The sequence below is a fragment of the Pongo abelii genome, chromosome 19, assembly GCF_028885655.2.
Source record: "Pongo abelii isolate AG06213 chromosome 19, NHGRI_mPonAbe1-v2.0_pri, whole genome shotgun sequence".
NCBI classification, from domain to species: Eukaryota; Metazoa; Chordata; class Mammalia; order Primates; family Hominidae; genus Pongo; species Pongo abelii.
The window spans coordinates 19,424,032-19,559,635 of record NC_072004.2 but is presented as its reverse complement, the minus strand read 5'-3'; the positions used below and the strand labels follow the sequence as shown (position 1 = coordinate 19,559,635).

Sequence of the window (135,604 nt, the reverse complement as noted above, 5' to 3'; positions counted from 1 at the left end):
CAGAAGAAGACAGGAAGATGTGGGAAAGTTTGGAACTTCCTAGAGACTGGCTGAATGGCTTTGACCAAAATGCTGATAATCATGTGGACAATAAAATCCAGGCTGAGATGATCTTAGGTGGAGATAAGGAACTTGTTGGGAAATGAAGTAAAAGCGACTCCTGCTATGTTTTAGCAAAGAGATTGGTGGCATTTTGTCCCTGCCCTAGAAATTTGTGGAATCTTGAACTTGAGGGAGATAATTGAGGGTGTCTGGCAGAAGAAATTTCTAAGCAGCAAAGCATTCAAGAGGTGATTTGGGTGCTATTAAAAGCACTCAGTTTTAAAACAGAGATAGGGGACAGAAGTCGAAAAAATTTGCAGCCTGACAATGCAATAGAAAAAAAAAACCATTTTCTGAGGAGAAATTCAAGCCAACTGCAGAAATTTGCATAAGTGACAAGGAGCCAAATGTTAATCACCAAGACAATGGGGAAAATGTCTCCAGGGCATGTCAAAGACCTTGCAGCAGCCCCTCCCATCATGGGCCCAGAGGCTTAGGAGGAAAAAATGGGTCTGTGGGCTGGGCCCAGGGCCCCCCTTCTGTGTGCAGTCTAGGGACATCTCAGCCACTCTAGCCATGGACAAAAGAGACCAAGGTATAGCTTGGGCCATGGCTTCAGAGGGTGCAAGCCCCAAGCCTTGGCAGCTTCCATGTGGTGTTGAGCCTGTGGGTACACAGAAGTCAAAAATTGAGGTTTGGGAACCTCTGCTTAGATTTCAGAGAATGTGCAGAAATGCCTGGATGTCCAGGCAGATGTTTGCTGCAGGGGTAGGGGCCTCATAGAGAACCTCTGCTAGGGCAGTGCAGAAGGGAAAGGTGAGGTTGAAGACTAAACACAGAGTCCCCACTGGGGCACTGCCTTAGTGGAGCTGTGAGAGCCACTGTCTTCCAGACCCCAGAATGGTAGATCCACCAACAGCTTGCACTGTGCATCTGGAAAAGCCACAGAGACTCAACGCCAGACCATGAAAGCAACCAGGAGCAAAGCCACATGGGTGGAGCTGCCCAAGACCATGAGAACGCACCTCTTGCATCAGTGTGACCTGGATGCAAGATATGGAGTCAAAGGAGATGAATTTGGTGCTTTAAGATTTGGCTGCCCTGGCTCACACCTGTAATCCCAGCACTTTGGGAGGCTGAGGCAGGTGGATCACGAGGTCAGGAGATAGAGACCATCCTGGTTAACACAGTGAAACCCCATCTCTACTAAAAACACAAAAAATTGGCCAGGTGTGGTGGTGGGCACCTGCAGTCCCAGCTACTCAGGAGGCTGAGGCAGGAGAATGGCATGAACCCGGGAGATGGAGCTTGCAGTGAGCCAAGATCGCACTGTTGCACTCCAGCCTGGGTGACAGAGCGAGACTCCATCTCACAAAAAAAAAAAAAAAAGATTTGACTGCCCCCCTGGACTTCAGACTTGCATGGGGCCTTTAGCCCCTTCATTTTGGCCAATTTCTCCCATTTGGAATGGTGTATTTATCCAATGCCTTTACCCCCACTGTATCTAGGAAGTAACTAACTCACTTTTGATTTTGCAGGCTCATAGGTGGAAGGGACTTGCCTTGTCTCAGATGAGACTTTGGACTGTATGAAATGAGTTAAGACTTTGGGGGACTGTTGGGAAGGCATGATTGGTTTTCAAATGTGAGGACACGAGATTCGGGAGGGACTGGGGAAGAATGGTATGGTTTGGCTGTGTCCCCACCCAAATCTCATCTTGAATTTTTGCTCCCAGAATTCCCACATGTTGTGGGAGGGATGTGGTAGGAGATAATGGAGTCATGGGGGCAGTTTTCCCCATACTGTTCTTGTAGTAGTGAGTAAGTCTCACAAGATCTGATGGTTTTATAAGGGGCTTCTCCTTTGGCTTCATTCTCATTCTCTCTCACCTGCTGCCATGTAAGATGTGACTTTTGCCTTCCACCATGGTTGTGAGACCTCTCCAGCCACATGGAACTGTGAACCCATTAAACCTCTTTTCATCATAAATTACCCAGTCTCAGGCATGTCTTTATCAGCAGTGTGAAAACGGACTAATAGAAGGTGCATCATCTTTTATACCATATTTTTACTGTACCTCTTCTATGCTGAGATATATTTAGATACACTAACACTTTCCATTGTGTTATAACTGTCTACAGTATTCAGTATAGTAACATACTGTATAGGTCTGTAGCCTAGGAGCTACAATGTGTGACAGCTTAGGCTATATCCATATAGCCTAAGTGTTTAGTAGGCTAAACCATCTAGGTTGGTGTTAAGTGTCTCTATATTGTCCATGCATGCAACGATGGAATAGCTTAGCAACATATTTCTCAGAACATATCCTCATTGTTAAATGATTCATGACTATTCTTGAAAGACAATGTTAGTCATTGTTAGCAGTCTGCCCTATCCTCTCAAAATCTTCTCTATCTCAACCCATTTTCACATATGTATGCATACATACATACACATATTTAGCTTCTTTATAATGAGGTACCACCTTACTTTCTTGACTCTAATAAAAGTAATTTTCTGTCTAATATATAACCTATAATTTAAGAGTTAACCAATTTCTCCCTCATTCAACTTAAAAGGCAATGCTTTTTAGTGAGTGCAACGTGAAGAACACAAGAAAAGCTATCACATATTGCCAGGAAGATATTTCTTACCTTTTTCCTGATAACAATAATACATTAAAAACTCAAAATTACCTAAAAATAGAAAATTTGTTGGACGAATTATGGTATATCCATGTGAAGAAATACTATGAAGTCATCAAAAAGCAACAAACATGAAAAGGTCACAATATAGTATGTGGATAAAACAGATTATAAGACTGCATGGTTTGATCCCAACATTGTTAACAAGTATGAAAAAAAGACAAAGATCAATTGATTGGGCAATCTGTGAGCCAGAACTTTCAAAAACTATTTTTTGAGAAGTACTATTGATATGTACAAAATAAGATGGTAGGCCAGACACTGGGTTCATATGTTCTTCTTTCTTTAAGTAATTAAAATTTGGCCGGGCACAGTGGTTCACGTCTGTAATCCTAGCACTTTAGGAAGCCAAGGCGAGTGAACTGCTTGAGGACAGAAATTTGAGACCAGCCTGGCCAACATGGTGAAACCCCATCTCTACTCTTAAAAATTACAAAAATTAGCTGGGTGTGGTGGTGTGTGCCTGTTGTCCCAGCTACTCAGGAGGCTGAGGCATGAGAATTCTTTGAACCCAGGAGGTGGAAATTGCAGGGAGCCCAGACCACACCACGGCACTCCAGCCTGAGTGACAAAGCAAAACTCTGTCTCAAAACAAAAAAATTAAAATTAAAATTAAAATTAAAAAAGATAATCACTCCTGCCAGACCCAACTCTCTTGGAGATAACAATAAACTCTAGACCAAAACTAAAACAAAACAAGCAAATAAAAATCCTTTAGGCAAGGAAGAGTAAAGAAAAGCAATACAGATCCAGACAGGAGTTGACTCTTGGGAAAAAGGTAATGGCACAAAGTGAGTTATCTGTTTTTAATGACTTTTAGCCTGAGTACACATCAAAGTTGGCACCACACAGGTTATAGAAAGCTCCAGTAGAAAACTCAGTCTTTCTGGCCTGAAGAACCACAGGGTAGAGTTCAGGGAAATCAGAGCTGTGGAAAAGTAAGGTGGGGATTCCTGGAAAGGAGAGATTCCCAAATTCTGTAAATAAAGCCTGTTCAAATATCTGGCTGATCTCTGAACTACCACCTAAGACAAAATTTGTAGTTTAAGTCCAACCAATTTACTTGTCTGGTAGAAGGGAGGGAGAAAGAAAGGAAAGAAGGGGAGAGAGTTGTGTTAGTCTGTTTGCATCACTATAAAGGAATACCTGAAGCTGGGTAATTTATTTAAAAATGTGGTTTCATTTGCTCACAGTTTTGCAGAGTGCACAGGAAGCATAGTGCCAGCATCTGCTTCTCGTAAGGGCCTCAGGAAGCTTACACTCATGGCCAGAGTCAAAAGGGGAGCAGGCACATTACCTGGTCACAGCAGGAGCAAGAGATACACAGGGGAGGTGCCATGCTCTTTTAAACAACCAGATCTCACAGGAACTCAGAGCGAGAAACTCACTTTGAATCAAGGCGATGGTGCTAAGTCATTCATGAGGGATCTGCCCTATGATCCAATCACCTCCCATCAGGCCCCACCTCCAACATTGGGAATCACACGAGATTTGGAGGGGACAAATATCCAAACCATATCAGGAAGGAAAGGAGAAAGGGAAGGAGGAAGGGAGGGAGGAAAGAAGAGAGGGAGGAAGGAAGAAACCTTCTCAGAGGAATGTAACTGAACCTAGAGTCTCCACAATGTAACATTCAATATTTTTGATACTGGTATCAAGAATCCAACCCCAAATTACTCCATATACAAAGAAACAAGAAAATGTGATCCATTTTCAAGAAAAAAGACAATCCACAGAATTCAAATCCAGATGACCTAAATGCTGAAATTAGCAGACAAAGATTTTAAAGCTCACATACATGAAAGAAAATTGGTTTACAATAATGTAAAAATCAGAAATTGCAGTAGAGGAAAACTATACAATAAACTGTAAACTCTAGAACTAAAAAATGCAATGTCTAAATAAAAAATTCAACAATAGGCTTAACTGCAGAATGAAGATAACAGAAGAAGAGACAGTGAACTTGAAAAAAGATCAATATTATTGACTTTAAATAAGAGAGAAAAAAGATACTAGAAAAAAATAGTCTCAGAGATCCACAGAACCATATCAAAAGGTCCAACATATACCTGTTTCCCTAATTGGAATCCCAGAAGAAGAAAAGAGAGGGGATAAGACAAAATATATGTGGACAAATACTGTAGATCTTCATAGAGATTTGTATTACACCGACATACATTTGTCAATATTTAATAAATATACACTTAAAATTCACAAATATACACAAAATTCAACAAACATTCACCTGGGGAGCTCATTGTGCATAAAATTGATGTCAGAAGAAAACTGTAACAAGATCATTGAAGTCCAGTAAATGATGTATATGTTTAAGTATTTAGAAGGAAATATTTATTGGTGTCTTCAATTTACTCTGAAATTCATTCTCCCCAAAAGGAGGATTAATAATGGATAGAAGAATGCATAGTAGGATGGACATTTGATAAAGCAAGTGTAGTAAGTAATGTTAACGGCAGACTCTATGTGGTAGACATACGGGTATTTGCTATTAAGTGTTTTTACTTTCCTGGATGTTTGAAATGTTTATTTTTCTTTCTTTATTTATTTATTTATTTTTTTTTTTTGAGATGCAGTCTCACTCTGTCACCCAGGCTGGAGTGCAGAGGCGCGATCTCGGCTCACTGCAACCTCCACCTCCCGGGTTCACGCAATTCTCCTGCCCCAGCCTCCTGAGTAACTGGGATTATAGGTGCCCATCACCACGCCCAGCTAAATTTCTTTTTGTATATTTAGTAGAGACAGGGTTTCCCCATGTTGGTCAGGCTGGTCTCGAACCCCTGACCTCATGATCCACCTGCCTTGGCCTCCCAAAGAGTTGGGATTACAGGTGTAAGCCACCGCACCCAGCCTGAAATTTTTCTAATAAAATTTTGAGGGGAAAAAAGCCATTGTGACTTATGGTGTTTCAATGGGCTAAGACAAATTGTTTTTTAAAAAACAAGAACCAAATGTTGTTTCATCTTCTCTCTATTAATCCTTTGGCTTCTACATCAGCCAAATTCAGCCAATGGATTATTCAAGTAACTATTTAGACTGGGAATTATAGACTGGTGGAGAAAGCAGGGAAAGAAAAGGACTACTTGATTGTTTCCTTATTTTTCATTGCACCAAATATTAGAAAATAATAGATAAGAGACATGTTTTCTATGTTTACTAACCAAATACAAAATAATTCCTTTCTCTTTCATTCTAGACATGTGAAAGATAGCTGAGGTATTATTATTACAGTTATCCCTCAGTATATGTGGGGGATTGGTTCCAGGACCCTCCTTGGATACCAAAATCCATAAATACTCAAGTCCCCTATATAAATGGTGCAATATTTGCATATAACCTACACATATCCTCCCATATGCTTTAAATCATCTCTTGATTACTTATAATACCTAATACAATGTAAATCCTATTGAGATAGTTCTTGTATTGTATTGTTCAGGAAAAAATGCAAAGAAAAAGGCTGTACATGTACAGTACAATCATCATTTTTTCTGAATATTTTTGATCTGCAGTTGGTTAAATCTACAGATGTGGAACCCATGGATATGGATGGCCAATTATATATTATTTCTTTAAAAAAGTCCAAATTGGCCAGGTGCAGTGGCTCACACCTGTAATGCCAGCACTTTGGAAGGCCAAGGCAGGCAGATCGTAAGGTCAAGAGATCGAGACCATTCTGACCAACATGGTGAAACCCCATCTCTACTAAAACTATAAAAATTAGCTAGGCCTGGTGGTGCACACCTGTAGTCCCAGCTACTTGGGAGGTTGAGGCAGGAGAATCACTTGAACCTGGGAGGCGGAGGTTGCAGTGAGCTGAGTTCACCCCACTGTACTCCAGCCTGGTGACAGAGCGAGACTCTGTCTCAAAAAAAAAAAAAAAAAAAGGATATAAAAGAGAAAGTAACAGCATTTAAATGCTGCATATTGATTTTTAAATCCTGTTTTCTTGTTTACCTTAAAGTTCTTCCAGAGGTGAAGGAGTTCCTATGTGTCCTGGGCTGAATATAAAATAACTTAAACTTTGGCACCACCAATGGTGGTACTTTGCCATCAGATGGTAATTTGGAAAGCACATGATCTCCAGTACAGCCAACCTGAGGCTTTACAGAAAGGAAGTCAATGGAGGTACAGAGATAGTAGTATTCTATTTGGAACAGTTGCTTTAAAAGCTCTTTTCACAGAAACTGCACATAAAAGAAAAAGGTCACAAATATAGATTAAATATAATAATCTATACCTAGCATACTTTTATATTTAATCATTTAAGAAGAAATTCCTGACACATAAAATACTCTTGGGTCCTAACAAACACTTCTGGGATCTACATTAATTGTGTCCAGACTATGTTTGAGCAATTAATACATTATTGCCAAAGTGCATTAACTTATATCATAATGGTAAAAGCAGCTTTAAATGGTCTTATTCCCACAACAATTCATAGATGGAAAACAATTTTATTTTGTAGTTAGTTGCACAGTGCTTTCAAGTAAAAATCTAGTCATTTAAAAATACTGTCAACAAAAGCAATTCTTGTCAGTACTACTGGTTAATATCAATTTTAATTACATATAACAACAATACAAAGAAACTAAAGGTCTCCAAGTCTATAAAAAACCTCAACCAAATCACAAAATAAAATGCACACTGATCCCAGATATAATTTATAATATCAGTTCTCCCAGTCATAGCTTCTATGACCCATTTTATTCATTCTCTAGATCATATGTGATTCCTAAGCTTCATGACTTAAGATGGGAGGCAAGTTATACTTTACATTATTTAATACTATCTGAAGACTGAATGAGAGTACAACTACTATAGTGTAGAAATTTATGAAATGTTTTAATGTAAAAAAGAAGCCTTCCAACTCATATACACTAGGAAGCTCTGCTCTAGGTTAAGAAATAAAAGAAAAAGGTCAGGTGCAGTGGCTCATGCCTGTAATCCCAGTACTTTGGGAGGCTGAGGCAGGAGGATCACCTGAGGTCAGGAGTTTGAGACCAGCCTGGCCAAGATGGTGAAACCCTATCTCTACTAAAAATACAAAAATTAGCCCAGCATGGTGGCAGGCGCCTGTAATCCCAGCCACTCAGGAGGCTGAGGCAGGAGAATCACTTGAACCTGGGAGGCAGAGGTTGCAGTGAGCCAAGATTGCACCATTGCACTCTAGCCTGGGTGACAGAGGGAGACTCCATCTAAAAATAAAAAAATTAAAAAAAAAAGATAAGTATCTAAGCTAACTGATATGCTAGGTAGCTTGATTTAGCCATTCTACAATGTATGTCTGTGGCTATATATATATATATATATATATATATATATATATACAGATTCAGCTACTCTACAATGTGTGTCTGTGTGTGTGTATATATGTATAATGTGGTACACCACAAATATACACAATTTATCATTTAATTTTTTTAATTCCAAAGATTTTTTTGGCTAATATACAACCCAACCACAAGTTTAAGAGCATTCTAATTAGATGTCCTTTCCAACACCTGATTTTGTCAGTCTTTCTTTTATATTTTCTGGTTAGTGGGTAATGTTATTACATTTTTATTGATTTTGGTCTTCTAATTATTAAAATGCCTGAGACCATTTTCATGTATGTTTATTGAAAATGTATATAATCAGGCTGGGCACGGTGGCTCATACTTGCAATCCCAGCACTTTGGGAGGCCAAGGTGGGTGGATCACTTGAGGTCAGGAGTTTGAGACCAGCCTGGCTAACATCATGAAACCCCGTCTCTACTAAAAATAAAAAAAAATTAGCCGGGCTTGCTGGTGGGAGCCAGTAATCCCAGTTACTTGGGAGGCTGAGGTGGGAGAATCACTTGAAGCCTGGAGTTGGATGTTGCAGTGAGCCGAGCACTTACCATTGCACTCCAGCCTGGGCAACAAGAGCAAAGCTTCATCTCAAAAAAAAAAAAAAAAGTAGCTACTTGATTGAAAGACTGAGGCGGGAGAATGGAGCTGAGAACGCACCACTGCTCCAGGCTGGGCGCAAGAGCGAAACTTCATCACAAAAAACCAAGCCAAAACAAAACAAAACAAAAAAGAAAATGTGTATAATCATATTTTCAGGGATCTGTGCAATATATATATATATATATATTTTTTTTTTTTTTTTTTTTTTTTGAGACAGAGTCAAGTAGCTCTGTTGCCAGGCTGGAGTGCAGTGGGGTGATCTGGACTCACTGCAACCTCCACCTCCCAGGTTCAAGCAATTCTTTTGCCTCAGCCTCCCAAATAGCTGGGATTACAGGCACGCGCTGCCATGCCCAGCTAATTTTTTTTTTCGAGACAGAGTATCTCTCTGTCGCCCAGGCTGGAGTGCAGTGGCACGATCTCGGCTCACTGCAAGCTCCGCTTCCCCGGTTCACACCATTCTCTTGCCTCACCTCCCAAGTAGCTGGGACTACAGAGGCCCGCCACCATGCCCAGCTAAATTTTTTGTATTTTTAGTAGAGACAGGGTTTCTCCATGTTGGCCAGGATGGTGTTGATCTCCTGACCTCATGATCCACCCACCTCGGCCTCCTAAAATGCTGGGATTACAGGCATGAGCCACCACGCCCGGCCAAAACTACTCTTTAATTCCCAAGGCCAGCCACTGTGGTTTGAGCACGTGCCACAGCCTGTGCTTGGGTTGATGCCCCACATTCCCATGGTTGTCCAAAAGAGACCCTCAGACTCACAGTGGCCATTATTAATACTCTGAGGTTCAGCAGTGGTGGCACCTGAAAATCTACAAGCATCAGAAGAAACAAGTGCTGCAGAGAGGAACCACAACCATCACAAACCTGGAAGGCTGGGTGGGCCACCCCCTGGATCCCATCGGCTGCCTCTTTCTCACTTTGACTGAGACCTGCCTCCTGAATGATGACGGCTATCTAGATATGAATGAAAGCAGACCCCCTGTGTATCAACATGTACCTGTGGCTGTAAGCTCCCCAAACAGCAGTGAGTCCTACTTGTCATTGGCCCTGGAAGCTGCATCAGGTGCACAGGACAAGGTGTGCCGTAATGAGGAGCAGCTCCTCAGCCAACTCCAAGAGCTGCAATTGGATGATGACCCAGTGCAAACATTCCAAAAATAGTGCATCTTGCTGCTGGAAAGGGGCCCTTTCAGGGATCTGGGAGAAGTCATCCACCGAGAGAGCGTTTCCATGCATATCTCTGCCAAGTATTTGTCCTCAGCTCCGCTGTCTCACGATCCAGACCCCACCTGTAAATTAGGCTTATGTGTCATAAGGTTACCTGTTTTAGAAAATTCAGGTTGTGCAGCTGACACGTCCCTCACTCACCGTATGGTGTCTCTGGTGCCCAGCCATTATCCTCCCTGGTTCAGGCTTGGACACTTGGAATCACAGCGGTGGGAACTGGCCTCCACCGTGCTGACTGCTGCCAAAGGAGACACTTTGAGGCTCTGAACAATTCTGGAAGCAATGCAGAAGCACATTCATTCTTCCCCCCTCATCTTCAAACTGGCCCAAAATGAGTTCAAGATTGCTACTCCCACTAACAGTAGTACTGACAGCACCCTGCTCAACGTGGCCCTGGAACCTGGGTTACAGGTGATGAGATGACCTTATCATCCCTTAACTGGAGACACAGAGAGATGGTACGATGGTTGGTGACCTGTGCTTCAGAAATGAGTATCGCCCACCTCCCTCTACTCCCACAGGAAAGGAGTTTCTATACCCTACTCTTGAGACAGGACAACGAATCCTTGGAGCCCTCATATTCCTATTCTTGATGGCCTAAGAAAGGATGGGGCTGCTGGTGGGAGAAGGTGGCCTCTGTTTGGCTAGCCCAAGTTCTGTCCTCACTGCTTAAATCAACCATATGCTGATGTCAGCAACACATTGACCCTCTCTCATCAGAGACATGTCTAAGAGAATGAATTTTCAGCTGCCAATACTCAAGTGTGCCCTTGGGTGGTAGTGGGCCTGGTGGTTTTGTCTCCATCCTTGTCCATGCTTGTGAGAAACCCCAGACACCTTGGAAGCTCAGGACCGTTTCTAAAGCCCAAATCCCCAGCACAAGACTCTACCTCGAGAGGCCCCACTTCAGCTAGAACCCCTGGCAGATCTGCAACCCTAGCCTTGGGGCAGGCAAACCCCAGGCTCTACTGCTCCATCCTCCTGAGGGGCTAAGAGCACCTGCAGAAACCTTCAACCCTCTGACCTGGGGAAGGAAGAGATAGGAAGAGACCCCAAACAAGGTCTGGCCATCTGGGATGCTTCCCTTGCCCTGGTTTGCCTCAGATCATCTCAAGGTTGCTGAGGAGGAGGGAGAATTCATCTCTGTAGGCCAAGTTCAAACCCCACACGGTAATCTGGGCCAACCTGAATCAGGACCCAGATGGCCACGGCTGAGCTCAGGCTCTCCCGGACAGGTGTGCGGGTCCCAGGGAGCATCTTGCAGAGCTGGTACACACTCTTCACCCCTACTGAGGCTGCTAGTATTGTAGCTGCCACAGCCATATCCCACACCACTATCCTGTGCCTCAGTCTTGACTATCCACAGCGGGAGGAACTGGCTAGCTGTGCTTTCACACTGGCCCTGCAGTGTGCTATGAAGCATCCACAGAGCTGTGCCCTGTCAGCCCTTAAACTCTGTGAGAAAGACCACATTGGCTTTGAGGCAACCTGCCAGATTGCCACTGAGGCTGCTGCCGGTGGCATGACCCATTCACAGCTGTTCACCATTGCCTGCTACGTGGAGCTCTGTGGCTACGCGCTCCGTGCCTTCAAGCTGGCCTTATTGGCCATGAGTCATCTTAACCTGGCTCATAACCAGGATACCCACCCAGCCATCAATGATGTGCTCTGGGTTTGTGCCCTCAGCCACTCTCTGGGCAAGAATGAGCTGGCAGTTCTCATCTCCCTGGTGGTGAAGAGTGTGCACATTGCCATGGTGCTTTCAGACATCCTGTGTGCAAGGCTGCACGGTGACTGCACCTGGCCTGGCCAGCACCTGAGGCCGCCGCAACTCTGGAAAGCTCATCTCCACTGACACAACTCCATGGCACCAGTTGCTGATGCAATGCTTACATCAACACCACACACTACATCTAACACACATTAGCCATTGCCAGTATGGACAGTTCATTGAGTTTCTAAGCAAGGCTCGGGAGACCCTCCTGCTGCCCTAGGATGGCTACCTGCAATTTACTCTGTTCATCAACAACCACAAACAGATCTACAAAGGCAAGAAAAAGCTGATGCTGCTGGTTCGAGAGCCCTTTGGCTGAGAAAGCAGATAGCTCACCGGCCCAGCAGCCTGGATCCCCAGGTAGTATCAGGTCAGGCCAAAAATGCTGAAACATTTGTTTGCCCTGAGAGGACTCTGAGCACCTGTGGCTGAGGCCAAAGGACCACAGGGCTAAGGATGGGGGAGTCCAACTCTAGTCGATATGCATACCTTTGCAAGCTTCTCACTACAGCCCACTGTTGATGGAGGAAGTGGGCCCTGCAAATTGACCAGAAACCCCCACCATATGCCACCTTCTGCCCCTATGTCCTGTGTGTCCTGGGCATTGGCACTGTCTCCCTTGGCAAACAGAACACTGTTCCATCTCAGAGATTGCTTAACCAGAGAAATAGATGCATTCATGATACTGTAAATACTATAGTATATGTGTTGCCAATTACTCTAAAGTCGTAAGTATTTATAATCCTGGTTCTGATTTGATGGGCGCTTGAGGTAGCTGTGGGTGGGAGGATGTGCTTATTGTCTGAGGAGACTCACAACCATTTCTCAGGTTTCCCTTGCAGAGTGTATGTCATTACCAGTGAGATAGTGGGGGTGCCAAGGAGAAAAATGGCCAGTTAGAAAAAATCCCAAGACTAGTCTATGCAGAATCTCTCACCTACAGACAGGGCATTAATAGCCCAGTGGTGGGTGAGCAGCAGATGCCAGGACTCAACTCAGACTTTTGCCTCACAAAGCTGTGAGGACTCTGAAGCTCCTGCCCCTGCCTCACACGGCCTCACCAGGAGTCTGCTGAGCACCTTTGGAACAAGTGCAGGGAAAAGATGAAGGTCTGGGAAGCCACAGAGCTGACAATATTCATCTATACTGGTCACCTTTGTGTTAGAGAGTGTGTGTATCTGTATGACTGAGTACATGTGTCTATGTGCATAGATATATCTGCGCATGCCTGTCTGTGTGTGCACATTATATGTTGATGTGTATGTATGTCAGTTCTATGGCTGTGTACCTGTGTGGATATGTGCACACTGGACTGTGGGTCTCTGTGTGAGGATGTAACATTTGCGTACATGTGAGGGTGCATATCTATGTGTAAATGCTGTCATGTTTTGCATGTATAGTGTGTGTGTATCTGGGCACACATGAGTGCATGTGTAGAAATATGTGTCTGTGTGTATGCTTGCTCTCCATGCATCTGTGTTTTTATATGTGTAACTGAGCGTATTTCTACATGTAGGGATGACTGCGTGTTCATCTTTGAGGATCTGCGTGAATGTGTCCTTTTTGCGAGATTTCTCTTCCCATTCGTCTTAAATCTCTCTCACTAGTTAAATGTTTGTTCCCCATCTCTGTGCCTCCTCTGTTCATTCCCTCTCACCACATGAGCTTCTAAGAATTCGTCTCCCTCTGCCATCAGATTGGCTGCTTTCGCTGCACAGTTCCATTCTCTCCCTGTACTTGCTTTCTTCCTCCGCCTTTCTACATCAAGCTTCATCTGCCTGCTTTTGTCACAGTCTCATTGCTTGCTGACTTGGAGGCTAGGGCTGGTCTGCACTTAGCCTCTCCCTTCCTAATTTCTAGCCCTAGTGAGCAGCCCTGTCTTAGCCCTGGCTGCCCTCCACAGTGTATCATCACGTTCCTGCTACCTTCCCGACCCCTATGCTCAGCCTGGAATTGTTGGAGGAGACAGCAAGGACATTCAGAAGAGTCAGTTGGTTACCAGTGCCTTCGTGTTTACTCTTTTATGTGTTAGATCCTGATTTGGGGGTGGAGTTTGATAAAGAAGGGGTGGTATAGCTAGAATGCGAAATAAGAACTTCTCCATCTGCTTTACTTTTTCTTTTGTTGACAAACTGTCACCTTTTCTACTCCAAACTGACCAATAAGTTGTATTTGCCATTCATGGCTACTCAAGTCCTACTGCCAAGCCAAAGGTCCCTACAATGCCTCAGCCCAATGGGTTGGTTAAAGAGAGAGAGAGAGAGAGAGAGAGAGAGGGAGGTCACTCTCATTTTTGTATCACAATTGCCCTTCTTTTTTGCAAGTGTGTGAACTCACAGTGCTTTTCTATGAATAAACCATGGATCACATGAAAGATCATTTTTCTTAAAGAAAACAAAAATTGTCTAAATTTTTGTTTAGACAATTTTGTTTAGACAATGCCCAGAGGGGACCAGCAAATACTTAATAGAAGATTATAGATTTCCTGTGAGTGCATATGGCTCGGGGTGACCTGATTCTGTAAAGCAAATGTTATTGTCCTCCTCAAATTCATGTGTTGAATTCTGTGTAATGGTATTTGGGGGTGGGGCCTTGGAAGGTGATTAAGTTCATGAAGGCAGGGACCTCATGAATGGAATTGGTGCCCCTATCAAAGGGACTGCAGAGAGCTCCCTCATCCCTTCTGTCATGTAAAGACACAGTAAAAAGATGGCATGAACCAGGAAGCCAGCCCTCTGTAGACACGGAATCTGCTGACCATTTGACCTTGGATTTTATCATCTCCAAAACTGTGAGAAATCAATTTTCTATGGTACCTAGTCTATGGCATTCTGTTTTGACACCCAGATTAGCTAAAGTACCAGCATATCAACTTGCACACATAATTCTTGGAAACTGATGCCAAATCTATGATGGTAAAAGGTGATTTATCTGCCAGAGGCATGAGCCTACATAATCTCTCCACAATAAACCAGAGACTCAAAACAGGCAAGAGTGGGTCAAGATCTTCTAAAAGCCATACCTAAAAGGTTTCCAATAACAGTTGACTCCATGGTAATTCAATCACACAAACAACCACAACAAAAGACACAACTATCAGAGATTTTCAGGATAGCCTCAAAAACACCATCCAATATTAGGGAGTTCAAAAAGGCAAGAAGTTTCACAAATCAAACTTTATTTATATTTCATTTCATAAACTTGTAATTCTAACACCATTAATCAATGCTAGGGCAGGTGGCGGCATGGAGAGCCTGGGGCACAAAGGCTGTCTTTTAAAGCTTTGCTTGCTGTACCCTTTGGAACCACCTCCTGGTCTCCTTACCCCCTGCCCACCTGTTAAGAGCCCATTCGGGGCAGCACATTAGGGGCAAACAGCCTGGATGCCCAGTTGCAGACACACATCCATGCCTGGAGGAGAAGATTGCATCTGAGAGCAGTAGAAGCTGCTGGAACTCTTCTTCCCAGCCTTCTTTTAATGCTCTTGCACACCTCCTGCACACAGATAGACCCCACCAGCATTAGCACAATAAACAGACCCTGCAGCAGCAGGGCTGTGGTTCTAGTGAATGAGAGAAGCCTCTCTCCAGCAAGGTACAAGAGTCTGGTTTGAATGCCCTGGTCTCTGCCTCCATGTTTGCCACCATGCCCAGGACTAGGGGCAGCATGGGAGCTGCTGGCTGGGGCTGTGCTTGTCACCCCCTCCCTCCCACTTCTCTCTCCAGCCACACTTTCAGTTCCAGGGTGAAGGCCAGTGGCTACAGTAGGTGCCATGATTTCAGGCAGCTCCTGGCTGGGCTGGTCCTTGGCTGGAGCTCCCTTCAGCTCCAGTGCTCTCTCTGGAGGGGGCTCTTCCCATGCTGGCTCTGGCTCTACAGCTGGTGCTGCAAGTGCTCCTATTTCTGCATATGGACCAGGAGCTAAAAAAGGAGAAAGGGCCACCAGCATCAGTCACTTTCCACTGGAATTTCCAAACACAGAGAAAACCTCACTGAATTCAAAGGAATTCCAGCCCAAAAGCACCGCCCCTGAAAAGTCTCCCAGGCTGCAGCCACCTCACCATGTGTCTGTGCCTCCATGGGCTCCCGAATCTCCTCCTGGACAGGGACAATGAGCAGATGCAGCCCCGATGGGATCCCTGGTGTGGCCTGGCCTGCTAGGGCCTGCCCTGAGCTGCCCTGTGGTACCTGGGTGCGCCTTCTTACAAAGGGCCACAGGCGTCTGGGGTGAGGGATGAGCCTTCTTCGGCATCATCAGAAAAGGCTGTCACTCCCGCCATTCCTGAAGCAGCAACCTCTCGAAGTGGGGAAGCAACATGAGAACATCTTGCTCTCTTGAGCGTCTCCCACCAAGTGAGCTGGTTATGGGGCTGACTCAAGGATGTGGGCGCCTGGTTACCAGAGTTCTAAGTTCTGTCTGGGTCTGTCATCAAGGAAGTGAGGTCTCTTCTTTAAAGTTCTGTCCCCTCAGCCCCTTCCTTCCATAAGCCTACTCAGGACTTCACTGGGCTACTGACTACTCACCCTCCCCTCAGGTCATCTCCTTACCTGTACACAGTTATGTCCACCCAGGGTCTGCCTGGACACCTGTGCCTGATGTTCACCAGGGGCCGGATGTCCTCTCAGGCCTGATGTCCACCTAGGGCCTGATGTCTGCCTTGGGCCTATGTCCCTCTTGGGGCCTTGTGTTCACCTGGGGACTGTATCCAGCTGGGACCTGATGGCCTACTGGGTCTTGTTGTTCACCTAAGGCCTTGTGTCCACCTGGGGACTGGTGATCACCTGGGGCCTGGGTGTCCACTTAAGGCTGGATGTGCAACTAAGGCCTGAGTTTTCACCTGGGCCTGATGATCACCTGGGGAGTGGGTGTGTGCCTTTGGTCTTTTCCCTTTTCCTGAACAGGGCTTGCAGTTTCCAAACCAGACACAATCTCCCAGTTGGAGAAAGAAAAAGGATCTTAGATGATAGTGAGACAAATTTCAGGAAACTCTATCCAAATAAGTAAATGAGAATGAGGATAGGATTCATTGTAAGTAACATTCTCAGTTGGTGTTCCAAAGTTATCTTTTGCCTGGGTACAGTGGCTCACACCTGTAATCCCAGCTCTTTGGGAGCCCAAGGTGGGAGGATCGCTAGAGGCCAACAGTTTGAGACCAGCTTGGGCAATAGAGTGAGACCCTCATCTCTGAAAAAAAAAAATTAAAAAATTTACCAGGCATGGTGGCATGTGCCTGCAGTCCCAGCTACTCAGGAGGCTGAGGTGGGAGGGTCGCTTCAACCCAGGAGTTCAAGGCTGCAGTGAGTGAGGATCACAACAGTGAATTCCAGCCTAGGTGACAGAATGAGACCCTGTCTCTCTAAAAAACAAGCAAGCAAACAAACCAAAAACCACAAACAAACCAAACCCCTCTTAGCAAAATACTTGCATGAGGTAATAAAATGTATGTACCAAATGCCTACAACAAACATATTGCATGATGAAATGTTAAATGCTTCCCATGGAATTAGGTTCAAGACAAGGTTCCATCCACCATCGCATTTCAATTCCACATTGCACAATGTAAAGGGGCCTGCCCAAGGTCATAACGTTGCTCAGTGGGTAAGACAAGAGAACCCAGTACAGCCCTTTAGATCCTTCATTATAGTTTTGTTCTAAAACTGCTTCTGTTATCCTTTGGACATGAGTCTCTTAAGTGTTATCATTTGAATTCATGTATACAGTTTATTTTCACACTGCTCTAAAGAATACCTGAGACTGGGTAATTTATAAGCAAAAGAGGTTTAATTGGCTCACAGTTCTGCATGGCTGTGAAGGCCTCAGGAAACTTACAATCATTATGGAAGGCAAAGGGGAAGCAGGCAATTTCTTCACCAGGCAGCAGGAGAGAGGGGAGAGCAGGGGAAACTGCCACTTATAAAACCATCAGACCTCATGAAAACTCACTCTCTATCATGAGAAGAGCATGGGGCAAACCACCCCCATGATCCAATCACCTCCCACCAGGTCCCTCCCTTGACACATGGGGATTAAAATTCAAGATGAGATTTGGGTGGGGACACAGAGCCAAACCATATCATTCTGCCACTGGCCCCTCCCAAACCTCATGCCCTTTTCACATTTGAAAACCAATTATGCCTTCCCAACAGTCTCCCAAAGTCTTAACTCATTCCAGCATTAACCCAAAAGTCCAAGTTCAAAGTCTCATCTGAGGCAAGGCAAGTCCCTTCCACCTATGAGCCTGTAAAATCAAAAGCAAGTTAGTGACTTCCAAGATACAATGTGGGTACAGGCATTGGGTAAATGTTCCCATTCCAAACAGGAGAAATTGGCCAAAACAAAGGGGCCAATGGGCCTCATGCAAGTCCAGAATCTGGTAGGGGAGTCATTAAATCTTAAAGCTCCAACATGATCTCCTTTGACTCCATGTCTCACATCCAGGGCATTCTGATGTGGGCTCCCAAGGCCTTGGGCAGCTCTGCCCCTGTGGCACTGCTGGGTATAGCCCCTTTGGCTGTTTTTACAGGCTGGCATTGAGTGACTGCAGCTTTTCCAGGCACATGGTACAGCTGTTGATGGATCTACCATTCAGGAGTCTGGAGGATGGTGGCCCTCTTCTCACAGCTCCACTAGGCAGTGCCCCTGTGGGGACCCTGTATGGGGGCTCCAACCCTACATTTCACTTCTGCACTACCCTAGCAGAGGTTCTCCATGAGGACTCTGCCCCTGCAGCAGACCCAAAATTATATATAATTATAGTTGATATTCTGAGGTAGAGACACAATAAGCTATCAGTTTGATTAGGAGGCCTGGGTTTTGCTTTTTCTATGGTAATGTAAAAGGGCAGGAAGGTTAGTATGTTACAAGTTCACTGCAATTACATATCAGTTTCTGTGCATATAAGAAACCACAAAATCACAGACCTAAGGTCTTGATAGATATGAAAGCAACCCTATGTGATATCATGCCCACATCTTTACCTTAAACTCTCACCTAAAATTACTAGTGAGGACTTTTTTGTCCTGCTGTTAGTATTTGATAATTCTAGCCAGCATGCAATGATATGGATATATGAATAATAACTTGATTTTATAGTATTAATAACAGCTTAATTTTAAACATATATGTTGTGCCTTGTACTCTACAGAAAATGTACACTTTCCTTTTTTCTCTAAATTAGGTTTAATTTATTTCAGAAGTTTCTGGATTTTATTGTCTCTATTTAGCCAAAGCTACAAGAAAAGTCAGATTCATATCTTTAAATGCTTTCATTATCAATCAAGAAAGAACAAAGTGAAATGAACAAAGAATTTTACTCAAGAAATTAGTGAGAAATCAAAGAAACGTCCAAAAGTAGGATACAAGAATTAATCAAAACAGATTAACAGTGGAATAAATAAATGAATCCAACTGGTTCTTTGTAATGGAATGTGGAAAGACATACTCTATTCTTCTGGATAGGAAGACAAAATATCATAATCATATCAATGCAAGTTTTATGCATGCTCAAACATGTGTAAACTAAGAAAAAATCTGAAAGGACAGACAGTAAAATGTTTGCAGTTTTTTTCCTCCAAGTGGTAACATTAAAGGTAATACTTTTCTTTTTTATACTTTTCTATATTTTCTAAATCTTCTGTAATGAACACGTAATTTTACGATGAGGAAAAAATAAGACTTTTTAAGATGCCAAATTACTTCTCATTGATACATATAATGCAAATGCCAATCAAAATAATAAATAAATAAATATAATAAATATATAAATATAATAAAAGAGACAGGTGAAGGACTGGGGAAGAACTTCAAAAAGGGCCACATGGGAGATTAAACATTATGCAAAAGAGTAATGAGGAATCTAGGCCGGGCACAGTGGCTCATGCCTGTAATCCCAGCACTTTGGGAGGCCAAGGCGGGCGGATCACAAGGTCAGATCGAGACCATCCTGGCTAACACGGTGAAACCCAATCTCTACTAAAAATACAAAAAATTAGCCAGGCATGGTGGCAGGCGCCTGTAGTCCCAGCTACTCGGGAGGCTGAGGCAGGAGAATGGTGTGAACCCAGGAGGCAGAGCTTGCAGTGGGCTGAGATGGTGCCACTGTACTCCAGCCTGGGTGACAGAGTGAGACTCCATCTCAAAAAATAAATAAATAAATAAAAGAGTAATGAGGAATGTTAAAGCAAAAGAAGAGAAAATAATCTTATTCTACAAGATATTAAAACCTAATGCAAAGCCTGGCTAGTAACTTCTACTAAAATTACTTCTATACTTTAAATAAAATATCTGCAAATTTAGAACACAGACAAAAATGGAAACTCCTCACATGACCCACCACAAAGCCCATCAGATGGCAGAATGCAGAATCAGGTTGCAATGGACTGATCTTAAAACAGATGAAGCAGTGGAGAAAAATCTTCCTGGAGCTGATGGTATAATTTGCTTCTTGAAACAATGACAGTCCATGAAATAAGGTGGGAAGATGTTTTGAACCTCTCTCACCAGCAGATCCCTAAATCACAGACCCAGAACTTGGAGGAAACAGGAAACAGGAGGCCATCTCTGCACCTCTGCAGCACTGCTCTGGTTGGTGGGCAGAATATCATACAATCATCACGATTCTTATATCAAAAACCAAAATTCTAGACTGATTAAATAATTATTTTTTAAATGAGAAAAGTTATCGTTTATTTATCTTGGGCTAGGGAAGATATTTCCAAGCAAAAAGGGTAAAAAGAAGGAAAAAGAAATGATTAAGAGATTGGAAGGCAATAACAATGTAATATCAAGTGTTGGCAAGATCTCAGGGAAGTGCGTGTTCTCATGACTGCTGGAACAAATTGGTATAATATTTCTGAAGGGCAATCTGGCTGGATATGTTAGAAGCCTTTAAAATGTTTATGCTCTGACTCAGTAATTCAACATCTAGGAATTTTTCCTAAATAAGTGATAAGAGAGAGATGAAAAAAGTATTTAGAATATTGGAAGACTGGAAAGAACATAAAGGTTCAATAATACATATACATTCAACAACAGGGGACTAGTAAATATGAATTATTTATATGATAAAATACTGTCTAACCTTAAAATAATGTTTTAAATAATATTTAATGATGAGAATATGCTGAGAAAAGTATAATCATTTTTAAAAAGTTAAATGCAAAATGAAAGTTAATAACATGTACAAGATTATTCTAATTTTTTTTTTTGAGATGCAATCTCACTGTTGTCACCTGGGCTGGAATGCAATGGAGTGATCTCGGCTCACTGCAACCTCCACCTCCCAGGTTCCAGCAATTTTCCTGCCTCAGTCTCCTGAGCAGCTGAGATTACAGGTGCCCGCCAACACGCCCGGCTAATTTTTGCATTTTTAGTAGACACAGGGTTTCACCATGTTGGTCAGGCTGGTCTCAAACTCCTGACCTCAGTTGATCCAACCTCCGTGGCCTCCCAAATTGCTGGGATTACAGGTGTGAGCCACTGCACCCGGCCTATTCTAAAACTTTTTAAACTTATGAGATACACATACACACACATATATCTGGAAGAAAACTCCAAAATAGTGGCAATGTTTTGGAGGTAAAATTGGGAGTGATTTTAATTGTCTGTTACTAGCAGCTAAAAGCATGCCAATAGACCTGGCAAACTCCCACTCAATCTTCAGAACTCAGCTCAGGTGCCACTTCTTCCAGGAAGTCCTCTTGTACTGCTCACTCCTGTATTATAGTAGGTGTTCTACTTTGCACTAAACTAGAGTCTGGGCATAACTCTATGATATTCTTTCTTCCTTTCTTTCTTTCTGTTCTTTCTTTCTTTCTTTCCTTCCTCCCTTCCTTCCTTCCTTCTTTCTTCTTTCTTTTCTTTCTTTTTCTTTCTTTCTTTTCTCTCTTTCTCTCTCTCTTTTTTTTTCTCATTGTGTCGCCAAGGCTGAAGTGCACTGGTGCAATCTTCTCGGTTCACTGCAACCTCCACCTCCCAGGTTCAACCAATTCTCCTGCCTCAGCCTCCCAAGTAGCTGGGATTACAGGCACCCACCACCACTCCCAGGTAATTTTTGTATTTTTAGTAGAGATGCGGTTTTGCCATTGTTGGCCAGGCTGGTCTCAAACTGCTGACCTCAGGTGATCTGCCCACCTCGGCCTCCCAAAGTCCTGGGATTACAGGTGTGAGCCACTGCGCCCAGTTGATATTCTTTATCACTGCATTGTACTCTCTGCTTTGATTCTCTACATCCCAACTACACTTCGAACTACCTACCATCAGAAATTTGGGTGTTTCCATTTTGTAACCCAGTGCCAATCTGTCTGCAATCTAACAGGCCTTCAAAAGCTGGAACGCTGGCTTCATGAGTGAAATAGAGTGAGGAAATGCTTCTCTGTGCTCTGTGAAATTATAGGTTAAGGGCAGAAATGAGAACAAGGATGGGCAAATACCAGTAAAAAGCTGTCTCTCCTCACCTTGGCCAGCAGCTGGAAAGATGTTTAATTTCACCAATTGCCTTTAGTAATTCTTGTCTGAACTCATTGCAAGACCGTTCCAGTAGATCCAGAATACCATGCTGCCTACTAATGTGTGAGACACATATGAGTTTCCTGTGGATCTGTGAGAATTGACCAAAACCTTGGTGGCTTAAAACAATAGAAATTATTTTTCTCACAGTTCTAGAGGTCAGAAATCTACAATCAAGGTGTTGGCAGGGCCTCACTTCCTGGAAAGGGCCTAGGAGGATTCCATTTCTCACCGCCTCCAGCTGCTGGTGGTTCCACATGCTTCTTCTGTGGCTATGACACTCTCCTTCAGCTTCCCAGCCCCTGCAGGTCAGGAAGGCACAGGAAGAGAAGGTGGGAATGGGTGTGGAGGGCCACCCACCAGGCCAGGGCAGCAGGCGCTCAGAACACAGTGGCCTAGAAGCAGAGTACCAGGAAGCCACACCAGCCTTCAGGGCCCCAGGCAGGCTCCCTCCTGCCAAAGGCCTTTGTGCATGTTGTTCCTGCCTTCTCAAATGTTCCTTCCTATCCTCTCTGCCTCTGCATAGCAAGGTAACTTCTACTTAGTCAAAACTATCACTGTCTAGCACAATCTAAATATCCGTAAACAGAAAACATCAACAAATGACAGTGTATTCATGCAATGAAATACTATACAGCAATGAAAAAGAATGACCTATGACCACATGCAACAACATAAGAGGATCTCACAGATGTCATTGTTGAGTGAAGAAGCTGGACTCAAAAGAGCACCTTCCACATGCGTCTATAGAAGGCAAAAAGAAGCAGAATTAATCTACAGCAAAGGGCTGAAGAAGAGTGGTTACTTCTGGAGGGAAGTATTGGATGGGAGGGGACAAAGGAGCCCTCTAGGGGCTGGGCATGAACTTGGTCTTGTCCAGCTTGGTCTGGGGGCTGAGCCTGAATGCACCCGTGGGTAAAAGTTCATCAAGCTGAACACTTAAACTGTGCACTCTTCTATGATGAAAAAGTAAAAATAAAACAGACCCCTTTCTCTGAGAAGCCTTTTCCCAGACTAGAGCGCCTTCCCCAGGATGAGCTGCCAGGGTTCTATGCACCCCTCCTGCAGGCTATTGTTGTGCTGTGATGCTCTGTTTCCCTGTGGGATGGTGAGGTGGTCGGCTCCCCCAGACAGTAAGCTCCATGCAGGAAGTCTCTCTGTCTTTCTAGGGCCTGTATCTCCAGTGCTCAGATCTGAAGCATCTGCTGCAAGCATAGGTGACCCCCATCGTGGAAAAAGCCCACTCTCTGTCAATAGCAATGTGAGCCTTCTGCTTCCAATGTGAGTTCGAAATCCATGGCCAGTGAGAGATTCATCAGATTTGTAACAGATTAATCCTGGACCTATTAATCCTGGACCAGCTCACGTTGTCCAGCTTCGAGGCCCTGGGAAGTTACCACCAGGATGGGGTGTGGATCAACTTCCTCCAGGATCCAGAGAGCATCCCAGCCAGCCTCAGGGTCAGGAAAGGAGCCCAGCCTCTCCAAGAGCCAGACGGGATCACAGCAGGGTGGGTTGGAGGCATATGGATTGCTTGAGCCTAATGAGGGGAAGAGGAGGAGGCACTGCAGACAGGAGTCTCACGCTGTCTTGCAGCTCTCCTCAGGCTAAAGCTGAGTGTGGATCAGCTGGCCCTGGTCTACAGTATACTGGGGCTCTGCCTGTGTGCCATCCTCTGCTGCTTCCTGGTGGCAGTGGCCTGCTTCCTCAAGAAGAGGTGGGATCCCTGCTCCTGCCAGCCCTACTCAAGGCCCTGTCAAAGTCCGGCCAAGTCTTCCCAGGGTGAGTGCGTGAGATTGGGGTCCTCGCCCTTCTCGCTGCTTGGGTGACAAGCCTTGGGCCATCCCTTAGTCCTGTCACTGCCCCTGCTTCTAGGTGGAGAGGCCTGGGGCTCATCCCTGTTATTCGCTGTAGCTTGATAAAATCAGATTAAGACATCCTGGCAGGCAGACACCTAGGAGAGTGGCATCCGGGAAGGGTGGGTGTGGGGTGCCGGCCTTCGGGCTTGCCTGGGCCGGGGGCTCTCAGGATACAGGGACATCAGGGCTAAGCCCTGGAGGAGGTGTCCCTTTGGTGGGCATGGCAGACTTGGGGCTGGACAGAAGTGAGAGCCAAGATTTGCCTGCCCACCCCTGCCCCAGCAGAGGTTCTGGTCAGCAAGTGAGGGACACTGACGCCCGCCTGGGTCCCCTAGTCCCCCTGGTGATCCTAGCCCGGTGACTGCCCTTAGTTCCTGGGTCACGGGAGATTATGGCTGCCCACATCGTCACCCCTACCCCGGTGCAAGGCCAGGCCTGGCCCACACCCTTCACTATCACCTCTGCAGATCACGAGATGGAAGTTGGCAGTCCTGTGGGCACATCTCCTGAGTCAGTGGAGACCTGCAGCTTCCGCTTCCCCGAGCACAGGACCCCCACCCAGGAGAGTGCGGTCATACCTGGGACCCTCAACCCCATGGGTGATGGAAGGTGGAGGCGCCCTGTGAGGGTGCCCTGATAGATGGTGGCCTTGGCATTGTGTGCAGATGCACCCTGGAGAGGGTCCCAGGTGCCTGAACAGGGGCAAGGAGGAAGAGGAGGAGGGAAAGAGATGGAGAGAGAGAGAGAGAAAAGGAAAGATGAGGAGAGAGACACAGGAGGCAGAGAGGAAAAGAGAGACAGAGCATGAGGTCATGGCTTTCTGGGTCCCAGTTCCCAGTGCAGCTGTAGGTCATCATCACCTAAACACATGGGCAATAAAGTCCCTGTGCCTCCTGCTCACAGCCCCCGAGAGCCCCTCCTCCTGGAGAATAAAGCCTTTGGCGGCTGCCCTTCCTCACTGCATTGTGGTTGTGTCTAATGAACCAAGACGTCCCACCTATCACCTTCCTGGGCTCAAGGCTCCACCGAATGCTGCCCCCTCGGTTTGGGAGGACCTGTGGTGCCCCCATCTCACCAGGCTCCTGAGGAGGCTTGTGACCTTGGGTTGAGCCCTAAGCAGCCGGGTACCCACTAGGGCTCTGCTTCTCTCTTTCACTAAGAGGGAGAAAGAGACCAAGAAGCAGTCTGCAGGGAGGGTGCCTGTGCAAACACCCAGGGAACCAGGGGCTTGAGCCGTCTTCATTTCCTTATAGACACACATTCCCTTCCATGCCTCCTTAGTGAGGGCATGAAGCAGAGTGTGTGTGTTTGCAGGTGTGTGCATGCATATGTGTGTGTATGCATGTGTGTGTGCATGTGTGTGTGTGCATGTGTATGTGTTGTGGGGGTGTGCAGTGGACAGAAAGGAGAGGGCAGCTCCAGCTCAAAGCTGCAAGTCTCTCTGAAAGAAAGATCGAGATTCCCTGGACCACAGCAAGAGAGACTTTTCATTCGCATCCATCTTTTATTAGCATTTAAAGCTATATTTTGAGTAGCATGCAAACCTTAAGTTGCTTAACTCTTCTTAGAAGCATTTACACAGTAAGATAATACATGATAATGTACATTGAAATTCTTCACCCTGCACCCCCCCCCAAAACTATCTTGTATACCTAAACCCCCAAAGAATCCCATGGGAGATGGGGTAGGCAGGGAACTGTAGCCCAGTTGGGACCCCTCAGTGGGGGCACTTGGTCAGCCCCCAAGGCTCTGCATGGCCCTCCAGAGACTCTGCTTCCCACTGGCTCAGTCAGCACCACAGAGGGTGGATGGGGGAGGTGGAGTTGAGGCAGGGAGGACAGTAGGGGGAGGACAGTCAGGCACCCCATGTCCTGGTTTTTGCAGTGGCTGAGAGGAGGCTGAGGGCTAAAGGCCGACTGCCCTGAGAGCTGGCTGAGGCTGGAGGTGGGGTGGTAAGGCCATCCCCACTGCCTGCAGGGCCCTTGGTCATCCTTGTCACCCCAGGCTTCTCCCCAGCATTGTTGGGCAGCCCCGTGAGAAAGTGGCCAAGGCAGGGGTGTGGACGGATCAGGGAGGGAGGGCTCATTCTTAGGCTCTGACAGGAAAAGGGTCAAAGAAAGGCCAGGGTGGCCAGAGGGAGTCTAGGCCAGGCAGGATGGGGGAATATGGGGAGCAGGCAGGGTCAGCGGCCAGGGTGCAGGCAGAGGCAGGTGCACGCTGGGAGGTCACACCCTGCAAGGCCCATGGGGAATGTCGGGTGGGATGGGCACCAGGTGCATCCTCAGGGCACCAGGCAGCTCTCAGGCCAGGCTCCCTGGACTCTGGTGGGTGATGTGGTCATTCCCGAGGCACTGCTGCCAGTCAGGGCTCAGCCACCCACCCTGGGTGGCACCCACCCGTCTCAGGACTGGACTTTCTCAGCATCCACAGAGGGTGTCGCCTCCAGCCCTGGAGAAGCAGCCCCACTGTGCAGCCCCAGGCACCCCATGGGCCCCGAGTGGCCCCTTCCAGGCCAGCCTCGAGCTCCCTCTTCTCCAGGGTCCCAGTGCCTCGCGGATGTCAGATCCGCAGGGAGGCCCTTGCCTTCCTTCTCTGTGCCTTGTCCCAGCCTGAGACTTAGGGTGGCTGGGGATAAGCTGATCTTTCCCTGGGCCCTCTCAGAGAGTGGGATGGCTCCTGGCCTGGGCAGGTCCTGAGCTCTGCCTGGGTTGCCTTACAGTGAGACAGAACTGCACCCAGTCAGTGACCCGGAGGTGAAGGTAAGCGCCTGTGCCTGTTGCGTGGGAGGCCGGTCCAGGGACCAGTAATCAGGGGTGGTCGGTGAGGCAGAGGGGGTGGCCAGTGGGCCCAGGAGGTGGTAAGTGGGCCACAGCTGTCACTGAGAGGGGTGGCCTTTCCTGCTGGACTCTGTTCCCATGAGGGCTTGACCAAAACCCAAACCAAGAACTGCAGTCCTGGCTCAGAGTCCACTGCCTGATTGTACCAAGTCCCCAGCTGAAGGCTGAGGCCTGACCAAAACTTGGGGCATCTGTGGCCTGAGGACGGCGTGTCCTGGCATCACCAGTCCAGACCACCAGCTCCAATTCCTTCAGAGGGTCTCAGTCCCCAGAGTCTGCCCTTTCCTGGCTCCTTCAGGTTGGGTCCCTTTAGGGCCTCAAGCCCTGGACCCAGCATCCACGGGCCACTGCCAGGGGCCTGGTACCTCTGCTAACTCCATCATGGCTCATTTGACAGCAAAGACGTAAGGAAAGTAAACATTCCAACAAGTGGCTACAGATGTTTGCAGACTGGACAAAATATAGAATCAGCAAGAAGGTAACATGGGGAGGGAGTGGCCCCCGTGGCTGCTCTTTGAAGAGCCAGGGGACAGGCGCCCACGGCAGACCTGGCACTGTCTGCCTCTCAGTGGGTAGGTGGCACCCCGCCCTCACCATAGGATAGCAGGCCTGTCCGCCACCTTTCCTCTGCAGGTTCGCCCTGTGTCCTGTCTCACTGGAGTGTTCTTCTGTCTGTGGCTGTCTCAAAGAGTGTATAAAGGCATTCCCCTGGCAGTGTGGGGCTGGGTGTGGTCACTTCTGCCAGACACTGACAAAGTCAAGTCCCAGAACCCAGAGAAATATAAGGTAAGGCCCTCCCACACTCAGCCAGGGCAGGACAAACAAGCAGGCTGTATCAAGAGCCCAGGACCGCAGCAGGAAGGAATGTCAAGCCCGGGTTAGGGGTGGGGACTGTGGTCAGATGCACATCCTGGGCATAGACGGTAACTCAGGCACTGCAGGTGCACTGGGCTCTGCTGACCCTCCCTGGCTTCAGAAACAAGGCAAAAAGGAGCTTTCTGCAGAAGGAAACCTTCCTTCCTTCCTTCCAGAAGTGCTGACTGTGGGATGACTGCTGTTTGGGGCAGGAGTCTTTTGTCTGTTCTGAGGCTGCTTCGTCCTCTTGGCCCTGCCCTACAGGTCATGAAGGAGAAGGGCAAGAGGTCCTCCAGAGTCATCCACCACATCCAGGTACATGTCGGCCGCACCCTACAGAACCACGTGATATTCATACAAATATTTGGAGTCAAGTAAGGCCTATGGGGACTGCAGTGGTCCCAGGGAAGATGGGGGCAATCCAGAGGAATGAGGGTGTCCCCAGGGCAGAGGCCAGAGTCACCCAGGAGGGGTGACAGAGCACCAAGGGCTCTCCTGGCCCAGGAAGCAGCCGGCACCATAGACTGAACACCTCCCCGGCTCTAAGCCCTGGGCCGGGCTGGAACATGTGGAGCTAGAACCCAGGTGGCTCCCAAGGAGACGGAAGGCAGAAAAAAAATCATGCAGATGGTGAAAAGTGCTCTCCTGACCCACAACTACCCAAGGTAGGGACCCATGAGAAGGTGGCAGGATGGCGGGGCACGGGAGACTTCCCAGGCAACACGGACAGCCAAAAATACCAAGGAGGATGTGGGGCCCCAGAAACTCTCATCCATGGCTGTTGGGCACGCGACAGGGCACAGCCACTTTGGAGGTCAGATGGGCCATGGCTCACAAAGCTCAGTGGCCTCGTACCACATATCAATATTTGTGTGATTCTTTAAAATTTAGAAGGCCTAGAAGGATGCTTTTGCTTTTACAATACAAAAAAATGGCCTAACACAGATATAGATAATAGAGATATAGATAGATAGGGGGTTGCCTTTTGAAATTTATTTATCTAAGGGACTTATTTCACTTCAAGTTTGAAATTATTCTGGTTTTAAATTTAACAAATGATAAACCTTATAGAATGATAACACAATTGTACATGTTATAAAGTCACAGGGTATATCTAATGATGAACCAATCATTTTGTGTTGAGGTTGGTAGTATTTTCTTTTTTTACTGAGACTTCAATTCTCAGTAATGAGAACAGTTTTTATACAGAGGGGCCCTAACACCACCACATACTGGGGCTGTTCTCAGACTGTGACGTTCTGCCCACCCCAAGCCAGGATGAGAATTTTATTCCTCATATTGTTCTCGGTACTTGTTTGTATTCCATAATATCCCCCCAAAAGTTCATTTTTTATGCTGTTTGCTATTCGCTTATATTTAATACATGTATCAAAAAGTTATCTTCTTTTTTTTTTTTTTGAGACGGAGTTTCACTCTTGTTGCCCAGGCTGGAGTACAATGGCGCCACAGTGGCTCACTGCAACCTCCGCCTTCTGGGTTCAAGCGATTCTCCTGCCTCAGCCTCCCACGTAGCTGGGATTACAGGCATGTGACACCAAGCCCGGCTAATTTTGTATTTTTAGTAGAGACAGGGTCCTCCATGTACATGGTCAGGTAGATAGTATGCCAAAAATTATAGAAAACTAGTGACAGGCCAGGCCCGGTGGCTGTAATCCCAGCACTTTGGGAGGCTGGGAGTGGGGGTGGATAATGAGGTCAGGAGTTCAAGACCCACCTGACCAACATGGTGAAATCTCGTTTCTACTAAATATACAAAAATTAGCTGGGCATCATGGTGTCCACCTGTAATCCCAGCTTCTCTGGAGGCTGAGGCAGGAGAATCCCTGGGAGGCAGAGGTTGCAATGAGCTGAGATCACGCCACTGCACTCCAGCCTGGATGACAGAGTGAGACTTTGTCTCAAAAAAGTAAAAAAAAAGAAAACTAGTGGCAAAATCAGTAACTTAGCAGTTTTCCTTGAACCCTTCGATGTGGTCCAATAAATAATCTTGTGGGTTTTTTTTTTTTTTTTGACGGAGTCTGACTCTGTCACCCAGGCTGGAGTGCAGTGGCATGATCTGGGCTCACTGCAACCTGTGCCTCCTGGGTTATCACGTAAACTTCTGATTTGAATACCAAAAACCAATTTCAATAATAAATATATGGTATGAAAACCCCACAAAGGTCAAGTAGGATGTATTATACTTGAATGAAATTATGAGTTGAGAATAGGAAATCTATACATCTAATCAAACAAATTGAAGATTTATGAGGAAAGTGTACTGTCAATATATTACTTGGCAAGATATTCAGTGGAACACAAAGATATTCTTAATAAAGTTGCATATATATTTTAAAATGTTTTCATTGAAATGGATGTTTTAGGCCGGGCGGGGTGGCTCATGTCTGTAATCCCAGCACTTTGGGAGGCCCAGGCAAGTTGATCACCTGAGGCCAGGAGCTCGAGACCAGCCTGGCCAACATGATGAAATGCCATCTCTACTAAAAATACAAAAATCAGCCAGATGTGGTCGCACGTGCCTGTAATACCAGCTACTGGGGAGACTGAGGCAAGAGAATCGCTTGAACTTAGGAGGTGGAGGTTGCAGTAAGCCAAGATGGTGTCACTCCATTCCAGCCTGGATGACAGAGCGAGACTCCATCTTGGAAAAAAAAAAACCTCAATAAGTATTCAGGGATAAAGAGAGAAAAAATAAATTTAGATTGTTGTTTATACATGTAAATATATTTTAAAAGACAGGCTTGTCTTTTTTTTTATTTCTTAAATAAAAGAAGCAGATATTTAAATCCCATGCCTGCCGGGCATGGTGGCTCACGCCTGTAATCCCAGCACTTTGGGAGGCCGAGGCGGGTGGATCACAGGTCAGAAGATTGAGACCATCCTGGCTAACACGGTGAAACACCGTCTCTACTAAAAATACAAAAAATTAGCTGGGCGTGGTGGCGGGCGCCTGTAGTCCCAGCTACTCCCGAGGCTGAGGCAGGAGAATGGCGTGAACCCGGGAGGCGGAGCTTGCAATGAGCCGAGATTGCGCCACTGCACTCCAGCCTGGGCGACAGAGACTCCATCTCAAAAAAATAAATAAATAAAATAAATAAATAATAAAAATAAAAATAAATCCCATGTCTTTCATTTTAAAATTTAGGAAATGCTTACAGCTTCCCACACTGAAATTTATGCTAACACAGCTAATATAATCTATGGATAACAAACTAAAAAAGAAAAACGGGATTCTCTCTTTTTTTTTTTAAATGGTATATAAATTTTACTGCAGTAAAGCTATTAAAAACAAATGGCATACACTATCATAAATCATAGTTTCTATGTTTAAGACCTGTTTCCTCAGAATTCTCTTGACCAATCTATTTTCTTGATTTTTAAAAGTCTAAATGTATACTCAAAGAAAGAAAAGTATTAATAATTGATTCTCTTATTTGAAAATATTTACTGATCATTTACCTTCCACTAAGTGATCTCCAGCTCATGGAGATAGATCAGTGGAAAAATATATGAAGTTGCCCAGCTTCGTTAAGCTTAAATTCTAATGAAGGAGAAAAGAAGTAATTGAGCAGGGGCTTTTTTTTTCTTTTTTTTTTTTTTTTTTAGACGGAGTCTCGCTCTGTCGCCCAGGCTGGAGTGCAGTGATGCCATCTCAGCTCACTGCAAGTTCCGCCTCCCGGGTTCTCGCCATTCTCCTGCCTCAGCCTCCCGAGTAGCTGGGACTACAGGCGACCGCAACCACGCCTGGCTAATTTTTTGTATTTTTTGTAGAGACGGGGTTTTACCGTGTTAGCCAGGATGGTCTTTATCTGACCTCGTGATCCCCGCGCCTCCACCTTCCATAGTGCTGGGATTACAGGCGTGAGCCACCGCGCTCGGCCTGCGCAGGGACTTTAAAACAGGAGTATTATGATACGGCTTGGAATTCTAAAAATTGCATACTGTGGTTGCTGTGTGGAGACAGTATTGAATAAAAGGGCAATGATAAAAGCTAAAATTCATATACAATATGGCTAGCTTATAATTTTGAGGGTCCCTGAAATGAGAATGTATAATAGTTCTCAGGCTGGGTGCAGTGGCTCATGTGTGTATTCTCAGCACTTTGGGAGGCCAAGGCAGGTGGATTGCTTGAGGTCAGGAGTTCAAGACCAGCCTGGCCAACGTGGTGAAACCCTGTCTCTAGTAAAATACGAAAATTAGCTGGGTGTGGTGGCAGGTGCCTGTAGTCCCAGCTACTCAGGAGGCTGAGGCAGGAGAATGGTATGAACCCGTGAGCAGAGATGGCACCACTGCACTCCAGCCTGGACCACCGAGCGAGGCTTCCATCTCCAAAAAAAAAAAAAGGAAAAAACTAGTATTATTGGCTTTTTTAGAAATAGCATTTGGACTTATAATTTAGACACCATCAAAAAATAATGTACCAAAAAATGCTACTTCATTTCCCTTCTCTTCTTACCAGACAATTGTCAATTTTATTTTCTTTTCAACTCCTTTCTTCTACCAGTTTTTTTTTTAAATTGCATATTTCCAATTTTAGTATTGCAGAAACAAAATATGTGATCAAACCACATACACAGGAAGAGTTGAATTATATTCAAGAATTTTTCAAATAAACAAGTCCCCCACACTTCATTTTGTGATTATTTTATGTAATCAAATGTCTTCCAGATGTACATCCCAAACCAGTGGTTGTCAAGCTCTGCTGTCATCTAATTGCATCAGAATTATCCAAAATTCTAATGATAAATACAGATAAATCAGCACAACTCCAGATTTATGAAATCAAAATTTCCAGAACCCAGGAATATGCATTGAAAAAGGTCTCCCTCAGGTGATTCTGACGTGATATGTGGTCCAAGTTTAGAATACGAGGAAAATTACCTTCCTTACCCTCCAGTTGACCCTTATATCCACATGTCCTCTTCCCCTTTCGTATTCTGCTCTCTCTCCTTCTGCACCTTTGTCTGTCCTCTCTTCCCTCCACTTCTCCTCATCCAGATCCCAAGCCCTCCCTCACCAATTCTCCTAAAACTCCAAATGGTCAGTTGTGTCTAATGTTCCCTCTGTCCCATGAACAAGTTATGTGGGCAAAAGTAGAATTTAAGCTTGGTCCCAGCTGAATCAAGAGCTGCAATTAAAGATTTCCCTAAACCCAGAGAGGACCAGCAAATACTTATAGAAGGTTATAGATTTCCTGTGAGTGCAGATGGCTCAGGGTGACCGGATGCTATGGACCAAATCTTATTGTCCCCCTCAAATTCATATGTTAAAATCAAATTCCCTATGTGATGGTCTTTGGAGGTGGGGCCTTGGGAGGTGACTATGTCATGAAGCAGAGACCCCATGAATGGGATTAGGCTGAGGCCTGTAATCTCAGCAACTTCGGGAGGCCAAGGCGAGTGGATCACCTGAGATCAGGAGTTCGAGACCAGCCTGGCCACATGGTGAAACCCCGTCTCTACTAAAAATACAAAAATTAGCCGGGTATGCTGGCAGGTGCCTGTAATCCCAGCTACTCAGGAGACTAAGGCAGGAAAACCGCTTGAACCCGGGAGGCAGATGTTGCAATGAGTGGAGATCACGCCGCTGCACTCCAGCCTGGGTATCAGAGTGAAACTCTATCTCATAAAAAGAAAAAAAAAAAGATGAAAGCAGGGGGTAAATCGTACATACATGCAAGCATCACTATCATGACATCTATTTATCAGGATTTGAGAAATTAATTAATTTGACTGATTTTGGGCCACAGAGTCATTGGATAACTTGATTCCATTTAAAACAGGGGAGGATTGTTTTGGTTTCAACCTATTCTGTTTTTCTAATTCTTCCTCTCCCACACTCTACTCAGAATGAATTTGACATTGCAAAACTGGCTTGTATCATAATGGCTACTATGCTTTAAAATAGGGTAGGTGCTTTGGGATCTTTGGAGTTTTAATGTAGAAACCATTCATAATTTATCCCCAAAGCAGAGTGTGGATTGTTTTGTGAATGTTCTACATCCCCTGATCTGAAAACTGACTAAAAAAGCCATCACTGAGATAAAGGAGGCACCCCACTTAGGGGCCTCCTTCCTCCCACTCTCCAACAAGCCTGGAAATAAAGGAAAATCTTGAGTTCCTTCAAGGGAAATTCCAGCTGGCCCTGAGAAGTAATGAGCAACTTGATAAACAAGAACGTTAACAGTAGCTTAAAACAATAGCCAAGGTAGTTAGAGTTGTAAGATGTTTGGTTCTCTATAGAAACTAATGGTAACATCTTAACACAAGTCCCTGAGTTGTTTTTCAGAAACCTGAAGCCCCACCAAATGGATCCTTTGGCAAGCAGACCTCAGATAAGGGGGAAACAGAGAAATGAATTCTGAACTGTATTCTTTCTTCTTCTTCTTTTTTTTTTTTTTTTTTTGAGACACAGTTTTGCTCTGTGGCCCAGGTTGGAGTGCAGTGGTGTGATCACAGCTCACCACAGCCTTGACCTCCTGGGCTGTGGCGATCATGCCATCTCAGCCTCCTAAGTAGCTGGGACTATATGCATGTGCCACCAAGCCTGGCTAATTTGTTCTTTTTTTTTTTTTTTTTTTTTTTTTTTGATAGAGTTTTGCTCTTGTTGCCCAGGCTGGAGTGCAATGGCGCGATCTCGGCTCACGTCAACCTCTGGTTCCCCTCTGCCTCCCACGTTCAAGCAATTCTCCTGCCTCAGTCTCCCAAGTAGCTAGGATTACAGGCATGCACCAGCATGCCTGGCTACTTTTCTATTTTTAGTAGAGGCAGGATTTCTCCATGCTGGTCAGACTGGTCTCAAACTCCCAACGTCAGGCAATCCACTCACCTCGGCCTTCCAAAATGCTGGGATTACAGGTGTGAGCCACCGCACCCGGGCTTTTTTCTTTTTTTTTTTTTTTCGGTAGAGATGGGGGTCTCAGTTTGTTGCCCAAGCTGGTCTTGAACTCCTGGCCTCAAGTGATCTTCTCACCTTGGCCTCCTAAAGTGCTAGGATTACAGTTGTGATCCACCATGACCGGCCTTGGTTCTCTGTTCTGAACTTCTTCCTGAAAGGCCTGGAGGAAATCAAACCCACGGGCCAGACCCCACATTCTTTTCTGCTGACCACAAGTTTTTCAACAAAGCTTCCCTTCTTTCGCCAACTGCAAATCAAAAAAAAAAAATCTTTAAATCTGTGACCTGTAAGCCCCCCACTTCAGCTATCTTGCCTTTTTAGCCAAACCAGTGTTTAACCTCCATGTATTGATTAAAGTTTTGCTTATAACTTCTGCTTTCCTGAAGTTAACCCCTGCCTTTAAAAACCCTTGTTTGTAAGCCATCGGGAAGGTCAGGTCTTAGGGATGAGCTGCCCCATTCTCCTTGCGTGGTGTCTTGCAAATCAACACCCTTCCTTTTCCCACTATAAAACCTAGGTGTGGCCAGGTGTGGTGGCTCATGCCTGTAATCCCAGCACTTTGGAAGACTAAGGCAGGCTGATTACCTGAGGCTGGGAGTTCAAGACCAGCCTGACCAACATGGAGAAACCCCGTCTCTACTAAAAATACAAAATTAGCAGGGCGTGGTAGCACATGCCTATAATCCCAGCTACTGGGGAGGCTGAGGCAGGAGAATCGCTTGAACCTGGGAGGTGGAGGTTGCAGTTAGCTGAGATGGCGCCATTGCACTCCAGCCTGGGAACAAGAGCAAAACTCAGTCTCAAAAAAAAAAAAAAAAAGAAAAGAAAAAAAAAACCCACTTTGGTGTGGATGTTTGGCCTTACTGCGCCGGACAAGCAGACTCCAGTTTGGCTCAGTAATGTCACTGAAACCAAGCTATGATATTTGTGGATACTTTAGCTCTTGATGGTGATGCTGTAGCCTCATAGTTTGGTTTTGTCTTATTTTGTTTTGTTCTAGTTCCACATTTAAAAAGATCTCATGGTCCGGGTACAGTGGCTCATGCCTGTAATCTTAACACTCTGGGAAGCCGAGGCGGGTGGATCACCTGAGGTCAGGAGTTCAAGACCAGCCTGGCCAACATGGTGACACCCCGTGTCTACTAAAAATACAAAAAATTAAAATAAGAAATTAAAAATTAGCTGGGTGGTCGTGCGCAACTGTAATCCCAGCTACTCCGAAAGGCTGAGGCAGGAGAATTGCTTGAACCTGGGAGGCAGAGGTTGCAGTGAACCAAAATCGCACCATTGCACTCCAGCCTGCGCAACAAGCGCAAAACTCCGTCTGAAAAATAAAATAAAATAAAATAAAAATAAAAATAAAAAGATCTCATGGAGATTTCTTACCCAAGACTGGCATTTCCACACAGCATTTTGCCAGTCTTTCTAAGATGCAGCTCTAGGGGCCAATAACACAGCTGCATTTTTATTGTGAAAGGCACAATTAAAATCATAATCTCTTTGGGAGGCCAAGGCAAGCGGATCACCAGGTCAGGAGTTTGAGACCGTCCTGGCTAATGCGGTGAAACCCCGTCTCTACTAAAAATACACAAAAAATCAGCCAGGTGTGGTGGCGGGCATCTGTAAGCCCCAGCTACTCGGGAGGCTCAGGCAGGAGAATGGCGTGAACCATTTTCCCCCACTCTCGGGCACCAGCTGCCCTTTGGTGGCGTTGGGCACGGATCACCGCCTGGCAGAAGCCCGCGACAGCGTGGAGCAAGCGGTGCCCCCGCCCAGGACTCCCGTGGGTGATGGCGCCAGGAGGCCTTGGCCGGGACAGATCGGTCGGTCAGCGGCTCGCGCCCGGCGAGGTTTTCAGAGGCTTTTGGACACTGCCTGCCATCCCGCCGCGCCTCTCGGGGTCCGCTCCCCCGGACTGGCCCTGTCCACGGCGCGCAGGTAGTAGCGGGAAGCCAGGAGCCAGTGGCTGGAGCCGCCGATGGGAAGACCGGCAGGAGGCTACGCTGGAGCCCGCTGGGCAGCGCCGACTCCTAAGGCAGCCGGGCGGGTGAGCTAGCGGTGGCGCGGGCCGCTGAGGGGCTGAGGCGGCTGAGGGGCTGAGGCGGCTGAGGCGGCTGAGGGGCTGAGGAGGCTGAGGGGCTGAGGCGGCTGAGGGGCTGAGGCGGCTGAGGGGCTGAGGGGCTGAGGAGGCTGAGGGGCTGAGGCGGCTGAGGCGGCTGAGGGGCTGAGGAGGCTGAGGGGCTGAGGGGCTGAGGGGCTGAGGCGGCTGAGGCGGCTGAGGGGCTGAGGAGGCTGAGGGGCTGAGGGGCTGAGGGGCTGAGGCGGCTGAGGGGCTGAGGGGCTGAGGGGCTGAGGCGGCTGAGGGGCTGAGGGGCTGAGGGGCTGAGGCGGCTGAGGGGCTGAGGGGCTGAGGCGGCTGAGGCGGCTGAGGCGGCTGAGGGGCTGAGGGGCTGAGGGGCTGAGGCGGCTGAGGGGCTGAGGAGGCTGAGGGGCTGAGGGGTGAGGGGCTGAGGGGCTGAGGGGGCCGAGGAGGCTGAGGGGCTGAGGGGCTGAGGCGGCTGAGGCGGCTGAGGAGGCTGAGGGGCTGAGGGGCTGAGGCGGCTGAGGGGCTGAGGAGGCTGAGGGGCTGAGGGGCTGAGGCGGCTGAGGGGTGAGGGGCTGAGGGGCTGAGGGGGCCGAGGAGGCTGAGGGGCTGAGGGGCTGAGGCGGCTGAGGCGGCTGAGGAGGCTGAGGGGCTGAGGGGCTGAGGCGGCTGAGGGGCTGAGGGGCTGAGGGGCTGAGGCGGCTGAGGGGCTGAGGAGGCTGAGGGGCTGAGGGGCTGAGGGGCTGAGGGGCTGAGGAGGCTGAGGGGCTGAGGGGCTGAGGAGGCTGAGGCGGCTGAGGGTCTGAGGCGGCTGAGGGGTGAGGGGCTGAGGGGCTGAGGGGGCCGAGGAGGCTGAGGGGCTGAGGGGCTGAGGCGGCTGAGGCGGCTGAGGAGGCTGAGGGGCTGAGGGGCTGAGGAGGCTGAGGCGGCTGAGGGGCTGAGGGGCTGAGGCGGCTGAGGGGTGAGGGGCTGAGGGGCTGAGGGGGCCGAGGAGGCTGAGGGGCCGAGGAGGCTGAGGGGCTGAGGCGGCTGAGGGGCTGAGGCGTCTGAGGCGCTGAGGTGTCTGAGGCGGCTGAGGAGGCTGAGGCGTCTGAGGCGGCTGAGGCGTCTGAGGCAGCTGAGGAGGCTGAGGCGTCTGAGGCGGCTGAGGCGGCTGAGGTGGCTGAGGCGGCTGAGGCGGCTGAGGGGCTGAGGCGTCTGAGGCGGTTGAGGAAGCTGAGGAGGCTGAGGGGCTGAGGCGGCTGAGGGGCGGGCAGCCTGGCAGGTCCCTGCGGCTGGGTCCACCGCACGTCATGTGGCCGAATCCCCGGGCTGCTTTGTGTCCGGCTGCTCAGCCACTTGTTTTCTTACTGTGAACCTCGTGGGCCGGTGTCCTTTCTTACTCTGTCTCTGTTTTTGCATTCTGTTGGCAAGTATTTTATTTAGGCTATTTTACTGATATAACTAAGGATGAACTGTGTTTTGCAGCATTTTATTTTATTACGCGTTTCCTTTTAGATTTTGTTATCATTTCTATGCTGACTTGATTAAACATTTTGGAAACTTTCCTGGAACTGACAAAATAGCTTTTATATGATCTTTTTCTTGAGGTAATAAAATAATTTACCTTGAAATGTCTCAGCCTAGCAACTTTTGTGCTTTTGTTGTTTTGTGCGGAGGTGGGAAGACTCCTTTGCATTTTTGGTATAACTTCTGTGTTAATGATTTTGTTGTTTGTTTTGCAAAATCACTTAGTGATCCGTGTTTTCCAACTTAGAGTTAACAGGTACCATTTTGTGAATTAAAAAAATGTCTGGTATATCTCTTTGTATGTCTCTTTTCCTTTGTCTTCCAAAAAGACCGAAGTTTTACTTCATCTCCTAGGCATTCATTTTTCAATGTGTTATTCACTGATTTCTCCATGTTCATTAATATTGGGAATAATGTACATAAATTGATTATTGCTGCGTTACAAGCTTACAGAGCAACATTCTTTGTCTTCAGTATTTGAATGTATTTTTCTATTAAATATACTTTAGTCACTTATACTGTATTTAGGCTTATTTTCCTGATTCTAGACCCACTAATTATTAATTGGAATGCTGATAATTTTCCCTAAGCTTCAATTGTTTATAATTTATGACACATGAGCATAAAACTACTTCATGAGGAAGATTTAATGATATATTGTGTAGATATTTTATACTGTGTGCTTGGACACAAACACTCTTAAATAATTGTTATATTTTTTCTACCTGCTTTTGACATAATGCAAGTGCATTTTTAATTTTTAAATTTTTTTATTTAGTTGTAACAGACTTTAGGATGTAATGGTCCCAGATTCTTTTGTTATCTGTTTTTTAGCCACATTGTTTATTCTGTTGTCATTATATAATATTTACATGCTGTATTAGTCTGCTCAGGCTGTTATAACAAAATACTATAATCGGTGCTTTCAACAACAGACAATTATTTTTCACAGCCCTGGAGGCTGGGAAGTCTATGACCAAGACAATGGCTGATTTGGTTCTTGAACAGGCTTTCTGGCCTCTTCTTGTAAGGGCTTTAATTCCAGCATAAGGACCCCACTCTCATGACCTCATGTAAACCTAATTACCTTCAAAGGCCCTATTTCCAAATCCCATCACACTGAGAATTAGATCTTCAGCACATAAATTCTGGGGGAAACAAATGTTCATGCCATGACACACATGGCTTACCCTTTCTTTCCATTTCCATAGTTGTTTAATGTTATTATTTATAATATTTTGGAAGAATACCCTAATTATATTTTGGGTACTTATTAATTTTTTAATACAAAATGCATCTATTAAGCAGTGAAAATGCTAATAAAATCATATAGTAGTTTCTTCCTATACTATATATATCTTGTGATATTTGAGAAAGATAGATTTTGCATAATATATGTAATGCTATCATTCAAACATCTTTAATAAGTAGGTCAGAAAGAGAAGAATATTTCTATGTTTAACCAAACTAAGGATACATTCCAGGTCCAAATCACCAAATACATTCAAATGTTTGTAGTCAGGCATTCAACTGTTTAATTAGAGTCCACTCGGAACACACATTTTATTCTCAGTTCTCATATCAGCAGGGCATTGATAACATGTATTTGTCTAAGGGCAAGTCTGAGCATTAGCTTTTGATAGCATCTTAACCCAATTTGACATTTCTGTGTGTGCTTAAGTGTCCAGACAAGCATTCTCCAACACTTTTTCTGATGCCGGAAATGTTCTCTATCTATGCTATGAAATATGCTAACCACTACCCACATGTGGCTTTTGAGAACTTGAAAGGTGGCTAGCGTGACTAGCCAAATTTTTATATTATTGTAATTAATTTAAATTTAAATATAGTAGCCATGTGTGGCTATTGGACAACATGCCTCTAGGTCATTATCACTGGTATCTAGATAGTTCAGACAATTCACAGAAGCCTCACACTTAACCCCATTCTTCTTAATGTCAAGGCATGGGGCCTGCTACTTCATCTCTCTACACTTTTGAGTTATCACTCATTTTTACCCTAACATAAGTCAAGGTAGACAGTATGCCAAAAATTATAGAAAACGATTGACAGGCCAGGCCCAGTGGCTGTAATCCCAGCAGTTTAGGAGGCTGAGGGGGGTGGATAATGAGGTCAGGAGTTTGAGACCCACCTGACCAATGTGGTGAAACCCCGTTTCTACTAAAAATACAAAAATTAGCCAGGCATGATGGTGTCCACCTGTAGTTACAGCTACTCTGGAGGCTGAAGCAGGAGAATCCCGTGAACCTGGGAGGCGGAGGTTGCAGTGAGCCCATATCACGCCACTGCTCTCCAGCCTGGGTGACAGAGAGAGACTCTGTCTCAAAAAAAAAAAAAATAGTGCCAATCTGATGCCAACAGTGGAAAGAATGCTGGGATTGGAGTTGAATAGACCTGGATTTGCGTCTCAACCTTGTCACTTACTAGTTTGTGACCTGGACTAATTTATTTAGCTTCTTTGAGCCTCAATTTTCTCATCTGTTAAGTAGGGATAATAATACCTTCTCCAGTTGTTTTGAGAAATAAGATGATGTGTGTGGAAGTGCTTGGTGTTTTCTTCCCTATTGTCTGAGCAAGCGGCAGGCGCCCCTACATCTTTCTTCACTTCAAACATTCCAGATACCCAAGCCATTCACCCAAGGCACGACTCAGTTTATAAACAGTTCCTGCAACTTGGAGGACTGAAGTGGCCTCACTTTGGCATTCCCTCAGCACTTTCCCCTCATTGCATTTCAGAGAGATTTGAAATCAGGCCCATTTCATCACACTTTCTACAAACTGGGAATGGAGTTTATAGCAACACTTTCACTTTGCCAATACACTGTGGGTGTACCAGGGAGACAGTGTTAGTTGCATTTTATTGATAATGCCTAAAGAAAGGTATAGAATTATAGACCACGACAACTGAAAGGTTCTAGAAATTCTATCATGAGGGCCAACTGCCTTTACAATGAGGACTCTGATGTTGGAGTGGGGGATTGACTAGCTGCAGGGAATGCTGGGAGTTAGTGGTAGATTGGCAGATGGGTCTCTTGATCTAGCTCTCGGTCTAGCTCTCTTTCCCATAAACCACAGGATCTTTCCAATCTCCAGTGGTTTTAACTACTTGTATATCAAGTGATCGGAAAGCAATTTGCTTAATCCACAGGACTCCCCCTGCCTTTTTGTGTTGAAGGACATTCCCCAGTTTAGACCACTTTTGTGAACTTTCAAGGCAAGGTAAACTCTGGCACCATAAGGGACAGCAAAAACCACAAAGAGGCCAGGGTATGTGGCCACTCAAATGAGAAGTCAGACAGAATAAGCATCCCTGGAAAAGGACAGAGAGACTCCAGAGGCCTTAGTGGAAAACGGACTGCTGCTTCTTCAGTCTAAAGACCCATGATGCAGAGGGGGTTCCCACATGGCACTCTGGGCTTTGACATTAATTAGGGTCATGAACAAGCAGCTGCAGTATGGACAGCTCTGGGGACAGTGGAGGCAATTGTTGGTGACACCACATGAGGCCTCCCAGGCACAGCTCTCCCTCCCTCCTTATCTTCCTTTTTTATTCCCTAAACTTACCTTGAACACCTTCTATATGCAAGATTCTGTGCTAGAACCTTAACCCTGAACCCAAATAACTGGTGCTTTTTCCCTCCTTGGTCTCTCTTCAAAAACTCATCTGTCTTTTGTGCTCATCTCTCCACCTTTTGACCTTCCTTCTGCTTCATCTTTTTCTCTCCTCTCCCATTTGTCTTTATTTGTAACCCAGAAGTGAGTTGTGGTTGCCTGGCCTTTGAGATCTAGATGTTATTGCTTTGAACTCATTCCATGCCCTGTGGAATTTCAAAGCCTTCCCACATTTCTAAAAACTCCCATGGCAAGTGGAGGGGGCCTTTATTTTCGTGGTCACTTCTGACTCTGACCTCGGCACTTCCCTTGGATCTGTTTGGTTCATAGGCCATCTTTACCACCACCGCAACTCCCCTCGCCTTCCCACCATCCAATTGTCCCTTGCCAGTTGCCCCTGACATGCGATTCTGCCTCTGACTTGATTTCCATAAAAACAAAAATAAACAACACTGTAGTGAGTTGAATAGTGTCCTCCCAAAAATTCATGTCCACCTAGAACAGCAGAACATGACCTCATTTGGAAACAAGATCTTTGAACATGTAATGAGTGAAGTTAAGATGAGGTCATGCTGGAATAGGGTGAGCCCTAAATCCAGTGACTGTTGTCTTTATAAGAGGACACACAAAGACACATAGTAAAAGGGCATCCATATGAAGATGGAAGCAGAGTTGGAGTGATGAGGCTAAGGAATTCCAAGGATTTACAGGACCAACAGAAGCTAGGAAGAGGCAAGGAAGGATTCTCCCCTAGAGCCTCTGGAGGGAACATGGCCCTGCTGACACTTTGATTTTGGACTTCTGGCCTTCAGAACTGTGAGAGAATAAACGTCTGTTGTTTTAAGCCACTCAGCTTGTGGTACATCCATTGTACAGCAGCCCCAGGAAATGAATACATTCCATTTGCATTGGGGTGTGTAGGCACATTTCCTGAGGATTTGAGAGTGAAGGGTAGGACAGAGAGGAATCTGCATTTCAGCTCTCCATCCCTGCTGTTCCCCTGGCTCTCTCTTCAACCACCCATCCTTCCTTTCCCCTGCTCAACTTGCTTCTTCATCTCTTCTTCCTATGTAGTCCCGAAACTCCAAATTTATCTTACTCTATTATGCAGAACTCCAGCTCACAAACTCAGCTCCCAGCCCACTGTTTAGGTCAGAAACACCCCCAGATCCTTAGTTGCATAAAAATACATTGCAAAGAAAGCCTCCTCTCTGAAGAGAGAGGTGAGTTAAAAAAGCTATTCCTGGCCGGGCGCGGTGGCTCACGCCTGTAATCCCAGCACTTTGGGAGGCTGAGGCGGGCAGATCACGAGGTCAGAAGATCGAGACCATCCTGGCTAACACAGAGAAACCCTGTCTCTACTAAAAAAAAATTAGCCGGGCATGGTGGCAGGCGCCTGTAGTCCCAGCTACTCGGGAGGCTAAGGCAGGAGAATGGCATGAACCCAGGAGGTGGAGCTTGCAGTGAGCCGAGATCATGCCACTGCACTCCAGCCTGGGTGACAGAGTGAGACTCCGTCTCAAAAAAAAAATCTATTCCTGTCCCGCTTTGGGGAGGACTCACTCCTTCTCTATTTCCTGGCCTTCAGCCTAGCAGAGGCAATGTGGTGGGCTGAGCCAGCCTTTACCCGCCTTTACACCTTAGAATGTTCAGGGTATGGATTTTGGAAGTCAAGAGGGACTGTCTGTCTGTCTAGACTGATTGCACTCTTCCCTGTGTCTAGATACTTCCCTAGGATGCTAACATAATTTAGTATCTCCTCAAAGGAAATGCTAACATAATTTAGTATCTCCTCAAAGGAGATGCTAAAGGAGTACAAGAGGTGTCCATCCATTGAGGAACACTCCATAAGACAACTCTTAGCCTTTCTTCTTTAAAGGCTTTGTTCAGTTTGTTTGGTCTTTTGCATCTTCAAATAGGAATCACTTATGTTCTACCTCCCCCTCCCCCTCCTCCTCATCCTCCTCCTCCTCTTCCTCCTCTCCCTCCACCTTCTCCTTCTTCTCCTCATCTCATTTGTAGAGCTTTTAAAAGTTATGTCATTTATTATTTTATTTTACTTTTTATGCCTGAATATTGCTAAGGCCCATGGGTAAGTATTTTTCCTTCCAATTTCTATAGGAAATAAGGAAAATCAAGCCCAGGGTAAAGTAAGTTGCCCAAGATCATCTGTGTTGAAGTCACAGAACTTGCCCTAAACCCTAGGCCAGTACCTTTCCTGCAAATTCCACAGCTTTCTTAGAGTGCTTGTAAGCTGTGCCTTTAAGCCTGGAAAAACCCATATAACTTAGATCTGCCTTCTTCTTCTTAGAGCTAGAGCTGAAGTTTGGTTCCACTTCAAAACTCTGCTGTGTTTTGAGAACAGACTTATAATTTTAAATTTGTTTGTTTGTTTATTTATTTATTTTGAGACAGAGTCTCACTCTGTTACCCAGGATGGGATGCAGTGGTGTGATCTTGGCTCACTGCAACCTCCACCTCCCACATTCAAGGGATTCTCCTGCTTCAGCCTTCTGAGTGGCTAGGATTACAGGTGCCCACCACCACGCCCGGCTATTTTTTGTAGTTTTAGTAGAGATGGGGTGTCACCTTGTTGGCCAGGCTGGTCTCAAACCCCCAACCTCAGATGATCCACCCGCCTCGGCCTCCCAAAATGCTGGGATTACAGACATAAGCCACTGTGCCCTGCCTAAATTTAAGTTTATTAATCAATTTTGAAAACTCTGTATTTTGACTCTGGCTTCAGAGAAATATTCTTACTAGCTTACATGAATATTTTGAAACTCAGTCCTTTTTTAAAAAAATCAATAAAAGTTTGCACAAACCATGCATCACACAGGAGAAGCTTATGCCATATCCCGTTTAACATGCTTGCTTCAGATATTAAGATTTCATGGCCTGTTGTGCTTGTTAAACCAAAAAATGTAAGCCCATAGAAATGGTTTTTAATGACTAGAAATGCTGCAAGGTCAGGCTGAATTCTGGGCAACTGCGGCGCTTCAATAATAACATTTTCGATAGCAGATTGTGTGTGTGTGACTATGTGTGTGTGTGACTATGTGTGTGTGTGTGTGTGTGCATAATTTTTTTAAAAAAGCAACCCAAGCAGAGAATTCAGTGAAGGGGAGCATGAACTCTTTAGTTTTGACTCAATTTCACTTCAATTGATCCATGGAGAAATGTTCAAAAAGTTCCTTTTCTAGTTCTGACATTGATATCTATTTTGTAATCACTTACCTAGGTCTGCCATGCAATGAACCAGCTATCTACTGTTCAGTCTTGGGGTTCAGATGCCATTAACATCTACTGGGAACTGACCGTGCCAATTATTATGCTGTGCATATGTTACACCATTTAACCCTCATACCTGGCACCTTCACTACTACACGCTGAGTCCCAGCCACCTTCCTCTCACTTTAATTATAGCCAGAATCAGCTGGCTGGCCTCTCTGCATGCACCTCTGCCCCTGCCCTTTTCAGTCTCTTCTCAACCCAGCAGCTGGAGTGATCTGTACAAACGTGAAATCAGTTCATGTTGTTCCTCTACTCCAAACTCTCCAATGGCTTCTCAGCCTATTTAGAGTAGCAGCAAATGTTTAATAACAGCCATGCCATCTTCTTTACCCCAAACCCCACCCCATTTCTGCCCTCTTTTCCTACTCTTCTCTTTCTCCTGTTCCAGTTGCTCTGTCCCTCTCACTTTTCCTCAAACATGTCATGCAACTTTCTTCCATATGGTTCACTGGTCAAGCAAAGGTTAAAGCACACATATTATATTTCACCTATTAAGGTAGCAAAGTGAGAGATAATTTGCTTTAAACAAGTTAGTGATCATTGGTGGGGGGAAGAATTCAAAAATTCATGATAATCTATTTTTCCCCAACAATCTTTGCTGTTGGAAATTTGATCAAAGACAGGTTTCCCTCATAAATTGAAAAAGTCAAGGTTAGTGAGGCAGACATTTTTATCACAATAGAATATGCCTATTGCTGGGAGACTGTCCATTTTCACCTACTGTACAATGTTAAGAATTGTGAAGTTTAAGTTACAGGAATATAGTACCTGTGATTAACTTATTGAACCATTGAATGAGCAATGATACTTGAAAACTAAGGCTACCATGAATAGTTAGAAAATGAATCATTTCGGGAAATATATTTCAGATAATTCAGAAAATACTTTTTGAAGCACTAAACCTTTAAAATAACTTTAGCCATTTTGGTCGATGTTAAAAATGAAGTATTGACTACCTTTTGTCTTAGTAGCCAGACTCCACCACGTATAAAGTTTTACTTGATGATGATTTGGATAAACATTGGTGGCATAATCCAGTGTGGAGGTTTGTTTGCCCATACACCAAATGGCACCAGGCTAGTGTGCTTCTTGGATCCTCATGTCTTCTTTGTATAATTTTACATGGGCATTTGGGAAGAGAAAAAGAAGTCATAAATAAGCAATTTTCAGCCTGAGAATTTTCAGCCTGAGCCTCAGCCATTGTGATACTTCAAAGGGAGAGGTAAGGTCATGTGCTAACTATAAGTGAAGGAGTCTTAGGTGATTTTTAAAACCTCCTTCTCGGCTGGACGTGGTGGCTCACACCTGTAATCCCAGCACTTTGGGAGGCTGAGGTGGGTGGATCATCTGTCAGGAGTTCGAGACCAGCCTGACCAACATAGAGAAACCCCATCTCTACTAAAAATACAAAATTGGCCAGGTGAAGTGGCATGTGCCTGTAATCCCAGCTACTCAGGAGGCTGAGGCAGGAGAATTGCTTGAACCCGGGAGGCAGATGTTGCAATGAGCCAAGGTCGCGCCATTCCACTCTAGCCAGGGAAACGAGAGAAACTCCATCTCAAAAAAAAAAATAATAATAGAAAAAAGAAAAAATCTTCTTCATTCTGATTCTACTGCAACAGCATCCAACAGCTCTAGAGCATTGGCTACTTACAGAATGTGGAACCAGAGACACCTTGACACACTATTTAGACCAAACAGAGGGAGAACAACCAAAGAAAGGATGGAGGGGTACTGTACACAAATTCCATTCACTTATGGCTTGTTTATAGGAAGCTCCATTCATGACACTGAAATTGTCATTCAGCCCAAGACCAACGTAACTTTGCCAATGTAAATATTTATACATACTCTCTATTATTGTAAAGTGGTCTTCATTATATAATTAACATTTAAATAGTGCTTTAGAGAAGCAGTCCCCAATCTTTTTGCATTGGTTTTGTGAAAGATAATTTTTCCATTGACTGGGGGTGGGGGGATGGTTTCTGGATGATTCAAGTGCATTACATTTATTGTGCACTTTATTATTATTATATGAAATAATTATATATCTCACCATAATGTAGAATAAGGAGCCCTGAGCTTGTTTTTCTGTAACTAGACAGTCCCATCTGGGGGTGATGGGAGACAGTGAAAGATCATCAGGCATTAAGTTCTCATAAGGAACATGCAACCTAGATCCCTCACTTGTGCAGTTCACAATAGGGTCTGTGCTCCTATGAGAATCTAATGCTGCCAGTGATCTCACAGGAGGCAGAGCTCAGGCAGTAATGTGAGTGACGCAGAGCAGCTGTAAATACAGATGAAGCCTCAGTTGCTGGCCTGCTGTGCACCTCCTTCTGTGTGGCCCAGTTTCTAAGAGGACACAGACAGGTACCAGTCCATGGCCTGGGATTTGGGGACCCCTGATTTACAGTGTATAAAATGCTTTTGTGCTTTTTCTTTCACTCACCAAGCATATGTTCAGGATGTACATAACTGACCTAGGCTTTACAGTGGACATTAGAAATGTAAAGATGATTTTTTTTTTTTTTTTTTTTGAGATGGAGTCTCGCTCTATCTCCAGGCTGTAGTGCAGTGGTGCCATCTCGGGTCACTGCAACCTCCGACTCCCAGGTTTAAGTGATTCTCCTGCCTCAGCCTTCTGAGTAGCTGGGATTACAGGTGCCCACCACCACACCCGGCTATTTTTTTGTATTTTTAGTAAAGATGGGGTTTTGCCATGTTGACCGGGCTGGTGTCGAACTCCTGACCTCATGATCCACCCACCTTGGCCTCCCAAAGTGCTTGGATTACAGGCGTGAGCCACCATGCCTGACCAAATATCCTTTCTTTCTTTCTTTTGCCTGATTGCCCTGGCCAGAACTTCTAATACTATGTCGAACAGGAGTGGTAAGAGAGGGCATCCTTGTCTCATGCCGATTTTCAAAGGGAATGCTTCCAGCTTTTCCCCTTTCAGTATGATATTGGCTGTGGGTTTGTCATAAATAGCTCTTATTATTTTGAGATATGTTCCATCCATATCTAGTTTATTGAGAGATTTTAGCATGAAGGGGTGTTGAATTTTATCGAAGGCCTTTTCTGCATCTATTGAGATAATCATGTGGTTTTTGTCATTGCTTCTGTTTAGATGATAGATTAAATTTATTGATTTGCATATGTTGAACAAGCCTTCCATCCCAGGGATGAAGCTGACTTGATAGTGGTGGATAAGCTTTTTGATGTGCTGCTGGATTCGGTTTGCCAGTATTTTATTGAGGATTTTCACATCGAAGTTCATCAGGGATATTGACCTGAAATTTTCTTTTTTTGTTGTGTCTCTGCCAGGTTTTGGTATCAGGATGAGGCTGGCCTCATAAAATGAGTTAAGGAGGAGTCCCTGTTTTTCTATTGTTTGGAATAGTTTCAGAAGGAATGGTACCAGCTCCTCTTTGTACCTCTGGTAGAATCCGTCTGGTCTTGGACTTTTTTTGGTTGGTAGACTATTAATTACTGCCTCAATTTCAGAACTTGTTATTGGTCTACTCAAGGATTCAACTTTTTCCTGGTTTAGATGTGGGAGGGTGTATGTGTCTAGGAATTTATCCATTTCTTGTAGATTTTCTAGTTTATTTGCATAGAGGCATTTATAGTATTCTCTGATGGTAGTTTGTATTTCTGTGGGATCAGTGGTGATATCCCCTTTATCATTTTTTATTGTGTCTGTCTGATTCTTCTCTCTTTTTTTCTTTATGAGTCTGGCTAGTGGTCTATTTCGTTGATCTTTTCAAAAATCCAACTCCTGGATTCACTGATGTTTTTGCAGGGTTTTTTGTGTATCTCCTTCAGTTCTGCTCTGATCTTACTTACTTCTTGTCTTCTGCTAGCTTTTGAATTTGTTTGCTCTTGCTTCTCTAGTTCTTTTAACTGTGATGTTAGGGTGTCGATTTTAGATCTTTCCTGCTTTCTCTTGTGGGCATCTAGTGCAATAAATTTCCCTCTAAACACAGCTTTAGCTATGTCCCAGATATTCTGGTACATTGTATCTTTGTTTTCATTGGTTTCAAAGAACTTATTTATTTCTGCCTTAATTTTGTTATTTACCAAGTAGTCATTCAGGAGCAGGTTACAGTTTCCATGTAGTTGTGCAGTTTTGAGTGAGTTTCTTAATCCTGAGTTCTAATTTGATTGCACTGTGGTCTGAGAGAGTGTTTGTTATGATTTCCGTTCTTTTGTATTTGCTGAGGAGTGTTTTACTTCCAATTATGTAGTCAATTTTACAAGAAGTGCGATGTGGTGCTGAGAAGAATGTATATTCTGTTGATTTGGGGTGGAGCGTTCTGTAGATGTTTATTAGGTCTGTTTGGTCCAGAGCTGAGTTCAAGACCTGAATATCCTTGTTAATTTTGTCTTGTTGATCTGTCTAATACAGATGGTGGGGTGTTAAAAGTCTCCCACTATTATTATGTGGGAGTCTAAATCTCTTTGTAGGTCTCTAAGAACTTGCTTTATGAATCTGGGTGCCCCTGTATTGGGTGCATATATATTTAGGATAGTTAGCTCTTCTCGTTGCATTGATCCCGTTACCATTATGTAATGTCCTTCTTTATCCCTTTTGATCTTTGTTGGTTTAAAGTCTGTTTTATCAGACCAGGATTGCAACCTCTGCCTTTTTTTGTTTTGTTTTCCACTTGCTAGGTAAATATTCCTCCATCCCTTTATTTTGAGCCTATATGTGTCTTTGCACATGAGATGAGTCTCCTGAACACAGCACATTGATGAGTCTTGACTGTTTATCCAATTTGTTAGTCTGTGTCTTTTAATTGGGGCATTTAGCCCATTTACATTTAAGGTTAATATTGTTATGTGTGAATTTGATCCCGTCATTATGATGCTAGCTGGTTATTTTGCCAGTTAGTTGATGCAGTTTCTTCATAGTGTCAATGGTCTTTACAATTTGGCATGTTTTTGCAGTGGCTGGTACCAGTTTTCCTTTCCATGTTTAGTGCTTCCTTCAGGAGCTCTTGTAAGGCAGGCCTGGTGGTGACAAAATCTCTCAGCATTTGCTTGTCTGTAAAGGATTTTATTTCTCCTTTGCTTATGAAGCTTAGTTTGGCTGGATATAAAATTCTGGGTTGAAAATTCCTTTCTTTTTTCTTTTTTTTTTTTTTTGAGACAGAGTCTTGCACTGTCACCCAGGCTGGAGTGCAGTGGCACGATCTTGGCTCACTGCAGCCTCTGCCTTCCAGGTTCAAGCAATTCTCCTGCCTCAGCCTCCCAAGTAGCTGGGATTACAGGTGCCCACCACCATGCCCGGCAAATTTTTTGTATTTTTAGTAGAGATGGGGTTTCACTGTGTTGGCCAGGCTGGTCTTGAATGCCTGACCTCATGATCCACCCACCTCGGCCTCCCAAAGTGCTGGGATTACAGGTGTGAGCCACCACGCCCAGTCAAAAATTCCTTTCTTTAAGAACACTGAATATTGGCCCCCACTCTCTTCTGGCTTGTAGGGTTTCTGCAGAGAGATCCACTGTTAGTCTGATGGGCTTCCCTTTGTTGGTAACTTGACCTTTCTCTCTGGCTGCTTTTCACATTTTTTCCTCCATTTCAACCTTGGTGAATCTGATGATTATGTGTCTTGGAGTTGCTCTTCTTGAGGACTATCTTTGTGGTGTTCTCTGTATTTCCTTAATTTGAATGTTGGCCTATCTTGCTAGGTTGGGGAAGTTCTCCTGGATAATATCCCGAAGAGTGTTTTCCAACTTGGTTCCATTCTCCCTGTCACTTTTAGGTACACCAATCAAACATAGATTTGGTCTTTCCACATAGTCCCATATTTCTTGAAGGCTTTGTTCATTCCTTTTCATTCTTTTTTTCTCTAATCTTGTCTTTATGCTTTATTTCATTAAGTTGATCTTCAATCTGTGATATCCTTTCTTCTGCTTGATCAATTCAGCTATTGATATTTGTGTATGCTTCATGAAATTCTCATGCTGTGTTTTTCAGCTCCATAAGGTCATTTTTATTCTCTAAACTGATTATTCTAGTTAGCAATTCCTTTAACCTTTTTTTGAGGTTCTTAGCCTCCTTGCATTGGGTTAGAACATGTTCCTTTAGCTCAGAGGAGTTTGTTATTACTTGTCTGAAGCCTACTTCTGTCAATTTGTCAAATTCATTCTCCATCCAGTTTTGTTCCCTTGGTGGCGAGAAGTTGTGATCTTTTGGAGGAGAAGAGGTATTCTAGTTTTTGGAATTTTCAGTTTTTTACACTGGTTTTTCCTCATCTTCATGGATTTATCTACTTTGGTCTTTGATGTTGGTGACCTTCCAGTGAGGTTTCTGAGTGGACGTCCTTTTTATTGATGTTGATGCTATTCCTTTCTGCTTGTTAGTTTTCCTTCTAACAGTCAGGCCCCTCTGCTGCAGGTCTGCTGGGGTTTGCTGGAGGTCCACTCCAGATTTTTTGCCTGGGTATCACCAGCGGAGGCTGCAGAACAGCAAAGATTGCTGCCTGTTCCTTCCTCTGGAAGCTTCGTCCCAGAGGGGCACCTGCCAGATGCCAGCCAGAGCTCTCCTGTATGAGGTGTCTGTCAACCCCTTCTGGGAGGTGTCTCCCAGTCAGGAGGCATGGGGGTCAGGGATTCACGTGAGGAGGCAGTCTGTCCCTTAGCAGAGCTCGAGTGCTGTGCTGGGAGATTTGCTGCTCTCTTCAGGGCTGGCAGGCAGGGACGTTTAAGTCTGCTGAAGCTGCACCCGCAGCTGCCCCTTCCCCCAGGTGCTCTGTCCCAGGGAGATAAGGTTTTATTTATAAGCCCTTGATTGGGGCTTCTGCCTTTTTTTCAGAGATGCCCTGCCCAGAGAGGAGGAATCTAGAGAGGCAATCTGGCCACAGCCACTTTTCTGTGCTGTGATGATTTCCACCCAATCCAAACTTCCCAGCCTCCTTAGCACTGTCAGGGGAAAACTGCCTACTCAAGCCTCAGTAATGGCGAAAGCTCCTTCCCCCGCAAACTCTAGCATCTCAGGTTGACTTCAGACTGCTGTGCTGGCAGCGAGAATTTCAAGCCATTGGATCTTAGTTTGCTGGGCTCCATGGCAATGGGATCCACTGAGCTAGACCACTTGGCTCCCTGGCTTCAGCCCCCTTTCCACAGGAGTGAATGCTTCTATCTCACTGGCATTCCAGGCACCACTGGGGTATGAAAAAAAACTCCTGCAGCTAAGTCGGTGTCTGCCCAAACAGCCACCCATTTTATGCTTGAAACCCAGGGCCCTGGTGGCGTAGGCACCTGAGGGAATCTCCTGGTCTGTGGGTTGTGAAGACTGTGAGAAAAGTGTAGTATCTGGTCTAGAGTGCACCATTCCTCATGGCACAGTCTCTCAAGGCTTCCTTTGGCTAGGGGAGGGAGTTCCCCGACCCCTTTTGCTTCCCAAGTGAGGTGACGCCCCACCCTGCTGAAATGTTCAGTTTTCATGTAATAGCTTTAGTCAGTCATAGACCTGTGTTTACAAAAGAAAGGCAACAGTGATCCTCTGTTTCAGCCACAAAAAGATCTATATCTACTGAAAATTCATTGAAAGACTCATATTTATATAACCATATTTGTCCTTCAGTTTCATAGATCACTGGATTTGTGTTCAGCAGTTTTTAAAAATCTCTCTATCCGTGTATGCATCCATATATGAATGTATCTATCTACATATGTAGATAAGTATGAATGTTTGCATGTATGTGTATACCTATCTATCTATGATCTATCTAGTCCCTTGGTTCTCATCTGTGATGCCACAATTCAATCAAAGAAAAGCAATATGGCATCACTGCTGTGACATGGTTACTCCACATGCAGTATAGCATAGGATTTGGTCAGCCTCCTCAACCATTTTCTTGTCTACTTGATTTTAGAGTCAGTTCTTACTAACAGGAAGCTACTAATTAGTTGATATTAAAACCAGCCCTTGTTTAGTCATTTTACTTCAATAATATAGTTTTTATTGTTTAGGCATTTTATAAACTTAACCTTTCTCTTGCTATCTCTCCAGAAAGATGATAAGCCTGCACTTATAGTTTTGCAGCTACAGATAATTGTACAAATAACTAAATATTGTTAATATTTAGTTCTTGGATAGTTCTTGGATGCATTTGCCGTAGTTCTTGGATAGTTCAATCTGGAAGCACTCCTACTCAGCCCTGGAGGCAGAAGTTTGGGTTGAAGCATGCCAGGGGCTTGGGGCCAGATGCCGAAGGGTGGTGGGTGACCACACCCTACCCCAACCACCTGGAGTTCTGCTCCCATCCTGGGCAGACCTGCAGACCCTTCAGGACCTGAACCTGATTTTTTGCCTCCAGACCTTTGCCCAAGTTGTTCCCTCAGTTCAAACGCCCTTCCCTTCCATCCTCCCAGCTCTGATTCTGAGAGCAGCCCTGGCCACCTCCCCTAGTAATCCCTCTGGGATGCCTGCACTACACTTCCCTCCCCACAGCACCACAGGGCACTGGTGCTGCCTCTCCCTGGAGCCCAGGTCCTGCTACTAGTCTTTTCAGAAGCCTGTGGGCTGCACGGGCCTGCTTCAGGGCTGCCCGAGACCTCTACCACTGTGCAAAAGCATGGGTCAGTCAAACCGACCAGCTAGCCCCAGCCGCCCACTGCCCAGCACGCCCCAGAGGCCCTCACATGTGCGAGGCAAGCCGTGTGAGGGAGCTGAGGCCACTGCCACCCACACCCAGCAGGACTGCATTGCCCAGCGCCTGGCGTAGGGTGCAGCTGATGTGGCAGATGTGGCTCATAGCGTCCATGAAGAGGACCAGCTTCAGCTTGGCCGTGTTGATCTGGTTGTAGTCCTCTATGTACTCCTTGATCACCTGCATCATCTGCGCACCAAGGCAAGGATGGGGAAGGTGGGGTCTCTCTTACTGTAAGGGTCTCTCTTACTGCTCCCCCCCACCCACCCGCTTTCTTCTCTGTCCTGACTGAGAAGCACAGGTGCCTTGACCAAACCACCCTGTGACCCAGCCAGCTGCATGTTTCCCCTGCAGGCTCGAGCCCAAGCTGAACATTCCCAAACACTGATAAACTTGCTTAGATTGTTGCTCACAACACTGAGGGATTGACCTAGCGTGGTGGCTCACACCTGTAATCCCAGCACTGTGGGAAGCCAAGGTGGGAGGATCACTTGAGCCCAGGAGTTCAACACCAGCCTGGGCAACATGGCAAAACTCTGCCTCTACCAAAAATAAAAATAAAAATAAAAATTAGCTGGGCATGATGGTGCGTGCCTGTGGTCCCAGCTACTCAGGAGGCTGAGGTGGGATGACTGATAGAGCCCATGAGGTGGAGGCTGCAGTAAGCCAAGTTCGTGCCACTACCCTCCAGCCTGGGTGACGGAGCAAGACCCAGTCACATACACACACACAAACAAAAACAAAAGCAAAAACAAAACCCACGGAGGGATCAAGCATATTGTTAAATACATAGAAGCTAGCCCCAGCCCACCCAAATTCCTTCAGTCCTCATGTGAACTCCATAACTCGTATGACTCCCTCGTTGCAGACATACCGATCTAGAACATCTCTGCTCTCTCCCGTATGTGAGTTCCCCTAATAAATGCTCTGGACTAATTACCCTGTAATTCAATGCTGCTTTCTTTGGAATCTCAACCAGCCCAATCTAGGGATGGCTTGGGGGCAGTCCCTTGTAGGAACTTGCTTGCTGCCACTTTTGGGGCGACTCCAGCCATGGGCTCGGCTGATCAGAACACCGTGTACCGGGGCCCTCCCTGACTGGGAGCTCACCTGCCACAGCATACCCTGTTCCTCCTGTGCATGGTGGGGATGCTGGGCCTTAAGAAGCCAGGCCCCCTGCTTCTTAAGCCTGACATAGGGACACATGGAGGCCTAAGAGTTGGGTCAGAGCCCTGACTGCTCCTTCTGGGGCTCACCAGGGTGTGCTGACCCTGGGACCCTGGTGGGAGCTCTGGGAATTAGGAGAGGATGCGTGTGGAGAGAAACTGTCAGGAGGCCTGCTTCAGCCATGCAACACTGGGGCCAAGTGAGGCCTCTTCCCTGCCTCCCTGGGGTCCTGACTGAGACCCATGGCCCCAGGCCCTGCCCCCCGCCCCCTGTGGAGGGATGATTGCCCCTGTGTCTAGGGTCCATCTCAGCTGGACCACAAGCTGGTTCTCAAGAGACAAGCAAAGAAACCGGTACCCAGAGAGAGCAAGGGCATGCCGGGAATCTCCTGGAGCTGGCCTTCTTACCCTGCATACTGGCCCCCTGGTTATAGTGTGGTGGTCTGTTAGTGGTGACTGCAAGGGGCCTGGGCCCCAGGGAGGCAGATTGAAGAGGACTCCACCAGGGGTAGGGTGCCTGCCTGGGCCCCTCACCTTACTCTCACTGGTGATGAACTTGTAGGACTTTACATCGGAGCCTGGTGACATGAAGTCCCCGTAAAGAATGGGCTGGAAGGGGCAGACCTTGTTGAAGGTCACTTCCCACTGCTCCATGCAGCGCTTGAGGAGCTGGTTGAACCAGCTGCGGTCCTTCTCATTCACCAGTCGGTCCCGGAACACGCGGCAGTTCTCGTGATACCACAGTTGCAGCAGCTGCACTTGGTCCTGTGGTAGCCCCAGCATCGGTGCCTGTCCTTGGCCCCCGAGCCCTCAGCTATCTCTCAAACCACCAGGCAAGGGAGGGTGGGCCCCAATTCCTGGGACCCTGACTGGAGCCTGGCTCTCCCACCATGGCCCAGGGACAGTGTGTGGGGGCTGCTGGCAAGTGCAACTGCTGGCTGGCTGAGGATGGGGTGGATTGCACAGTGCTGCCTGGGCCTCCTCATGCCTCAGCTCTGAGTCCAGCTGGCCAAGTGCCCTCTGGGTGTCTGGCTCTGCTAGCTTGTCACAAGCACCTCACTTCCACCTTTTAGCCTCCTGTGGCTCCCCTAACCCCAAACCTGGGAGGGATGCTTGATGCTCCTAACACCTTCCCAACACCCCACATCTAACCACCCACCAACCCACACTGACATGACCCACCAATCTCCTCTGAACCTGCTCCCTCTCTCCATCTCTGCTGCCGCCTCTGTCCCAGTTTCCCTGCATCTCCCTGGGTGGCAGGACTGCCCTCCAGAAGCTCCCAGCCTTTTCTGTAGACTTTGTTGGCTACAGACGTGGCTACAAGGCCAGGGTCAGCTTCTGTCCTGCTCACCCCATCTCCTTAGCCTGGGCTACACACACACTGGCCGCTCAGTCCCATTCCAAAGTGCAGGTCTGTCCCCCACCCACCCACATGGCTGCTCATTACACCCTCAGAACAAATTGAAGCTCCATGCTGGCCTCCCATCATGCCTAGCGCCTGCCCCCACCCCTGCCAGTGCCCCTGACACCTGGCTCCCTGCTATACTTCCTCCTCCTTCCACATGGGTGTTTTTGGTTCCCAGAGGGCACCCTGCTCACTGTCCCTCAAGCATTCTCACATGCAGGGCCCACACCAGAAGCCCTCTTTCTCCCTCATCTTGCCCTGGCTCTCTTATGTGATCCCTGTCTCAGCCACCATTCCAGGTGTGGGTTCAACCAACAAGACTGGGCTCAGCTGCACCAAGGCTGGGCTCTGGAGGGCCTGGCACCTCCATGTTCCAGGAAGCCCCACTCAGGGCCTGTTTGGGCAGGAAGGCCTGAAATTGGTGGGGCTGGGGAGGATGGGGAGAGCAGTGTCGGCATTGGGGAGGGTGCCTGCCCGGTCCTCACCTCGACCTTGGCCGGGTCAGCCATGAGCATGCCTTGGAAGACCTTGGAGAGGTCCCTCAGGTTGAAGGTGTAGTGGGACTTGGCTGGAGTGGGCAGCAGCTGGGAGGTGATGGTGGCATACACCATGATGGTGGCTTCCATAAGGGGCTCCATGAAGTGGGCAATGTGGGGGGCCCCAGCTGGGGGAATAGGAGAGTGGCCTGGGTCACATGCCAGGAGCTCCCTCTGCCACCTCTGCAGGTCCTGATTTCCTTGCCTTTGCTGTGCTGTGCCCTCCCACCAAGCCCCTTCCTCAGCCTTCAGGCTTGGATTCCACGTACACTTTGGCCCCATCTCGGATGCCCCCAGCTTGGGGGAGGTGAAGAATCTCCTGCTCTGCACTCCCTTATATCTTTATGCTGACATGGCCTGTCAGAGCACTGGGACTCTTCATGGAATTGGGGGTGCTCGTGGGGTCAGTGCTGGGTGGGGCCATTACTGCCTTTTCCTATGGGGGCTGTGCACAGACCTGAACATTCCACCTCTGAGCCACACGTGGGGAGGGTCTCATGGTCCACGTAGGCCTCAAGATGCCTAAGGTTGGGTGTGGGGAGGCCAGGAGCACACCCCCAACCTTGAGGGTTCACCGCCCACTTCGGGGCTGCCCACCCCTCAGCCTGCATTTTCACCACTCACACACCTATAGGCCTGTTCTTTGAAAACTATCCAATTCTGTTCTGGGAACCCAAATTCTGTCAGTGGAAACTTGGCGGAGAAGTGGAAAAAATGGAAAGAAAGGGCGGGAGAGGGGCTTGTCTGTTGACACAGGCACTGGGCACAGAGTGACCCAAACAGACACACTCCTTGCCCTCAAGCTGACATTCTTGTAAGGATGACAATGAGTGGATTAGCAAGTAACAAAGACAGCAAACAGGTGGCAAGGGCTACGGGCAGCTCTGCAGCAGGAGAGGGGCCCAGGGAGGGCCAGAGATGGGCTTGGGGGCGATTTTACGGAACACTGGGGGAGGCCTCACTGAGGAAGGGGACAGTCAAGCAGAGAAGTGAGATGCAAGCTTGCACATAACTGGAGAAAAATTGTCTCAGGCAGAGGGGACAGCAAGGGCAAAGGCCTGGAGGTGGGAGCAGGCCTGGCATGTTAAGGACCAGCAACAAGGGGGTGAGCAGGAGGCGGTGAGATCAGAGGACAAGGCAGGGCAAACTGAGGACAGCTTTGCCTACCACTGTCAGGACCCGGGCTCTTGCCTGGATGTGATGGGTGACAGAGGAGGAATGTGGCCTGTTGGAATGATTTCATGGGTCCCTGTGGGCCCAAGCGGAAGATAGATCTTAGGCAGGTGAAGGCAGCCACCAGGAGACCATGGCGGGGCTACAGCACTGGCCGGGTGGGCGAGGACAGGGTGGTGAGCAGTAGTAGCCAATAGGGATGGGTTCTCAAGGGAGAACCTATGGGGCCTCCTGACAGGTGAGCTGTGGGGTGAGGGAAGCGGGGATGGACGATGGCGCCAAGACTCCTTGCCTGGAGCACCTGGAAGGATGGAGCTGCCATCGCCTGAGATGAGAAGAGTGCGGGGACCGGGGCACTCGGGAGTTTGGCTCTGGACAGGTTTGGCCTGAGATACCCTGTAGATATCCCAGGGGAGATGTGGAATCAGGCATTCAGGGAAGAGGTCTGGGCTGAGGAGGTAGACTTGGGAGTTGCCAGCACAAAGATGGTTTTCCCCGTCAGAGGCGGGCTGGGACTGTCTCAGGAGAGTGTGGTTGGAGGGAGAAGAGGCTGGAGACCAAGCCCCAGTCCATCTGAGAATGGGCAGCTAGGGATGGGGGAGGCCTGAGAGAAGCCTATGGCAGGAAAGGGACATCTGCCGGTCAGCACTACTGACCCCTGGGAAGGCGAGGACGAGGGCTGACCGCTGGTCTGGCCACAGAAGGCAACTGGTGACAAGAACACTCTCAGAGGGTGAGGGGGGCATTCACAGGAAAGTGGGAGGGGAGGGCAGGTGCAGCGGGAAAGACAATGCTTTGGAGTTTTACTCAGCCGTGGGCTGGGGCAGGTGGGAAGGGGGCCCAGGGAGGCTGTTTTGCATTTGGTGGTTAAGATGGAGAATGGGGCTTGTTTGTGGAAGGCCCAGTGGCAAAGGGAGTACTGGTGTCGGTGGGGAAGAGGGGAGCCACATTCCCAGGCAGGCCCAGGAGGAGGCTGGGCTTTGCTGTGGAGCAGCAGTCAGTTCCCAGCCACAGGAGGGAAGGCAGGGTGCAGGTAAGCAGGTGGGTGCAGACCCAAAAGGGAGCTGTCTACCGACAGCCTCTTTCAGCTGAAGGCAGGGGGAGGAGGCAGGCCTGGGCAAGGACAGGGACTGCAGTGGTCAGCCGCCTTGCCGCGATGATGGGCAGATTCACCACAATGCCTGCCCCGCACAAACCACTCCTGGCTTTCCTGTGCACACCTGCTCCCTGGAGTTCTGATTCTTCACACAGGGTGAGAGTTTGTTGGATTCCCTTATTCATGCATTCATTTTGCATTTAATTTGCATCTATCATCAGCTGGACACTAACGCAGGCATGGAAGGGCTGGCTGACTCTAAGAATGGGTGAATGAGCCTATGGGGCAGCCAGTGCCTGTGTCAACCTTCACTCTGGCACCCAGTGGCCCAAGGTCCCTGCATGAACCTGAGGATGGTTCACCACGGCGCCTGGTCCCAGCCTCAACACACCCAACCAGAGCCCAGAGCTCCTCCTGGAACCAGTGCCCCATTCCCACCCAGGCCCACACTTACGCACAGGCTCCCGGTAGCTTTTTTCTCCAAGGAGTCCGTCTAGAGGATGGAGGGAGAAACACTGGGCTCAGGGTTAGGTGGACCTCTTGCTGCTCACCCTGGCCAGGTGAGATGGTGGGGGAAACAGCATCTTGGGGTAAGCTTTTCCCCAAACCCCATAAAGGCTCAGAGACACTCCGTCCATCTTATCTTGTGGCTTTTCCTGATTTACAAAAGTAACATGCCTCTCCCAGAGTTTCTGGGCAAGTACTAATGTATATGTATGTATGTATGTGAGTGAGTGCATATCTGTGTGTATCACACATCCAGCAATCACCACGTGCCAGGCTTCATGCTAGGTGCTCTACATGCAATATCATACTTAACCCTCACGATCTGGAATGGTAGGTACAGATGAAGAAACAGGCTCAGAGAGATTCATAAGCTGCCAAAGGTCACACAGCTGAGTGAGAGGTGAAGCCAGGGTTGCGGTCATGGTTTGGCCACTCCACCCTTTCTGGTGGCCACCCAGCTGCCCTTGGTGTGGCTCCCTGGCCTGGGCTTCTGCCTTTGTCCATGCTCACCCACACCAATATTCACCCATCCAGTTGCCCAGGATGGTGGAGAAGATGTGTTTCTTGCTGACCTTGTCCATCTCAGTGAAAGACAGGTAGTTGAAGTGATGCATCAGCCGCGGGGTGACGGTGTTCCTGCCTCCACCCGGGGGACCCATGGCACAGACAAAGTTGATGTCCACTAGGTTCTTGAAGGTGCCTGGAGTAGGGGCAGGAAGTCAGGAAGGGCCCTGGCCAGGGCTGCATCATGACCTTTGTGGCCCCTTCTCCATACAAAAATTCAGAATTATACTTTAGAATAGTATTGGAATAAAGACAAATACATCAATATTACACAGGAAAATTTTTCTTTGCCCTAAAAATTCATCCTCCTCTCCTTTAACTTTTTTTTTACAAAGTTCAAAATTACTTTTTATTGCAGACATTTTCATATACAATGTTAGTGAAATCGAGCCCCCTCCCCCCTCTCATGATGAAGACATATTCTTATCTTATAAAAACATTTCACATAACCCTGGACGTTTTCATATTACTCTCTTTTTCAGTACCTGGGGATTGGCTTTGGCTAGATTTTCTATTTTAACCCATGCTTCTTCCCGTACTTTCATTTTTAGCTTCTCTTTTAGTTTCTCTGCCTTAAACTGTTGTGTACAGTCATCAGATAGCTTTTGGTTCATCTCCATGAACAGCTTCAGGGCATTGTATATCAAACCATGTATTATCTTGTTCCAATGGGTCTTTGAATTGTGGTACAAGGAAGGAAACATGATGGGCAGAATCTTTGCTGCATTGTCACTGATTAAACTCATGATGTATTCATTATTCCAGTAATAGAGAGCTCGCTCTGCCACCTGGAACTGTGGGCTGGAGACACGTTTGGCCAACTGCTGGAAGAGGGGCTCCATGGTCTTCACAAATTCTGATGGTTCAATGACATCTAAAATGGCTTCTAATTCATTTAAGAACATTACTTCTTTTGGACTGTGAGTCTTTGGCCAGTATTTGAGAAGTGCCATCACCACTGGTTCTGTAGGGGTGCTATCCTTTTCTAAAAACTGCACTCCACAGTATGCCAGCTGGGGGTGGTAGACACTCAAAGAGATTTCACTTTGTGCAAAGGTAGTAACACTTTCAATAAGAAAATCTTGTGTTCTTCTTTTAGTGGTAAGGCAAATCCATTAATTATACTTCCCAATATTTCCAGTAACTCTCCTATGCCATTATGATGATCTGTTTCATAAATAAACCTATAAAATATATTATCTGTTTTCTGATGTAAGCTCTCAAGCCTAGGAATTTCTCATAGATTCTGTGAAGGGTGGTTTTAAGAAAATCTCTCTCCCGAGGATCTTCACTGTCAAAGAGCTTTAAAAGCTGCAATACAAACTTCTGATCAATATATTTCTTCGCTATATTAGGTTGGAAATCTGGAGACTCTAAAAATCTTAAGAAAGATTCATAAACAATTGTAGATGAAGCCAGGCTGCTTCTAACGTTGGTTCATCTTCCTCTGGGTCAAATTCTGCTCCCGTAGGATTGGAGGAAGGTGGTAATGTTCGAAACATGTTAACTGCAAACATATGGACTACTTCTGGGTAAATAGCTCTGTGATCACATTCCAATTATGGGTGATATGTTCTACCATTTCATTTAAAGCAGCTCGTTTTATTTCCTTCCACTTTAGGTCACTTAGTGGATCAGAAACAAAGTCAAAAAAGACGCAACACTGACATAACTTCTGGATAAAAAGCTTCTCTTGATCAGCAGGAGGAACATCTTTTAAGGATGGTAGTTTTTGAAGTTCTCTATTATTGCTTGCGCTAAAACCTTGAAAAATTTTGCCGTGTCTTTCTTCACTATGGGCTGAGAGACAGTACTTTTATTTTAGCAGACACTGTAGATGGGACAGCAACACGGCTGTTTTTCTTGACGGAAATTTGCTCTGATTGTACTGTGTCTTGTCCTTCTTTTGAACTTTTTCCACTCTTCCCTGCTTTTGGTGATTCTTTCTCCTTCTTGTTTTATTCAGCATGGCTGGAGCGGGCCGCCGCCCCCCTTGCCGCCGCCTGCCCCTGCAGCAGCAGCACCCCCGCCCCGGCCGTCACGCTCCCGCGGCCACTGCCGCCACCGCCTGGGGACTGAGTCTTTCGCTTGCTCTCGATTCCCCTTTTCCAGGCTTCCAGAGGCCGCGGCGGCGGCGTCTCTCTGCCCCTCCCCGGGCCGGCCCCCCTCCTCCCCTTTAATTTTAAGAGAAATTAAAACATTTTTGTGGGTGCCTTAAAGTATTGTAGGCCTTCAGTGCTGCGCCTCCTGTGCCCCTGCACAGCACGCCTAGCCCTTGCCCTGCGAGCCAGGCCAGCCACACTCACCAATGATCTTGCGGTCGTACCAGCCGCCTTGGTGCATCCACTGGTGCAACAGCTCGATGGGTGGCCGTGTATGTCTCCAGGGCCGACATGTTCAGGTCATCGATGAAGAAGATAAAGTTGCACCCCAGAGGTGGTCCAAACACACCCTTCCGCCTGAGGGGAGAGGCTGTGTGAGCCCAGCACCCACAGGCACAAGGTCCTCTGAGAATCCAGGGGCGACGCGGTGGCAGCTTTGCCTCTGGAAAGCCCTTGCTAAATTTCAGCTTCCTCCAAATTGCTAGACGTCTTGACCCACCCTCATCCTTGTTCTGAGTGCCCTGGGATAGCTGGGACAGGCTGACTTGAGTCTGAGCTCCCTCAAAGTGAGTCTCGCCTCCCAGGCAGATGGACAACAGGCTTCTCACAGACAGACCCAGGGCCCTATCCAAGGGCCGACCCAGGGCCCTATCCAAGGGTCCATCCAGGGCAAGCACCCACACGCTGACTGGCTCTGTAGGAATTTTTGATACAGGGAAGGCTCTGGAGCTGCCTGTGAGGGAACCCTGGGCCCCTTGGGGGGCTGTCAGCTCCCCCTGGGAGGTTTCTGGCAAACCCAGGAGCATAATTTGGTGGAGAGGTGGGACAGCAGCTGGGTTGGCCAGGCTGGGGGGATGCAGGGGTGAGGAAGGTGGGAGGGGTGCCCTGCCTCTTGTCCAGCTTGCTGTCAATGAGGTCCTGGGTCTGGTTGGCTGAAGTGCGAGGAAGTGGCTGATGTAATCCAGTGCCAGGTTCTTGAGGAGCTTGTCAGAGATGGTGGGCGTCTTCCCCGTGCCTGTTGGCCCAATGCACAGCACCTGGCAGAGCGGGGATGGCACAGAAGGAGCACGCGGTGGGCCTGGTGCACAGGAGGAGCTGCCCCCTTATCCGTGTGGGAGGCTGGTCAACCCCCAATATAGGCCTTGGGGACAGTGGAGGCAGGGCCTGGGGGGCGCTCACGGGCTTCTTGTTGGTGAGCAGCATGTCCAGTAAATGGGACGTCTGCACGGTGTCCATGGTGGGCACAATGATGTTACAGTAGTTGGTGTCTGGTACCATGGTGAATGGAGCTGAGAAGTCCATCCACTTCACCCAGGCAACCTGGAATCATAGGTGGCTCAGCGGTGGGCCTGGAACCCCTCCCTGCCCCACTCCTGGCTGCGGCCCCATGGCCAAGTGCAGAAGGGCCAGGAGCTGTAAGGCTGGGCTTTGGCAAGCGGGTCCAGGTGCAGGGCTGCTTCCGGAGGAAACGGAAAGTCCTGTGCCCTGCTTTCTGCATGGGGAGTAGGACTCCCAGCACAAACAGCCAAGAATGGGAACTCTGAGCACAACTGAATAGGAGGGCTCTACCTGCCCAGGTTGGGGGCTCCCTAAGGACTGCCAGGCCCTGAGTCTCTGCAGAAAGGAGATGCTCCAAGAATTGAACAACCCAGAATGCAAAGGTGTTTGCTGTTTAGTTTCAGGCTACCCAAGAAATGTGGGGACCAGAACCATGGACACTGGTGTCAGCTGGAAGCTGAGAGGCCACTGGGTCTAGTCTTCCCAACATTGTCCCTGCTTGCACAAATCCTTTCACTCACAGCAGCCCTGATCCAGCTTACAGACATCCCCTGATTGGGGGATCACTATGGCCAAACCAATGCATCCCACTGAGCACAGTCCTAAATGTTAGACCCAAATGTGCCTTAGGAGCCCCCAGCAGGACCCTGCACAGTAATGGACAGGTCTCTGCAGACACCTTCCCACCTCTGTCCTCCTGGGCTGGGGTCTTGACCTTGGGATGAGAGTGGGCTCCTGGAGCCCATGCTAGCTGACAGTAGCGATGAGGACACTGAAGCAGGCTTCAAAAGCTTGCCCCCCAGCCCTGGGGAGACCAGTCTCTGGGGAAATGGGGTTTTAAGTGGAACTGAGGTGGCCAGTCCCTGGGCTCCGCATCAATGTGGAAGAGGCAGTGTGTATGGCTGGAAAGGAAGGTACTCGAACGTCTCCCCTCTTAGCCCAGCCCCAGGTTCAAGTACAGTTCTGCCACATCTAGAAAATAAGCACAGTAATAACCACTCTACAGGGCCAAGAGGATTCATGAGATGATGCAAATAACCCCCTCCTGAGACCTGGTGGCCATCAATGTGACCGCTCCCTGTGTGGCCATAATTCATTGCAGGAACAGCAGCCACCCAGTGGTCCCTCCCTGTGCAGTCTCTGGGGAGGGCCTGCAGCCACCTGCCTGTATTCCTCCTCTTCATCCTCATTGTCATTGGTGCCACTGATGCCCGCGTCCTCCAGCCTGTAATCGAACACCAGCCTCTCTTCTGGGAAAAGCAGAGTCAGCTGCCGGGAACCAGGTGGAGAAGCAGGCTGTGAGGCCTGGTAGGACTGAGGCTCCTTGTCCCTGGGGGCCGCCGGCTCTCACCTGTTCATTCTCCATCTTGAGCCTTAGCCAGTGGCTGAAGCTGGTGCGGCCACTGCTGTCCCCAGTGGCACCCACGCTCCAGATCAGGGAGAAGATGAACCAGGGCTCGATCAACTCTACAATGCGACTCAGCTTTTCAGAGGGTATTTTCTTTAGGCCCTGGGGATGAAGGGAACAGTATCATGCTGAGACAGGAACAGTATCAAGCGGCCTGAGGAAGTGGGGCAGGGGCATGTCTTGACCTCTGCTACACAGCTTTGTTTCTCTACAGCCAGTTGGACAGGTGGTCTCGTGACCCATGTTGCACCAGTCCGATTCTCTCTTTCAGGCCCTGGAGAGCAAGGACAGCAGTGTGCAGAGAGGGACCAGGTGCATCTAGCCCCACTCTCAGGGCTGTACCTCTCTAGGTAGAAAGGGCTTGAAGAAGCAGTCCACCAGCTTGAGGAGGTTCATGGTCAGGTTGCAGTTGGTTGAAGCGATCACCTCCTTCACTGAGGACCGAATGAAGAAGATGGATTCCTGTAGGGAGCAGGCACCCAGTTCTCATGGCTGGCAGCCACAGTGCCCTGCTGCCCTACCAGGGTCAGACATACCTGTGGCCTCACTCACCTCCAGGAAGCTGACAAAGAGGGCCTTGAAATGCTCCTCGTAGGGCTTCAGCAAGGGGGGCAGCTTCCTCAGCCAGCACTCAATGAAGTGTATGAGCCCCAGGATGCTGGGCTCCAGGTACAGCATGCCACAGCGGGAGACCGTAGCTGGTGAAGCCACTGCCAGGTCTTGCACCTCGAGCATCATGGTCATTACCTGGTGCCAAGACGAACCACATGAGTGGGCTGGCTGCCAGTCCCCAGTCCTGGAGAAAGGGCTGCAGGGCTGCAGGGCTGCAGGGCTGCGGGGAGGGGCTGCACATCCTGTAAGTGGGTGGTGTGGGCAGGCTGTGGGGCAGGGGCAGTGCTGGGTGGGATGCAGGAACCGCTGGGTCCTCAGCTGATAATGTGGCTCTCCCTGGAGCTCTGAGGAGGACCCCAAGTCAGGAGATTCCTGAGGTTAGCTGGCCAGACTGGGGTCAGGGCATTTTGGGGTCCCTGGAGGCCTGGGGACATCTGATGGGAACTATGTATTTTGCTCCAGAGCCCTCCACTCCTGTGCACATAGACACAGGTCCACAATGACTGCCAGGTATTTGCTTTTAGAAGGATTCAAGAGCTGGACTCAGTGTAGACCCGTGAGCTGCTCTTGTGCCCAGGCCATATCCCTCTTTCTCTGACAACTGCTCCTCACGCACCAGGCAGGTCCCTGTGGTGTCTATGCCATCCATCTCCCAGACCCCGGGCACACTGCCAGGGCCAGGTGCACACCTGACCTCACCTGACCTGACTGGGGCAACATGGCTGAAAGTGGGCCTGGGAGGCAAGAGGCAGCATCAGCCGGGGAGCAGTGGGACAGGCATCCTGGTGGGCTCAGAGCACAACAGCAAAAGGGTCTGTGTAAAGGGTGTTCTGAGCAACTGTGTGGGACACCCTGAGGTGTGGGAGCTCAGGCCAGGGAGGGGCACTAGGAGATGAGCCTAAGCTCCTGCTAGCAGGAGGGCTCTTGCTGAGTCACGGTGACAGCCTGAGATTTACCCATGGCCCTGAGAGAAAGGGGTGAAGGGACAGAGTTTGGCCAGCTTCCAGGCCCACCCAGCCTTGGAGAAGAGTGGGCAGATGGACAGGTGGGTGCACTTCCGTGAGCTTGATGATCTCCGCAGAGCTGAGGCACAGCTTCTTGTTGTCATCCAGCACCGTGTTCATGTTCTCAATCCAGATGGTGTCCACCGGCCCATCGAACATGTACCACTTCTTGTTGGTGTCAGAGGTGATGGCCTCCGCCCGGATGAGCGAGGGGAAAATCCTGTCTGTCCTGCAGCGCCAGGGAGGAGAGGGCTGGAGACATCAGGGAGGCGGTGCTTCGAGCACAGCTGGCTCCCAGGGAAGCCTGGGTGGGCGGGCTCTACTTTACGTTTTCCTTTGATCTCTTTGTTCTTTTAAAAATTATAATAGGAAAAGTGGGACTTTTTGGTGTCACATGGTGTAATGAAAACATGTGCTTATGTCCCTGCCCTGCTGAAGCCCCATTAAAGGTGAAATCCCAACAGGAAAAAGGGAGCAGGGGAGGAGGCAATAGCAGAGATGGAGGCAGTGCAGCTCTGGAAGACAATGGACAAGGATGGAGGAGGGTAAATGACAGGGCAGAGAAAGCAGCCTGGTGAGAAGTGGCCAGGTCTTGCCTCAGAACCCAGGGGGCTCAGACCTCAGAGGCAGCATGCACCAGGGAAGGGGCTGGTAGGGCTGACAAAGATGCTGTGCTTGGTCCAGTCTTAGGCTCCGGAACCTTCTCCTAGGTGCTCATATATGCACGTCCTTGTAAAATCCAGTTTCAGTAAAGAACCCTGCTAAGTCTGTTTAGCCAGAACCCTTGATATCTGATCACTCTTGAGGCTCCTTCCCTGCACCACCCCCAGGCGATGTCTGGTTACCCTGAGGCCTGTCTTCAGTTGGAATCCTGTTAGGTTGGTTCAGCCAGAATCCCCCTCACCACTGATGTTTCCTCTGGATTTTCCACCCACTGATGCTCACCCTGCCCCTTGGCTATAGATTCCCACTGGCCCACGCTGTATTCAGAGCCCAGTCTCTTCCCTTAACTATAAGGCCCCAGTGCAATGGTCCCTGTGCCTGCCATGCTCCTGAATACATTCTTCCTCAGCATGCTTTAAAAACTATCATTGAGGGCCGGGTGCAGTGGCTCACGCCTGTAATCCCAGCACTTTGGGAGGCCGAGGCGGGCAGATCACCTGAGGCAGGGAGTTCGAGGCCAGCCTGACCAACATGGTGAAATCTCGTCTTTACTAAAAATACAAAATTAGCTGGGCATGGTGGCACATGCCTGTAATCCCAGCTCCTCAGGAGACTGAGGCAGGAGAATCGCTTGAACCAGGAGGCAGAGGTTGCAGTGAGCTGAGATGGCGCCATTGCACTCCAGCCTGGGCAACAAGAGCGAAACTACATCTCAAAAAAAAAAAAAAAGTATCATTGAATAACTTTTTTCTTAAATGAGACTTTTTTCTGGTCTGACCCCCAGCCCCCACACCTACCTACATAAGAGACTGGAGTGGGTATGGGGGAGAATCTTCACCAGAAATAGGGGAAGCAGTACAGGTTCACGTTGTGGAAGGCAACGGTCCCTCCCCATTGACCATCCCCTACAGGGTTCCCAGAACACTGAAGCCAAGCAGACACCCCCAGCAGAGAACTGGAGACTCTTGTCTGGAGAAACAGAATAGTCTTAGAGAAAAGCCCCTGAGGGGCCAATGTCTCAGCAGTCTCCGTCCAGCTGCCCTTCTCCCATCTCAGTGCACTTCCCCTAAAATGCACGCCCCGGCCTGGGAGCAGGGGCCCGGAGAGGGCCCACCAGCTTCTCTCAGGTCATGACAATGGCCAGATACTGCAGAGGCCCTAAGCGTGTTAAGTCATTCTTGCCTTACCCTAAGCATGGTGCCATTATTGTCCCCACTTTACAGATGAGGGAACCATGGCCTGGGGGGTGAGGAGGGTCACTCAGTGAGGAAGTAGAATGGAGAATAGAATACCAGGCATTGGGCTGCAGAGCCCGGCCTTCCCCTGGGCTAACGGAGGGAGGGGTGACCGCGGCCCACAGTCTCCAGAGGTCTGGGAGCAGGGCATCACTGGCGAGGCTGGGGGGTCACTCACCACTCATGGGTGAGAAGGTCAAACTCCCCGTACAGCTGGCCGATCGTGATGGACTTGGGCTTCAGCACATAGTACTTGACAGCCTCGTACATGCCACCACTGATGGATGGCTGCCCTTTCAGTGACGTCATGGCAGCTGCCAGGACTCTGTAACACTGGGAGACGGACCGCCTGAGAGTGAGGCTCCCAGAGAGCAGGGCTGGAGTGGGCTGGGGGCCATGGGGAGGGGGAGGGGTATTCTATGCCAAGGGGCACAAATGGAGGCCAACCCCTATTGAAGCTGCACCCCCCCACAGGCCCACTATCCAGATACTGGCTGCCAAGCTTGGCTCTGCTTACAGTACTCTTGCCGAAGCCTGTGGGCCCGACGAGCATGAGGCCGTGTCGCACCACCGTGGTCTCGTAGAGCTGGATGCACTTGGTCAGGAAGCCTGGGGGACATGGCATGGGGCCCAAGGGTCAGAGCATGGGCTTGGGTCCTGGCCACACCACTAGCCTGTGTGACCTTGGGTGAGTCACTGCACTCCCTGAGCCTCCATTTCCTCATCTATAAAATGAGGATGGTGGTAGCACCTACATCATAGGCAGGGGCAGGTGAAGCCCTAAGCACAGAACTTGGCACAGAGTAGAAACTGTGTAAATGCCAGCCATTCTTTCCACTGTGACCACCATTCCTTCACAGCTGTTGGTCAGGTGGTCAGCCATCACCAGCTTGCTCAGTGTCAGCTGTCACAGGCCCCAACTTCAGCCCCAGCCTGCTGAGAGCACCACCCCAAGTAAGTGCTGACTCCTATGAGCAAACTCCTAGAGACAAGATCCTAGAGTCAGTTGGGAGCTATAGAGACAGCTGCCAGCAGGCAGAGCCAGGCCCACGGGGGTAGGGAATAAATGCCTCACTTTGGCCCAAGAAGGGTGGTGGTGGCTGTGGCCCTGCAGGTCCAGGGGTTCCTGCCAAAGGGATAGGGCCCAATTAGCCAGGGACTGCAAACGTGACCTAAGGCTGTGAGGGAGAGAAGAGTTTGAGGCTTCATTCAACAAGGCTGCTGGGGTCGGGGGTGCAGGAGGTGACCAGAGGAGGAAGCATTCGAGCTGCACGTGGAATTGAAGCGCAATGGAGGGCACCTGGGAGAGGCCTTGCAGGGCTGAGCAGGAGCACATCAACTGCCCGGGGTCCCGAGAAGGGCCCTGTGTGGCCAGGGCGACTGGCCATGGCTTCCCGGAGGAGCTCCTCCCGCAGCCCCACCAAAGGACCCGCTGGAGGGGGTGACCAGCTGGGGATAAACTGAGACCCTCTTCCTACTATGAGGGGCGAGGGTTCGGGATGAGAGGGAGCCTATTTGAGGGCAGTGTCCCCCCAGCCCTCCCAGACACATGGTGGCCTTTGCAACAAGTCAGTGAAGGAAGAGCCCAAATGTTCTTTCTTTAGGGCAATGACGCCAGGGGTGTCACTCAACAAGGAACGTGGGCAAGTCCCGCTAATGGGGTGGAGCCAAGAGGCCTCTGGAAGAGGTGAGTGGTGGCTGTGGTGAGGTGGGCTGGGGTGCAAGGAATATGGCCTTGAAGCTCCAGTCACACCCCAGCAAGGGCCAGGCCCTGATGAAGCAAGGCCCAAGAGGAGCCCAGGGCTCTCAGCCCACAGGGGAAGGATGGCCCATGAAGGGGACAACGCCTGCTTCCCCACCACCAGGTGGGTTTTGGTGGAGACTGGGCTGGGACATCTGCCCTGCCTCTGGATTGCTCGGCTGAGAGCCCTGGCCTGCAGCACACTTGGCCAGGTGTGAGGGCCCCTGGGGCTGGGCTGGACTGTCCTGTCTCTGTCTCCCTGACCTGGACTCCAAGGTGGCCAGGGCCAGCCCCTCCATGAACACTCAGGGCCTGAGGCTCACCCTCCACATCCTTCAGGTTGCTGTTCCTGCAGGCCTCCCGGATGGCCTCGTCCAGGATGCCGTAGTCCGTGTCCTCCTTGATGGTGGGAAACAGATCGGACACGATCCCAGAGAAGAGCTTGAGGTCCTCCTGCAAGAACTTGGGCACGTTCATGTCACAGATGGCCTGGAGGCACATCAGCTCCTGCAGCGGGTGCTGGCTGAGCCTTCAGGGCGGTGGGCCAGCTGCCCTCCAGCTGCCCAGGAGCCCTCCCAGAGTTCCACTCCTGGAGCCTTGCTGGGTGGAGTTCACCTCATTCACACTGGGGTTTTCTCGCTTGAGGTTCCCAGCAGCCAAGATCACAGTCTTCACGGCTCTCATCCCAAAGTCACAGTGATCCTGTCACCATACAGAAGGAGGCATGGGTGAGCACTGTTCCTCTCCGAGGCTTCTGCCTGGAATACTCTGCCTTCCACCTGGCAGCTGGCCAAGTCTCATCACTGGCTCACAGCACTTCCCTTGCAGACCTGCTGGGACCTCCTACATGCCCAGCCTGGGCAGGTGCACCTTCTTTGGGCTCCCTGGGCACCCTGTACTTTACTGTCCTGATAGCCCCCTCCTTTATCCAATACCCATCCTGCATCCTTTGGTCACTGTCCCAGCACATGGCCAGGGGCAGGAGGGCACTCTAGCTGCGCTGGAAAAGTGAATGAAGGAGTTTCCCATCTGTGTAACAATCAGCTTGGCCTTGATGGCCCTTGAGCTTCCTTCTAACATTCTCCCATAACATTTCTCCAGACCCATCTTTTGGCCACACCACCGTGGTTTTTCCCCCAGCCTGTTTCTCTTCATTACATGGTAAGTGTGTTGGAAATAGTTAAATTAATCATTCTGCCCCATGGTGCCCAACCAAGAGGGCTCCATCTAGACCCAACCCATAGACTAGCATATGTTCCAGAAATCTTGGACTTGGAGCTGCATGAAGAGGCTGGGCTTGACTTTGGGTCATTTCTACTTGGAAAGAGTTGAGTGCATTTCCAAAACCATGTGGGATAGTTGCTCTGATTGGGGGTGGGGAGCATTTTGGAAAGAAGGGTGTGTCGGAGCGCCAGCACCCAGGAGTGCACTGTGATGAACTGCCACTGCTTTTCCTGGTAACAGGCTGCATCTCTTCTAGCTCATAGATTTTGGTGGACTACATCTGGCCAAAGGTAGTACTGATTACCCCTTGCCACAGTGATTGGTGTTTATGGATGAGCAGGTGACCCAGAGAAGGCCCATTAGGGTGACACCAGGGATTTTTTTCTGAAATCATGATGGAAGACAAACTAAGTTGCTAACATGTCAGCCCAGAGGTGGGACTCGTCTCTGCTGCTGCAAAGTGGGGGCCTGTTTGGGAACCAAGCTGAACAGGAAAGCTCATCCACCAGCACTGGTGCCTGGGCCGCCCCATCTGTCCTTGGAATCTGGGCTCAGCAAGCTGAGTGGAAGGATGGTGGTGCTGGGAGGCTCGGAGGGCCTGGCTGTCCTGCTCTGGTCCCCACAAGGCCCAGGTGCACTTGCTCCCCAGCCTGGGGTACTGAAGCTGTTGGTGCCCTAATGGTCAAGGCCCTTGCACCTGAACTAGCTACATGGGCGTCTGTTCCTGGCTCCTGCTCCAGCGCTGCTGTGTACTGCATGAGCCTGGCCAGACCTTTAACTACCTAAGACCTCAGTGTCCTCAGCTGACAAATGGGCATGTAACTCCTATCTCCAAGGATTGCTGGGAGAAGCCCACAATGTAATGCCTGTAAAGCACTGGGCATAGAGCCCAGCCGTCAGCAGATGCCCTGGAGGCTGGGAGCAGGCAGAAATTCTCAGACCCTGGAACCCCATCAGGGCAGGACCGCACCTGGGAGCTGAGCTGCTCAGAAGACAGCTTGAAGGTGGTTGTGATCTTCTTAGCCAGCACACTGGCCTCATTAAAGCCAAAGGAATAGAGACAGATCTCAGCGATCATGGCATAATCTGGAACCATCATGGCCACAGGTTGGAAGAGCACCTGGGACACACAGTGCACATGTGAACAGCAGACAGAACTCATCCCCAGAGCACCCCCAGCTTCATCCGGCCCTCCTCCCTAATGCGCTGGGACTCCCTGCTGCACCAAGCCTGCCACAGCTGAGGCTTTCACTCCCCTGAGGCTGGTAGCTCTGCCATTAGAGTGGTTCCATTGTGTTGATCCAAACTTGACCCCACATGACTCCCAGGAGATGCCCCTCTTGGCTCCTGTTTTCCTGTTTCTCCTGAAGGTCCAGGGTGAACAGGTCTCATAAGATTCCCCCTCCATACCACATCCATAGGCAGCCTGACTTCTCCTATGCCTTGAGGACAAGTCTGAGGCCCTGAGGCCTCCCCTCCATGGCTAGGACACTGCCATAGGGAATCACAGTCCCTGGAGTCCAAGCAACTGTGTCCTTGCATAAGTGACTTAGCATCTCTGAACTCAGGCTAGAGCTCTGGTGCTTCCTGGGCCACTCTGGGCCTGCACTTGCCTTCAGATTGTCAGGCAGCTCCATGCGGCCAGCGTAGCCTGGGTTCATGGTGATAAACACTGCGCAGGATGGCACCAGTGGGATCTCCACACCCTCAAACATGAAGCGTTCCACCTGCAGTGGGGAGAGGCTGACTTGCCTGGGACTAGGGTGCCCAGCCTTGTCCCCTCCTCTGAGTGGGCCCATTGTCCCCTGTTGATGCCCCTGTCCTGGCTGTAGCTGGTAGGCCAGGCCTGGACCCCTGATCATGGGTTGTACCCTCTCTCAGGATCTGGCCTGAAACCTCAGGCCCCAGTGGCTACCCACGGCCTCCCAGCTCCTGGCTTCAGGCCCTTGGAGGTCTCCACATCTCCTGCTTCCCACTCGCTCCGCCCCCAATTCCCCAGCCCCAGGCAAGCTCAGCCTGACTAGGGGAAGTGGGGGAGGGGGTAACTGCAAGCCTCTCAGTTCCTGTCCCCAGAACACGGTCCCTGGCCGCCCTGCACATGGCTAGAGAGAGGACCAATGCCTGGGGCTTTCCATAAAGGTCAGGATGTAATGAGGAGGCGACCACTTCATCCCTCGCAGCTTGGCCTGGGAGCTGCCCACAGACTGGGGTGAGGGTGTGCCCCCTGGGACAAGAGAGGCTGGACCCAGGGCGGACCCTAGCACCTGGCTTCTCAGCCTGCAATGGGGAGCAGTAAGGTGGCGTGAGAATGGCAGATCTGAGGGAGTAAGGTGGGGCCCCCAGGCTCACCCGCTGCTGCTGCGCCTTCTGGACGGTGGTGATCTGCTGTGCCACCACAGACAGCATCTCGATGTCGATGCAATTGAACTTGTCGAAGCAGGTCCAGGCCCCAGCACTGAGTGAGGCCGGAACATTGGATGGGGCACATGTGTTCAGAGCCCAACCTGGGCACCTCCCTCTGAGGGCCCCCTCCAACTCCACTTGGGAGGAAGCCCTCAGGGGCAATCTCCATCAGCTCAGTCTTCAACCCACTGCCACTCCCCACCCCAATGCCCTCAGGACCAAGCCCTGATGCCTATTACCCCCTTCTGTCCCCTCCACCATCCTTCAAGGCCCGTCTCAGGCAGTGCCCTCACCTAGCCCTCCCCAAGGAGAGTTCGTCCGTCCTACCCCATCCTGTGCCACGCTCACACCCAGCCTCATCTGGCCAGGCCCTAGAAGAACTTGCCCATGGCCATGAAGTCGAGCTGGTCAGAGCAGTTGAACACAATGGTCTGTATGGCCAAGGCCTTGCCCAGGTCTGTGGTGGTCTCAGTTTTGCCTGTGCCAGCTGGGCCAGCTGGGGCACCCCCAAACTTGAGGTGCAGAGCTCTGGTCAGTGTCAGATAGCACCTGCAGGAGAGAGAGGAGGTGAGCTCAGGCCACACATGGCCTGGACACTCCCCCTTTCCTTAGAATTTCCTGTGGACTGGGGCCTCTCGCCCCCATGCCCTTTTGGGGGGCCGGGGTGTGCCCAGCCCTGGCTCTGGAGTCAGGACTGGAGCCTGTGGACACCTGCCCAGCACGTTCCCTGTCCCATTTCACCGCCCTGCCCAGCTTTGCCCAGGGACCCCTGGGGATGGCCGACATGTGGCCACACTTCACTTTCCTCACTCAAAACACAGCTTGAAAATCCAGCTGGTGCTAGACACAGGCGGCAAGATGACATGACTGACAGAGCTAGGAGAGAACTATTAGAAAAGGGCTCACCCATGATGTCTCTCAGCTCAGTTCCTCTGGCACATTAAAGGAGAAATTGATGGATAAAAACAGGAAAGTGCATACCCATTAGATGCTCACTGAGTGCCACACATGTGCTGAGAGCTCCACACGTATCAGCTCATGAAATTCTCATTACCACCGTGAGGAGGCCTCAGAGGAAACTCAGGCACAGAGGGGTCAAGTCACCTGCCCGAAGTCATTCCGCCTGTGACTGGCAGAACTGAGGTCTGAGCCCAAAGCCCTTGGTCCTAACCCTGCACTGCTCTGATGGGCTAGATCACCCCAGAGTGGCCATGGTCCCTGGATTCCTGGGCCAGAGAACTGGAGGGAGGATCTCAGTGTGGGAAAGAGCAAGAGGGGAACCCTCACCTGTCGGTGAGGGGCGTGATCACCAACCTCCCACTGTTGCCCAGGTACTCGTAGCCATAGATGAACTCAGCATTCGCAGCACGGATATACAGGTCATTATTTGTCCAGTAGTACCTGGTGGTGCAGGGAGATGAGGGCCTGGCCATGGGGCCATGGGCCACTGGGCAGGGTATATAGTCAAGGAGAGAGGGTTCTTTTTGGGAATGAGGGCATCAAGGCACCCATACCCAGCTTGTCCCAGAACCTCGAGGACAGGGACCAACTTATTGCTAACTGACTTTCCTCTTTTCCCCTGCCCCTTCTTGGCAGCTGCTCTGGCCCTGGGGGCATCCCACATCCTCACCTCAGCTGTGAGATCCACTCGAAGTCATTCATGCTGACCGCGTTCTCCTGGATTAGCTTGCTCACCACGTCCTTGGCGTGGACCTCAATGACGATTAGCACTGACAGCACTGCCCGCTGCATGTAGGACAGCTTCCCCCGCACCAGGGCCACCAGATCACTGAGCTGCAGGAGTGGGGTGCACTGTCAAACATCAGGGTACCACGAGGAGGCTCACCCTCCCCTTTCACAGAGGGTGGGCTTCTGCCACGAACAGTCCCTCTATCATGGGGGGCTCTGATGGTCTGAGTTGGGAGGTGAGCAGGGACTGGGCAGATGAAGGAAGGAAGGAAGTAGAATGGAGGCACATGCCTGGCGTCTGCCTCCCTGCAGCATGTGGTGCTGTCTGAACCCTCAAGGCTGGGAAGGGGAGCCTGGCAAGGCGCCGGAGCACAGGGCAAGGGGTGCCTGCGGTACTGTGCAGGAGGGACCAGGCGCGTGGCTCCCTCACTGACCCTTGGGGAGGGGGCATCACCTCAGGCCCATCCTTCCTGCGGGTGGCTGGTTGTGAGACACTTCAAGGGTGTCTGACCTCCCCTTTAGACCCAACCCTGGGTGTCTTCCAGACTCAATATAGGAGAAAGCTCCCGGAGGGACTGGGCCCTCCTGTGCCATGTGGGGGGTGGAGGGGGACAGACAGGGGTCCTCTTGACTCCAACCTGCTGGCAGAGCTGGGGGAACAGCCGGCTTCTGAGGTCGCCGGCCTCCAGAGCCTCTGCCACCTCCATGGTCCAGTAGGTCTGGCACCCAGCGATAGTCACCTGGCCAGGCCAGTTCAGAACCCACTGGGTCATGGGCATCTGGGAAGACAGCATGGGCAGGCTGACCCGGACAGCCGCAGCCCCAATCCCATTCTTTCTTCTTCCTCTGAATGCTGTCTGTGCTCTGGCTTTCAGACTTGGCTCCAGTTGTTGATGCCACCAGTCCCTTCAGAGCAGGGAAGCCCTTATGCTCTGGGCTTCTTGGGGTGGCAGAGATATCTCTGAACTGACTCTGCAGGCTGGGCAGTCACCTAGAGCCCAGCTGCCGGTTATGGTCATGGAGCTGAGAGAAAGACTGCAAGACAGGGCCCAGCCTGGAGCCTGGCACCCAGTGAGTGCTGGGAACCAGAACAGCCGTCTCGATGATCATTAGGAGTGAGTCTCATTTTCTGGAGTGTGTGGAAAGGAAAGACTCCAGAGTCCCGCCTGAGCTCCCAGGGACCTCATGGCTGCAGCCTGAAGACAAGGCTGGCTGGAGCAGGAGGGGCACTGAGAGGGAGCAGAGGGGCGCAGGGTGGAAGGCTGCATGGGCTGCGGGCGGCTCACCGTGGGGTAGGCCCTGATGGCCTTCTCAATGATGTCGTGCACACTGGCCTTCATGCTGTGCTCCACCTCCTGCAGCCAGTCCTCCACATTGCTGGAGGGATAGATGGAGAAGGACAACTGCACCTCCTCCCCCTCGGCTGAGTACATGTGCGTGATCTCCAGGTCCTCCTGGAACAGCAGCTGCAAGCAGTGGAGGAGCAGGAGTGAGGTCACACCTGGTGTGCCCAGATGCCCTGCCCACCACAGCCCCAGCGCCGAGCCTGCCCAGTGCCCTCCACCTCAGGAAGAAAGCTCTGCCTTCCCATTCCCCTGAGAGTCTATCTTGGCTGGGCAGCCTGCTTTCTCCCCAGCAGTGGTCAGGCCCCAGCCCAGGCCCGGCATGAAGCAGGCTTTGGGGAAGGAGTCTGACTGCCTTGCATGTCCCCGGCCTCCTGCATAGATGAGGGAAGACAAGGCAGGTCACAGGCCTCTGGCCTCAGGTTTTGCAGTGTGCTGGGGGGACAGGGAGCCCCTGGTAAGTTAGAAATCCAGGGCCCCCAGCCCTGAGCTGGGGATTCTGCAGTTGACCTTCCTCTCACAGGCCCCAGTTGTGTCTCCAAAGACCAGGAATGTCATTTGACACATTTCCTGCTAAAAGGGCTCATCACAAAAGGAGAGACGTTCTCCCTGGGAAGACGCCCCATGTTCCTGGCCCTGAGCCCCGGGCTCAGCTGCCCACTCGGGCGATGTTCTCGAAGCACTTGCACAGGTGTGGCTGCACAGCTGTGGGGTCCTTTGTCTGCAACAAGATCTCTAGTAGTTCATCATCTGACAGGAAGTAGAATCTGCCAGGGGAACAGGGGTGAGGAAAACAGGTCGTGCAGGCTCCCTGGGCCCCAGCTGCCCCAGCCCTACTGACATCCCCGCACCCTAGCCTGAGCAGGGCCCTGGATACCTCAGCCTCACGGGCAGACAGTGGCGGAGTGGGCATGGGCCAGGTGGCACCCACCTGGGGAAGGCGCTCCGCTTGGTCTCCAGATACTCACTGAGGCCCTTCTGCACCAGGTCCAGAATCTTGTTGTAGTCCCGCAGTCTGTCCAGCATCCTCAGGTGGGAACACACATTGATCACCTGCAGGGCCCGGGCCATGCACAGAAATGGGCAGTGAGCATGGTCCAGGTAGCAAGGCAGGCTCATCCCAGAGCACCCACACCAGCCAAAGCCCCTCAGCGGGGCCTGGGAAGGAAGATGCAGAAAAATTCTCCCTGAGCCAGTGGCTGCATCCATCAGCCCCACAGAAAAAATTCTATGGTCAAACAAATTAGAGTTAAACAAAGCTAAAGAGTTTGCTTTGCTGCAGGACTTGTCAGGGCTTCTAAAATGCTAATATGGGCCGGGCGTGGTGGCTCACACCTGTAATCCCAGTGCTTTGGGAGGCTGAGGAGGGTGGACCACCTGAGGTCAGGAGTTTGAGACCAGCCTGACCAACATGGTGAAATCCCGGCTCTACTAAATACAAAAAAAATCAGCCAGGCTTGGTGGCACATGCCTGTAATCCCAGCTATTTGGGAGGCTGAGACAGGGGAATCCCGTCTCAGCCTCCAGGAGGTGAACCAGGGAGGTGAAGGTTGCAGTGAGCTGAGATTGCACCATGGCACTCCAGCCTGGGCAACAAGAGCAAAACTCCATTTCAAAAGAAAAAAAACAAAAAAACAAAAACAAAAAAACGCTAATATGGGCTGTGGATCTCCAAGAGAAAACCCGTCAGTGACTGTGCCTCTAAGGAGCAACTCTGAGGCTGGGGAGCCCACTCTGGAGGACATGGGTCAAGACCAAATCCTCAGGCTTGTCCGCCAGCCTTTTCTGTGTAGGGAGGGAAGAGACTAGGAGGCTACCAGCAATGTGACCAGGGCCCTTGGGGATCCCAGCTGCCCCTCCCACCCCCATTGAGCTTGCCTCCCGGTTCTCGTAGGCACTCTTCATGATCTTCTTCCGGATCTGCTCCATGCTCTGCTAGCGCTTGCTCTCCACAGGCAGCTGCCGGTTCATGTCCTCAGAGCTGAAGATGGGCTCCAGATAGAGCCAGGACCGCTGACAGTTCAGCCACTCCTCCAGAACCTCCTGGGGAGGGGAAGGGCAGGGAGGGGTGTGATATGGACTGTCAGGGTCCAAGCTGGGGTTTGTCCCAATGACTGAGACATTTCACCACACCAGCATGTTGGGCAGAGCACTGGACACCAAAGCCAATGTATACAGGGAGATTTCTAGATGGTGCTGTCATCTGTGATACTCCAGGGAACAAAGAGGATACAGGGATGCCTGCCCTCCAGAGAAGTCCCACATCCCCACAGGACGTCCAAGCCTCCAAAGGAGCTGGGGGAGCTGCTCTTCCAAAGGGAGGAACACACCCACGCCAGCAAAGCCTGCAGTGACAGGAAATACTCGGTGCCTGGGAGACCAACCAGCCTCCTTCCTGGAAGGACTTCTGAGTCCATGACCCCAGGATTCTCTGAGATTCAATGGGTCTTGAGTGTGAGAGTCCTAAAATACTCTCTGAAACATGAGTCCAAGGGTGAGACGTCTTCAAAATGAGCCATTTCCCCCTTCTGCCTCAAAATTCCCCATTCAAGATATATCTCGTCTTCTCCCATCAGCGCAAACTCACGCACTCATCCATTTCTTCCTCATGGGATGGGGGTCACAGTCAGCAGTGTCAGGACTGTGCCAGGCCCTGGTGGGCACTAGGGGAAACAGAGGGGAATGAGGCCTGGTCCCTTCCCTCGAGGGGCCCACAGCCCACTAAGAGGCCAGTTCTGCCCCTGAATCATGGGCCCGGCATGTGTAGTGGACTCTGTAAGAGGCACTGACAGTGGCCTCGGTGGGAACCCCTTGAAGGAGGGTGAGGGAGAATCGGCGAGGCTGCTTGTTGCTGGGCCTTGGAGAAGACGGAAGGTGGGTGTCGAACTCCAGGTCAAGTGGACAGTGTGAGCAGAGGGGGACCTGGGACAGTGCTGACCAGCTCAGGCATCTCTGGGTGGTCCAGGCACACAGATGAGCCCTCCCCACCTGCTTCTGGCCTTAGCCGGAGGTCTCTGAACAGCTCTCAGGGAGGCCCGGGGAAGGGGATATCACAGTCACATCTACAGGCTGGCCCCGGGACTGCCCTCCAGGGCTCTGTGGGCAGCTCTTGCCTCTGGCCTTAGAGCCCAAGACAAGTGCAGTCCCTGGTGGCCCAGTCCCCTCAACCAAGGTAGCTTCAAATAAGATGAGGACGGAAGCTCAGGACAGGGTGGGAAAGGGCGCTGAGGTGCTCTGGGGCCTTGTGACATCTGGCCCAGAAAGTGTCAGTACTGGAAGTCCTGGTCCAAGCTCAGGCAGCCCTGGGGAGGCCGGCTGGCAGTTCCCAGGCCCATCCTCAGCCACATTTTGGGACCCAAATGCTGCCCCTACGCACCCTTATCTGCCTCATCCGGTAGCTGAACCTCATGGATGGAGAGCCCATCCTAGTTGCCCCCCCTGAATGCAGTAGGGCGGGGCCTGCCAGAGAGCCAGGTGCGGTGTGAATGGCGGCAAGGCACTGCAACGCTTTGAACCCCACCCAGAGACCATCAGTGACACCTGTGGGCCAGGCTCTCTGAAGAGGGGGAGCGATGAGGGAAGGACTGGGGGTAGGGCCAACCTGGGTTAGCTTCAGTTTGTTCTCCCAGGAGTTGATGCGCTGCTCAAAGGGCTTCTTGTAGGGTGAAAATGACATGCTCTGGGTCATGACGATGTGGTCGTCCAGCAGCTGCGAGGCCTCATCCGGGCTCTTCAGGATGTAGGTGTCTGTCGCTTTGTAGGGCAGTACATTGAACAGGATGGTCGACCACTCCTTCTCCATCTCGTCCAGTGCCTGGGGTGGGGGACAAGCCAGGCTGAGTCCTGGGAGGGGCTGGTCCTGATGCTATCTGACCAGCCCTGCCCAGGGAAGCAGCAGACAGTACCTGGCCATGACTTCCACATGGCCGCTCTGGCAAATACTCTCGGCTTGTCTGGCAACAAGTCCCATGTGAGCCCCTCCTCTGAATTCAGGGCCAATTCACTCTTTTTTTCTTTTCTTTTTTTTTTTTTTTCTGAGGTGGAGTCTCGCTCTGTCACCCAGGCTGGAACACAGTGGCACAATCTTGGTTCACTGCAATCTCTGCCTCCCAGATTCAAGCAATTCTCCTGCCTGAGCCTCCCAAGTAGCTGGGATTACAGGCATGTGCCACCACACCCGGCTATTTTTTGTATTTTTAGTAGAGATGGGGTTTCACCTTGTTGGCCAGGCTGGTCTCGAACTCCTGACCTCAGGTGATCCACCCGCCTCGGCCTCCCAAAGTGCTGGGATTATAGGCGTGAGCCACTGTGTTCAGCCCAGTTCACTGTTATTACACATGTGCTGCATGTGGTTGTATGCACATGTTGGGAGGCAGCTAAGGTTAGGAGGAGGGTGGGCGTTGGTCTCACCTCCGGCATTTACTGTGTCACCCTGGCCAGTTGCTGAATCCTTCTGAGCCTTAATTGATTTATGTGTTTTCGTTTGTTTTTTTGTTTGTTTTCTTTTGTTTTGTTTTGAGACAGGGTCTCAGTCTGTCTCCCTGGCTGGAGTGCAGTGGCATAATCACCGCTTACTGCAGCCTCAGCCTCCCAAGAAGCTGGGACCACAAGCCTGTGCCACCATGCCTGGCTAATATCTTAATTTTTCATAGAGATGGGGGTCTCCCTATGTTGCCCAGGCTGGTCTCAAACTCCTGGGCTCAAGCGATCCTTCCTCCTCAGCCTCCCAAAGTACTGGGATTTACAGGCATGTGTCACTGCACCCGGCCTGACTCATCTGTTAAATTGAGGCTAATGCTATTAGCTCCTTCCTGGGGCTCTTGAGAGGAGTAACTGAAGAATAATAGCAACGGTGGACACTGTCAAGAATTTTATGTGCATTATTAACTCACTTAATAGAACGCATCTCAACCCCTGGGCCTCGTGACCCCAGGGATGGGGCTTATTACTGTCATCCTCCCAAGTGGCTGTGGTTGCCAGAGCAGGAGGCCAGGCTGGGGTGGCTGGGCCCGCTGGTGGCTGCCCATATGCTCGATGATGTACTCCTTGCCAGACACCTCGGCCACCTTGCTGATGCTCTCGATATGGTCCTGCAGGTTCATCTTGAGGCAGCGAGCAAAGGTCAGGTTGGCCTTGGGCCTGACGTTGATGTTGATCTGGTTGGACAGTGTCTCCCAGTGCCGGTTCCACATGCCAGCGTTGCGCAGCCCCTGGATCAGCAGGATGTATGGTTTGAACTCCTCAATGTGGGCCCGGATGTCCAAGACCACTTCCTGGTAGGCTGCCGGGTAGGACAGAAAGGCATGAGAGGCAGGTGGCAGAGGCAGGGAGGAGGGGATTGGCCAGCTTGGCTCCCTATCTGGCATGTCCTTGAACTGCTTCATGCACTTGTGCATGGTCTTGAAGGCTTCAACCACATTCTTCTCCAGCTGCTCAGCATCGATGGCGGAGAGGGGGTCATTCATCCAGCTCTCCGACCAGAGCAGCCAGTCAGAGGCTGTGGTTCAAAGGTCCAGGTAGGGTTGGAACTCCTTCACCATCCTGGAGCTTGTCATACTGCAGGGACAGGAGGGCAGGGCTGTGGCTGTCTTGGGATGCTCCCCAGTCTCTCTCCATGTTGCCCCTTCTTGGGCCAGGTCCTCTCCCTCTCCCTTGCTCCTGGCTGATGTGCCTGACCCTGCCCCCACACACCTGGGCCTGGCCTCCCTTCTTCCCTTCCCACCTGAGATCTGGGCTCTGAGCTGTTGCACCAGACCTGGGCTGACCCTCAGGTCCCCTGCCTGGTACCAGGGGCCTCCTCAACCTGAGGGCCAGGGTTGGGCTATCTCCACTCTGCAGCCTGCTGGGTCCTGCCCCCAAATGCCAGAGCCCTGCCTCCTGGCAGCTGCATCTACATGAGCTGCTTCCTCAAGCCCGGGGGAATGAGGGCAAGGTGCCTGCAGGAGGCCTACATTGGTGATAGGCAAGCTGAAGATGCGCTTGCGGTTGTTGTAGAGCATGGCCAGCTGCTGGCAGTCCTTCAGCTGCTTCTTGACATGCTGCACCTTGTTGGCGATCTCCTGTGCCCACAAAATCTCCACGTGGGTGGAGAACCAGCTACCACCAGCTGCAGGCCAAGGAGCAACGGGTGAGATGCCCCTGCAGCCCCACGTGTGTCCATGCCTTCCCATGCAAACCCAGGGAACCGGAGGTCCCAGGATGTCCACTCCTCCTAGTTCTAAGGAGGTTGTTCTCCTGGAGTCAGCAGGTTCCTCACAGCAAAGCCAGGGGAGACCCAGTGCCCTGATACTGTGCCCACTGCCCAGTAGGCCACCAAGGACACAACAGAAGAGCTGGGGACTTTACTACTCTGTATCTTTCTGGAGCTTGCTGCCTAGGCATCTCTTTGGCCTTTGGGTTCATTCTTCTAGCCATTTATTCATTCATCCATCTGCTTGCCCATCACATGTTGACTCAGCACCTCCTGAATGCAAGAAGTGAGGCCAGGCAGTGGGTGACCCGGGCTGGCCAATCGGTTTGACTGACCCATGCTTTTGCACAGTGGTAGAGGCCTCGGGCAGCCCTGAAACAGGACCGTGCAGCCCACAGGCTTCTGGAAAGACTAGTAGCAGGACCTGGACTCCAGGGAGAGGCAGCAGCAGTGCCCTGTGGTGCTATGAGGAGGGAAGTGTAGTGCAGGCATCCCAGACGAGACCCCGGACAATTAACAAATTGTTAATTTGTGTCAAGCACTGTACTAGGCATATTATATACATAATTTATTTACTCTATATAGCCACAGTATAAATTAGTTACCGTTAAAATCCACATTTTTCAGATAAGGAAAATGAGGCACAGAGAATTTAAGAAATATATGTAAGTTACACTAGTAGGATGTAGCAAAACCCACATTCAAACTCACATTTCTCCCCAAAGAGCTTAAACTAACTTTTATGTTATACTGATTTGGTACTTACCACTTTTGAATCTCAGTTTTCTCATCTAGGAAGTATACTACTTCATTTATTCATTAATTCATTCAGTCATTTCATTGTCTACCATGTGCTAGGTTACACGGAGGTGCAGGCACAAGGATTAACCAGGAACAAAACAGACTGTGTATGCTGTCAAGGGCATAACTTTCCAGTGAGAAGAGTCAGAGAGCCAGGAAATAAATGACTGTAACATGTCATGTGGTGACAAGAACTTTTATGAAAAATGAAGCAGGCTAAAGTAGAGAGAAAGTGTTGTATTGGAAGCACATTTTATATCATATGTGGAAAATTCTGGTAATGAGACATTTGAATAGCAAGAAGATTCTAGGCAAAAAGTAAGACAAATTTAAGTAGGAGGATGTTCTGGGAAGAATGTGTCCATCAGTGAGGCCAGAGCAAAGTGCACAACGGGAGGATGGTAGATGACAGTTTCAGAGCAATGCCAGGAACTAAATAATACAAGGCCTTGGAAGACATTGTGGTCAGTTACTGTCCAACCAGGAGACTGAAACTGCACAGTAATTTGAATAAGGAAAATTGAAAGTAAATAACTGTTAACTATTTCAGGGAATTATCTCTTAAAGCAGAGGTGTCCAATCTTTTGGCTTCCCTGGGCCACATTGGAAGAATTGTCTCGGGCCACACATAAAATAAATACACGAACACTAACGATGGCTAATAAGCTAAAAAAAAAAAAATCACAAAAAAATCATAGTTTTTTGTTTGTTTGTTTCTTTTGGTTATTTGTTGTTGTTGTTTTTGGTTTTTTGATTGGTGGTGGTGGTGGTGCTGTTTTTTGATACGGAGTCTCACCCTGTTGCCAGACTGGAGTGCAGTGGCAAGATCTCGAATCATTGCAACCTCCGCCTCCTGGGTTCAAGAGATTCTCCTGCCTCAGCCTCCTGAGTAGCTGGAACTACAGACACACACCTCCATGCTCAGCTAATTTTTGTATTTTTAGTAGAGATGAGATTTCACCATGTTGGTCAGGATGGTCTTGATCTCTTGACCTGATCTGCCCGGCTCGGCCTCCCAAAATTCTGGGATTACAGGTGTGAGCCACTGCACCCAGCCTGTTGTTTTCTTTTTTGAGACAGAGTCTTGCTCTGTCACCCAGGCTGGAGCGTAGTGGCATGATCTTGGCTCACTGCAACCTCTGCCTCCCAGGCTCAAGCGATTCTCATGCCTCAGCCTCCTGAGTAGGTGGGATTACAGGTGTGTGGCACCACACCTGGCTAATTTTTGTACTTTTAGTAGAGAGAGACGGGTTTTCACCATGTTTGCCAGGCTGGTCTTGAGCTTCTGACCTCAAGTGATCTGCCCACCTCAGCCTCCCAAAGTGCTGGGATTACAGGCCTGAGCCACTGGCACCTAGCCAAAAATCTCACAGTGTTTTAAGAAAGTTTACAAATTTGTGTTGGGCCTCATCCAAACCCGTCCTGGGCTGTGGGTTGGGCAAGCTTGTGAAAGGCAATGCAAACACACACACGAAATAGGGATAGCAAATTCAGGGAGTTGCCACTGCACTCTACAGGGCTTCAGGCAAGCACTGCAGGAAGAAACTCATCTGGAAGAATCTCCCACACACACCAGAGCTGAGTGCTAGACCTCCTTGGAGAGGGTGAGGATGTGGCCTGCTTGACAGCAGAGAATTTTGCTGAGTTTCTACACTGACAAAACACTGGGAAGCTGCTCCCCTAGGTGCTGCCTGTGACCTGCTCTGTCCCCAGAGAGGTGATGGCCACTGTTGGCTGCTGTCCCCCAAAAGAGCAAGCTAAGAGGAGCACTCAGAACTAGGAAGAAGAGTTCCATCCTTCTCCAGCGTCCCTCCAGCAGATGCTGCAGAGTTTCACACTGTGCCAAAGACAAAGCAAAGCCGGCAAGCAGGGTAAAGGGGGGAGGTTTGGAACTGATGGTAATCAGCTCAACAGTGCAAGAAAAATGAGTTTTCTTTTGAAAAGACGTCCAACATCAGAGATCATTAAAGAAATGCAAATCAAAATCACAATGAGATACCACCTCACACGACTCAGAATGGCTATTACTGAAAAGTCAAAAAATAACAGATGCTGGCAAGGTTGTGGAGAAAAAGGGAACACTTAGGCACTCTTGGTGGGAGTGTAAATTAATTCAGCCATTGTGGAAGACAGTGGCGATACCTCAAAGACCTAAGACAGAAATACCATTCAACAAAGCAATCCCATTACTGAGTATATACCCAAAGGAATATAAATCATTTTATTATAAAGACACATGCATGTGTATGTTCATTCCAGCACTAGTCACAATAACAAAGACCTGGGATCAACCCAAATGCCCATCAATGATAGACTGGATAAAGAAAATGTGGTATATATACACCATGGGGTACTATGCAGCCATAAAAAAGAATGAGATCATGTCCTTTGCAGGGACATGGATGGAGCTGGAGGTCATTATCCTTAGCAAGTTATAAGTGGGAGCTAAATGATGAGAACACAGGGACACACAGAGGGGAACAACAAATACTGGGGCCTTTTGAAGGGTGGAGGGTGGGAGGAGGGAGAAAAGCAGGACAAGAAACTAATGGGTACTAGGCTTAATACCTGGATGATGAAAGAATCTATACAACAAACCCCCATGACACAAGTGTACCTATGGAACAAGTGTGCATATGTACCCTGAACTTAAAAGTTAAATTAAAAAAAGAAAAAGAAAAGAAGAGTTTTGTCCACATTTAAAGGATTTGAGCCAAACGGTGACATTTTATTTTTTTTTTATTATTTATTTATTTATTTTTGAGATGGAGTCTCGCTCTGTCGCCCAGGCTGGAGTGCAGTGGCGCGATCTCGGCTCACTACAAGCTCCACCTCCCAAGTTCATGCCATTCTCCTGCCTCGGCCTCCCGAGTAGCTGGGACTACAGGCATCTGCCACCATGCCTGGCTAATTTTTTTGCATTTTTAGTAGAGACAGGGTTTCACGGTGCTAGCCAAGATGGTCTCGATCTCCCGACCTCGTGACCCACCCACCTCGGCCTCCCAAAGTGCTGGGATTACAGGTGTAAGCCATCGCGCCCGGCCAGGGTGACATTTTAAATGATATTTTTGAAAAATCAGCTACGTGGCTTCATGGAAAGACAAAAGGAACAGTAGAAGGAGTAAAAAGCATCCAGAAGGACAGGCTACTAATCGAGACCTGAGATGATAGTGGCTGGGTGGAGTGGCAGCAGTAGACCTGTAAGAGATGCTTGGATTCACAATATGTTTTAAAAGAATCACCAACACGATCTACTGATGAATTGGTTTGGAGTATGAGAGGAAGACAGTAGTACCAGAGAATTCCAGATTTCTTATGGAAGAATAGAAGTAACATTTACTAGATGGTAAAGACTGAATAAAAGTGAAAAACAGTGAGCTTCTCACTTCAAGAAAAACTGACAATATCTATATGTCAGTGATAAAATTTTAAATCTGAATTAAAAACAAGAATTTTGGAAAACTTTTATCAACTACTGTGAGCCAGACTGCTGTCCAAACACCTAAAGATCTTTCTGGTTAGGCTGGCAATGATTTAACAAAGCTGTTGTTTATTTGACATTGTATAATGAAATGTGCCAACGTTTAAAAGATCTGCTTAACTCCGTGAAACAATGTCTAATGGGTGATATTATAAAATTGGGCATGGGTAAAACTTAATTAAAAGTATAAGATGGAACAACAGATTTTAGAGTAAATTTAATCTTTTTTAAATCTTAAGAGTTTTAGGAGTTTTCATATTTAAGGTTCCAGATTCCACATTACAGCTAACTTTTAAGAAACTACCCCTTTAAAATTTTCAGTGTAGTATCAAAGAAGATTGTCCCCCATTACCTGAAAAGGTTATTAAAATACTTCTCCCTTTCCAACTATTTTTCTCTGTGAGACCAGATTTTCTTCATACACTTGTTTAAACTCAATAACATATCTTAACAGATTAAATGTGGAGTTAAATACGATAATCCAGCTACAATCTATTAAATCAGACATTAAAGAGGTTAATAAAACTAAGATAATATCACTCTTCACATTTCTATTTTGTTTAATTTTTCATGCAAATTTATTACTTATGTTAACACATAATGAGTTTGTCATCATTGCTTTGAATCAGCTAACATACTTCTTTCAATTTATCAGATTCAATTTTAATATGGTAAATACCTACACATATAATGCAGATAAATAAAATTACTCTGTGGTCCCCAATAATTTTTATGATTATAAGGAGTTCCTGAAGCCAAAAAGTTTGAAAACTTGTCTTTATTCTTTTGTACTGTAATTTTCATTCTGTTTTCAAGACTACATACTTGCTGTCCAGAAAGACTCAAGTTGAAAAAAGACTGAAAACTAACCATAAATTTAATACACAGACCATTACTAAATTAACAAAAAAGGTGTATTTATCTCTCTTTTAAAATTTATGTCATGTTTGACTAGAAGAACCTTACTCACATTATCAATCAGATTTTTTTCCCTTAACCTCTGAATCTGGAGATATCATGCATAGTTGTACCTTTACCAACTCTTTCACATTTTATTTATATCATCAAGGGCTACCAAGGATCACATTTATCCAAAAATGTAAAGAAAGAAGTGATAGAACTATGGGTTTAAGTTCTTAAAGGAAATGTCTAGTTGTTTCAATGTAAATAAGAATTTTCTTTTTTCTGCTAGGAGCTATAGTGTTCCACCTTGTGCTACTCATGTTATTTGGCTTTCATGAATTTCTGTCCTTCCCTGTTTTCAGAGCACATGCATTTCCTAACATCTTCATATTTCTACCGCATCCATCTGCTAAGCTTTCCCTAACTTGTGAAATAACATAATGCCTTGGAAATGACAGCAAAAAACATGGACTCCTCTAAGTCAGCAAGATCAATCTTCATTCTTAATTTCTTTAAGTTTTAGACTGTAATCATGTGCATAAAATATGAATATACTGCTTAAATGCAATAATCATCTATAAATTTCATACCCAAATCAAAATAATCATGAAATAAACACCTATAAATTCAATACTCAGATCAAGTTTCCTCAACAGTCTAGAATTTCCCATCTGTCATTTCCCCAATCACAATTTACCCTCAATAGTAGTCGCTGTGAAATCTACCACTTTCTCAGGTGCTTTTTGTCTTGCCTGCTTTTTGTTGCCTTTTCTCGGCACTTCTTGCCTTTTTTTGATGAATGTAGATTTTCTCAAACATTCATTTTATTTCCTTTGGTTTGGAATTTATACACTTTTACTCTCCTGTGAGTAATTTACTAGAAATTACAATTTTTTTTTTTTTTTTTTTTTGAGACAGAGTCTCGCTCTGTCACCCAGGCTGGAGTGCAGTGGCATGATCTGGGCTCACTGCAAGCTCCATCTCCTGGGTTCAAGCGATTCTCCTGCCTCAGCCTCCCAAGAAGCTGGAACTACAGGCACCTGCCACCACGCCCGGCTAATTTTTTTGTATTTTTAGTAGAGACGGGGTTTCACCATGTATTAGCCAGGATGGTTTCGATCTGCTGACCTCTTAATCTGCCCACCTCGGCCTCCCAAAGTGTTGGGATTACAGGCATGAGCCACCGCACCCAGCCAGAAATTACAATATATTTTTTGACTCATCAAAATTTAATAGTTATTAATTCTTTTTACTATTGTTCTGGAAAATGCAAGGAAGGACCTTAATTTTATTATCCCTTCTCTTTTTTTTTTTTTTTTTTGAGACAGAGTCTCACTGTGTCACCCAGGCTGGAGTGCAAGTGGCTTGATCTCAGCTCACTGCAACCTCTGCCTCCTGGGTTCAAGCGATTCTCCTGCCTCAGCCACCCAAGTAACTGGGACTACAGGCGCCCGCGCCACCACGCCCAGCTAATTTTTGTATTTTTAGTAGAGACGGCTTTCACTATGTTGGCCAGGCTGGTGTTGAATTCCTGACCTCATGGTCCACCTGCCTTGGCCTCCCAAAGTGCTGGGATTACAGGCCTGAGTCACCGCGCCCAGCCCTGTTATCCCTTCTCACATGTACTTGTACTTGTGTGTGAATTGGGTCTGTGCTATGTATTTAATATCCCCAAGGCATTGCTGTTTTAGTCCATTTGTGTATGTATTGTCAAGATATCTGCCACTTTTGCTGCTCTCCATTCATCCCTGAATCCTTGAAAATATTTATTTATCATCATTTTGCTTTTTCTTCTTTCTCAATAAACATGCTTTAGAATTTCACTTAGGGTCTATTTGCTGACAAAAAAAAAATTTCTGTCAGTTTTTACTCATCTGAACATGTTTTAATGTTATCTTTATTTTTAAAAGATACTTTGGTTGTGTAGGGAATTTTTTGACTAGCGGTTAGTGTCTTACATCACAGTGAAGCTCTACTAATTTCTACTTGTGTCTTGGTTTTCTGCAGCTTCATTACCAGGAGTTTGTCTTTCTGAAATTGTAGGTTATTACATTGCATTAAGTTTAGAAAATTCTTAGCAACTGGATCTTTAAATATTTTTCTGTCCCATTCTTATTTTCCTCTCTTTTCTTCAGTGTATATTAGATTTTATTATTAAATATCCTCAGTGACTCTTAAGCTCTTGTATCCATATATCTTTATGAATGTATGTATAAACATGCATATTTTTTCTGGTTAGTTTCTTATGATATCAATTATAATTCACTGCTTCTTTACTTAGCTGTGTCTCATTTGCTGTTAAACTCATATATTGAGTGACCTTTTTCTTCCTCACATTTTTTAGTCTTAGAATTTTTGTGTGTTATTTACCCTAATCTGTCACTTTTATAGTTTCCACTTTCTTGTTGAAGTTTCCAAGCTTGACCTCATGTCTTTGAATATAGTAATTCTAGTTGCTTTGACACATTTTTTTCTTTTTCCTTGGCATCTGTTTATTCCTTCTCACAGTGTGTTTTTTTCTTCATTGACCCTCATATCTTTGAGCAAATGTACAAAATATAGTGGGTGAACAACTGGTTTTGTCTGTCTTTAGAGGCCTAACTAATGTTTTCTTTCTCAAATGATTGCTATTTGCTCATGCCAGAAGTATAAGGACAATCAAATTCTGAATTCCTTTCATAAAAATTTGGAGTTGGAACCTTTTGGGGGCACTCAGGTGGACAGCAGCCAGCCTGCTGTGGTGACTGGGTGAATTCTGGTGCCTTCTCACTGCTTTAATGCACCAACAGCCTTTAATATCCATGACCAAACTGGGGGCCTCTACAAGACTAACAGAGGTTTAACACAACCTGGGTAGATATCCCATCTGAAGTAACAAATGGCTCCAGGCCAAAGCAGCTCTTATTTCTCTAGATGCTGTTTCTCTCCAAATCCTAGCCTGACAATTCTTAGCTGTGCATTAACTCAGTTAATGTTAAAAAAAATTAAATTATTGCCTCCAATTTATTTTTATTTATTTATTTTATTTTTGCGTGTGTGTGATGGAGTCTTGCTCTGTCACCCAGGCTGGAGTGCGGTGGCACAATCTCGGCTGACTGCAACCTCCGCCTCCGAGAATCAAAGGATTCTCCTGCCTCAGCTTCCCAAGTAGCTGTGACTACAGACGCATGCCACTACTAATTTTTGTATTTTTAGTAGACACGGGGTTTTGCCATGTTAGCCAGGCTGGTCTCGACCTCCTGACCTCAGGTGATCCATCCGCCTCGGCCTCCCAAAGGGCTGGGATTATAGATGTGAGCCACAGTGCCTGGACCTGATTTGTTTTAAAACGTTATTTTACATACAAAACCTAATTTACATTATTCTAAGATACCTGGTCTGTCTTTATCAGAAGCATAAGTCTGATATTTATTCATCATAAAAAATGGTATTTGAAATTTTCTCTCACTTGTGTTGTTTTGTTGTTGACCTCACAAAGTTATCTTATAAAAATGTTCTTGATTATGTCTGATAATATTGTTTACCTTGACAAATAATTTTTTGTTTCTTTGTGCCATTCTTGAAACTTTTATATTGTAATTGGTTAGATGAAAGGAATTAAAAAATGTTTTAAACTGGTGTTAGAAAGCAGTGCTTACTAAGGACCTATGTGTTAAAAGAGAAATGGCAATATTTGTCAAAATGTCTATGCAAGCACCTAATTTGAATGTATGCTATACTACAAATAAAATGCTTATATTTATAAATGTCTTTTTTGTCGCAGCATAGAATTATGTTTAAAAAGACAAAATTATGATTTTTTCTTACGTTTTAAAATTTTTAATTATTATTTTTTTCTTTTAGAGACAGAGTTTTGCTCTGTCGCCCAGGTAGGAGCACAGTGGCACGATATGGGCTCACTGCAACCTCTGTCTCCTGGGTTCAAGCCACTCTCCTGCCTCAGCCTCCGGGGTAGCTGGGACTACAGGCACACGCTGCCACACCCCACTGATTTTTTGTTATTTTAATAGAGACGGGGTTTCACCGTGTTGCCCAGACTGCTCTCGAACCCCTGAGCTCAGGCAATCTGCCTGCCTCAGCCTCCCAAAGTGCTAGGATTACAGGCGTCAGCCACTGCGCCCTGCTATTCTTCATTATTTTTTAAGGCTAGTTAGGTGAAGCAGTGGGAGTGGAGAAGGAACAAAGAAATCTGTAAGCAGTGTGATCAATCAGTTGTAAACACCAGCCTCCAAATTATCTGTTATTAATTGTTGGTACTGAGAGTTCACAGTGAAACAGAACAATCAGAAAACATGGGCAAATAAAATTATTAAAAATTCATCTCTATGATGTGCCATGTTCTGAATAGGCAGTTTCTGAGTCTCCAGGCCATCTGTACAAGAAAGAGAGTTGTTATTTGGTCAAGGACACATGCATTTTTCAGTCTAGAAGAATGTCATCATTTTCTTGAAGTAATTGCAGTGTTCCTACTCTGTATTAAACAGCAAATACCTCTGAGTCCTAAGTCAGCAGCATAGTTATTGCTTGATTTTTTCCAAGTGAATCAAATGAAAAATAAAATGTTAATGTCACAGTCCCAAAATACTGCTGGCATACGGAATAGTTGAGATGATAGAACATGATTTTACAACTCCAAACTGAAAATATCTATCCAAGCAGTTGTATCCCTGAAAAACTATTATATTGTCTGGCAAAAGACTCTCTCGTGATAGGAAGTTTTTCTAGATTTTTTCTAGAAATAAAGACAGGGATTAAATTTTATGTGGCCCCAAGAAAAGGAATCAGAATTGAGTACTATCAATGATGGCTTATGGGCTTGAGAATTAAGAAAAAAAAGACCCCTCCCCACAAGTACTGACAGTTACATAACCACGGGTGCCATGGAACTAATTTGACATATTGAAACAATTTTCTATAATCATTCAGTATTTGTCTATGACAAATCAAAATATAACTATCAAATTCATATTTATCTAAGTTACAAGTCAAATCTTATTTTAAAAACATCCAAACTCTTTGAAGATTTAGCTTAACAATGACAAAGCAATTGATTAGGAAGTAGTATTGTTAAACATCCAATTGACTATTTGACCAAAGAATACTGTATGGATATATATTTAATTTCTATTGAAACAAATGAACATAGTTGTTTATACCATATATAGTTTTATTTGATTTTTTAAAGAATTCAGCCAAAACCATCAATCCTGAAGTATCAAACTCCAGTGACTTCAGCAATTCTACTTTTGAATTCAGTGATTTGGTAACAAATGTAAGTAAAATATTAATAATTTCATGGTAACCCCCTCCATTTTTTTCAGAATCACAATACATTTTATCTTTGCTGATTATTAAGGAATGTTCTCAGTATCATCTAATATTTATGTTCTTTGCAAATGCAAGCACTCAACACATATTTTAAATAACATTATCTTATTTTTAAAAATCATGTATCTTTTCATGCATCTGTAACCATCTGATCAATGATCGGAAAACGGGAAAGTAAGTATCACTCGGATGCTCTCAGAGAGTCACATTTAATTGGCTGGGCCCAAGGCCTTTGAATTTCTATCTAGAATCTTCTGAGATTAATGTACAAGTAATCACTCTGGATAAAAGCAGCTTAAAATACTGGACATAGCTTCAGTATCAGAATACTTTCAACTATAGAGTGACGTGCACAATTGCTTTGTTTTTCTTGAATATTTTCTGTCTTCCACTTGGTTAAGAATTTAGCAGACAGTGCTTTTCTGGAGAAAAAAAAAACAATGTTGGAAACCAAGTTTTATTTAACAAAATTAAGTGATTTAAGCACAGATAGATTTTCATCTTAATTCTACAGTACATGTTTCACAACAAATTTCCTTGTATTAATAGTAGGCCATTTCACACACAGAGCAAGTTCGAGCACCGCAGAACACAGAAATACCTGTGCTAAATAACCTTGTCCTATTTTCATGAAAATGAACAGTGTTCAATAACCCTCAAAATATTTTATTTCATGCTGATTCAGATTTTTTCTAACCATTTTTTTCTGTGACATTGCTTCCACAATAACATAGAATGTTTTTAAAAAGGCAAATGTAGTTTGTTTTCATTTATCTTTTTCAGATACTGTCTTTCTTAAGAAAGCATGGTGACTTGCAGGTATTACCATGTGTGTTCTTTTTTTTTTGGCAAAAGGATATAATTAGTTTTAAAAAGCCAATCCAAACACTGTCCTATGTATATATAGGGTGGCCATGCTGTTAAATTTGCACATAGAGACTGTCAGTGACTAAGAATGACTCAAATTGCAACTTCCTGTTTTAATGTTGCAAAGGTTGCCTATGCCTGATGCTGTGTTAAATACCCAAAGCTTGCCCGGAGGGAACTAACAATGGACCTTTTCACTGGGTGGTGGTGCACAGTTGTGCTTCCAGAATCTTTAACCACTTTACTTCATATTAAAATAACAAGACAAAAACAAAACACAAACCACCTGATCTCCAAGAGCTTGTTTAAAACCAAAACCACCATGTGAAACTTAGTAAGTAAAGATTACAGAATTAGTATAGCCTGCATTAGATATGGATGACATATCTGCAGTAAGTCATTGTAAGTCTAGTAAATATCCAGATGATAACATCTATTTAAGAACAGCATTGATAATTATATATGAGGAGGTCATGTTAAGTGTTCCACAACAAATTAAAGAGATGAAGTCCATCAAGTTATCTGTGCTACTCTATGTAAGAGACGGGAAAAGCTTGGGTAATATTCAGTGCGGATACTGACTTGTGTTCGTGACTCATAGGCGGTGCTCAGACACATTTAACCCACTGTCTGACAGAATGAATGAACGTGTGCTGTTAAGTGAACCCCTTTTGGGCATGAGGTTATTTTCTATATGAGTACATTAAATCATCTTGTTTTCCAAGTGTAAATGAAGCCTTCAATTTGATTGAATAAAATACAAGATGTGCACCACCGTGCCCGGCTAATTTTTTTGTTTATTTTTGTACAGGCAGGGTTTCACCATGTTGCCCAGGCTGGTCTGGGACTCGTGAGTTCAAGCCATCCACCTGCCTTGGCCTCCTAAAGTGCTAGGATTACAAGTGTGAGCTACTGCACTTGTCCTAAAATACAGATTTTGCCGAATTTCTACACTTGATGTTCTGGTACAGACATTTGCTTGGAAATACAATATAGTTAGCGGAAGCCTTTTCATGGGGAAATAAGATATCAGTAAGTATATTCCAGGATTTTAAAGTAGAATACAAAAGAAGAAAATATTTTTTAAAAAACTATAGCATAATACAAAATGTATTTACATCATTACATTTAACTGCCTATTTTACAAGCAATAAGTTACCATTCACCAATTAATAATTTATGTCAAGTTCACCTGTAAGTATTAATACACTCATAAACTTTTATGAAGTTCTATAATGCCAAATAAAAAAGCAACATCTAGGTTTAACATTTATTTTATATAGGCATAACGCAACGCCAGCATTACAGGATTGCATTTACAAATTCTCTTGACTCTAAGCATGAAGTTATGTTAAAAGACTAAGGCAATTTAACTGTTTTTGGGTTTTTTATATTAAGGAAACCTAAATTTGTATGAGTGAATTAAATTGAATTAATTACATTTTCTTACAGGCATATCAGTTTACCCTATCTTTGTTAAAATAACATACACTGCCCTACAAAATGAATGCCGTATTCACAATTATGTTTCTGCCACAATTTTAAAGATTTGGGGAAACAAATGCAATCTGAATTCAGAGACTCCATGTTCAAAGCCAAAGGTACACACCTCTATTTTTTCCCCAATGAGCCACTTGGAAAAGTTTTTGAATTACATATTAAAGTGCACTTCAAGGAAATGTGATGTTTTCGTTTATAGCTGGTGAACAGCATGCAATTTAACAGCACTGTCACTAACAATCAGAGACTGCTCTGCATCTAAGTACTAAAAATGACCCACACTGCAATCACAAGATATTTGGAAGTGGGAATTTATTGAAGAAGGTTAGGCCGGGACTCTAAAGCAGCACTTGATTCTTTTGCTTCAAGACGACGACGTTTAAACGTTAGTATCACTATTGTTTCTTTTTCCCTCAACTCTTCTCCCACACTGCCTTCTTGTCCCCAACCTTCTCCCACCGTCTTTCCCAGCTTCCCTTCTCCCTCCCTCCGCTCCTTCTTCTCCCAGCACTGTCTTCTCAGCCCGTCTTTCTGCCTTTTTCTTCCCCTCTCCCGACCTCGTTCCCTGCCTCATCCTCTTCTCTCCCACCGATCTTTTTCCCCTCTCCGTCTCTTTGCCCAACGTCGTCTTTGCCCCTTTCCGCTCCCTTCTCCTTCCCCTCAACTCCTCCTCTTCCCCTCTGCCTCTCCCCTTTCCCACCGTCTTCTTCCCCACCTTCTGCCCTTTCCCTCCCCTTTCCATCCCGACCCTCCTCCTTTCCCACCCCTCCCTTCCCCAAAGTCTTCCCACCTTTCTCTCCCCTCTCCCTCTTCCTCACCGTCTTCTCCCCTCTTCTCTTCTCCCCTCCTTCTTCCCCACCGCGCTCTTCCCGCATCCTCTTCTGCCCTCTCCCCACAGTCTTCTTCCCGCATCTTCTTCTCCCCGGTACATTTTTCCCTTCCCCACCGTTTTCTTCCTCTCAGTCTCTCCGCCTCCTCGCAGCACCGGTTCCTGTGGCGTCGGCTTTTCCTCCCATCTCCCTCTCGCCCTCCCCAAGGCCTCCCCCACCCTCCTCTCCACCCGCTCGCTTCCCTTCTCCACCTTCCCGCCTATTCCCGCAGCAGCGTTTTCCCGCCGCTCCCTCTTCTCCCCTCCCGCTCCCGCTCCTCACGGTCTTCGCCCGGCCTATTACCCCCAACCGTTTTCTTCCTCATCCCACACCGTTTTCTTCCCATTTCTTCCCACTTTCTCGCAGCAGTGTCTGTCTGCCGCAGTCTCTTCCCATCCTCTTCTCCTCTCCGCATCGTCTTCTTTCCCAGCCTCTTATTCTCCACCATCTTCTTCCCCTCCCCACCATTCTCTTCCCGTTTCCATCTCCCCACCTTCTCGCAGCAGCGACTTCCTGCCGCGCTTTTCTTTCCCCGCAATCTCTTCTCCCCTCTTCCTCTCCCCACCGTCTTCGCCCCCGATCGTCTTCTTGCCCACTCCCTTCTCCGCGCTCTCCCACTGCCTTTCCCCTAGAAGCTCTCCACGCATGCGCGCCTGTGTCCCTGCCCCCGGTGTGTTTATGCGCCCAGGCAGCACCCTCAGCTGGGCCCCTAAGCTCCGCCCCAGCAGCCAACTGGAGACCCAAGAGATTGCTGCCAGTGCCATCACGACTGCTGCCGCCCCCGCGCCCCGTCCCCCGCCTCGCTGTCCCGCCGCCCCGCCGCTGCTTCAGAACTGAAAAGGGTTGGCTGCGGAAGGAAGACAGTGGGGCCCAGAAGACTGCAGGGAGAGGGGGAGGAGGGTATGGAGAAGGTGGGAAAGAACCTTGTAAAGTCGGAGAGGGAGAAAGGAGGGTGGGAAAGAAGAAGGTGAGGACACAGCAGGGCGCGGTGGCTCACGCCTGTAATCCCAGCTACTCCAGAGGCTGAGACAGGAGAACCGCTTGAACCAGGGAGGCGGAGGTTGCAGTGAGCTGAGAACTCACCACTGCACTCCATCCTGGATGACAGAGGGAGACTCATCTCGGAAAAGAAAAAAACAGTGGGGAGAGGGCGAGGGGAAGAAGTGGGGAAAAAGACCACCGAGAAAAGGAGAAGAGGTGGGGAGAGCTCTACTGTTTCTCTGAGCATTCCTCAGTTAAAGCTAAAATGTTCTCATAAGTTCCGTATTTTCAACTTTTGCTCTTTCAGTTGGTGTATTCTTTTCTTCCTCCAGTTCCTTAATTTTATTCAACACCAAGTTATAACTCCAACCACCTTTCTCTTTTTATTTTCCAATGTTTTTCTTTCTTCTGAGAACATTCTTAACGCTGGTAACACTTTACAATGTTGCAAAGCTCTGAATCCTATTTCCTGTCATCTCTTCATGCTTTCCCATTGAGGTATCAGGAGATTTTCATCCTATTACTTTGTTTACACTAGGAACATTTCAGCTTGGCTAGACCTGTTTTCTACTTAATTTTTTTCAACTTCAAACTTGACAAACCAAATGTGCTCCTTTACCAGTTGTTTCTGTCTCAGGAATTGGTTTCTTGTTGCACTGCGATACACATGAAGCCAAATACCTTTCTCAGCTCATTATCCCCAGAATGTTTTTGTACATTATTGACAAAGAATAGACACCTAATAAATATTTCTAAATTTTTATTGTTCTTCCTTGCCACAAAACAGCAATCACCTTTTTTTTTTTAGCATGATGTACATGCCCTTCTATCATCTTGCCCTGAACTGTTTATCAGATCTTAGTTCTTCCCACTCCCCCATTTGTTTCCCACGCTGTGGCCGTTCAGAACTACTTAGAGCTCTGTCAACTCTCCATGCTATTTCATAATAATAAACACTAATGAAAAGAAAAGGGGCTTTATAGCAGAGGCAGAACTCATTATTTTCTTAAAAAATACATGCTTATCTCCCATGTTGAATAGTGTCCCACAGAAAGTCATGTCCAGCTGGAACCCAGGAATGTTAAGCTACTTGGAAACAGGGTCTCTGCAGATACACTTGGTAAAGACAAGGTCACAATGCATTAGGGTGGGCCGTAAAGCCAATGGCTGTGTCCTTACAGGAAGGTCGTGGGAACATACAGAGACCTACAGGGAAGACGGCCACGGGACAAGGGAGGCAGAGTCTGGAGTTACGGTGCCTACAGTCACGGAACGTCAAGGACAGCTGGAAACCACCAGAAGCTAAGAAGGAGATTTTACCTGAAAGCCTCCCAAAGAAATCAATCATACTCACACCTCGTTTTTGAATTTCTGGCCTCACGAAAGGTGAAAAAATAAATTTCTATCGTCTTAAACCCCGCGGTTTGTGGTCATTTGTTCTGTTCCTAGCCTTAGGAAACTAACACAGCATGCTAAGGGAAAAGAAGAAAATTCTGCATAAAATGTCATTTTACTTTTTAAAACAACTACTATTGACAGTAAATGAGTATTCTTCCAAGATTCATATGCAGAACATATATGCAGCCCAGAACATATTTTGAGACCCATGGTAGCCCAGAACATATTTTGAGACCCATGGTATAAGTGATTTGATCGATAAAATCCAAATATTAACCTGCCAAGAGTTATTTTTTCTTTTGCAGTCATTTAAAGGTAATAAGCAGAGGTCATGAGCCCTATAAAAATTAATCTATTCATTTGTTGTCACTTGATAGTTATGATCCATTGACATATTTAGGTTTTTAATTCTTTGTACAGATTACAGTTCATCTTGCACTGTAATTTTATTGCACAACAAATTATTTATATATCTAAGTTTTTTCTTAAATGTAAATAACTTTGCACTTGAAAATACTCAGAAGACTTCTGTCGACGTTCTCATAACAGCTTCTTCTAGTTAATAAAACTAGTTAATAAAAACCTAATTCCATTTTCCTTTTATGTATAGATTATAAGTCAAATCGGCGTTTAAAAAGTAAAATCTGTTCCACAATTTCTATTGCTGTTGTATGTAGTATAACAAAATTTGTCTTGTTTTTTCCCTCACTCAGTAACAATTTTTTTTTTTTTGGCGATGAAGTCTAACTCTATCGCCCAGGTTGGGGTGCAGTGGCGCGATCTTGGCTCACTGCAAGCTCCACCTCCTGGGTTCACGCCATTCTCCTGCCTCAGGCTTCCGGGTAGCTGGGACTACAGGCGCCTGCCAGGACGCCTGGCTAATTTTTTGTATTTTTTAGTAGAGACGGGGTTTTACCATGTGAGCCAGGATGGTCTCAATCTCCTGATCTTGTGATCCACCCGCCTCGGCCTCCCAAAGTGCTGGGATTACAGGCGTGAGCCACCGCGCCTGGCCAGAATTGTGTTCTTATAATCACCTATCTCCATTTATTGTTGAGAATGAAGAAAATTTTGCAGCATACAATTCAATGCAATTTTTTTTTTTTTTTTTTTTGAGACAGAGTTTCACTCTTGCTGCCCAGGCTGGAGTGCAGTGTCACGATCTTGGCTCACTGCAATCTCCACTTCCTGGGTTCAAACAATTCTCCTGCCTCAGCCTCTTGAGTAGCTGAGATTATAGGCTTGTGCCACCATACCTGGCTAATTTTTTGTTTAGTAGAGACAGATTTTCACCAGGCTATCCAGGCTAGTCTTGAACTCTTGACCTCAGATGATCCACCCACCTCAGCCTCCCAAAGTGCTGGCATTACAGGCATGAGCCACTGCGCCCAGCCCAATGCAATTATTTGATGGTTCTTATGGTGGTTTTAAAATGACCTGAGTGAAATATAGTGCTTGTATCAATTCCTTATCTGTCACGCATTTCATCTAGTAATCTGCTCTAGCTACGTTAACATTATTCCTTTTTATTAAATGTCTTGGGATTAAAAAAGATATTTTTTAGTTATACTCAAGCTTGGAACCATAGTGACCAACTGTTAAGGACTGGATTGTATCCCCTTCCTATTAAGTTACAGTGCTGCTTCAGAAAGAAAAGAGGTGAGCTATTTTTTAAAAGCATTTATCTATTGGCTTTGAAAATGCCTATATCATCATGAACAGAATGCTGGTAAAATTCTGAAAGCTGAAGGCCATTCTGGTGAGGTCTCATATAGAAATGAGATGCAGCTTATTAGAAACAGGAGGAAAAGCGATCCTTGTTTTAAAGTGGCAAAGAACTTGGATGTATCATGTTCTAATATTTTGCGAAAGGTAGATCTTGCAAGTGATGAAATTGTATATTTTGCTGAGGAGACTTCTAAGCAAAGTGATGAATGAGTGGTGTGGTTTCTCTTTACCCCTTACAGTAAAGTGCAAGACAAAAGAGATAAATTAAAATAATACTTAAAAAGCAATCACAGGCCACATGTGGTGGTTCACTCCTGTAATGCCAGCACTTTGGAAGGCCAAGGAGGGCAGATCACTTGAGGTCAGGAGTTGGAGACCAGCTTAGTGAAACCCTGTCTCTACTATTTTTGTAAACATACAAAAAATAGCTAGGTGTGATGGTATGCACCTGTAGTCCCATCTTCTCGGGAGGATGAGGCATGAGAATCACTTGAACCTGGGAGGTGGAGGCTGCAGTGAGCTAAGATCACTCCACTACACACCAGCCTGGGTGATGGAGCAAGAGTCTGTCAAAAAAAAAAAAAAGGAAATCACAGCTTGAATGTCTGAAAAATCCTCAGCCTATCTATATTGTAAAACATAAGAAAGATGTTCGGCTGGGCACGGTGGCTCACGCCTATAATCTTAGCACTTTGGGAGCCAAGGCGAGCAGATCACCAGAGGTCGGGAGTTTAAGACCAGCTTGACCAACGTGGAGAAACCCTGTCTCTACTGAAAATACAAAATGAGCCAGGCATGGTGGCGCATGCCTGTAATCCCAGCTACTCGGGAGGCTGAGGCAGGAGAATCGCTTGAACCCAGGAGGCGGAGGTTGCGGTGAGCCAAGATTGCACCATTGCACTCCAGCCTGGGCAACAAGAGCAAAACTCCGTCTCAAAAAAAAAAAAAAAAAAAAAAGAGGCTGTGCGCTGTGGCTCACGCCTGTAATCCCAGCACTTTGAGAGGCCGAGGCGGGTGGATCAGGAAGTCGGGGGATCGAGACCATCCTGGCTATCACGGTGAAACCCTGTCTCTACTAAAAATACAAAAAATTAGCCGGGCATCCTGGCGGGCACCTGTAGTCCCAGCTCCTCGGGAGGCTGAGGCAGGAGAATGGCGTGAACCCGGAGGTGGAGCTTGCAGTGAGCCGAAATCTTGCCACTGCACTCCAGCCTGGGCGACAGAGTGAGACTCCGTCTCATAAAAAAAAAAAAAGAAAGAAAAGGAAAGAAACATGTTGTGAACAGAAAACAAAAGGTGTGGTAGAAGAGCCATGTGATGGGGATCATGGGTGTGACACATGGGTTTAATCAGCCATCTCAGGAAAAGCCAAGAATGGAGATAGATTATATCCACAGAGACAGAGCTAGTTTGAACTAAAGAGGAATTAAAAAGTGGGATGGCATAAAAGAAGACTGTCAAACTTCTTGGATTCTACAGGACAGGACAGTAAAACTGTTAGGCTGCAAATATTTTCTTAAATGCTGTATCATTCAAGAAAAGAGAATGACCATGAAGATGACTCAGTGGTCATCAGGGCTGCACCCTCCCCAGAGGCCCAGGGAGGACATCAGGACTCTTCCCTCCCCAACTTGCAAAGGAAGGGCGTGGCTTTGGCTTCCTAGGCTAGGCAGCTGCTGCATAGCATCTTGGTTTTCTCTAGTAAGATTATGATTTTTCAAAGTGGATATTTTATTTTATTTATCCTGCTTGAGATGTATTGGTCTTATCAAATCTTTGGGTTGATATTTTATTGATTCTGTAAAATCAAATATTTTTGAACGATTTTTCTTCAAATGTTACATTTGTATCACTTTCTCAGCTCCCCCAGTGACACCAATTAAATGCATGTTAGGCTAGCTCAATGTATTCCCAAAGTTTCTACCTTCTCTTCTGTGTTTTCATTTTTAGACTGTTTTCTCTATATTTTATTATGACTTTTCTTCAGGTCCATTAATTTTTTCCTTCATTTAAATAAAATCTGAAATCACTTCCATTCAATAATTGAAAAAGGGCCAGGCGCGGTGGCTTACGCCTGTCATCCCAGCACTTTGGGAGGCTGAGGTGGGTGGATCATGAGGTCAGGAGATCGAGACCATCCTGGCTAACACCGTGAAACCCCGTCTCTACTAAAAATACAAAAAATTAGCCGGGAGCGGTGGTGGGCGCCTGTAGTCCCAGCTACTCGGGAGGCTGAGGCAGGAGAATGGAGTGAAGCCGGGAGGTGGAGCTAGCATGAGCCGAGATAGCGCCACTGCAGTCTGATCTGGGCTAAAGAGCGAGACTCCGTCTCAAAAAATAAATAAATAAATAAATAAATAAATAAATAAAATAATAATAATAATTGAAAAAGGAACAATTTCAGTTTTAAAGTTTTTGGTTGTAAAAATTATACTCTCTTCATTTTCAAGTTTTTATGCTATTCTATTTTTTTAAGTAACCAGTTTCCTGATCAAATTTTACTATATTGGCTTTTATTTCTTTTTCTTTTTTTAAAAGAATTATTTTACTTTAAGTTCTGGGATACCTGTGCTGAACGTGCAGGTTTGTTACATAGGTATACATGTGCCATTGTGGTTTGCTGCACCTATCAACCTGTCATCTAGGTTTTAAGCCCTGCGTGCATTAGGTATTTGTCCTAATGCTCTCCCTTCCCTTCCCCCCTACGCCCCACCCCCAACCCCGGCAGGCCCCGGTGTGTGATGTTCCCCTCCCTGTGTCCACCATGTGACTTTTATTTCTTAGAACAAAATCATATTTGCTTAATCATCTAAGCCTAAAGATCTAAAATGTGAACACTTTTTGAGAATATTTCTGTCGTCAATTATTTCTCCTGATTTTTCCCTATAGTCTTGTCTTGTGTGTCTTTTTATGTGCTGGAAATTGTATTTGATAACTATATTCCTAGGTCTTTGAATCACACAAATGAAAATGACTTAGGTCACTGAAAATGTGATTATCAGTTTGCTTTTCGAGCTATTAGAAAAATAATAAATTATGTAAACACATTATATGTGAAAGAGAAAATATCAGTTCTCATAAAATATAGGACTTTTACTTAATATTTTAATAATAAACTCATCCTTAAATTTTGATACTTTTATGCTAGTGCTATTGTTTAGACTTGACATATAAGAATAACAGATATTTGGCCGGGCGCAGTGGCTCACACTTGTAATCCCAGCACTTTGGGAGGCCGAGATGGGCAGATCACGAGGTCAGGAGATCGAGACCATCCTGGCTAACACTGTGAAACCCTGTCTGTACTAAAAATACAAAAAATTAGCCGGGCATGGTGGCAGGTGCCTGTAGTCCCAGCTACTCAGGAGGCTGAGGCAGGAGAATGGTGTGAACCTGGAAGGTGGAGCCTGCAGTGAGCCGAGATCGCGCCACTGCACTCCAGCCTAGGCAACAGAGGAAACTCCATCTCAAAAATAATAATAATAATAGATATTCAAAACTCTTAAGAATTTAAAATATTTTATTCAGTGTCAACAATTATATAACTTTTTGGTTTGAAAAGTAATCTTTAGAGAAATATAAATAGAGCTTGAATAACACCTGAATAAAAATGTATTTGTACTAAGATATTTTGCATTAGATATTGAAGAATACCTTGATAATACATTTCTGATGTACTCTGCACATTGGAGTTAAGAAAGATCAATTTCTTTTGGTTATAGGTTGGGTCACTTTCACCTTGTTCCCATCGTAAGAATGGGCTTCCTTAATTTTGAAGATGTTCTACACACATCACATAGGTCAGGATTTATCAATATGGTAATCGTGCTAATGTAAGTTCCAAGTAAAAGAAAATCCAGCTTAAACTTGCCAACCAATAGAGGGATATGATTTACTAACAAAAGTCAAAGTATAGGTTTCAGGACTAGTGTATTTCAGTGTATTAATAAAATCATAATACCTGATTTGTTTCTATTAAGTCACACTTGTTTTGTTTTCAGATCATTTCCCCTGCAAAGTTATCAAAGTGCTCCCCAAAAGGCATTAGGTATTTGCTTTCTAGTCTATGTACAATGAAAAGGAAAAACCATCAGTTCCTGAAGCTCTCTCAAAACATCAGCAGATGGTAGCCAGACACAGTGGCTCATGCCTGTAATCCCAGCACTTTGGGAGGCCAAGATGGGTGGATCACCTCAGGTCAGGAGTTCGAGACTAGTGTGGCTAACATGGCGAAACCCTGTCTCTACTAAAAATACAAAAAAAAAAAAAAAAATTAGCCAGGCGTGGTAGCATGCGCATGCGCCTGTAATCTCAGCTACTCGGGAGGCTGAGGTGGGAGGCTGAGGGAGAAGGATGAGGCAGAAGGATTACTTGAACCTGGGAGACAGAGGTTGCAGTTAGCCGAGATCACGTCACTGCAATCCAGCCTGGGTGACAGAGCAAGACTCTGCCTCAAAAAAAAAAAAAAAAAAAATCAACAGATGGAAAGACCTGCCCATGTCCTCCCCTCAGTCCACTCTGGGGGTTTGGAAATGCTGCAGCAGGGAGCAGGCCCCAGGCTGGACCTGCCCTGTCCTCACGACGAGTGTGTGCAAAAGTGAACAATAAATCGTTTCAAAAATGCAAGGAAAAAAAAACAAAACATCAACAGAATCTTCTTTCCCATAATCTTCATGCACCTCCTGGTCCAGATGAGTTCATGTTCCCATCTCTGAGCACAGGGATTGATTATGATGGCATTTATAGGAGTGAGCGCTCCCACACTCTGTGATCCAGCATGGAGTTATGATTTGCATCACCACAGGAAGAGTACAGAGGCTTCAACAGAAAAAAAGGCAAATTTTCAAGTAAATGGGCAATCGGTTTGGGGAAGGCATTAAAAATTTCTGCTATATCAGAGATATGATCCAAATTATAAAGTGTTGCAAATCAAAACATTTATGCTTAGTTTAAATAGGTTTCAGAAGATGTGTGCTAAGAAAAACCATCATCCTCTGATTAAAGTTTCGCTAAGTTGCTGTCATGAATAGGAAGTATTTGTACATGGAAATGGATTTTTTTTGAGTTTTAAAAAGAGAAATTTTCCATTTCTTTGAAATTATCAAATAAATTAACTGTGACTAATCATTACCTTAATAAGCAGAGTTATTTTCGCTTTTTTTTTTTTAATCCAAACACAGAACCAACAACAACAGTGATGAAACCACAAAAGAAAGGTCCACAACAAAAGCACTGATATGGAGCACAGAAGATCTAGAATCACACAAAGATGTGCTCTAAGCCTGACTCACACATTGACTCTCGTGACAGTGCAAAACTTACAATTATATGTATATACAAAACTTACAATGATATGTATATATAACACTTATATGTATATATAATCCATTTTACCTGGTTTTGGGTCTCATAAGAATAACAAAAAATTTATATTTGAGTAGCTCCACAATGAATTAGTATGTAGTGAGATTTATTGATTCATTTGTTTCTATTTTATTGTTAAATTGATTGAATTTTATCACAAATGAACATACCATTTTTACCCTCTTAACCATTTTTAAGTATACAGTTCAGTATTTAGTATATTCACGTTGTTGTAAATCCAATTTCCACAACTCTTTCATCTTGCAAAAATGAAACTGTGTACCCATTAAACAACTCCCAATTTCTCCCCCTCCCACCCCCTAGTAACTATCATTCTATTTTCTGTTTCTAGGAGTTTGCCCACTTGAGATACTACATATAAATTAAATTATACAGTATTTGCCTTTTGTAAATAGTTTCTTTCACTTAGCATAATGTAGTCAAGGTTCATCCATGCCGTAGCACACATCAGAATTCCTTCCATTTCAGGGATGAATAATATTTCATTGTATGCCAAGACGTGTGTCACATTTTGCTTATACAATCATTCATTGATGGACACCTAGGTTGCTTCTACTTTTTGGCTATTGTGAACAATGCTGCTTTGAACATGGGTGTAAAACTCTCTCTTTTAGACCCTATTTTCAGTTTTACTCGGTATGTGTCCAGAAGTGGAATTGCTGGATTATACAGTAATTCCACTTTTCATCAAAGCCCCTTTTCTTTTCATTTCATTTTCAAGCCCCTTGATCACCAGGTCAGGAGATCGAGACCATCCTGACTAACACAGTGAAACCCCGTCTCTACCAAAAAAATACAAAAAATTAGCCGGGCGTCGTGGCGGGTGCCTGTAGTCCCAGCTACTTGGGAGGCTGAGGCAGGAGAATGGCGTGAACCTGGGAGGTGGAGCTTGCAGTGAGCCGAGATCTTGCCACTGAACTCCAGCATGTGCGAAAGAGAGAGACTACATCTCAAAAACAAACAAACAAACAAAAAGGACCACATTTGGGTTTGTCAAGCTTGAAGTTGAAAAAAATTAAGTTAGAAAACAGGTCTAGCCAAGCTGAAATGTTCCTACTGTAAACAAAGTAATAGGAGGAAAATCTCCTGATACCTTAATGGGAAAGCATGAAGAGATGACAGGAAATAGGATTCAGAGCTTTGCAACATTGTAAAGTGTTACCAGCGTTAAGAATGTTCTCAGAAGAAAGAAAAACATTGGAAAAATAAAAAGAGAAAGGTCGTTGGAGCTATAAAAAGGAGATGGAGGAAGAAAAGAATATACCAACTGGAAGAGCAAAAGTTGAAAACACACAAACTTATGAGAACATTTTAACTTTAACTGAGGAATGTTCAGTGAAACAATAGGCTCTCCCACCTCTTCTCCTTTCTCAGTGGTCTTTTTCCCCCACTATTTTCTTCCCCTCGCCCTCTCCCCACTGTAGTTTTTTCTTTTTTGAGATGGAGTCTCACTCTGTCATCCAGGCTGGAGTGCAATGGTGCGTTCTCAGCTCACTGCAACCTCCGCCTCCGGGGTTCAAGCGATTCTCTAGCCTCAGGCTCTAGAGTAGCTGTGAATACAGGCGCTCGCCACCACGCCCGGCTAATTTTTGTATTTAGCAGAGACTGGGTTTCAGCATGTTGGTCAGGCAGGTCTCGAACTCCTGATCTTGGAATCCGCCCGCCTCAGCCTCCCAAAGTGCGGGGATTACAGGCGTGAGCCACCGCTTCTCTACCACACTGCCTTCTCCCTGCACTTTCTCCCCACTGTCTCCTTCCCCACCTTCTTTCTCCCCATCCCACTTTCCAAAGTCTTTCCCACCCTCTCCGTCCCCTCCTCCCCGTCTCCCCGCAGTCTTCTGGGCCCCACTGTCTTCCGCCAGCAGCCAACACTGTTCAGTTCTGAAGCAGCGGCGGGGGCGGGGGCGGGGGCGGGGGCGGCGGCGGGGGCGGGGGCGGCGGCAGCCGTGATGGCACAGGCAGCGACTTTGCTGGGTCTCCTGTTGGCTGCTGGGGCGGAGCTCAGGGGCCCAGCTTATGGGGCTGCCTGGGCGCATAGACACACAGGGCGCGGGGACACAGGCGCGCGCATGCGTGGAGAGCTTCTAGGCGAAAGGCAGTGGGAGAGCGCGAGAAGGGGGTGGGCAAGAAGACGATCGGGGGCGAAGACGGTGGGGAGTGGAAGAGGGGAGAAGAAAGTGCGGGAAAAGAAAAACGCGGCAGGAAGTCGCTGCTGCGTGGTGGGGAGATGGAAACGGGAAGAAAATGGTGGGGAGGGGAAGAAGATGGTGGAGAAAAAGAGGCTGGGAAAAAAGACGATGAGGAGAGGGAGAGAAGAGAGTGGGAAGAAGATTGCTACTGACAGACGCTGCTGCGAGACGGTGGGAGGACATGGGAAGAAAACGGTGTGAGGGGAAGAAAACGGGGGAGAAAACGGTTGTGGAGAAGGCGCGGGAAGAAGATGGTGAAGGGAGAAGACGGCGTGGGGAGAGGAAGAGAGTAGATGGTGCGGGGAGAGAAGGGCGGCGGGAAGACACTGCTGCGAGAAGAAGGTGGGGATATGGGGGCGGCAAGAAGATGGAGAATAAGAAGATGGGAAGAAGACTGCGTGGCAGACAGACGCTGCTGCGAGAAAGTGGGAAGACATGGGAAGAAAACGGTTGGGGGTAATAGGCCGGGAGAAGACGGTGAGGAGAGGGAGGGGGAGGGGAGAAGAGGGAGCGGCGGGAAGACGCTGCTGCGGCAATAGGCGGGAAGGTGGAGACTGGAAGCGAGCGGGTGGAGAGAAGGAGATGGAAGGAGAAGCTGCCGCCACAGGAACCCGTGCTGCGAGGAAGCAGAGAGACTGAGGGGAAGAAAACGGTGGGGAAGGGGGAAAAAACTGCGGGGGAGAAGAAGGTGCGGGAAGAAGACAGTAGGGAGAGGGCAGAAGAGGATGCAGGAAGATCGCAGTGGGGAAGAAGGAGGGGAGAAGAGAAGAGGGGAGAAGAAGGTGGGAAGATGTTCGGAAAGGAGAAGGGTCGGGAAGAAGAGGGGAGGGAAAGGGCAGAAGGTGGGGAAGAAGACGGTGGAAAGGGGGTGAAGGGAAGAAAAGGGTGGGGAGGGAGAAGGGAAGAGGACGGGTTGGGGAGAAGAAGAAGGGTGGGGAAAGCGGCGAAGACGACCTTGGGGAAAGAGATGAAGAGGGGAAGAAGATCGGTGGGAGAGAAGAGGATGAGGCAGGGAACGAGGTGGGGAGGGGGAAGAAAAAGGCAGAAAGACGGGCTAAGAGAGGAGAGTTGCTGGGAGAAGAAGGGGGAGCGGAGGGAGGAAGAAGGGAAGCGGGGAAAGACGATGGGAGAAGGTGGTGGGGGAGAAGAGTTGAGGGAAAAAGAAACAATAATGATACTAACGTTTAAACATCGTCGTCTTGAATCAAAAGAATCAAGTGCTGCTTTAGAGTCCCGGCCTAACCTTCTTCAATAAATTCCCACTTCCAAATATCTTGTGATTGCAGTGCAGGTCATTTTTAGTACTTAGATCCAGAGCAGTCTCTGATTGTTAGTGACAGTGCTGTTAAATTGCATGCTGTTCACCAGCTATAAACGAAAACATCACATTTCCTTGAAGGGCGTGCACTTCAATATGTAATTCAAAGACTTCCAAGAGGCTTATTGGGGAAAAAATAGAGGTGTGTACCTTTGGCATTGAACATGGAGTCTCTGATTTTACATTGCATTTGTTTCCCCAAATCTTTAAGATTGTGGCAGAAACATGATTGTGAATACAGCATTCATTTTGTAGGGCAGTGTATGTTATTTTAACAAAGATAGGGTAAACTGATATGCCTATAAGAAAATGTAATTAACTCAATTTAATTCACTCATACAAATTTAGGTTTCCTTAATATAAAAAACCCAAAAACAGTTAAATTGCCTTAGTCTTTTAACACAACTTCATGCTTAGAGTCAAGAGAATTTGTAAACGCAATCCTGTAATGCTGGTGTTGCATTATGCCTATATAAAATACATACTAAACCTAAATGTTGCTTTTTTATTTGGCATTATAGAACTTCATAGAAGTCTACGTGTATTAATACAGGTGAACTTGACATAAATTATTAATTGGTGAATGATAACTATTATTGCTTGTAAAATAAGCAGTTAAATGTAAGGATATAAATACATTTTATATTACCCTATAGTTTATTTTAAATATTCTCTTGTATTCTAGTTTAAAATCCTGGAATACTTACTGATACCTTATTTCCCCATGAAAAGCCTTCAGTTAACTATATTGTATTTCCAAGCAAATGTCTGTACCAGAACATCAAGTGTAGAAATTAAGCAAAATCTGTATTTTAGGACAGATGCAGTGGCTCGCACCTGTAATCCTAGCACTTTGGGAGGCCAAGGCAGGTGGAAGGCTTGAACTCAGCAGTCCCAGACCAGCCTGGGCAACATGGTGAAACCCTGCCTGTACAAAAATAAACAAAAAAATTAGCAGGGCATGGTGGTGCACATCTTGTATTTTATTCAATCAAATTGAAGGCTTCATTTACACTTGGAAAACAAAATGATTTAACGTATTCATATAGAAAATAATTAACCTCATGCCCAAAAGGGGTTCACTTACAGCACACGTTCATTCATTCTGTCATTGTCAGACAGTGGGTTAAATGTGTCTGAGCACCGCCTATGAGTCACAAACACAAGTCAGTATCCGCACTGAGTATTACCCAAGCTTTTCCCATCTCTTATATAGAGTAGCATAGATAACTTCATGGACTTCATCTCTTTAATTTGTTGTGGAACACTTAACATGACCTCCTCGTATATAATTATCAATGCTGTTCTTAAATAGATGTTATCATCTGGATATTTACTAGACTTACAATGACTCACTGCAGATATGTCATCCATATCTAATGTGTACTATACCAACTGTAATAAATTTAATTATTAAGTCTCACATGGTGGTTTTGGCTTTAAAGCAGCTCTTGGAAATCAGGCGGTTTGTGTTTTGTTTTCATCTTATTGTACTATGAAGTAAAGTCGATAAAGATTCTGGAAGCACAACTGTGAAAAGGTCCATTGTTAGGTCCCTCCATGCAAGCTTTGGGTATTTGACACACCATCAGGCATAGGCAACCTTTGCAAAATTAAAACAGGAAGTTGCAATTTGGGTCATCCTCAGTCACTGACAGGCTATGTGCAAATTTAACAGCATGGCCACCCTATATTCACATAGGACAGTGTTCGGATTGGCTTTTTAAAACAAATTATATCCTTTTGCCAAAAAAAAGATACGCATGGTAATAACTGCAAGTTACCATGCTTTCTTAAGAAAGAGTATCTGGAAAATATATATGAAAACAAACTACATTTGCCTTTTTAAAAACATTCTATGTTATTGTGGAAGCAAAGTCACAGAAAAAAATGGTTAGAAAAAACCTGAATCAGCATGAAATAAAATATTTTGAGGGTTATTGAACACTGTTCACTTTCATGAAAATAGGACAAGTTTATTTAGCACACGTATTTCTGTAATTGTGTGATATATTAGCAAAATTAGCTGTGTTCTGCAGTGCTCGAACCTGCTCTGTGTATGAAATGGCCTACCATTAATACAACGAAATTTGTTGTGAAACGTACTGCAGAATTAAGTTCAAAATCTGTCTGTGCTGAAATCACTTAATTTTGTTAAATAAAACTTGGTTTCCAACATTGGTTTTTTTCCTCCAGAAAAGCACAACCTGCTACTTAACCAAGTGGAAGAGAGAAAATATTCAAGAAAAACAAAGCAGTTGTGCATGTCACACTATAGTTGAAAGTATTCTGATACTGAAGCTATGTCCAGTATTTTAAGCTGCTTTTATGCAGAGTGATTACTTCCACATTAATCTCAGAAGATTCTAGATGGAAATTCAAAGGGGCCCAGCCAATTAAATGTGACTCCCTGAGAGAAGGCTAGTGATACTTACTCACTTTTCCGTTTTCCCATCATTGATCAGATGGCTACAGATGCATGAACAATACATGATGTTTAAAAACAAGATAATGTTATTTAAAATATCAGTGTTCAGTGCTTGCATTTGCAAGAACATAAATATTAGATGATACTGAGAACATTCCTTAATAATCAGCAAAGGTAAAATGTTGTTCTGATTCTGAAAAAAATGGAGAGGGTTACCATGAAATTATTAATTTTTTTTTTTTTTTGAGACGGAGTCTTGCTCTGTCACCCAGGCTGGCGTGCAGTGGCGTGATCTCAGCTCACTGCAAGCTCCACCTCCCGGGTTCACGCCATTCTCCTGCCTCAGCCTCCCGAGTAGCTAGGACTATGGGCGCCCACCACCACGCCGGCTAATTTTTTGTATTTTTAGTAGAGACGGGGTTTCACAGTGGTCTCGATCCCCTGACCTCATGATCCACCCGCCTCGGCCTCCCAAAGTGCTGGGATTACAGGCGTGAGCCACCACGCCTGGCCAAAATTATTAATATTTTACTTACGTTTGTTACCAAATCACTGAATTCAAAAGTAGAATTGCTGAAGTCACTGGAGTTTGATACTTCAGGATTGATGGTTTTGGTTGAATTCTTAAAAAAATCAAACTATAACTATATGGTATAAACAAACATGTTCATTTGTTTCAATAGAAATTAAATATATATACATACAGTATTCTTAGGTCAAATAGTCAATTGAATGGTTAACAATACTACTTCCCAGTCAATTGCTTTGTCATTGTTAAGATAAATCTTCAAAGAGTTTGGATGTTTTTTAAAATAAGATTTGACTTGTAACTTACATAAGTATGAATTTGATAGTTATATTTTGATTTGTCAGAAATCTGAATGGTTATAGAAAATTGTTTCAATATGTCAAATTAGTTCCATGGCACCCATGGTTATGTAACTGTTAGTACCTGTGGGGGGAGGGGTCCTTTTTTTCTTAATTCTCAAGCCCATAAGCCATCATTGAAGTACTCAATTCTGATTCCTTTTCTTGGGGCCACATAAAGTTTAATCCCTGTCTCTATTTCTAGAAATAGCTAGAAAAACTTCCTATCATGAGAGAGTTTTTTGCCAGACAATATAATAGTTTTTCGGGGATGCAACTGCTTGGATAGATATTTTCAGTTTGGAGTTGTAAAATCATGTTCTATCATCTCAACTATTCCATATGCCAGCAGTGTTTTGGGACTGTGACATAACATTTTATTTTTCATTTTATTCACTTGGAAAAAATCAAATAATAACGATGCTGTTGACTTAGGAATCAGAGGTATTTGCTGTTTGATACAGAGTAGGAACACTGCAATTACTTCAAGAAAATGATGACATTCTTCTAGACTGAAAAATGCATGTGTCCTTGACCAAATAACAACTCTCTTTCTTGTACAGATGGCCTGGAGACTCAGAAACTGCCTATTCAGAACATGGCACATCATAGAGATGAATTTTTAATAATTTTATTTGCCCATATTTTCTGATTGTTCTGTTTCACTGTGAACTCTCAGTACCAACAATTAATAACAGATAATTTGGAGGCTGGTGTTTACAACTGATTGATCACACCAGTTACAGATTTCTTTGTTCCTTCTCCACTCCATTCTATGCTGTGACAAAAAATAAGACATTTATAAATATAAACATTTATTTGCAGTGTAGCATACATTCAAATGAGGTGATTGCATAGACATTTTGACAAATATTGCCATTTCTCTTTTAATACAGAAGTCCTTAGTAAGCACTGCTTTCTAACACCAGTTTAAAATAGTTCTTAATTCTTTTCATCTAACCTTACAATATAAAAGTATCAAGAATGGCACAAAGAAAAAAATATTTGTCAAATAAAACAATATTTTCAGACATAAGAACATTTTCATAAGATAATTTTGTGAGGTCAACAACAAAACAGATCACAAGTGAGAGAAAATTTCAAATACTGGTTTTTATGATGAATAAATGTCAGACTTATGCTTCTGATAAAGACAGACTAGGTATCCTAGAATAATTTAAATTAGTTTTTGTATGTAAAATAACATTTTAAAACAAATCAGGTCCAGGCACGGTGGCTCACACCTATAATCTCAGCACTTTGGGAGGCCAAAGCAGATGGATCACCTGAGGTCAGGAGGTCGAGACCAGCCTGGCTAACATGGCAAAACACCGTGTCTACTAAAAATGCAAAAATTAATAGTGGTGTGTGCCCGTAGTCACAGCTACTTAGGAAGCTGAGGCAGGAGAATCCCTTGATTCTCGGAGGCAGAGGTTGCAGTTAGCCAAGATTGTGCCACTGCACTCCAGCCTGGGTGACAGAGCAAGACTCCATCACAAAAAAATAAAAATAAAATAAATAAATGAATAAAAATAAATCAGAGGTAATAATTTATTATTTTTTTTTAACATTAACTGAGTTAATGCACAGCCAAGAATTGTCAGGCTGAGATGTGGAGAGAAACAGCATCTAGAGAAATAAGAGCTGCTTTGCCCTAGAGCCATTTATTACTTCAGATGGGATATCTACCAGGTTGTGTTAAACCTCTGCTAGTCTTGCAGAGGCCCCCAGTTTGGTCATGGATATTAAAGGCTGCTGGTGCATTAAAGCAGTGAGAAGGCACCAGAATTCACCCAGTCACCACAGCAGACTGGCTGCCCTCCACCTGAGTGCCCCAAAAAGGTTCCAACTCCAAATTTTTATGAAAGTAACTCAGAATTTGATTGTCCTTATACTTCTGGCATGAGCAAATAGCAATCATTTGAGAAAGAAAACGTTAGTTGGGCCTCTAAAGACAGACAAAACCAGTTGTTCACCCCCTATATTTTGTACATTTGCTCAAAGATACGAGGGTCAATGAAGAAAAAAGACACTGTGAGAAGGAATAAACAGATGCCAAGGAAAAAGAAAAAAAAATGTGTCAAAGCAACTAGAATCACTATATTCAAAGACATGAGGTCTTTGAATATAGTAAGCTTGGAAACTTCAACAAGTGGAAACTATAAAAGTGACAGATTAGGGTAAATAAAAACACAAAAATTCTAAGACTAAAAAATGTGAGGAAGAAAAAGGTGACTCAATAAATGAGTTTAACAGCAAATGAGGCCAGGTGTGGTGGCTCACGCCTGTAATTCCAGCACTTTGGGAGGCTGAAGAGGGTGGATCACAAGGTCAGGAGATCGAGACTATCCTGGCTAAGAGTGAAACCCCATCTCTACTAAAAATGCAAAAATTAGCCGGGTGTGGTGGTGGGCGCCTGTAGTCCCAGCTACCTGGGAGGCTGAGGCAGGAGAGTGGTGGGAACCTGGGAGGTGGAGCTTGCAGTGAGCCGAGATGGCACCACTGCACTCCAGCCAGGGCAACAGAGTGAGATTCCATCTCAAAAAAAAAAAAAAAACAAAAAAAAACCAGCAAATGAGACACAGCTGAGTAAAGAAGTAGTGAATTATAATTGCTATCATAAGAAACTAGCCAGAAAAAATACGCATGTTTATACATACATTCATAAAGATATATGGATACAAGAGCTTAAGAGTCACTGAAGATATTTAATAATAAAATCTAATATACACTGAAGAAAAGAGAGGAAAATAAGAATGGCACAAAAAAATATTTAAAGACCTAATTGCTGAGAATTTTCTAAAATTAATGAAATATAATAACCTGCAATTTCAGAAAGACAAACTCCTGGTAATGAAGCTGCAGAAAACCAAGAAACAAGTAGAAATTAGTAGAGCTTCACTGTGATGTAAGACACTAGCCGCTAGTCAAAAAATTCCCTACACAACCAAAGTATCTTTTAAAAATAAAGGTAACATTAAAACACGTTCAGATGAGTAAAAACTGACAGAATTTTTTTTATCAGCAGATAGACCCTAAAATTCTAAAGAGTGTTTATTGAGAAGAAAAAGCAAAATGATCACAAATAAATGTTTTCAAGGATTCAGGGATGAATGGAGAGCAGAAAAAGTGGCAGATATCTTGTCAATACACAAATGGACTAAAACAGCAGTGCTTTGGGGATATTAAATACACAGCACAGACCCAATTCACACAAGTACATGTGAGAAGGGATAACAGGGCTGGCTGGTGGCTCATGCCTGTAATCTAGCACTTTGGGAGGACGAGGCAGGTGGATCATGAGGTCAGGAATTCAACACCAGTCTGGCCAACATAGTGCAACCCCGTCTCTACTAAAAATACAAAAATTAGCTGGGCATGGTGACAGGCGCCTGTAGTCCCAGCTTCTTGGGAGGTTGAGGCAGAAGAATCGCTTGAACCCAGGAGGCAGAGGTTGCAGTCAGCCGAGATCAAGCCACTTGCACTCCAGCCTGGGTGACACAGCGAGACTCTGTCTCAAAAAAAAAAAAAAAAAAAAAAAAGAAGGGATAATAGGATTAAGATCCTTCCTTGCATTTTCCAGAAGAATGGTAAAAGCATTAATAACTATTAAATTTTGATAAGTCAAAAAATATATTGTAATGTCTAGTAAATTTCTAACAGGAGAGTAAGAGTGTATAAATTCCAAACCAAAGGGAATACAATGAACGTTTAAGAAAATTTACATTCATCAAAAAAAGGCAAGAAGCACCGAGAAAAGGGAACAAAAAGCAGGCAAGACAAAAAGCACCTGAAAAAGTGGTGTAGATTTCACAGCGACTACTATTGGGGGTAAATTGTGATTGGGGAAATGGCAGATGGGAAATTCTAGACTGTTGAGGATACTTGATCTGGGTATTGAATTTATAGCTGTTTATTTCATGATTATTTTGATCTGGGTATTAAATTTATAGATGATTATTTCATTTAAGCAGTATATTCATTTTTTATGCACATGATTGCAGTCTAAAATTTAAATTAAGAATGAAGGTTGATCTTGCTGACTTGGAGGAGTCCACGTTTTTTGCTCTCATTTCCAAGGCATTATGTTATTTTACAAGTTAGGGAAAGCTTAGCGGATGGACGCGGTAGAAATATGAAGATGTTAGGAAATGCATGTGCTCTGAAAATAGGGAAGGACAGAAATTCATGAAAGCCAGGTAACATGAGTAGCAGAAGGTGGAATACTATACCTCCTAGCAGAAAAAAGAAAATTCTTACTTACATTAAAACAACTAGACATTTCCTTTAAGAACTTAAACCCATAGTTCCCAAGGAACAAATATTGTGTTTCTATCATTTCTTTCTTTACATCTTTGGATAAATGTGACCCTTGGTAGCCATTGATGATATAAATAAAATGTGAAAGAGTTGGTAAAGGTACCTCTCTGCATGATATTTCCAAATTCAGAGGTTAAGGGAAAAAAATACGATCAATACTGTAAGTAAGGTTCTTCTACTCAAACATGACACAAATTTTAAAAGAGAGCTAAATACACATTTTTATTAATTTAGTAATGGTCTCTGTATTGAGTTTATGGTTTTCAATTTTTTGTCAACTTGAGTCTTTCTGGACAGCAAGTATGTAGTCTTGAAAATGGAATAAAAATTACAGTACAAAAGAATAAAGACCAGTTTTCAAATTTTTTGGCATCAGGAACTCCTTAAAATCTTAAAAATTATTGGGGGCCGCAATGTGATTTAATTTATCTGCATTACATGTGTAGGTATTTACTGTATTAAAATTGAGTCTGATAACTTGAAAGAAGTATATGAGTTGATTCAAAGCAATGATGACAAACTCATTATGTGTTAACATAAGTAACACATTTGCATGAAAAATTAAACAAAATAGAAATGTGAAGAGTGATAATAGTTTTATTAACCTCTTTAATATCTGATTTAATAGATTATAGCTGGATTATCATATTTAACTCCACATTTAATCTGTTAAAATATGTTATTGAGTTTAAACAAGTGTATGAAAAAAATCTGGTCTCACAGAGAAAAATAGTTGGAAAGGGAGAAGTATTTTAATAACCTTTTCAGGTAATGGGGGACAATCTTCTTTTGATACTACACTGAAAATTTTAAAGGGGTGGTTTCTTAAAAGTTAGCTGTAGGCCGGGCATGGTGGCTCATGCCTGTAATCCCAGCACTTTGGGAGGCAGAGGCGGGCAGATCATGAGGTCAGGAGATCAAGATCGTCCTGGCTAACGCGGTGAAACCCCGTCTCTACTAAAAATACAAAAAATTAGCCGGGCGTGGTTGCAGGCGCCTGTAGTCCCAGCTACTCAGGAGGTTGAGGCAGGAGAATGGCCTAAACCCAGGAGGTGGAGCTTGCAGTGAGCTGAGATCCCGCCACTGCACTCCAGCCTGGGTGACAGAGTCAGCCTCCATCTCAAAAAAATAAAAAATAAAAAAAAAGTTAGCTGTAATGTGGAATCTGGAACCTTACATATGAAAACTCCTAAAACTCTTAAGATTTAAAAAAGATTAATTTTACTCTAAAATCTGTTGTTCCATCTTATACTTTTAGTTAAGTTTTACCCATGCCCAATTTTATAATATCATCCATTAGACATTGTTTCACGGAGTTAAGCAGATCTTTTTAATGTTGGCACATTTCATTATACAATGTCAATAAACAACAGCTTTGTTAAATCATTGCCAGCCTAACCAGAAAGATCTTTAGGTGTTTGGACAGCAGTCTGGCTCAAGAAGTTGATAAAAGTTTTCGAAAACTCTTTTTTTAATTCAAATTTTAAATTGTATCACTGACATATAGAATATTGTCAGTTTTTCTTGAAGTGAGCTCACTGTTTTTCACTGTTATTCAGTCTTTACCATCTAGTAAATGTCACTTCTATTCTTCCATAAGAAATCTGGAAACCTCTGGGACTAGTTTCTTTCTCTCATAGGCCAAACCAATTTATCAGTAGATCGTGTTAGTGATTCTTTTAAAACATATCGTGAATCCGGCCGGGTGCAGCGGCTCACGCCTGTAATCCCAGCACTTTGTGGGGCCGAGGCGGGTGGATCACGAAGTCAGGAGATCGAGACCATCCTGGCTAATACAGTGAAACCCCGTCTCTACCAAAAATACAAAAAAATTAGCCAGGCATGGTGGTGGGCACCTTTAGTCCCACCTACTGGGGAGGCTGAGGCAGGAGAATGGTGTGAACCCGGGAGGCGGAGCTTGCAGTGAGCCCAGATCCCGCCACTGCACTCCAGCCTGGGCAACAGAGGAAACTCCGTCTCAAAAAAACAAAAACAAAAACAAAAACAAAAAAAATATTGTGAATCCAAGCATCTCTTAGAGGTCTACTGCTTCCACCCCTGCCCATCTGTCATCTCAGGTCTCTATTAGTAGCCTGTCCTTCTAGATGCTTTTTACTCCTTCTATTGTTCCTTTTGTCTTTCCATTTAAAATGTCACCCTTTGGCTCAAATTCTTTGAATGAGGGCAAAACTCATCTTTTCTTTTTTAAAAAAAATTTAGCTTTTAAGGTCAGGGTACATATGCAGGTTTGTTCCATAGGTACACTTGTGTCATGGGGGTTCATCATCCAGGTATTAAGCCTAGTACACACTATTTTTTTTCTGCTCTTCTCCCTCCTCCCACTCTCCACCCTTCGAAAGGCCCCAGTGTTTGTCGTTCCCCTCTATGTGTCCATGTGTTCTCATCATTTAGCTCCCACTTATAAGCTTGCTAAGGATAATGACCTCCAGCTCCATCCATGTCCCTGCAAAGGACATGATCTCGTTCTTTTTTATGGCTGCATAGTACCCCATGGTGTATATATACCACATTTGCTTTATCCAGCCTATCGTTGATGGGTATTTGGGTTGATTCCATGTCTGTGCTATTGTGACTAGTGCTGGAATAAACATACACATGCACGTGTCTTTATAATAAAATGATTTATATTCCTTTGGGTATATATGCAGTAATGGGATTGCTTCATTGAATGGTATTTCAGTTTTGTGTCTTTGAGGAATCGCCACTGTCTTCCACAATGGCTGAATTAATTTACACTCCCACCAACAGTGCCTAAGTGTTCCCTTTTTCTCCACAACCTTGCCAGCATCTGTTATTTTTTGACTTTTTACTAATAGCCATTCTGACTAGTGTGAGGTGGTATCTCATTGTGGTTTTGATTTGCATTTCTCTAATGATCTCTGATGTTGGACATCTTTTCAAAAGAAAACTCATTTTTCTTGCACTGTTGAGCTGATTACCATCAGTTCCAAACCTCCCCCCTTTACCTTGCTCACTGGCTTTGCCTTGTCTGTGGCATGGTGTGAAATTTCATCTGCAGCATCTGCTAGAGGGACACTGGAGAAGGTTGGGGCTCTTTCTAGTTCTGAGTACTCCTCTTAGCTTGCTCTTTTGGGGGACAGCAGCCAACAGTGGCCATCACCTCTCTGGGGACAGAGCAGGTCACAGGCAGCACCTAGGGGAGCAGCTTTCCAGTGTTTTGTCAGTGTAGAAACTCAGCAGAATTCTCTGCTGTCAAGCAGGCCACATCCTCACCCTCTCCAAGGAGGTCAAGCACTCAGCTCTGGTGTGTGTGGGAGATTCTTCCAGATGAGTTTCTTCCTGCAGTGCTTGCCTGAAGCTCTGGAGAGCACATTGGCAGCTCCATGAATTTGCTGTCCCTATTTTGTGTGTGTGTTTGATTTGCCTTTCCTAAGCTTGTCCAACCCACAGCCCAGGGCTGGTTTGAATGAGGCCCAACACAAATTTGTAAACTTTCTTAAGACACTATGAGATTTTTGGCTGGGTGCCAGTGGTTCACACCTATAATCCCAGCACTTTGGGAGGCCAAGGCAGGCAGATCACTTGAGTTCAGGAGTTCAAGACCAGCCTGGCCAACATGGTGAAAACCCATGTCTCTCTACTAATGAAGTACAAAAATTAGCCAGGTGTGGTGGCACATGCCTGTAATCCCACCTACTCAGGAGGCTGAGGCACAAGAACTGATTGAGTCTGGAGGCAGAGGTTGCAGTGAGCCGAGATCATTTCACTACACTCCAGCCTGGGTGACAGTAAGACTCTGTCCAAAAGAACAAAACAACAGGCTGGGTGCAGTGGCTCACACCTGTAATCCCAGAACTTTGGGAGGCTGAGCTGGGCAGATCACGAGATCAAGAGATCGAGACCATGCTGGCCAACATGGTGAAACCTCGTCTCTACTAAAAATACAAAAATTAGCTGGGTGTGTGCCTGTAGTTCCAGCTACTCGGGAGGCTGAAGCAGGAGAATCGCTTAAAGCCAGGAAGTGGAGGTTGCAGTGAGTCGAGATGGTGCCACTGCACTCCAGTCTGGCAATAGGGCGAGACTCGGCATCAAAAAAAAACCAAAAGCCAAAAAACAAACAAAACAGCAACAACAAAAACCCAAAACAAACAGAAAAACACTATGAGGTTTTTTTTTGTTTTTTTTGTTTTTTTTTTTAGCTTATTAGCCATCGTTAGTGTTCATGTATTTATTTTATGTGTGGCCCGAGACAATTCTTCCAATGTGGCTCAGGAAAGCCAAAAGATTGGACACCCCTGCTTTAAGAGATAATTCCCTGAAATAGTTAACAGTTATTTACTTTCAATTTTCCTTATTCAAATTACTGTGCAGTTTCAGTCTCCTGGTTGGACAGTAACTGACCACAATGTCTTCCAAGGCCTTCCGTTATTTAGTTCCTGGCATTGCTCTGAAACTGTCGTCTACCATCCTCCCGTTGTGCACTTTGCTCTGGCCTCACTGATGGACACATTCTTCCTAGAACATCCTCCTACTTAAATTTGTCTTACTTTTTGCCTAGAATCTTCTTCTTGCTATTCAAATGTCTCATTACCAGAATTTTCCACATATGATATAAAATGTGCTTCCAATACAACACTTTCTCTCTACTTTAGCCTGCTTCATTTTTCATAAAAGTTCTTGTCACCACATGACATGTTACAGTCATTTCCTGGCTCTCTGACTCTTCTCACTGGAAAGTTATGCCCTTGACAGCATACACAGTCTGTTTTGTTCCTGGTTAATCCTTGTGCCTGCACCTCCGCGTAACCTAGCACATGGTAGACAATGAAATGACTGAATGAATTAATGAATAAATGAAGTAGTATACTTCCTAGATGAGAAAACTGAGATTCAAAAGTGATAAGTACCAAATCAGTATAACATAAAAGTTAGGAGTTTAAGCTCTTTGGGGAGAAATGTGAGTTTAAATGTGGGTTTTGCTACATCCTACTAGTGTAACTTACATATATTTCTTAAATTCTCTGTGCCTCATTTTCCTTATCTGAAAAATGTGGATTTTAACGGTAACTAATTTATACTGTGGCTATATACAGTAAATAAATTATGTATATAATATGCCTAGTACAGTGCTTGACACAAATTAACAATTCCACATATTTAGTTACTTGTACAATTATCTGTAGCTGCAAAACTATAAATGCAGGCTTGTCGTCTTTCTGGAGAGATAGCAAGAGAAAGGTTAAGTTTATAAAATGCCCAAACAATAAAAACTGTATTATCAAGGTAAAATGCCTAAATGAGGGCTGGTTGTAATATCAACTAATTAGTAGCTGCCTAATAGTAAGAACTGACTCTAAAATCAAGTAGACAAGAAAATGGTTGAGGAGGCTGACCACATCCTATGCTGTACTGCACGTGGAGTAACCATGTCACAGCAGTGATGCCGTATTGCTTTTCTTTGACTGAATCGTGGTGTCACAGATGAGAACCAAGGGACTAGATAGATCATAGATAGATAGGTACACACATACCTATACCTGTGATTTTTAGGTGCACACATACACATACCTGTCTGTTTCTGTCTTCGCAGGGTCTACAAAGGAATTCCCCCCACTGGTGAGGGACTGGGTGTGCTCACTCCTTCTAAACATTGAGGAAGTCAAGGCTATGTATGAATGAAAATATTCATACATATCTACATATGTAGATAGATAGATCCATATATGAATGCATACATGGATAGAGAGATTTTTTAAAACTGCTGAACACAAATCCAGTGATCTACGAAAAGTGAAGGACAAATATGGTTATATAAAGAGTCTTTCAATGAATTTTCAGCAACTCTAGATTTTTTTGTGCTGAAACAGAGGATCACAGTTGCCTTTCTTTTGTAAACACAAGTCTATGAGTGGCTAAAGGGATTATATGAAAACTGAGCATTTTCATTCTGTATCTAGTTTTAGAAATTGAGGAAAGTGTCTATTGTGAAATATTACAGTTTCTGAACCTAGTTTACCTTTGAAAATAGTTTTGTGTGCCCTTTGAAGGTAACTGGTATTTTATTTTGGTTAAATATTTTCTAGCAGAACCTTGAATCAAGTTGCTTTGATATTTCCATATTAGCCTCCTGGGTAGCTGGGACCATAGGCATGCACCACCACGCAAGGCTAATTTTTATATTTTTTGTAGGGCCAGAGTTTCATCATGTTGGCCAGGTTTGTCTCAAACTTCTAACCTCGAGCAATCCACCCACCTCAGCCTCCATGGATCATGGAGAGCACTTTTCACCATTCTGCATTATTTTGTTTGCTGCCTGGCATCTCCTCAGGAGCCACCTGGGTTCTGGCCCCAAATGCCCCAGCCCAGCCCAGGGGAACCTGGGAGGTGCTCAATCCATAATGCTGGCTGCTCCCTGGCCAGAAGAGCTCTTGGTGGTTCTGTCAGCCCTCCTGGACGACCCTGGCCTCTGCCCTGGGGAAGCTCCCATCCCTCTGGATTGCCCATCTCCCCTAGGATACCTGCAGCCCCCGAAATGCCTTACTTGACACTGAATCATTCTCTAAACACCACATACTTGACACCGAATCGTTCTCTAAACACCACATGCCTTACTTGACCTCATATCGCTCTCTAAACATCATGTGGGGACCTCTTGCCCTTCTCCTTCATGACCTGTAGGGCAGGGCCAAGAGGAGGAAGCAGACTCAGAACACACAAAAGACTCCCTGCCCCAAATGGCAGTCACCCCACCGTCAGCACTTCTGGAAGGAAAGGAGGAAGATTTCCTTCTGCAGAAAGCTCTTTTTTTGCCTTGTTTCTGAAACCAGGGAGGGTCAGCAGAGCCCAGCACACCTGTGGTGCCTGAGTCACTGTCTGTGCCCAGGCTGTGTGTCTGACCACAGCCCCAACCCCCAACCCGGGCTTGACGTTCCCTCCAGCTGGAGTCCTGGGCTCCTGACATGGCCTGGCCTGTTTGTTCTGCTCTGGCCGAGTTTGGGAGGGCCTTAGCTTGTATTCCCTGGGGTTCTTAGACTTGACTTCCTCAATGGTTAGAAGGAGTGAGCATGCCCAGTCCCTCACCAGTGGGGGAAATTCCTTTATAGACCCTGCGAGACAGGAACAGACAGAACACTTTAGTGAGAAGGACACGGGGCGACCAAGGGAGGATCAGAGCCTGAGGGTTCTGGAAGTCTCCAGCCTTTTTCGGGTCCCAGGGAGAGGCAGGCCTCCCCCCAACAATTGAAAGTGTGGAGGAGCACTCAGGGTTGTGCACTCTGACCTGGACCTATTCCTTTCTTTGGGTCACCCGGGCACGTCCCTACCCCTGAGCAAGGGGTGGCCCAGGTCCTGGCATTAGGTTTTCTCCTAGAAAGGCAATGCTTGCGTAGATGGGCAAAAGGCTGGCAACCAGGCCTGGTGTCCTCTAAGTGAGGACGGGGTGCTACCCACTCGCTGAGGCCAGGTCACGGCCATGGGTGCCTGTCTCCTGGCTCTGCAGAGAGCAGTCACAGGGCCACTCCCTCCCCATGTTACCTTTTTGCCGTTCTTATATTTTGGCCCGTCTCCAAGCATCTTCAGCTATTTGTCAGTGTGTTTTGTTTCCTGACCTCGTTGCTGTCAAGTGAGCGAGGATGGAGTTAGAGGAGCTGTCTGGCCTCTGGCGGCGGCCCATGGATGCTGGGTCCTGGGCTCCAGGAACTGGAACGAGCCAGGAAAGGGCAGACCCTGGGGGGCTGAGACCCTCTGATAGAACGGGCACCAGTTGCCTGGCCTCCTGATACCAGGACTCAGCATCCTCAGACCACAAAAACCCTGGGTTTTGGTTCTTTCCAATCATTCAGCTGGGGTCCTGGAACAAGAAGGCAGTGACTTCTGAGCAAGACTGTAGTTCTTGGTTTGGGTTTTGATTGAACCACCACGGGAACAGAGTCTTGGGGTCAGGTGGAGCAGGAACTGCCATTTTCCCCAGTGACAGCATGTCACTCCTAGTCACCACCACCTTGGCCCACAGGTCACCCCTTCTGCCTGACCCATCAGCCCTGATTCCTTGTCCCTGGGGCAGCCTCCCATGCAGCAGGCACAGGCTCTTATCTTTACCTCCTGTGCACTGACAGGAGCCAGCTTCGTCTCACTGTAAGGCAACTCAGACAGAGCTGAGGACCTTCCCGGGCTAGGAGCCATCTCCCTCCCTGAGAGGGCCCCAGCCCTCCCCATCCACCCTAAGTCTCAGCCCAGAAGAAGGCACATAGAAGGAAGGCAGGGCCTCCCTGCGGAGCTGGGCACATGGTCCCCGTGAGGCACCAGGACCCTGGAAAAGAAGGAGTGTGAGGCTGGCCTGCCAGGGGCCACTCAGGGCCCACAAGGGGCCTCAGGCCACACAATGGGAATGGCCCTCTTGGGCTAGAGGTGGCACCGTCTGTGGGAGCTGAGAAAATTCAGTCCTGAGACAGGATGGGTGCCACCTAGGGTGGGTGGTTGAGCCCTGACTGACAGCAGTGCCTTGGGAGTGACCACATCAACCACCAGAGTCCAGGGAGCCTGGCCTGAGAGCTGCCCAGTGCCCAGAGGATGGACCTAGAGCCTCTCCCACCCGACACTCCCCACGGGTCTTGCAGGGTCTGACCTCCCAGCGTCTACCTGTCTCTCCCCGCACCCTGGCTGCTGACCCTGCCTGTTCCCCATCTTCCCCTATCCTGCTCAGCCCAGAGACCGTGACCCTGTCTCCAGCCACCCTGGTCTTCCTGTGACCCTCTTCCTTTCAGCGCCTAGGCATGAGACCCCCAGGTGTGTCACTGGGCTGCCCAGAATGCTGGGGAGAAGCCTGGGTTGACAAGGGTGACCAACGGCCCAGTCAACAGTGGGGATGGCCCACCACCCCGCCTCCAGCCAAAGCTGGCTCTCAGGGCAGTCAGCCTTCATCTCTCAGCCTCCTCCCAGCCACTGCAGCAGCCAGAACATGGGGTGCCTGGCTGTCCTACCTGCACTGACTCAGCCCCGTCACCCACCCTGCGTGGTGCCGACTGAGCCAGCGGGAATCAGAGTCTCTGGAGGGCTATGCAGGGCCTTGGGGACTGACCAAGTCCCCCCACTGAGGGGTCCCAGGTGCCACTGTTCCCTGCCCACCCCATCTGTCGTCCTCCCAAGGCTGTCAGCTCCACCCTGGGCTGGCTTGCTTCAGGTGTGTCCCAGAAGTGGCAGGTCTCACGGGCTCACATCACCCCCTGCCTGAGGCTCCTCCCTCTCTCCATCCTGTGAGTCCTGAGGGGCTGGCTGCAGGCTGGGCTCCCCTTATCAGGCCCAGATCCCAGCTGCAAGTTCTGTTGCCCCCTGGCCTCACTGTGAGATGCCCAGTCCAGGCCTTACCCTTCTTCTCCCCCAGCCTGCCAGGGTCACAGCCATTGATGTCCCCATGCCCCTCCCTATAGGATGCCTCAGCTGCACTCTCTGAGTCCTCGGAGACCTGCTATGCAATGGCCCACAGGCCTGGCCAGTTGCCCCCTACCCTGTGGCCACCACCCCCAGATCTCACCAGGGCAGCCCCCAAGGGGAAAGGGCCAGACCCATGGGCTGCCCCCTCTTCTGCTGATGTGGAGACCTAAGTGCTGAGAGCCCAGAGATCAGACCCAGCCCCCTCTCTGTCCCACCCACTCTCCTGAGCTCCCTAGATGGGCCTCTGGGCTCTGCCCTGATCCTGACCATGGGCTGGACCTGCAGGAGAGGCAGGGAGGAGTTCTGACCCTGGAGAGGAGGTTGGCCCGAGCTGGGGAGACATGTCCTGCCTCAGAGAGATCTTTCTGAAAACAAAACCTGTCCCTGAGGGGAGACCAATGTGTCAGGGGACAGAGGACTCACCACACAATCCCGAGGCAATCAATGAATTTCCACATGTCAACATGCTCATGCTCCGTGTCCACTGCTGCCCCAGCTTGGCATCCCTGTGACCCAGAGGGGGCCAGGGAGAGGGGGCAAGGTGAGGCACTTGGGGTCCCAAGGGCATGGACAGCCTGTCCCGGCCCTGTGATCTTAGGGAGCCCAGGAGCCTTTGACCAGGCACAGTGAAGGAGGTGAGGCCCCACCTCCCTCGAGGGAGCGGCCCCACCTGTACCTGCTCATACTTGTCAATAATATCCCCTCACTCATCACATGCAGGGTGTCCATGACCTCATCCATCACCATCCCACAAGACAAAGTCATCCAATGGTTCTGCTGTACCCGAGTGCTCCAGAAAACACCCAAACCAGTCCTGCCACACCCCTAGATGCCCTCCGGCCCGAGGAGCCCCATTCTACCACCCCTTCCAAGTGACAGGGGCCAGACCCAGTGACCCCACCCCTTCCCCAGTCTCTGGAGTCCTTGCATTCCACCTGGGGTGGGCTCCTTCCTGAGGACCTGAGCACAGGGCAACCTGGAAAGAGAGGCCTGTTGTCCTCAAATGCTCTCAGATGGACACACACCTGCCGCAGCAGGGCAAACGGTGTCCACCTGCCGAGCCTGAAGGACTCACGATGAGCTGTTGTGGGCACCTGGAGGCAGACGGGGTTAGGACTGGACATCTGTATAGGATCAGTCTCCACGAAGATGCCCAGTTTTCTGTAGGAAGCAAGACATCTGGTGACTGCTCCATTCTACTCCAATTCTCATGCACTCTGGCCAGGAGAGATGCACTCCCCCAGAACCCCATGTGTCCAGTGGGCCCCACAGAGACCATCAGTGACCACACCTGAAGTCTGAGTTGGTGAGACCTCCTCCCAGCTTAAGGCACAGAATTGGACTGAGAACCCCCGCCTCCCCACCACCCACAGGGCCTCCATTTTAGTGCCTCTTCCAGGGCCAGGCTCTGTCTCACTGAAGTCCAGGCCCCAGGGCGATTTGGAATCCAGGGCAGGGAGGCCACAGAGGTCAGGGCTTGAGTCCAGCATAGCACAGGGCAGGACTGAGAGCACATCCCAGGCTCACATCTGGTTCCCTGGGCCAGTATCAGCTCCTCTGACCCTAGACAGCTCACTTGTCAAATGGGTACATTTGAGGACACCACCCACCCCACAGAGTTGCTGTGAGGATGCAGGAAACAACCATCTACACAGTCAGTGCAGAACAGGCATCTGGTGAATGCCCATGGATTACCCTCCTCGGCACCTGCCCAGAGGCCAGCACTGCCCACCAGGTAGCGACTGTCCCAGGTCAGCAGGGAGGGAACACAGCAGGTCACATACACCTGAGTCTGCTGAGCTAGCTGTACCTCTCACTTAGGAAAGCCTCCTCTGCACAGAACCAGACACCGCTGTGTGTCTTGTCTCCAAGAGCTCCAGACACAGAGAGGGCAGGCGGGTAGGTGGGAGGGTACTCAGCAACAGTGACATTGTGGGGTCATGGCACCCATTACAGTGGGCCCCTGTCTGGGTCAGCAGGGCCCAGAGTCAGCGTCCTCCCCTCCCTGAAGTTTCAACATGCGTGTGTGCAGCGTGTTTGTGAAGGTGAGCGTGCACATGTATGTGAGTGCACTAATGTGTGGATGCATATGTCACTGCTCTGGCCAGGACTGGCTGCCCAACTCACATGTGCACCCAGGTCCTTGTCACTGTCACCACCCCAAGACCCATAGCTAGCATCAGAACATCTATGTGTGCTCCCCAATCTCAGACCTCCCCATCTGGGGCAGTCCTGGGGATGCCGATGGGGGATGGGTGGCTGACAGTTGAGGGCAGAGGGTGTGCCCCTTCCTTAGCAGGGTGTAATGTGCTAGGTCTGTGTGACAGGGCCGGATTCCATACACCTCCTCACCTCCTCCTCCCAGTAACCCTCTGGGGTGCCATGACTCCTCCCTGCTATGGATGGAGGAAAGTGATTGATCTGCCAGAGACATGAAACCCCATGATCCTTCCTTCCACAATAAACTGGAGGGTAAAAATGGGCAAGAGTAGGTCTAGGTCTTCTAAAAGCCATACCTGAAAGGTTTCCAGTAACAGTTGATTTGATGGTGGTAACTCAATCACACAAACAACCACAACAAGAGACACAATTATCAGAGATTTTCAGATAGCCTCAAAAACACCATCTAACATTAGGGAGTTCAAAAAGGCATGAAGTTTCAAAAAGTTGAGCTTTATTTACATATCATTTGCATAAACTGGTAATTTAACAGTATGAATAAATCCTAGGGCAGAAGACAGTTTGGAGACCCCAGGGCACAAGTGCTGAGTTTGGAAGATTTGGTGCTGTACCTTTGAAGCCCCTGCCTGGTCCCTGCACCCCTTGCCTGCCTGTTAAGAAGAGCCCGTACCAGGCAGCAAATCAGGGGCAAATAGCCCAGAAGCCCAGTAGTGGACAGACCTCCATGCCTGGAAGAGGAGGTCACCTCTGAGAGCAGGAGGAGCTGCTGGAACCCTTCCTCACAGCCTCCGTTTCCTGCTCTCAACACCTCCAGCTTGCAGATAGACAGCCCCAGCACTGGCAGAATGAAAAGGTCCTGATGCAGCATGGCTGTGGCTCTGGTAAATAAAAAAAGGCCTCTCTTTAGTAAGGTAGAGGAGCTCAGACTGCACACCCTGGTCTCCGACACCAAGGCTCGCTCCATGCCCAGGACTAGGGGCAGTGTGGGAGCTGCTGGCTGGGGCCATGCTCATAACCTCTTCTCTGCCATGTCTATCTCCAGCGACGCTCTCAGCTCCAGGGCTCAAGCCAGTGGCTACGGCAGGTGGCATGAGGTCTGGCAGCTCGTCGCTTTGCTGGTCTTTGGCTGTATCGGCGCAGGGCCCGGAGGACTCTGGAGCTACCTCTAGTTGCAGCACTGCCACTGGGCGGGGGCGGGGCCCTCCCCACGCTGTGGGCTGTGGCTCCATAGCGGGCCCTGGAAGTTCCTCTCTCTCTGCATGTGCGGCAACAGCTGAAAAAGGAGAAAGGGTCACTGACCAGGTTTTCTGTGTCTGAGCCCCAGAGTTCAATCTCTGCTGACAAGACCCCCACTGACCAGACCCCTGAGTGGTGGTGCTCAGAGTCCCCTACCAATGGCCCTTCTCAGTCCACAGACCTCTCCCTTCCCTCATCAGCACCCACAGGTGACTGAGAGTCTTCAGGACTGGACCCCAATTCCAGGACACAGGGAGGGGCAGTTGGTCCCAGACTCTGGGTGCTGAGCTTCACGCTTGCACCACAAGGTCCTCTGGGCCATCTCAAAGGGGGCTGTGATGTGGCCTCGCACACCTGGACACACTGTCTGGGCCTATTCCTGAGCCACACAGCCAGAGGAACAGGAAGATGTTTGTCAAACCTGGCACCCCACTCTGCTGGGTCTCCCAGGGTCCTTCCCATGGAGGCCAGATCCAGAGACACAGCACAGAGGCTGCAGGGTGACCGGCCCAGAACCCTTGAGACTAGGCTGCGGATGACAGGAGGACTGTCCCCAGACAACCAGAAGACCCTTTGCTAGTTTCTTGGTACTTCATTTCTCACCTGCTACCCTTCCCCCACCAGAAATCCCCTTTATGCAGAGTCAATCAGGAGAGGAAGACGGTCCCAGAATCTGTGGGAAGAAAGAAAACAAAAGATGGGTGGCGAGGAGTTGGGAGTGTAACGTTGTAAGGGTCCTATACTATGCGTATTATTTGAGGGTCGGCTGTGATTAATTAAAGGTGTGTCTTGTAGACAACCATTACACGCACTATAAATAAATTATATATATATATACACATATATATATATAGAGAGAGAGAGAGAGAGAGAGACAGGGTCTTGCTCCGTCACCCAGGCTGAAGTGCAGTGGACCAAACAGCTCACTACAGCCTTGACTTCCCAGGCTCAAGCGATCCTCCCACCTCAGCCTCCTGAATAGCTGGGACTACATGTGTGGGTCCCCATGCCTGGCTGCTTTTGAAATGGTTTCTTGTAGAGACAGGATCTCGCTGTGTTATCCAGGCTGGTCTGGACCTCCTGCCCCCAAGCAATCCTCCAGCCTCGGCTTCTCAAACTGTTGGGATTACAGGCATGAGCCACTGCACTTGGCTTACACATGTTTTTAAGAGGTGTACATATGAAGGTCAGTGTTGCCATGAAGTCAGGCAGGGATGGGCAAACTATGGCCCACAATCCAGATGAAGCCCCCCTCCTATGGTGAATAAAGGTTTACTGGAGCCACAGCTCCTCCCCTGTGTTCACTTCTTGTCTGGGGCTGCTTTGGGGCTGCAGTGGTGAAGCTGAGTAACTGTTGAGTAGGTGCAACAAAGACCACAGCGTCCACGAAGCCCAAGATGCTACTACCAGGTCCTTTGCAGAAAAATCTTGCTGAGCCCTGGGGAGGGGCCAGGTGGTAGCGGGGAGGCCATTGGGGAGGGTGGTACAGTAATCCAGGAGAAAAATGATGGGAGCTCAGATTAAAGCAGTCATGACAGATGGCTGGAATCAGGATATATTTTGGGGGTATGACCAACAATATATGGATAAAATGGACAGTATTTAGAGTTTCAGATTTTCTTTCTGCCAAAGGATACCTTTCTTAAACAAAAAAATTATACAAAAGATCAATTAAAAAACTGACCAGGCCGGGCACAGTGGCTCACACCTGTAATCCCAGCACTTTGGGAGGCTGAGGTGGGCAGATCATGAGGTCAGGAGATCGAGACCATCCTGGCTAACATGGCAAAACCCTGTCTCTACCAAAAATACAAAAAAAATTAGCCGGGCGTGGTGGTAGGCACCTGTAGTCCCAGCTACTTGGGAGGCTGAGGCAGGAGAATGGCATGAACCCAGGAGGCGGAGCTTGCAGTGAGCAGAGATCGGGCCACTGCACTCCAGCCTGGGCGACAGAGCAAGACTCTGTCTCAAAAAAAAAAAAATTAACCAAAAATCATGTCAACAAGATTATTTGTGTGATTGAAGCTGGGGTTGAGCCTAGGCACCCTAACACCTTTTCAGCACCCATAACACCCTGGCTGTTCCAGAGGCACCCTATAGAGCCCCTTGGGTTCCGACGAGCAGAACTTGAAACCACAGATCGGAAGGAATAGAAATCTGCGTATCTTTCACACAAGCCGTAACATTCTAAGCTGCATCTTTGCAGCACACTGACGTGTGGCTACTTCACCCACAGCCAGCAAGCATCTGCACCTGTGCCGGGATTTGTGTCCACCGTTATAAGAAGGCAGCTGCTTGCATGAGGCATGGCGGTGAGGAAACAATGCCACCCGGATTTCACCATTGGCCGTGGGGACTGGCTGTACCATGGGCCAGATGCATGTCTTGGGCAGACACTTTTTAGATGCCAACTTGCCTGTAGACAAAGATGATGCAGAGGTGGCATCGGGGAGGGCCTATGTGATGGGTTGAATTTGTCCCCTGAAATTCCTATGTTGTTGTCCTTAGCCCCAGTGCCTGAGAATGTGATCTTATTTGGAGATAGCGTCTTATAGAAATAAGTTAAAATGAAAAATGAGATCAGTCGGGGGTGCCCAATTCAATATGACTGATGTCCTTATAAAAGGGCAAATTTGGACACAGACATGCATAGAGGGAAGACGAGGTGAAGAGACACAGGGAAGGCCACCTACATGCCAGGAGAGAGGTCTGGAACAGAGCCTTCCCGCACTGCCCTGGAAAGGGACCTTCCCTGCCGACACCTTGATCTTGGACCTACAGCCTCCAGGACTGTGAGACAGTGAGATTCTGTTGCTGAAGCTGCCCAGTCTGTGGTACTTTAAGGAAGCCCTAGAAAACCCATGCAGCCTGGTAGCCCACAGCTGGTGAAAAGATGGAATGAGCAATGGAGACTCAGGCTTCCTGCCTATACTTCCCAAAGTGCGCTATGGGATCCTTTGCTGGGTGTAGGTTTGCAAGATAATTTTGGCTGGGGTGGGGGCAGCGGGGTGCAGGGTGCATAATTTCAGTGTATATTATCATATGTTTATTTTACTGTGTAAATGCTTGTAAGAACAGTTAACCAACTTAAGGTTTATATGGTACTGAAGATACAGGTTTAAATGCTAATAAAAATGGATGCAAATGAAAACACTGTCCTGCTGTGGTCCAGGGAATCTTGATCTTTCCTTCAGAGAGACTTGCAGCTTTGAGCAGGAGCTGCCCTTTCCTTGCTGCCTACTGCATGCCCCCACAACACACATGCACACACACATACCTTTGCACACAGCTGGACACACGCATACTGTGCTTCATGCCCTCATTAAGGAGGCACAGAAGGGAATGTGTCTGTTAAGAAATGAAGACGGCTCAACTCCCTGGTTCCCTGGATGTTTGCACAGGTGTCCTCTGTGCAAACCATTCTTTGGTCTCTTTTTTTCTTAGTGAAGGGAGAAGCAGAGCCCCAGTGGGTATCCGGCTACTCTGGGCCCAGGCCAAGGTGACAATCTTCCTTGGGAGCCTGGTGAGATGGGGGCACCACTGGTCCTCCCAAACCGAGGGGGCAGCGTTCAGTGGAGCCGTGAGCCCGGGAAGGTGATAGACAGGATGACTTGGTTCATTAGAAACAACCAAAATCCAGTGAGGAAACGCAGCCCCCAAAGGTTTTATTCTCCAGGAGGAAGGACTCTTGGGGGCTGTGAGCAGCAGGCACGAGGGCTTTATTGCACATGCAGTTAGGTGATGGTGACCTACAACTGCACTGGAAACTGGGACCCAGAGTGACCCGACCTCCTGCTCTGTCTCTCTCTCCCTTTCTCCCCCTCTGCCTCTCTGGCTTCTCTGTCTCTCTTGTCATCTCTTGCCCCTTTCCCCATCTCTCTTTCTCTCTCTCTGCTCTCTCCATCCTCCTCTCCCTCTCAGCCTCCTCTGTCTCTTCCCCCATCTCTTTCTACCCATCTTTCACTTTCTACCTCTCTCTTCCCTCTCCCCATCTCTTTTCTCCCTTTCTCTCTCCCCACTCCTCTCCCTCCTCACCCTTGTTCATGCTCCCTGGCCCCCATCTTAGGCTGCTGCTGCTAAGGCAATGCCAAGGCTACTGTCCTGTCATGGCGTCCCTACTTCCAGCATCCACACATGAAAAGATGCTCAATGTCATTAGTCATTAGGGAAATGCAAATCAAAACCACAATGAGACATCATTTTACACTCATTAGGATGCTATTATCAAACAAATGGAAAATAGCCAGTGTTGGAGATGTGAAGGAACTGGAACCCACACACATTGCTCATGGGAATGTATAATGCAGTGGCTCATGGGAATGTATAATGTATAATGTGGAAAAGTTTGGCAGTTCCTCAAAAAGTCAAACATAAAACTACCATATGACCCAGTAATTCCACTCCTAAGTAGATGTCCAAAACCCCTGACAGCAGGGTTGCAAACAGGTACTTGAACTCAGGAATGGAAAATCAAACATCGTATGTTCTCACTGATATGTGGGAGCTAAACTATGAGGATGCAAAGGCATAAGAGTGATACAATGGACATTGGGGACTTGGGGGGAAGACTGGAAGTGGGGGCAAGGGATAAAAGACAACAAATACGGTGCAGTGTATACTGTTCTGGTGATGAGTGCACCAAAATCTCAGAAATCACCACTAAAGAACTTACTCATGTAACCAAATACCACTTGTACCCCAATAACTTATCAAAAAATAAAATACAATTTTTAAAAAAACATATACTTGTGTCCCAACATTCAGAGCAGCATATTCACAATAGCCAAAGGTAGAAACAGCCCAATAGTTCATCAACAGAAGAATAAATGAGCAACATGTATTATATGTGCACAGGGGGATACTATTCAGTTATTAAAATGAATGGAATACTTATACTTCCTGCAAATATGGATGAACTTTGAAGATTTGCAATTCAAATCTAATGAATAGACAGGGCCCAGCATAGTGGCTTATGCCTGTAATGCCAGGACTTTGGGAGGCTGAGGTAGGAGGGTCACTTGAGCCCAGGAGTTTGAGATCAGCCTGGGCAACATAGCAAGACCTCATCTGTACAAAAAATATTGTTTAAATGCCAGGCATGGTGGTGTAGGCTGTATTCTCAGCTACTGGCAGGGCTGTGGAGGGAGTCTCGCTTGGATTCAGGAGGTTGAGGCTGCAGTGAGCTAGGATACCACCACTGCAATCCA

The 135,604-nt window shown here is 46.9% G+C and overlaps 7 protein-coding genes and 2 pseudogenes across 12 annotated transcripts; 2 read left to right on the top strand and 7 right to left on the bottom strand.

Annotated features, from left to right (window-relative positions):
- The first annotated feature begins 9,329 nt into the window (after window positions 1-9,329).
- LOC129056796 (zinc finger SWIM domain-containing protein 5-like) lies at window positions 9,330-12,026 on the top strand (annotated as a pseudogene).
- Window positions 12,027-14,880: 2,854 nt separating this feature from the next.
- LOC129056991 (CMT1A duplicated region transcript 15 protein-like protein) lies at window positions 14,881-16,032 on the bottom strand. The gene is given in 2 exon segments (XM_054547057.2): window positions 14,881-15,627; window positions 15,768-16,032. Coding segments are annotated over 2 exon segments (846 nt in total). The 3' UTR covers window positions 14,881-15,046.
- Window positions 16,033-53,156: 37,124 nt separating this feature from the next.
- LOC129054722 (dynein axonemal heavy chain 1-like) lies at window positions 53,157-57,354 on the bottom strand. The gene is made up of 4 exons (XM_054546156.2): window positions 56,924-57,354; window positions 55,565-55,795; window positions 53,857-54,053; window positions 53,157-53,372 (listed from the first exon to the last, which is right to left on the bottom strand). The coding sequence occupies exons 1-4, from the start codon at window positions 57,254-57,256 to the stop codon at window positions 53,363-53,365; spliced, it is 771 nt and encodes a 256-aa protein (XP_054402131.1). The 5' UTR covers window positions 57,257-57,354; the 3' UTR covers window positions 53,157-53,362.
- Window positions 57,355-60,571: 3,217 nt separating this feature from the next.
- Window positions 60,572-63,453, bottom strand: LOC103892787 (serine/threonine-protein phosphatase 2A 56 kDa regulatory subunit gamma isoform-like; annotated as a pseudogene).
- Window positions 63,359-74,261, bottom strand: LOC129054716 (dynein axonemal heavy chain 1-like). Its single transcript, XM_054546153.2, has 12 exons — window positions 73,931-74,261; window positions 72,552-73,287; window positions 70,681-71,059; window positions 69,134-69,225; window positions 68,795-68,949; window positions 66,671-66,947; window positions 65,655-65,849; window positions 65,445-65,564; window positions 65,046-65,204; window positions 64,860-64,963; window positions 63,596-63,736; window positions 63,359-63,453 (listed from the first exon to the last, which is right to left on the bottom strand). The coding sequence occupies exons 3-11, from the start codon at window positions 70,856-70,858 to the stop codon at window positions 63,724-63,726; spliced, it is 1,293 nt and encodes a 430-aa protein (XP_054402128.1). The 5' UTR covers window positions 70,859-71,059; window positions 72,552-73,287; window positions 73,931-74,261; the 3' UTR covers window positions 63,359-63,453; window positions 63,596-63,723.
- A 79-nt stretch (window positions 74,262-74,340) lies between these two features.
- Window positions 74,341-78,945, bottom strand: LOC129054721 (dynein axonemal heavy chain 1-like). The gene is given in 9 exon segments (XM_054546155.1): window positions 74,341-74,533; window positions 75,272-75,385; window positions 75,615-75,778; window positions 76,312-76,452; window positions 76,960-77,231; window positions 77,538-77,586; window positions 77,678-77,783; window positions 77,948-78,174; window positions 78,895-78,945. Coding segments are annotated over 9 exon segments (1,317 nt in total).
- Window positions 78,894-97,605, bottom strand: LOC129054730 (dynein axonemal heavy chain 1-like). Of its 6 annotated transcripts, none has more exons than XR_008519366.2 (3): window positions 97,449-97,574; window positions 80,618-82,572; window positions 78,894-79,059 (listed from the first exon to the last, which is right to left on the bottom strand). XR_008519366.2 is itself a non-coding variant. In XM_054546171.1 (3 exons), exons 2-3 carry the CDS (start codon window positions 82,475-82,477, stop codon window positions 81,924-81,926), a joined length of 447 nt encoding a protein of 148 aa, XP_054402146.1. In that variant the 5' UTR covers window positions 82,478-82,572; window positions 97,449-97,580; the 3' UTR covers window positions 80,520-81,923. The 6 variants fall into 6 exon arrangements, 3 of the variants coding, with proteins under 3 accessions (XP_054402146.1, XP_054402144.1, XP_063574489.1); XR_008519367.1 differs by lacking the exon at window positions 78,894-79,059 and having other exon boundaries at window positions 80,520-80,830; window positions 80,922-82,572; XM_054546171.1 differs by lacking the exon at window positions 78,894-79,059 and having other exon boundaries at window positions 80,520-82,297; window positions 82,405-82,572; window positions 97,449-97,580.
- Window positions 93,875-99,351, top strand: LOC129054735 (uncharacterized). The gene is made up of 3 exons (XM_063719044.1): window positions 93,875-93,893; window positions 96,868-97,922; window positions 99,118-99,351. The coding sequence occupies exons 1-3, from the start codon at window positions 93,875-93,877 to the stop codon at window positions 99,301-99,303; spliced, it is 1,260 nt and encodes a 419-aa protein (XP_063575114.1). The 3' UTR covers window positions 99,304-99,351.
- A 9,048-nt stretch (window positions 99,352-108,399) lies between these two features.
- LOC129054734 (proline-rich protein 36-like) lies at window positions 108,400-134,442 on the bottom strand. Its single transcript, XM_063719043.1, is given in 8 exon segments — window positions 108,400-108,689; window positions 108,691-109,882; window positions 111,042-111,101; window positions 127,404-127,486; window positions 129,832-129,998; window positions 130,096-130,434; window positions 132,613-132,813; window positions 134,433-134,442. Coding segments are annotated over 8 exon segments (2,280 nt in total). The 3' UTR covers window positions 108,400-108,461.
- Between the last annotated feature and the right edge of the window lie 1,162 nt (window positions 134,443-135,604).

Coding starts and splice junctions, on each gene's coding strand:
- LOC129054735 (XM_063719044.1), top strand. Junction 97,923..99,117: donor GGAGGGTGGGAAAGAAGAAG/GTGAGGACACAG, acceptor GTGTCCTTACAG/GAAGGTCGTGGGAACATACA.
- LOC129054716 (XM_054546153.2), bottom strand. CDS start 70,858: ATGTGCCTCCAGGCCATCTGTGACATGAACGTGCCCAAGTTCTTGCAG. Junction 65,850..66,670: donor CCTTTCTCTCAGGGCCATGG/GTAAATCTCAGG, acceptor TCTTGGCACCAG/GTAATGACCATGATGCTCGA. Junction 65,205..65,444: donor AGCCCTTTCTACCTAGAGAG/GTACAGCCCTGA, acceptor CTTCATCCCCAG/GGCCTAAAGAAAATACCCTC.
- LOC129054730 (XM_054546169.1), bottom strand. CDS start 82,481: ATGAATGACCCCCTCTCCGCCATCGATGCTGAGCAGCTGGAGAAGAAT.
- LOC129054722 (XM_054546156.2), bottom strand. CDS start 57,256: ATGGGGCCAAAGTGTACGTGGAATCCAAGCCTGAAGGCTGAGGAAGGG. Junction 55,796..56,923: donor CTGACCCGGCCAAGGTCGAG/GTGAGGACCGGG, acceptor GGGCTACCACAG/GACCAAGTGCAGCTGCTGCA. Junction 54,054..55,564: donor TCATCACCAGTGAGAGTAAG/GTGAGGGGCCCA, acceptor CTTGGTGCGCAG/ATGATGCAGGTGATCAAGGA.